Source organism: Magallana gigas, chromosome 1 (genome assembly GCF_963853765.1).
Source record: "Magallana gigas chromosome 1, xbMagGiga1.1, whole genome shotgun sequence".
In the NCBI taxonomy this organism is placed as follows: domain Eukaryota; kingdom Metazoa; phylum Mollusca; class Bivalvia; order Ostreida; family Ostreidae; genus Magallana; species Magallana gigas.
In genome coordinates this window covers 26,894,448-26,999,625 of record NC_088853.1, presented here as the reverse complement: position 1 = coordinate 26,999,625, position 105,178 = coordinate 26,894,448, and the positions used below count along the sequence as shown (strand labels likewise).

At 33.3% G+C, this 105,178-nt stretch overlaps 4 long non-coding RNA genes across 6 annotated transcripts; 2 read left to right on the top strand and 2 right to left on the bottom strand.

The window, feature by feature from the left end:
• Window positions 1–25,302: 25,302 nt before the first annotated feature.
• LOC117691630 (uncharacterized) lies at window positions 25,303–30,261 on the bottom strand. 3 transcript variants are annotated; one of them, XR_010707421.1, is made up of 5 exons: window positions 30,010–30,261; window positions 29,630–29,868; window positions 26,570–26,686; window positions 26,170–26,426; window positions 25,303–26,109 (listed from the first exon to the last, which is right to left on the bottom strand). It is a non-coding gene; the product is annotated as an uncharacterized lncRNA (long non-coding RNA). The 3 variants fall into 3 exon arrangements; XR_010707420.1 differs by lacking the exon at window positions 30,010–30,261 and having other exon boundaries at window positions 29,626–29,998; XR_010707419.1 differs by lacking the exon at window positions 30,010–30,261 and having other exon boundaries at window positions 29,630–29,997.
• A 2,227-nt stretch (window positions 30,262–32,488) lies between these two features.
• LOC136273610 (uncharacterized) lies at window positions 32,489–104,552 on the bottom strand. The gene is made up of 3 exons (XR_010711782.1): window positions 104,394–104,552; window positions 89,738–89,815; window positions 32,489–33,305 (listed from the first exon to the last, which is right to left on the bottom strand). It is a non-coding gene; the product is annotated as an uncharacterized lncRNA (long non-coding RNA).
• Window positions 37,938–42,791, top strand: LOC136269847 (uncharacterized). Its single transcript, XR_010707417.1, has 2 exons — window positions 37,938–38,221; window positions 42,500–42,791. It is a non-coding gene; the product is annotated as an uncharacterized lncRNA (long non-coding RNA).
• LOC136269846 (uncharacterized) lies at window positions 45,506–48,547 on the top strand. Its single transcript, XR_010707416.1, has 2 exons — window positions 45,506–46,142; window positions 48,224–48,547. It is a non-coding gene; the product is annotated as an uncharacterized lncRNA (long non-coding RNA).
• Window positions 104,553–105,178: the final 626 nt, after the last annotated feature.

Below are 105,178 nucleotides of genomic sequence, written 5' to 3'. Positions count from 1 at the left end.
GGGTACGGACCGAGACGCCTGGTCGAGGCCGCGACACGTTACAAATTTGGTGGCAGCTGCGGGATTTTGTAGGGAATTATGACGGACAAAGAAAAGGAGTCAGGTGACATTGAGACCAGTTTGCGTGAAACACTTGACAAAATGGAAGAAAAGTTGAAGAGGTACCGTATAGATCAATCTACGCCAATTGGTAGCCAATATGACAAAGTGTCATCAAGGGACAGTGGTCTTGCCACTGGTCGGTTAGATGATACATATGACTATGAAAGGGCACCAAGAGACATCACCCTGACAGATAGTAGGAGACATGGGTATTCTGACAGAGGTACAGATTATCTGTATGATCGTATCTACCAAGGCAAAGGAACCAACTCTCCCCACCAATACCAAGGTGCAAGACCGAAAGTTCGCTTTGAAGCAGACCAGTTTGACAAGGAGAAGGACTATTTGCCAAGAGACAATTTGCCTTATAGATCCAATGTACACCAGCCTTCCCTTAAATCTGATGTCAACAGAACATTGAATGAAACATATAGAGACGAAAGGGACAGCAAATTGACAGTTAAGCCAGCTACATATGATGGCTCTAGTTCCTGGCTAGATTACAAGTGTCACTTTGAAGCATGTGCCAGTGTCAATGGTTGGAACGAAGAAAAGAAAGGCTTGTTTTTAGCATTATCCCTACGAGGTCAAGCTCAAGCAGTATTAGGTGACTTGCCAAAGGACAGGGGACAGCACTATGAGACACTTGTCAGGTCTTTACAAGAAAGGTTTTCACCTCCTAACCAAACCGATCTATACAGAGTGCAACTTAAAGAAAAAAACCAAAGACCATTAGAGACTCTTTCGGAATGAGGCCAGGCCATCAGGCGGTTGACTAACTTGGCATACCCAACTGCACCTGGCGAAGTTCGTGAAACATTGGCTAAGGATCAATTTATTGATGCCTTAATTGATTCAGACATTCGTATTCGAATCAAGCAATCTCGTCCTGCCAATCTGAATGAAGCCATTATCCTTGCTGTAGAACTGGAGGCATATAACAAAGTTGAAAAACGAGATAGAGAACTCAGAGGACACTTGAGGACAGCTATTGCAGATGAACAACCCCAGCTAAATGGTATCAATGTTGATAACAAGCTGGAAACCTGGATGAAGTCAGTAGAAGAAGGAATGAAGTGCATTACAGAAGAACTGAAAGAATTAAGAAGGTCTAGGCAAAAGAATAATGATGACAGATGGTTTCGAAGTGACCGTGCAAATAACAACAATCAAGAGCGCAGGTGCTATGAATGCAAGCAGACAGGACATTTTAGACGTAATTGCCCTGAGCTACGCAGAAGTCGGAAACAACATCACAGTCTTGATAAAGGCCAGAAAGATGACGCACAAGGTGATAAGAATGCAGCGAGAAGACCAAATGTGTCAGTTGGCCTTGGTTCATCAGTTGAGGAATGTGGACTGTATGTAGAAGTTCAGTTTCAGGGAGAAAAGGCAAAGTTTCTTGTGGACACTGGTGCTACTGTAACACTGGTATCAGAAACTCTATACAAAAAGTTACCAGTGGCAATAAGACCTAACTTGCGAGAAGTATCTCAAACAATATGGGCAGCTAAAAGTACCCCACTTTCCGTGCATGGAAAAGCAGAGTTCAACATTTGTGTTGACCAGGTGACATGCTACAATGATGCTATAATTGCAAATCTCAAGATTGACGGTATTTTAGGCCTTGATTTTATGAAGAAAAACAAGTGTTCAGTTGATGTCAACAATGAGACACTCATCATCAAGGGGCATGAGAAGCAAATGGCGATAGAAGGGTTCCTTGGCTGTTTTAGGATAACAGCTGCCAAAACAGTTAGCATTCCGCCAAGAAGTGAGGTCATAATACCCGGCAAAGTTTGTGTGCCAATAGGTTCACATATTCCATCTTGTGAAAGTATAGTGGAACCAGTTGACCACATTGTTGGAAAGCAAGTTGCTTTGACTGCAAGGTCAGTTGTTTCTCCTGGAGAAACTGTTCCCGTAAGACTCATGAATACGGAACAAGAATCAAAAATCAGTAGGACAGCTTTCTGAAGTGAATACAGTACAGAATATGTTGTCAGATGAAGATCCCCAGAGTGCAACCATGCTGCGGAAGGATCTGGCAGAAATGTTGCAGAAGACAGTAGACACTCTAACTCCCGAACAACATAAAGAGGCAAAAGCATTTTTATTACAGTACACCTCTTTGTTTGCAGAAAACAATTTTGACTTGGGCAGAACAGGTGTTGTCAAGCATCACATCAATACTGGTGATAGTCGTCTTATCAAACAGCATCCAAAGAGGATACCGGCTCACTTGACAGAGGAAGCAGATAAAACAATAGATGACATGCTGGAGAGAGACGTCATCAAACCATCCAATAGCCCATGGTCCTCACCTATTGTCATGGTTAAGAAGAAAGATGGGTCATATAGGTTCTGTGTGGACTATAGACGCCTCAACAGCTGCACCGTTCAAGATGCATATCCTCTCCCGAGGATCGATGAATCATTAGACCAGTTGTTTGGGTCAACTTGGTTTTCTACACTTGACCTTTGTTCGGGCTACTGGCAAGTAGAAATGGAGAGTGCAGACAAACCCAAAACGGCATTTGCAACGAGGCGAGGTCTCTTTGAGTTTATTGTAATGCCTTTTGGCTTGAGTTGTGCTCCAGCTACATTCGAACGCCTCATGGAAAGCGTGTAAGCGGGTTTACAATGGGACATTTGTTTAGTCGACTTAGACGATATCATTGTCATTGGTAAGACTTTCGAAAATATGTTGGAAAACCTGGGTAAAGTTTTTGAAAGGCTAACGAAAGCCAATTTGAAATTGAAGGCCAAAAAGTGTTGCCTGTTCGCCAAAAAAATTACTTATCTTGGCCATGTCATTTCTGAAAAAGGTGTCGCCACAGATCCAAGCAAAATAGCTGCAGTGAAAGAGTGGCCCGTACCATCAAACGTCACTGAGATAAGGTCATTCTTGGGTTTGTGTGGCTATTATCGCAGGTTTATCAAAAACTTCTCTGCTGTTGCCAAATGTCTTCACTCCCTGACTGAGAAAGGAAAATCATTTGCATGGACAAAGGAATGTCAAGAAGCATTTGAAAAGTTAAAAAGCCACTTGATTAACTCCCCTATATTGGCTCACCCAGATTTTAAAGTCCCATTTATACTTGATACTGATGCAAGTGACCAAGCAATAGGAGCGGTGTTGTCACAGAACATAGATGGGAAAGAATGTGTCATAGCCTATGCAAGTAGAACGCTGACAAAATGCGAGCGTAGATACTGTTTCAAACGAAAGGAACTCTTGGCAGTAGTTTATTTTACAAAACATTACAAGCACTACTTGTATGGAAAAGAGTTTTTGGTTCGTAGTGACCATGGTTCACTAAGATGGTTGTTTAACTTCAAAAACCCCGAAGGTCAGCTTGCCAGATGGCTAGAGACATTAAGTGCCTTTGATTTCAAGATACAACATAGGCCGGTGCTTCAGCACAAAAATGCAGATGCATTAAGTAGGTTACCATGTAGACAGTGTGGATATGATCCATCAAATCAATCGCAAAAGCAAAGTGTCTTAGGCAAACCACAAGATAAGTCACCAAAGAGTCATGTCAATGTTGTTAAATTAACTTCTGAAAGCAAAGATTTATGTCTCAACATCAGGGAAGTACAAAATAAAGACCATGAATTGAAGCAAGTAAAGAGCTGGTTGGAAAGTACAAGCAAACCTGCATACGAGGATATAAGTGGTCTTGGATATGTTTTGAGATCTCTTTGGTCTCAGTGGGATAGCCTTGTGGTAGAAAATGGTATCTTATACCGGAGGTATGATGCTGGCAATGGAAAAGCATCTTGTCTACAAGCAATAATACCCCGAAGCGAACGCAGAACTGTTTTGCAATATTGCCATGATATGGAAACTGCTGCACATTTGGGTGTTACCAAGACACTAGCCCGAGTTCGACAGAAATACTATTGGCCAGGTTTACAAGCTGACACTAGAACCTATATAGCTGGCTGTGAAAAGTGCTCTAAGAGAAAGAGGAAGCGAGCACCAATGAAACTTGTAAAAAGTGGGATAACCATTGACAGAATTGCGACTGACATCTTGGGTGAACTTCCGTTGACTGAAAACGGCAATAAATATATCCTAGTCATTTCCGACTATTTTACTAAATGGACGGAGAGTTTTGCCATGCCAAACATGGAAGCTGCAATCGTTGCTAGAATTATAGTTGAGGAAGTTGTTGTACGATATGGAACACCCTCAATCATCCATTCTGACCAGGGTCGCCATTACGAGAGCGAACTGTTCTCCGAGATGTGTCATGTCTTACATATAAAGAAGACACGTACCACCCCTTACCACCCACAAAGTGATGGGATGGTGGAACGTTTTAATAAGACACTTGTGACGATGCTTAGTGCCTACGTAAATGATCACCATTCTGACTGGGATAGGTTTTTACCTTATGTCATGATGGCATACAGATCATCAGTACATGAGACCACAGGGTTCACACCAAACCTCATGATGCTTGGTAGAGAGGTGACTACACCGCTGGACATTATGTACGAGATGCCAACGGAAGTTAAATATATTCCAAGCAACAAGTGGGCATGGCAACTCAAAGAGACAATGGAGGAGGCTCACAAGTATGTCAGAGAGAATATAAACACAGCTATGGTGAGACAGAAAAGGTCCCACGACCAGAAACTATCATGGCAAAAGTTCAAGCCAGACGATCAAGTTTATGTTTACTTTCCTATCAGAAAGGTCGGAAGATCCCCGAAGTTCACTAGTTACTGGCAACGTCCATTTAAAGTACTCAGAAAACTGACAGACTTAACCTACAAGGTTGATTGTGGACAACGTGGCAAACCACAGGTTGTGCATGTTGACAGGTTACGACTAAAGCGTGATCAGGTATTAAGAGAAGAGGTTGTTGAAGTGGCTAGTTCTCAGGTAGAAACTAACCAATCTGCTACAAGCAACGTCAAGGCGGATGTTATAACCGATGAAGGGTCTAAAACAGATGAGGTTGACAATGATGTTAATTTGGGTGCAACGGGTGGTTCTAGAATTAGAAGACAGCCTAAATGGCTGCAAGATTATGTCCAGTGGTAAATTGTCTTTACAACAAGTTTTTTTTCTGTTGTAGAGAAATGGCGAAGACGAAGACTACCAGTGCAGAACAGCTGAAGAAATGTCCATTCTGTTCCTTTAAAAGTAGAAGTCACTCGGAATGGAAAGACCACATGGCCGAGTGTTATGAAACCAGACACTTTTGTAGACGATGTGATTATTCGACAGATAAGAAAGTCAACTACATACGGCATCTTAAGAGAAACCATCCAAACGAAGTTGAGAGAGGTCAAGGCAGCCAACAGTCTGATAATGCAGAGGGTATTAAATCCAGTGAAGATAGTTTATCTAGAGATCTCCACGAGGACGAGTCTTCAGATGAAGAGGAGTGGCTCTCACAGGAACCCGACATTACCTTTGACGAAGAACCGGCAGTACATTTTATGTTTATATATTTTATATGAAATAAAAGACAAAAGTAGGTTGTACATTTTGATTGTGTTGTTTTGTGATGAGTTAAAACCTATAATCACATGTTTACACTGAACTTGAAAAGTTACAAAATCACTTATTGCATTCCATATTTTCTGAACACTATTACAATCAAAAATTAGATGTCTTATATTCTCTGTGTCATTTTGACACACTTTACATTTTTTATTTACTTGACTGTTCCATTTGCTTAAATACAAGTTATTACATAAAATGTTATTAAGAAGTTTATAATTAAATTAAAAATTAAAATTGTTATCTTCCATTGATTTTATTTTATTGAAATAGATACGTTCCCAATCTGACTTCGAGCTAATTTGGAACTCGTTACTTAATTTTTGCTGTGAACATGAGATTTGAAATTTCTTATTTTTTAGTATGGAATAAAAAAAATTGGTATTCTGTTTTTCTGGAATCAATTTATCAATCTCTGGATGAATGTAATTTTTCTTTGAAAAATCAAAGTTTTTTTCATATTTCCTAAATTCTTTTTGTAGTATGCACAAAGCCAATTACTTTTGTTATGGATAACAATTGCAAAATCATCTAAGGATTTTAGTTTTCCATTTGTATTGAAAAGGTGTTTTGTAAATAAAATTCCACTTTTTATCCAATTTTTAAAACAAACAGTTTTGCCCTTGTAAGTAAAAGAGCTATTAGACCAAATAGGTTGCTTCAAAAATGATTCTGTAATTTTAAATTCAGGTCTCGTTTTGCAAATATTAAAACACGAAAAAATTTAATTGTAGAATTGGGGCATTTTTTTAACAATATCGAATTTCTTAATTGATATTTCTGATGTGATTGAGATAAAGCGAATGTCTATGTTAAATTCTTTGAAAAAGCTGTTTACAAAGTCGTTTATAGCATGTTTAGTTTCTAATAATCTTGGTACCCATGCAGCTTTTAAAGCTTTTAATTTTGATTCAATATCTATTAAACCTATTCCTCCGTCTTGTATATCCCCTATCACAGTATTTCTCTTTATTCTATCATGGTTGTTCCATAGAAAGTTAAAAATTTATCTATTTATATTTTTTATATAGTTTTCTTCCGGTAATTCTAGTATTGTGGATACATTTATTAATTTCGGGACTGCTAGAGTATTTATTATAGAGCATTTACCAAAAAGTATTAATTTTCTTTTCTTCCAAGATTCAAATAGTTTTTCTTTGTCATGATAGACTTTCATCCAATTTTTTGTATAACATTCTGTTTTGTCGTGGCCTAGGTATATGCCTTGGCATTTTACTACGTGCTTTGAGACATTAACTCCGCTTATGGTTCGTATTGATCTTTTAAAGTACCCAAAAGTATACATTCCGTTTTGCTTAAATTAATTTTTGATCCAGCATGTTTACCGAAGACCTCTATTGTATCAATTGCATGTGCCAAAGATTCAATATGTTTAAGTGTTAGCGTCATGTCATCTGCATGTTGTATATTTTTAATTTCTTTATCTGAATTGCTGTGTTTAAACCCCTGAATATTTACATTATTCTTAATTTTTGCCGATAGGATTTCCGCTACAAAAAGATATAGAATCGCGGATATTGGACACCCTTGCCTGATTCCTCTTTTCATCTGGCATGTTTTTGACATCCAACCATTATTTTTTAATCGAAAGAGTGGGTTTTTATACAATATTTTTATCCAGTTTATGAAGCATTTCCCAAAATTGAATTGTTCTAGGGTTTTAAACAGAAAATTCCATTTAACCGAATCAAAGGCTTTTTCAAAATCTAGAAATAAGAGTATCCCTTAATCCTGATTGTTATTTTCGCAATATTCAAACATGTCTAAAATCAATCTTGCATTTATACCTATAAATCTACCTTGAATATACGCTGTTTGTTCTTTGCTGATGTATTTGTCTATGATATTTTTTAAGCGTCGAGCGAAGATAAAGGCGATTATCTTATAGTCCGTATTTGTTAAGCTGATTGGCCTGTAATTTTTTAACAAACGTTTACTTCCCTTTTTATGTATAAGTGAAATAACTGAGAGTTTTTGTGTGTAGCTCATTGCGTCATTTATGTATGTTTCTTTTATCATACCATAGAATATGGTAGAAAAATCTTTCCAAAAACTTTGATAAAATTCATTTGGTATTCCGTCTAGGCCCGGGGATTTATTTGATTTTAGATTCATCACTGCATCTTTACATTCTTCAAGTGTTGGAAAACTATCACAAATATTCTTATCGTTTTCTGTTAAGTGTTTTATTTCACAATCACCTAGATATGAATTTATTTCGTTATCAGGTATTGAGTTAGAATTGTATAATTTTTCATAAAATCTGCATATTTCTCCTAAAATATCACTGGTGGAAGAGCGAATTTCTTTTTTTTTTCTGTTTCGATTTCATTTATCACATTGTTTGATTGATGTTTTTTTTCTAGTCCTAAAAAGAAATTGGTGGTTTTTTTCACCCTCTTGGATCCATTTAGCACGAGATCGAATTTGTGCACCGTTTGCTTTTTTATCGATAAGGTAACTTAATTGATTTCCAATTCTCGTTTTCTATTCATATTTATTAGATGATGAGGTAGAAGTTCGATTTCTGATATTTCTTTTTCAATATTCAAAATACTTTGTTTCAGTGTTTTCTGGCGGTTTTTCGAATAATTTATTGAAAAATCTTTGACCCTTTCTTTAAGCGTTTCCCATTTTTCAACACATGTTTTTTGTAATTTTTCTGTATCTCTTATTATTTGAATAATATTCTTTTTAAAATCATCTTCATTTAAAATTGAAACATTCATTTTCAAGTATCCTTTTCCTCGTTGGTTATTATAAATATTTAGTTCAAATTTAAGCGCTCTGTGATCTGACATTCTTGTACCGTTGCTATGGGTTCCAGGGATTTTTCTAATTAAGATGTTTCTAAATTGATTTAGCAGGTCATTATTTACAAAAACAAAATCTATTCTACTTCTGGGTGTATCAAATGCATCGCATTATGTAAATCATTTAAATCTTTGTGTTTGTCAAAACATAAATCGGTAATGTCTAAAATTTGTTAACATTCTTTGATAATTTTAGTACTTTTATCATTCATGTTATTCATGTTGCAGTTAAAATCTCCACAAAGGATAGCATGAGACTCGAATAATTTATGAATGTTAATATAGGTCTTCAATCTTTTAAAAAAAATCTATTCTACTCGATTCTTTATTTGGAGCATAAACATTAACCAAAGTAATGTTTTGTTCGTTAATCTTGACATTGACAAGTAGTTTTCTACCATCTACTGATTTATGAATATCTATAATTTCTACATGTGTGTTTTTTTTTAAATAAAATTGAAACTCCTTTGCTAAAATTGGAATCTGAAAATGCATGAATTGATTTTCCTGACCAATTACAATTGTACTGGAATTCGTTTTTTTCAATGTAGTGTGTTTCTTGTAAAAAACATATGTCTATATTTGTGTCTGATATCCAGCTATAAAGTTTTTCTCTTTTTTCTTTTAAATTTAAACCTCGAGCGTTAACCGAAATTATATTTAGTGCACACATTTTGATTAGTTCACATAATATTGCATATATCTGGTAATAAAAGAAACATAATTAGGCAAACAAACAAGAGGTATCATTGATATTGCTACTATGAGTCTTTGGGGTAGTATGATCGATATATCCGGAGTTTGGCGCCTTTTTTGCGCTGGTTTTTCGAGAACTAGCATTTTTATAATCTTGTATCATCTGTGACACATCCATCTGACCTGACTCTTTCCCCTTTGATCTCGAAGCTGATGCGGACCTTACCGACGGCGAGCGAGCGCGTAGGCGAGCAGACATGTCAGCTAGGATTTTTCCGAGGGTGTTCCTGCCGGGCCAGTATTTAGCATTCGTATGGCTTGTTCCTATGACGTCTAATCCTGATGCCCAGAAGTTGTCGTATGTGGACTCTGCAAAAACTGTTGATTTGTTCGCGGCTTTCAGAGTATCGGCAAAAACGGGCACCTGTACAGCCTTGGCCTCTATGATCTCGGTCATCAAGGAGACCTGCTCAGCAGCGAACAACGGTGAAGGGGTGACCAGGTTGCCGATCTTTTTGGCCTCAAGATCCGATTTAGCCGATTGGATGGCGGATGCTCGTGGTACATCCTCACTTCTCATGGCTTTTACATATTGGTAAGCGTGTTCGGCCGATTTGTGGTTGTGACCAAAGATAGAGATGTCGCAAGGGAAGAAGTTAGATAGACAACTTTTTCCCCGGAGAAGGGCACAACATATGTCGCTGGTTCTGTGTAATGCTTACATGCTGGATCGCCCGGAGCGTGTCCTTCTTCCTTTCATACCTTACATCTAGGGCTGTTAGGACATTGGTTTTTTGAAATGGGAGTCTTCCCAGCACTTGGTACAGTAAGGGGTGCGTTTGTTTGAGGGCTGGCCTCTATGATAAATGAAACACTTTAGACCCGCGCATGTACTTGTACGGGGAAAGTTCCTTCGCTTAAAGCTTTCACATAAATGAACCTGTTTGCATTCAAAATACCCGTAATTTTATGTGTTTCTGGGTGTCGGATCTTTTCATATTTGAGATCACTGTTAAAACTGAGATTGAATTTGTTGAGCATTTTCAGGACTTCATCGTCATCAACTGACAAGGGGACCCCCTTTACTGTTATTTTCAGGACTTGTTCATCAGGAGTTGATAGACCCGCAGAAAAGGGGTTTGTGTCATATATTCTTATGTTTATGTTTCTTATTTCCAAACCTTCACAGACAAGTTTTCTGCGACTCTCTTGTGAGCTTACGTATAGCCTCCACAGATCGCGATCCTTCTGAACACATTTTCAGTCTGACAGACTCGATGTCTTAAATTAATAGGAATTGTAACAGGAAATATGGCGACTAGAATGATTAATAATTTTGCGAATTTACAAAAAGGTTTATACAAAACAATTTAAACCGAAAATAAATATCTATTTTGAAATGTGTATATTTCAAGAAACATGTTAATCTCAAAACCTTCATGTTTAGTGCCAAATGTGAAGGCAGGTACATACCACGACTTCATTGTATTTAAGGATGACGTTTACTCAGAATGAAAAAAAAAATCCACTGATGATAATAAAAAACCAACTATTGTGTGTTATAGACCTTTTATTGTAGTGTTATTTTGCATTTTCAAAAAGTAGGTCAATGACCTACTTTTTGAGTTAATGGCCATTGTATATTTTTTGGAAAATTAAGGGAAAATCACTTAAAATTTTACACTATGATTGAGATTTTCTTAATTGTGAAAATAATACAAATTGCTCAACACTTTTGAAAATGAAATACAATTTATGAATGGCAGTGACACTAAATACATACAAAGCATTAAGTTTTCCTTCACAATATTTATAAATATTCCAGTCCGAATTTCCTCTATCACTTTTCAAATTCCTACCCATTTTTTATCCAATTTTACAAAAAATTGAATGATGATAATACAAAAACATTTATAGTATTAAACTACTTTTATTGGTCTTATTCTGTTGGCATATGATTTATATGAGGTGAATGATCAAAATTTTGAGATATGGTGTCTTTTCTCGTTTTTAAGCATATTTCAATATTTTTTTAATTCATGCCATACGGTTATCATAATGAATAATTGAGGTAAAACTATAAAAATTATATAGACTAAAATATAAAATCTTAACTTTTTATATTAGAGTACTTCCAAAAATGTTTTAGCAGAAAACAAAATCTGCAAAAGTTAGTCCTAATTTCCTCTGTTTGGCTAAAAATCTATTTTTGTTTAGGCATAATTCCATAATATAGTAGAATTATCGAATGTTATGTCAATAATAATTCATTTCACAGATACTTTTTGTGTTTAGAACAAATTTTACTCATGACATTGAACTTTATAACAATCCAAATTCGAGAACTCAAACCATGAGTAAACAACACCCTTTAAAGAGTATTAAATGTTTATAGCGTTGGCTATTTTTTTAAAAATAGTTTTGGTTTAGTTTTACCATTATCAGACATAAGCAATGATCTAACGCCAGTCTTTCTTTTATGTTTTTTAACTGTTTAAGCGGCAGTAGAAGATATACCTTAATAAATAAAAAAATGAATAACAATGACAAGCAGCAGGCAATGACCCTTCTGCACTTTTTTTCGGTCGTTACAGCTGTTTTTGCAGCAGTCGAATTAACCGGTCTACCCGTGCTAACAACTTCGGAACTAGACCACTGTCCGTTTTGTTTGTGTTCTAGCTCAGCATAATTATCTCCTTCAATTAATGAACCAATCATTTAATTCTAAAGAAATACTGACTGACAGATTAATTGATTTATGTACACAGAATAAGACATACCAAAGCGCAATACATATTGTTTTTTTTACATATATATCTTTATATTTTTATGACAATTACCAATTCCACATAAAACATATTTCTCTCCAAATGAATACAAATTAAGCGTACAGTTTCAAATCAAATATGGAAACAAATTATCTGTTACAAGGAAATATTTCTCATTATTTGTAAAATCTAATTTTTAACATGACCATGTTTCTACATCAAAAGATTCTTGTATGTTACATTTGTAATTATTGAGGAAGTCCATCTAAAACTATCATATTTCACATCTAATAGATTGAAATTTGATCACTTAAATCTTAGTGTGACTTTCAGGGGTATAATAAATAATAAAAATCCACCTTTGAAATAAAAAAAAAAAAAATGAATATTTATACATTAATCATATGTTGAAGTTAACATTGATGTCTACGGGAAAAATGCATTTTTTAAATATATATTTCTAGTACAAGTAATTTGCTCACATTTCTCGTGGTAGAAAGTTGCAAAAGCTTTCCCTTTCTTCGAATATGCTAAAATAATTCATAATTAAACATACATGTTTTCAGAAAATTATCTTTTCCTAAAGGGCAGACAACTCTTTAAAAATGCTTTAGGTGCAAAACGTTCATTTAATTGACTACATACATACTCTCGAGTTTGATTTATGCCAGTCCAATAATAACTTTAAAATACGTATGTAATGTAGTATAGAGCAGTCAAAGTTGTTAAATTCGCCTTAGTGGATGGACCACCTTAATAGAAGGAAAACGGTCCGTTATTTGATATACATTTAAATATTATTTAAATATTGTTACTGCGTTTCTGCGGGATAGTTCTTTTTTAATAAAATTAATAGTATGCTTATTTTTTTGAATTAAAAGTAAATTTACATGTAGAAATATGTTTTATGCCTTTTAAAAAATATCACATATTTTTGGTTTTACTAGTAAATGAAAAATAGGTCATACTTAGTAGATTGTCATGTTTGGCGCGTTTTTATCGAGACTATAATCTATTCGGAAAATTTCTGAGTTCTTAATTCTTTTCAAAACAATACATCGGCATCGGTAAGCGGGACATACGGAAGACCGGTATGCCATTAAATTTTATATAAATGATACATTTGAATTTCTAAATGCCGTGTCAAATAAGATGACTTTGTGTGTGTATTTATTATATTTCCATATAAAGTATGGTGAAATGACATCCATATCAATTATTTACGCAAAAATATGTCAGAAATGAAAATTTGAATTGACTGGAAATTTTGAACAATCCATTTCTATTTTATCATGTGGTCCCTTGAAATAATATAAACTAATGCATTAAGTTTTCATTCAATACAATGCAATAACAAAATATCAAAATGGTTTGAAATATATAGTCTCCAAAAGAAAAATGATGAGTTGAACTTTGTATTAGAGTAATGTATAAATCAATATATTTACATTCTACTGTGTCTTTCCATTTAATTCCGTGATGTTTAAATGCCTCTAAATGCAACAAGTAGTCAAAGGTCAAATTGACGAGTTTTATTATGACGTCACAAACGTTGAACGCTGTAAACTGCAACGTCACAAGTGAAAATCAAAGTTCACGCTTATGGCTGTTACTGTGGCTCTTCCATTAATATTAACTTACCCTTAGGATAAGATAGGAATTTTAAGGTATGAATCACATTTGCAGACAAGGCAAGAAGTTAAAAAAATGTAAATATAAGCATTAAATCATGGTTTTTTGAAGTATACACTCTCATAACTGCAGCAGTGTGTGCATACAAATTTTCATAACGCGCTAACGCGCGTTACTCAATTTGTATGCACACACCGCTGCAGTTATGAGAGTGTATACTTCAAAAAATCATGATTCAATGCTATAGTGTTTTCCATTACTTCATAATATGGCAATGATCATACAATTACCGTTAGAAATGCTTACAGTATGGAACTCATTTCTTTATTAAACTTCAGAACAAGTTGCTGAAAGTATATTAAAATTTACCATAAAAATTAGTACTACCAACTCTTATTTTCTTTGTGGTGTGTTTTTATGTAAACAACCAATGATTAATTTAAGCAATAAAATGCTTTCTTAGGTGATTCATTCGGGATATGAAGGTAGAGACATTGCAGAAAAAATACATAACCCGCGTTAGTGGGTAATGTAATTTTTTTCTGCAATGATCGCTACCTTATTGGGGGTTTATTTATTAATAAAGATTATTCTAAAATTTTAAAAAAATATTGAATTTTAAAAAATTTATCCCATCTTAAAGTCAACATTGAAGTTTATGAGAAAAATGCATTTTTGAATATATCTTTATGGTACACGTTATTTTTGTCACGAATCTCTTGGTAAAACATTGCAAAAGCTATCCTTTTCATTCAAAATGCTTTTTAAAAATTCATTATTTACAGAATATATTTTTAACTAGAGCAAAGCTCGTTGCAAAGCAACGAGTGGGTTTTCCTTTAATGTCGAAAGTAACGCTAGAAGTACCTCTAAGAAGCAGAGTTCTTAATCTAGTAACAAAAGTAACTTAAGTACAAACAGATAAAAAAAAATCGAATGATTCTTGGTACGACTTAACAAAACCCGAATGGTATTAAGTATGAATAAACAAAAAATCTTAACCATTTCAAGAACGACTTAACAAAAAATCCGAATGTGTTTAAGTACGACTAAACTAATAGATATAAACTACATTTAAGGTACAAGTTAACTTTACCTTGAACTAATATCTATTTTCTTAATCCAGAATGCAAAATTAAAATTTCTGTAAAAATCAATTTTTCAATGCTGATATCCCGCATTCAATCGTCCGAATAACAAATGGATTTCAGTTTTAAATTGAGGTTGATAAGCTCTTTCGGCATTTATGATAAATGACAAAATATTGCTTCGGAAAAAGTTAAGCTTTTGAGCTTTCCTAGCCCCTAACTTGAGAGACCAGTCATATTTTTGATATCAAATAAAAGGTCTCGTAAATATAAACATATTTTGTTCAACAATTGTTCAAGAATTGTTGACCGTTCAAGTTATATCTGAAACACTGTGTTTTAGGGGCCGAACCCTTAAACTCCTTAACAGGGCCACCAACCAAAACATTTTGTTTAAAACATAATTCTGAGCAACTTTTCCTCTTCATTGCGTTTCAAAGGGTTGACCTTTCGTACTGTGTGCTTGTTGCATCATCAATTGTCAGAAACTTATTGATGTATAGTTTTTCTTTATTATACCTCTGTGAATATTTTCTATGTAAAATTACAATGAACCAGACAACATTGAAATGGTGAACATTTCAAAGGGCCCCGCTGATGTTATTTAAGAGAATTTTGCTTTGACCTTGACCTATAAATTGAAATTTTTCCAGCTGGCATAGAACTTCTAGATCAATTTCATTCCCCCGAACATACAGGCATTTTGTGCAATCTGACCAAGATTAAGCATATCTTGGAAATAATCTACAATCTAAAACTAATTTTAAAAAGATCTGCTATGACCTTCACATTGACTTGGTTCAAGGTCATTGTACGCCATTAACCAATAAGCTCTGTTTAGGTAAAATATTAGCCAAATAGGGGCTTAAAGGAGAGTATATGTATGCTCTTAAAATATATGTATTTTTGTGTGATCTGATATGACCTTGACACTTGATCTACAAATATCATTCGAGGTCATTGCAAATCCTTTGATCAGAGGCATCATGTGGGTGAAGTATGAGCCTGATTGGAGCAAAGGCAGAGAAGATATACTCCGGACAAGGATTTTTTAAATATAATTCTGCAATGACCTTAAAATTCACAGTTTACCTTGAAAATAGGTTCAAGGTCACTACACACCCTTTACTTAAAAGCTCTGCGAATGTGAAGTCTTAGCCAAATAGGGGTTAGTGGAAAGTATATAAGCTCTGAAAAAAGGATTTTTGCATGATCTGATGATCTTCACCATTTACCTAGAAATTTCATTCAAGGTCACTGCACATCATTTAACCATAGAGACACTCTGTGAGTATTAGCCAGATTGGACCAAGGGGAGAGAAGATATGCCCCAGACAGGATTTTATATATATAATTCTGCTATGACCTTAACCTTATACCTAAGAACATGGTTCAAGGTCACTGCACATCCTTTACACAAAGGAACCCTGTGGATGAGGTATGAGCCAGATTGGGCCAAGGGGAGAGAAGCTATGCATCGGTCAAGCAATCTCGGATGGACAGACGGACATCAACTGATAACTAGAAGGCGCCCACATAAACATGCTTTTTTATCTAATTTGAAATATTATCCATGCTATATGCCCATGGTGAATAGTCATCAAAACCATTCATCAGCAGAATTTGATTTCCCTCCTTTTTAAACTAGGAACACCTCTGACCTAATCAGATCGCTGCATTAAATACAAAGTTTGATAATCATCAAGAAATTCTGTATCGCTGACAAATAAATTAAGTTTTCTTTGGTATAATAAAATACAAATTAACTGACTATTCGGACAATAGCAAGTTTATTGTCCCACTCCACAGCAACTATTTCCCTTGGCTTTGCCTCATGAAATAGTTGCTGTCTTGGGGGACAATAAACTTGCTATTGTCCTCATACCCAGTATTATAAATAGGTATATAATATCCCATCCGCCTACATTTCATGTTATATAACCTGTGTTTGTAACCTTCAATTTCACTGTGTAAAGTCAACACAACAGTCATAGCCGCAAGTTTCACAATTTATTTTTTTACTGCTTCTCATGTACTTAAAATTAGGGGCCTTGATATTGCTTACCAATTCCAACAAGCGGGCCTTAATATTGCTTACTAATTCCAACAAGAGACATCCCTCTAACTAATGATAATCATTAAAATTCATTTCATGAATCTACGCAACACTGATAAACCTTCAAGTACAGTCACTCTCAATTTTACAAAAATATTGACGGTACTTTATCCGAAACTGTTCCTTGTACCTTTAACTTAATACACTAACATTTTATGAAAAGACGGTGTGTCTTACTAGAATAAGAAAGCTAATGCAATTCTGAGAAAAAGAATACCACATATTGCCAATTCCATTGAGGTTTAATAAAAATATGGCCATTTAAGTGAACCCACCATTTCCAATTTCCTTTAGTAAACACAGATTTATAGGGTTCTCCATAGTAAAACATCTTTACCTGACCTTTTAGAGGTCAATTGTTGTTCAACCACCTTTAAAAAGAAACCTTATTCAATACAACATACATCTACATGATATAATCATGATAAAAAGCTTCACATCACTTAGAAATGCCCTTACATGTATACCCCCCCCCCCCCCCATCTTTTGATTTTCACAAAAAGTAATGGTTTGAAATGTTTTACCTAATTTTATGAAACTTGTGGCAATTTCCTTGAGTCATTTCTCACACATATTTGAAAACAATCATCAATGATTCTAAAATTTGATCTTTATTTGTTTATTGTATGATTTGTACCATTTTAATTAACAAATAGACAGCTGTCCTGCTTGTGATTTCTTGTTTACATGAAAAAAGTAAGCTAACAATCATATTTAGTGAATATCTAATCTATTTTGATTTCTATTCTCCTTCTAACCATGCTAAAACAGTAAGTTACAACCTACAAGTTAGACATCTGCCTTAAATTAAAATTAAATTCAAACACAACCAGGAAGCTGGAGACGGATCGAGTTGATTTCCATGAAAAATGTTCAAATTTGACATGTTTTTCTACTTTTTTTATGCATATATACCTTAGAGTAGAAAGGTAGAAATAGGTTGTTTCTTGTTTATTTCAAAAGTAATTATCATAGCAGATGTTATTTCAAAGTCAAATGTACATTTACATATCCTACATGTAATCTTAATGCAGACAATTGGATGGGGGGGGGGGGGGGGTGATTTTTCAAATATGTAAACACATCTTAATATCTTTATGAAATAAAAAATAAAGGAAACATAATTGCATACTTTTATTGAAAAACAAATTTTCACAACAATTATGAATTTCTTTAAACAGCCTTAATTTTGTTTTTCATAATTTCTTATCAAACACAAACCACAACATTGCATGATGCTTTCTTAAAGTTCCATTATTGTTCTTGGATTATCCGATTTAATTTGAATTACCAGTAAATAGTCTGTAGAACACAAGGAATATGCATGTGGGTAGAGGTGACAGGTTAACCTCAAGAGCTGACCCACTATAATCAATAGGTACCGGTAAAAGCCATGTGGTGCCATGTGGTTACAAGAGTCCGTTTGAGCTGAAAAAAAAAAATTAGTTGTGTTTACATACATGTACTAGTAATAGCTGTGTTTACATTAACATATGCATAGTATTTCTGGAAAAAATACACTGACCATGCAGTGTAATAAGTATGACATATCCCAATACATGACATAACATTTAGGCAATATTAAAATTTTTTCTTAGGTATAGACACTTATCAAATTGAGAGAGAGATTGAGAGAGAGAGAGAGAGTTTATTACTTGTAGTGCAACAGTCAATATCTCAATTCGTAAATTACAAAGGAATATTACCCATCCGAACAGCGTCAAAGTACATGTATTAGCTTCTGGTATACAATGTTTTATCAATTCTACTGGTTTGTTTTTTTTGCAAATAAATTTAGCAAGGGTTTTGTTTCTTTTCTTATAAATTACATGCTTTAAAATATACTATGTGTAATAAGCATAAAACATGCATGATTAAACTTAATAAAGAATTTTTAATAGATTATATTTCACAGAATGTGGTACATTACATGAATGTCAATCTTTATAAAACTAGCGTATATTTCGTGTGCCATAAATTGCAAGTTTTTTGTAAATATCATTTAGCTTGCATGATAGGTATATATGGTCTAACCCAAATTTTCTTCATAAAGCTACAGCTGTATGTACCACATATATGTTTTGTCACAAGTATGTAAATTGTAAAAAAAATACCCGAATTCCAACAGTTGAAAGTAACTCGATGAATTTTTCATTCTCTGATAAGTTCATTGTGTTTTGTCTGTGCATATATTATTAGTCTTCTGCAACAGCAGACAATCAGTGGTAACCTAAATCCACTAATAAGAAAGTTTGTGGTTTAGGAGCGGGTAAATTGTTTATGCATAATGTAGCTGACACTGACTTGAATGCGACGCTGTCAAGAAAACCACACCAAATAATATCAAGAAATATAAATATTCACTTAAATGTATTGTGTTGTAAAGTTAACGTTTTTAACACTTATTGCATCTTGCAAAACATGTGATGACTCTTAAGATCATCTGTTATACATGTATATCTGATATATATGTACAAGATGGGAGAAATAATGACGGAACAGACTGTGATTCGAACCTGGGCCCCCTGAATCTCTAGTCAGGTGCTCTAGCTACCAACTGAGCTATCTGGCACTGGTATTCAAACCAGTCTGACTGTCACATATATAAAGAATTATTTAAACAATGGTGTTGAATAAAATATAACACTTGCAACCTTCAGTTTTTGTCTGTAATTAATCAATATTGGCGTGCGATCAGTTCTTGCCGAGTACCATTTCTCACCAGTGCATTGTTACGTCATTTTATCAACACATAAAATTATATATGAAAATATAATGTTACAATGCACCAGCAAGAAATGGTCCTCGGCGAGAACTGCTCGCACGCCAGTACTGCCAGTAGTCAGATTAAAAAAAGAGAATATAAAAATTACATTTAAAACATTAATAAGGACAATTTAAGTACACATCATAATTGCTATAAACAAGAAAAATTATGTGAACAGGTACGCATAGTTCTAACTTGTAACCTACATGTACAAGTACATGTACCGGGTACCCGTTGGTCTGCTAAACCTCTCTAATGATACAATGATCGGCATCATAAAAATATTAAAGTCATGTTTTAACTCTGAAGTATACAATTTATTTACTTGATGTCATGTCTACAGGGTATTCATGTCTACATTTAAAGTCTTCCGCACAAGAATATATATCATGTGTTTCTAATTAGACCCTGCTTTGAATTTTGAGTTGAAAATTCACAAACTGGTTTTTTTTTAAATAGATAAATTTGGTCATCCTTTCCAGTCTCCCTTGAACCTCAAGCGAGAAATATTTGTAACTTCATACGTGATGCACATAACATAAGAAAATTTATGTACTAACTATATTTGTATACTGTATGTATGACTTTCGCCACATGTGGATTTTGTCAATAAATTGAATTGTAATTCAAACAAAATTCTAGTAAAAAGTAAAGGAAAAAAAAAGTAAAAGGTAAACATTTGGGATTCAACTCTGTTAAAAGGATTTATATTGTCTGAACTAACAAATTAACATACATCAGTGACAGTGTGAACGTACTTACATGTACACATCTATAGACTAAATGTTAACTATAGCCTAGTTTACATGCTGACATTTTAACCAAGTGTGCTAAAGACAAGAAAGTTCAAACTTTAAAATGAGTAAAAAGACTTACCTTCTTCAGTAACATCCACATAAATCACACTTTTAAATGTCCATCTTTTTTCTGTTATTACTCGTAACTCTTATCAGCTTATCAACAGCTGATCAATGTAAACGTAAACATCTGCCGACAGTAGGCCTACTGTGACTGTCAGAATTTCCTCGTAAACGATTCAAACGGTTCAAACAAGTATGAAGAATATATCCCTCCTTAATATACAAACACGAAGTAGTGTTCCCGGTACATGTTCATGTGCTTCACTGTGGATTGAAAGTGCACGTGAACGTACAACATGTACGGCGAAAAAATACACAACTTCTCTTCTGCGTTTCGGCATCCATGGCTCTGTCTTTCCCATAATGCCGTTCGTCGCTGTTTATATTTGGGGTTACAGGCAGGGGCGCCGACAGAGATTTGTTCTGCGCGGACACATAGCACGTTTAAATAAGTAGTTGTGTATGTTCATTGCATTTATAAATGATTTAGATAAACAGAATAAAACCGTGAAATTTAATCAGAACAATAACAAATGCTACGCCAGGAAGCGGCATTGTTCGCCTGTGTGTCTATGTAACGTGCGAGTACCCATATATTGCCGAGTACCCATTATTGCCGATCGCTTAAAAATAACGAAAAATCCGCTATTTATTCGTTTTTGTTGAATTAAGAACCATGATTATTGATTAACACGATTTTTTAAAGACACTTGAAATTGAGAAGAAATAAAAAATACGCTAAACATTTCGGAACTGACCATAAAAAAGGTAAGCCTATGAAAACGTATCCTTCCCTATCCGTGCGAAGGCACATGCCACTGAATATACGACTTGTAATCCACTTTGATGACAGGGGCATATTGTGTTGAGGTCTAAATTCAAAGTATATTTACCTCCTTGCAATAATATTTGACCAAAACATTCAAGATAATACTTAAATTAAATAATATTCATCGAAGAACACCAAGTGTCTGCTTGCTTGCGAGACGCCATTTTTTCCGCTACCGGAAGCGGATCAAAGATTTTCCCCCGCGCACCTGCTGTGAAATAAAAACCCAGATAGCATGCATATGTTGGGACAACGTTGGCCCAATGTAACACACTTTGTTGGCCCAACGTTGGCAAGATAACATTGGCGCAATGTATAAGTGCACTGTGGCCCTTTGTTGGCCCAACATGTTGGGCCTACGTTGGTCCAACATGTTAGACAAACGTAGGGCCGATGAGCAAATTTACATTGGCCCAACGAAGCCCGCCAACATTGGTCCAACTTAGTTAACAACTGAGGGTCAACGTTGGCCCAACGTAAATATTACGAGGAAAATTACATTGGCCCAACGTCCTCTGTCAACGTTGGTCCATCCTAGTAAACAGGTGAGGGCTAACGTAGTGACAACGATCAAACTTCCAATGGCTAAACGTAGCATGTCGGCACTTATTCAATGTAATCCCAATTTAAATTCAACACTCATGTCCCAATTAATTCCTGTTGCTTTTTGGCTATTAAGATGCAGGAGTTCAAATATTCTATGCAACGAAAACATAGTATACAGATTTTATTCTTTCTTAGTAAAAATTTACAATACATTTAAACACTTTTTAGAATTAAAAAGAATCGCTAGCATATTTCTTTGTCTATGTAAATTCCTTAGTAACAATCGAACTGTAGGGTCTGATCACTGTCCGGGTCACTGGCTTCAGTGGCTTGGGTTACCTCCTTGCTTTTTTTCTTTCTTCCCTTTTTTCCCTTCACCTTCACGGTCTTTGAAAAACGGAACCTGTCCTAATTCCCAATCTCTACATCTGTTGCAGAGGCACACAGTCTGTTTTTTTCTTACTGCGGCTGAAAATGTATTTTAGTTGTTATTTTTATTGTGCAATATGAATCAACGTAATCTGTTATACTGTATACATTATATAATTAATATAAAGAAACATTGCACAAGCATTCGATTTCTTGAAATAAATCATTACTTACATAAGTTAATATAATAATTTATCATGTACTTACTTTTTGTAGCATATATATCCCAAATCTTCTAATGTATAATTTGTACAGTAGAAAAAGCACTATTTACTATAGGTGTACACGCACAACGGTTGCAATATATTTGAAATAAAAAGTGGCAGTTTTGACCATCCTGGTTATATCAGATGACCGATCTCCAAGGAAACTGGCCAGACCCATGCTGTGAGAAGCACTGACCCAGATACTTGGGCAGTAAAGGAGCTCCGTCTGCCTCTTAATTTCGACACTTTAAGATTCGTTATGCAATAGGCGCTCCAGCTACACATGTACATACAGCTCATCAGATTTATATAAACAATAAACATCCCTCAACAGAGCAACAATGGCCAATATCTATGACCCAACAGTTTTAAATAACTAAGCCCAATACAATTTACAATCCTCCACTAAATTTCTCTAAAAATAAAAAAATTCATTGTCGGGTTTAAAATCTAACAACGAACCAACGTTGGGCCAATGTTTGACAGTTTAAAACTTTTTATATCAATAACATATATTAACTATTTTTCATCCCAAATTACTGAGATCTATATGCATACAATGTATCATATGTTATGTATTCCAAAGTAAGAGAAATAGATTAAACTCAACTAGTTATAGATACAAACTTTTTAATCAACATTTTCATGTGTTCAAACATAATTAAGACACTATAAATTCCTTATAATTGCAATCAAAATTAACAGAGCAAATCACTTATTTACCAACCTATACCTTAAACTTTTGTGGTTGTGTTTATGTTATCTGTTTGTTTGTTTTAACTCTGTCATAATTCGTAGCATGTAAAAATAATGACCCAATGTTGGCCCAACTGCGCATTACCAACAATTAAATGAGATCACATGTTTTACCTACGTTGGCCCACCCATGGCCCAACAATGTTACGCCAACAAACACTTAGTTGGAATTCATAGCATATTTAGATGTTGGCCCAACGTTGGGCCAACTGCGCATCACCAACAAATATAGATCATATGTTTTACTTTTGTTGGCCCAATGTTGGCTCAACATTGTTACACCAGCAAACACTTAGTCGAAATTCATGGCATGGTAAGATGTTGGCCCAACGTTGGGCCAACATTGTGTGCCCAACGCCAACCATCGACCATCGGTACAACCAATTACCAACGTTGGCCCAACGTAGTCATGCTATCTGAGAAGGAGTTTTGCATGTGAACCTCACCTATACTTGTTTTTTTTTACTTGACAACACTAAAATTAACCAACTAAATAAAACATTTAACACGTTCAATGCTAATTTTTTTGATTTTTATTAATTATTATCATGGTGAAAAAAAATTAGTATGGAAAGGAATTTTTTTTTTTTACAAATAGAAAAATAAATATTTTTTTTTTAGAATAGATGAATATTTGTGCAATCACCAAAAACATTTTTTTTAAATTTTAATTGTTGAAATTTGTTTTAAAAAATTGTATAAAATAAAATCATAATTGCTTTCATGTCATAAATTAACCAATACTTTAATTACTCTCTAAAAAACGGCCTTCGTGTAACTGCATATATCTATGGAACAAGAAAATAAGATTTTTAATATTTGTTAAAGTTCACATTGACTTATCAAGGCCATGGCATAGGTATAATAGTTCCTTACTAAGTGATAGAAAATTCTTTTCATTTATCTTTTTTTTTAAGGATGACGTTTACTCAGAATGAAAAAAAAATCCACTGATGATAATGAAAAACCATCTATTGTGTGTTATAGACCTTTGCTTGTATTGTTATTTTTCACTTTCAGGAAAGTAGGTCAATGACCTACTTTTTGAGTTAATGGCCAATGAATATTTATTGAAAAATCAAGAAAAATCCCTTAAAATTTTACACTACGATTGAGATTTCTTAATTATAAAAATATTACAAATAATTACACACTTTTAAAAATAAGATACATTTTATAAATGGTAGTGGCACTAAATAAGTACACAACATTAAGATTTCAGCATCAATTTTAAAAATAATTCAGTCCGAATTTCCTCTATCAGTTTTCAAATCCCTACCCATTTTTGATTCAATTTTACAAAAAATTGAATGATGATAATACAAAAACATTTATGGTATTGAACTACTTATATTGACCTTATTCTGTTGGCATAAAATTTATATGAGGTCAATGATCAAAATTTTGAGATATGGTGTCTTTTATTGTTTTTAAGCATTTTTCAATATTTTTATTATACGTGCCATAAGATTATTTTAATGAATAAGTGAGGTAAAACCAACGGAAAATATGCAAAATTACATACACTTAAATATAAAATCCTAACTTTTAATATTAGACTACTGCCAAAAAACTTATAGCAGAAAACAAAATCTGCAAAATTTAGTCCGAATTTCCTCTGTTTTGCTAAAAGTCAATTTTTTTTTAGCCTAATTTCATAATGAAGTAAAACTATTGAATGTTTTGTCACTAATATTTCATTTTATAAATACTTTTTGTGTTTAGAACAAATTTTACTCATTACATTGAACTTTCTAACAATCGGAATTTGAGAACTCAAACCCTGAGTAAATAACTCCCTTAATCCAACTGTGAACCTATTGAAAAAAGCCAAAAAGGCAGGCAGGTTTTGGCACATTTAAAAATAATACACATATTGTTTCTTTGTCATTTCATGACCAATGCCATATAAAGAATCAGTACCTACTACCTAGACTGAAGATATTTTTATAAATAACCATAGCATATATTCACTTACAAATCCAGTTGATTACAGATCAAATTTCTATCTGACATTCAGGCAACTTTTGAGGAAAAAAAAATCATTTAATACCTAGTTTACCCAAACTGTGTCAAATTTGTAAATGTTATATAAAACAAAGCATTTCAATAAGTAATCTAATTCTTAAAAGAAAACAACATGTAATTAATTTGTGTAAGCTATAGGACTTTTAATTGAAAGAAAAAACATATAAGATTTATAAAATTTCCAAAATCATACACTTGCATTTAAAGCAATATGGGCTGTATTTTTTAGAAATTTATTTTGCTGCAAAAACCTGCTAGTATGATAAGTCTGCCGGTAAATTAAACTTTTATGATAAAATTGAAAAAAATCAATAATTTTTGTCAGGAGAAAGATTTCCCTTATAAGGGAACATATATATATAGCAGATCAATTTTTTGTACAGGATGACAATAATTCAATTTTGCTCCAATTAAGGCTTCTTAATGGCTTTTCCCACAAAAACAGAGCTAACAGAAATTTTAAGACCATGATATTTTTTGTCATTTTAGTTCAAAATAACATTTTCTTGAAAAAAAATTTCAACATGAAAATTGCAGCTCATATTGCTTTAAATTGCCAACATCTATCATGGCAAATATATAAAAACAAGTTTACCTACATTCCAAATGAAAATACTTTTCCAAGTGGAAGTTACAAAAATGTCCAACCAAATTTGATATAGACCATAACAGTTTAACTTTGAAAAAAAAAATAAAACTAGCACACAGGTAATTTGCAAATGGCAACATAAATTTACTCAATTGACAAATACATGGAAAAAATCTAAATTACAATTCAAATATTTACGAATTCATTTTCAACATTTACAACATTCTGCTATTCTCTACAAAAATATTTTTTTGAATAATGAAAGAAGTAACTGAAAATCTGAAGTATTTACCATCATCTGCTTAAAAATTCTTTTATAATTGTTACATGTAATTCCTTTTTAAAATTTACAACAGATGTACAATGTACAGTATTTTTTTTTAGAATCAAGCTTACCATATCAATGTACAGTCATCTGTATTATCTAAGTACAAATTACAAATGTATTTACAATTTTTTCAATAAATTTATAAACAGCTGTTAATTATCATAGGCATCCATGAGAGCCATCTTACTCTTAATTTGGATAAATTCCTGCTTTTTTAAATTTAAAAAAAGAATTTCTGTTTCTTGCCTATATGTCTTGGGTAAGCCAGGAGAAACTTGGTCATCTGATAATGAATATAGAGTGGGGAAATGTTCTTGAAATTTACCTGAAACACATAACATAGCATGCTTGTAAATATTCCACACTCAAAAACATATACAGGTACTTTTGACCAAAGTTGATTTTCTGTCATGAAAGTCTAAATAAAATTAATCATTTTTAGTTGATGGAACAAATCATTTTACTTACATGCATTCCCTTTTCACTTCTCTATATAAGCTTTGCATCTTTGTTAACTTATGGTAATAACTTTGGCAATTGGCAAACAAATTCCATACCACATCTCTGAGGTGATTGAAGTGCTAGCTAAAAGTAGGCAAAAACATGCATATATTTTGCTACACTCAACTGACACAAGACACCATTATAGTAAAACATTGTTTTTTCAACACAGATAATCTAAAGTTTTAAATTTAATACATTTTCTCATAAAGTAAACCAATCTGACAATCAGAAGGACAGAACTTCTAGTAAAATATGAGTACTTTTGGTCATCTTCTAGGATAACAACCTGGTCCAGCAGAGTCTTATATATCTAAGATATCTTGTCAAACTCATTTTTTTCTCTAATTTTCATCATGCAGTCCTCTGAGAAAAAAAAATAGAAAATCTAAATTCTTTACATTGAATCTGATTGCAAGTATCTGTGTAATCTTAACTGGAAATGTCTAAACATGAAAGCTAGAGGTTGAGACTTGAAAAGCCCTCTTTGCATATCCAACCAAGCCCAAATATCAATCGCTTTGGAATCACTGTTAGTAATTGTTATAATAGGCATGCACATTGATTTTCATTAATAGAAAGACAGTATCATTCATGATTGACAATATTAAGTCCGATTTTTATATTTCTTCAAGATATGAAATTTAAGCATGCATTTGACTTCAAAATGATGAAAAAAGTGTGGTTTAGGATTTTTTGATTCATCTTATATGAGCTTTTGACTTAGCTTTACATAAACATCCATCTGTGATGATTTTTTTTTTTTAACTTTTATTGCATGTTACTTGCACACAAAGCCTAAAAAAAAAGTTGTGTGTTTAGGGTAACCCGACCTAACCTACAAAAATGCCCCGATCCTACCATTTTTAGACGTCTGATTTTATCCGATTGTGAATTTAATGTTATTTCTAATAAAAAAAAACTGTTTTTCAATATGACAAAAACAAACATTCTTAGAATTCATGCAGAAAAAAAATATGATGAAATTAAAAAAAATCTCTACCTACCTAACGTAGTTTTTTCATCAGTGTTACCCTAAACACACATTTTTTTTTATAGGCCCTATTAGAAATGGAACTTATGAGACCATGTTTTATTTCAAAATCTTTTGAACAGGAACAGATTGATAATTTGCATTAAACTGAAAAGTTTTCCCATTTTCAAACACTCAAAAACATATATGGACCAAATATTTTCTCATTTTTAAATTTATGGACTACAGACTGATGCCAGTGTTTGCCCCACATGGAATAATATAGCTTTATAATAGGTATACTCTGTCCCGAGTGTTTGCTTCCACCACTTTTTGCTTGATATTTCAATAATAGTAAATACCTTTGAGCTCAAACTGCGTTCATCCACTAATTAAAAAATGTCCAGATTATCTGTTTTGAAACGCCCCCTCTACCGCTTCAGGTCTCAATACACAACAAACAATTGAAAGTCTACGGAGATTTTGCATTGCATCAGCCATTAATTAGAATAAAAAATTGCACGATGTATTCCGAGAGTATTCCGAATGGATAAAAGATGTAAACATTTCCCATTATAAATCTCCGTAAGAAAATTGTTTTAGTTCCTGTGAAATTTTATGAGTGAAAAGGGATAATTGTTCAATGAAGATATCTTGGATATATTCCCTTTCATCGATTTCAATTGTATTTCTTTCACAGGTATGTGTATTTTTATAAAAAATCATCAAAAATTGATGGAAGCAATAACTTGGGACATACTATAAAACATAATTAACTATATGTCATTACGGCATGCTAGATTTCTTTTCTCGGTCATGTTCAATATAACTTTTGACACAATTTTTCCAGGGTATTGATTCTCTAAAAGAATTCATACCCAATATGACTTCTATTATAGGACACTTAACACTTATTCCAAGTACATGCATGCATGGGTTCTCCTGATTCAGTTTACTAGTTCTTCTTTAAAGCTGACATGAAATCATGAATACGCATTACTTCCCTTTTATCTCCGACTACCGCCATATTAGTTGTCGATTTCTATTGTTCTGCTCATCGCTACACACCCCCTATATAAGGCCGAGAGCCCTCGTCATGCTTTACCGCATTCAGGAATTTCATACACCCGAACACGTTACCTTGGACGAAAAGACTTGTAAAAACGCGTTTTGAACCATAATAATATGACAACCACTTCACTGGCAACATATATCCAATAAACGACGAAACAAGACAGATTGAAATCCAGGCGCAGAAACTTCAGAAATTCTTCGATAATTGTAGACCGTTTTCCTGTGTATGTTATAACATCGCACATGCGCAACCACACACTGTGGTAGATCGAGCAATGTCAATTATCGCATGGATTTTATAAACGGGGAGTTTTTGTAGGAACAGATAGAAACGTTGTTACTTTCTTGGATTTACTATCATTAAGCTACTGTGTTGGATGTAGTGTCGCCAGGGTTTTCAATAAGATGCAGACGTTATGCACTCTGTATGAACGACACACGTGTTCGATTTGCATGCGAAGTAAGGCAGCACTGTCTGTGCAAAATAATACAGATACCTTGGACATCCTTTCAAAGAATAAATATACTTTGTATTTCATTGATTGTTGTTTTCTTTATTATTACATTTTACTATATGTACAATGTGTAGTTCATGCATTTAGAAGTCCGTGCAACGTGAATGCCTCGATCGAAAAGCAACCGACCGTAACTTTCTCAACCGGTATATATACCCCAGTGGCAGTAGAGGAGCGATCGAAACTAATATGGCGACCAAATGCTTTTATGAATTCATGTCAGCTTTAATGTATGATTAGTAGCATAATAAAGTGATTTACATCTAAATCAATGTTTAACTTTGCACCCGTCTTCTCCAGGTAAATTATAAATGTATTTTAGTATTTCTATTGCTCTGTGTTACTCGTGTATATGGGGGGGGGTGGGGTGGTGGGGGGGGGTTGCACATTATCAAAAATATCAATTCCAATGAAATATCTGTTTATCAAAGTATCCAAATGATATTGACTAATCTACCCACCTACCATTATTGCTAAAGTCAATGTATTAGTTGACACCACATTGTATTCCTCCTGTCATGTCCATGTCCCAGCAAAGTGCCCCCATGCAACAATTAGTACGGCGGAAAAAACTTTTTTAACAGCTGGATTTCGCGCGAAAATTGTGACTGTTGGTATACCAGTATTTGCCATAACCTTGCAAATGGTTCGACATTCATTGTCATACCGGGACGGCGCCTGCAGCGATCCATATGTCGCAAGTCCTGTAAAGCACATGTTTTCCTGTTTGTTGTTATTTTCTGCGCATGCGGTCGCAGAGACATTGAAAAAATATATTACGTAAAATTCTTTAAAACTGCATTGATGAAATAAATTCTTATTTTAAAATCTTTCAATTGTCTGACATTGTGAGATCCTTTAAAATTTTTGGCTTATTTGCCGCTAATTACTGAATAATGACGAAAAGATATAAGCGGCAATTATGGGTACTCGACTTCCTGTTTATCGAAGGTCATGGGCAGGGTTTATTTTTAGTCAAAAGTAAGTCGTTTTAGATGGCTTTAAAATAAAAAACTCCACTCAAGTTATATAAATGAACAATGCAGAAATTTGCATAGAAATTTTCACATGACAGCTTATATTAAGAGAGTGATATATAAAAAAGGTTTATCGTTCGGCAATAATGGGTACTCGCACGTTAGACAATTAACTCGTTCATGTACGATTCTCGCATATATTTGTTTTATGAAATTACAAATAAATATAGCACAGAGCTTGTTTAATTTCATACCAAATGACAAAATTTAATTTATTAAAAGTAATCTAGTTATTTTTTTTTTCATTAAATGATAATTTTTTTAGCTATCAGAAAAAAACGTTTATGGACTGCTGACCCCTAATTATAAGGGCCAGCCCTTTTTTCTTAATTTTAAATGAAAGCTCTTGTTATTCTAAACAACTTTTATATTATGTATTTTAACAAAATATTTTTTGGTTAAAAGTTATAATACAAAAAAGCAACAAAATTTCAGCCCCGAAAAAATCTTAAACTTTGGCGACAAATAGCTCAAAAACTAAATAAGAAATTACCACAATTTTCATGCCAGCAAAACTATAAAATGTTACCGACAATTTCGCCAAATTTCATGCATCTATCATCTGTAGTTCCCGAGATCAACTCTGGACAAAAGACCCCCCAATTTTCAATTAAAGGGCAATAACTCATAACCGGAAGTGAATTTTAAAAATTTGAAAATAACGTCTCTAGACCTTAACATTGTCTACATACCCTGAAAGTTTCATAACAATCAGACAACAAATGTACGAGAAATGGCCTACACAAAATTTGCGGATAAAAAAAAATAATAATAAGAAACAGTAGAATAACAGAAGGGTTTTCCGTTGAAAAACTGCATAGTTACATATTCTTTAGTTTGGTTTATGTCGGCCTTATAATAATCCTAAAATAGATATTCAATATAGTTCATATCATTTAAAAATGTTAAATTCAACTCAGTTATGGATGGACTACCTTAATGAACCTTTAACTTTACTGAGAAATAGTATAATAAAGGACTGACCAATGACAGTTATCATATGTATTTTTTGATAAACATGCGTCCGTAATTTAAGATAATTAAAAGCAAATTAATAAAGAGAAATATTCATATTTTTTCTTTGTACCAAATCACCGGTTACAATTTGAATTTATATTACTAGTTTGTTTCGTTGCAAATTCGGGACATTAATTGAAACAGTCAATGGTAGAGTTTAAAATGAATAAAATAAAATTTAATGGCATATTATATCTTTTAGATAATGTTTTGTGGACTGATTGACCTAGCAACATAACTTAAGCTTTTAGTAAAACTGTTCATTGCTTTAATATCTTTCCTCGATCACTTTTTTCTGATATTTTCATAGCAGGTAATCTTGACAATCATCCAATGATTTTGTTTCTGATTAATCAAAGCCCCCCAAAACGTCATTAAAATCGATTACAATGTATGGTAATCAATTGATATTATCACATTCAATTGATCTTAACTCTCACATAGTACAGTGAAATTGCCATAATTATTTATAATGCTAATAAAAACATCGGATTCCATCTTCATGCAGAATTGTTCTATTTCAGTATACTATTACTTTTACAAAGCATCCAGGGAGTCCGTATCATTCAGGCATTTCAATTGACACTGACATATCTTGAGCAGGGGTGTAAAGGAAGCATATGGAATCGAATATACATGTAATCCCGCGAAACAATAAATCTTTGTTACCAAATATTCTTTTTCAAATATTTAAAAATCAAAACGTAGACCAAAACTAATAACAAAAGTCGGCGACGCTTTTTTTTTTTATAAATTACGCTGTATTACGTTGGTTTAAACATTGATGACGAAATTGCTTGCATTGATTTTTTTTTATTTCTATAATTTCTTTTTTGGATGAGAAATGATTATGATACATCACTTCATACCTTACCGCTATACAATTGTTGGCGAAAATGTTTTCCTTTTTGAGGAAATACCGCACAAGGAAGCGTATAGTTTAACAAGAAATTTAGGTGAAAAAACAAACGCCTGTCAAAATATTAAGTATGGGTAATTAGATAACACCCGAGCATGGAATAGGTTACTTAGGTTGACTTATGATAACCATTTAGCATTAGGTTTTTTTTTATGCCAACATGAAACCCGGGTGATACATTGCACCATGATAAAGCAGGTTGAAATGCAGTTAAAGTTACACTCATTGAAATTCAAACTCTAGTAACTCGACTACGTTATTTTTCTTGATCTTGACATGTATGTGTGTTCATCTTAAAACATATGCCCACTTTCCCAGTTAAGTGCTATATATTGACAATTGCTTATTACAGAAAAAGATAACTTTATTAGCCAATCAACAGAACAAGCAAAGTATCACAAACATGATTGAAAAAATAATGCTTCATATTTAATTCAATTTAAAATCATGTGTAAGGCAATATACTGTTTCAGAAATGTAAACAATTTTACACCTTCTTTTTTTAGTAAAAAAAACAAATATCAAGGAGTTTCGTAAAAAATTTGACGGTTTCTAACAGTTGCTACTTTTTCAATACAGTCGCCTGGAATGCAGTTTGTTGGCTCCAGAATAATTTCCTCATACATTCTGGCATAATCCTGAGCTTTAAAACTACTTTCAAGATGTTGAATGCCTGTAGAGGTTGTAAGATCTATGACATTTACTTCCTCAAGATTAAGCTTTTGTACATTGATTTTCACAATATCACGATCATGGTAGTCTAGACGATGGTTTTCATATATACTTTTTATACCTTTCATTGTTTTACAACAGGAAATGAATTTTGTTTTATGACTGTAATGACTTCCATGAAGGACATGTTCAAGTATGCTCTTTTTTGAAGTGATATCTTTTGGATATATACCATTTGAGAATGGTTCGCCGGGACGTAACATTCTGTACACGTATTTAACGTTTTCTGTATTGGCTTCATCGGTTGTACTTGAACTTGATTCTTTATCTTTATCAGGAAATGTTGGCTCTTTTTTCATACCGGAATCATAATCGGAAGACTCTTTTCTGGTGGATTGTGTTTGATGCTTTGATGTCGTTGGCTTGGTCCCCTTTGCAGTTTTAGACCGCCGTTTTTTGTGTTGTTGGTCATGTTCATCATCAGAATCAGAGCCTTCTACAAATACAATGAAAAACGACAATAACAAACTGTCAACCAATTTCAAAAATCCATAAAACGAAATACAAATTCAAAGCAGAGCGGCACGGCACTCTCAAAAGATAGAGATAGGATCAGGTGCCTAGGAGGAGTAAGCATCCTCTGCTGACCGGTCACACTCGCCGTGTGTTCTTTGTTGTAATCGGAAAAACCCCGGAAAAGTTCGTTGACAATTAGGTGATTAATTATGGTCTAACAATTAAAATGAAAATACAGACAGCATGCGACTCCGTGGAAGATAGTTTTTGATGACAACGTCGTTGTACTGACCATAGAACTTACGAAAAGCATTCATAGCATAAATAAAGTTACGAATACAAAATTATAAACAAAGGATTTTTTGTGTTTTATCGACAAAAATCACTTGGTTATAAAAATCAGTTTTATTATGACAAAAGAACAATTTGTCATAATCTTGCAAATGCCGATATATATTTTAAGATATGAAAGATTTATGCTAGACCACAAAAGGTAAGAATGTTAAAGGGTCCAATGTTATTTTCTAAATATCTGAAAAACGATCAGACATTTGTTATAAATTTTTATCAAAAATTATTATTTTCATTTTTTAAAAGTGTTTAAGTTATGAAAATGACGACATTATAAATATTTAAGTCTAATGGGACAAAAATCTTGATACTCATTATTTGGTATTAAAAAAATTTTTTTAAAAATGTTTATCACTTAAAAGTAATGCCAAATTTAATAACAAAAATGCTTCAAAACTATCAATATGACTCTCATAGGGAAGTTACAAAGCTGGCTTCTAATCTGATTGTCTTATTTATGTAGAGACTCAAATATATTTTGTTTGGACTTTGGACAGTAAAAAAAAATATTCAAAAAGAGACCTTTTTCAAAGGTATCAAGATAAATGAACAAGCTTCATAAAGAATGCGCAAGGGTCAAAGTTCTTTTCTAAATATCTGAAAAAATAATAAATTTAGCTTACAAGGTGTTCAGATTTTCATTATAAAAAAGGGTCGATCTCGCAAATGGATGTCCTTGACATATATTGACCATTGAGTGTTGAAACTTGACAAAAGACCTGTATATCTAGTTAACTATCATTTTATTTTGTGAAAGGCTGTTATTGTTGTACAGGTTCTGGTGATGATAAATACACAAGTAATTTTCGATAAAAACACCAAAAAACTTTATAATTTTGTATTCTTAATGTTATTAAAGTCTTTCGCTGCCGAGCGGAAGGCTACCACTACTTTGAAAACTTTTCAGAATTCTTATTTCTTCTGAACGCCATTTTAATCCTTAATATATCGCTTGTTTGTTAACCGATTTAAAAAAAAATATATCAGGTCTGAAAACATGCCACGTGATGTTGTCGTTTCATACTTTACTTGATGAAAATCCCTTTCCGGTTTTGAATTATTCCCCTTTTAGTAAGAATTAACGACTGATTTTGTCAGATGGGTTTAGCTTTAACCATAACTGGCAGAGTCCTAAAGATGGGCTGGTTTGGAAGCAGATACTTTGAAGTGGTGCAGGACACATTTTATTTGTAATTTAAACGCAGATAAAAAGAGTGGCATATGTGTTGAAACAAAGGTTAAAAAAAGGATAGAAATTTCACGTATTTTCCTCTACAGTTTTCTATCTGATAATTATTTGATATAAGATTTTTTCGAAAAGTTCTGGGTCTTACAAAACCTCAATGGTGTACAGAAAAAGGGATTGGTCCCTATAAAAAGAGAGGCGGATGCTTGTAAAGGTTTTTGTCAATAACGTGTAACGAAATAAAAATTTATAATGCATTATTGAGACAAAGTTGTAAAGAAATAAACTCCAATTCCATCCGTAGTATTTAATTTGACGTTTTCATAATTTATAGTCAGAATTTGCAGAATCCATTTAGTTGTTTGGTCTATTTGCGTGGGGTGTGCACGTCAACGTGCACGTGTGCAAGTCCACCTCATCAATAACAAACCAACTTTACAAGATCTTAATATCGAACATCTGAAAGATAATCCTCCAAAGTGTTTATGTTTTTCTTCACCCTAATACTATAGTCCTCTCGGACATGATGTGATTTTAACTTAGTTAACAACGAAGACCTAAGATCACTTATTATGAAAGGGTCAAAATTTAGAGAGCATATATCCTTCACATGGCGTCGTAATTTTGTACATATCATGTTGAAGATTACGCAAAGCTATGGGCAAAATCTGCAAAAGAGGACCTTTATACCTTGTCAGAGTGGGCAAAAAGCATCAGGTGAATATTAAAATCTCGTATTTAATGACTGTTTTCAATGAAGCAGAAGTGAGAAAAGAACTAGAAACTATATCACTCGCTGTGGCCATTACTTCAACGTTCAGGTAGATCAACGACGCATTAACAATTGTTATTTCAATACATAATTGACTCGATATATCCGAGTGAACTTGAAATAAAATATACCACTAAGTCTGCGTCATCTGTTTCATATTTGTTTCTTTTTAACAGGAAATGGACATTGATGGAAACCTAAAAAACGAAACTTTATGATAAACGCAACTTCAATAACTTCAACTTTTACAAGTAAACTTTCCTTTCTTATGTAGCAATATACTTTCATCACCTGCATAAGGTGTTTTTGTCTCTCAAATAATTCGATAGCCAAAGGCATGCTCTTCGTATGAACAGTTTCCAAGTTGAGGCAAGCTATTCGCAAACAAGTTGATAAAACAAGACTATCAACAGTCTCGTTACTCAGGTCACCGATCGATAACAGAGCTGCTTGCCTAGAAGACAAGGCAAGTGCATGTTCATTTTAACGCCTGACTGTCTTACTGTCACGAAGACATTTTGAATTGCTTAACAACTTAGAGATGTGTTAATAAAATGGTTCCAATGCATAGTAATTAAACTCCATTTTTCTATAATACACAGCCGTCATATAAAGCATAATGTGTATTCATGAAAAGACAAACGTATGCTGGAAACTTAAACGAACACGGTATTGATTCCGATATAACGGTCTCTTTTACAGCATAACAAAATACTGATTTACGATTAAGATAATATTTTCTCGTATTATCACCAGTGTGAGATCGGTTTGTCCAGTGTGAGACAGCAGTGTGAGATTTTTCTGTCTTACACTGTGTATTACATGTACTACGCCGTTTTAAAACGTAAACAAACGTTTTCTGCTATATGGAAAAGCAAAATGATTGATTGAGATTATTCATCAAGAAATTGTTTTGCTTAGTTCATTACAATTTATCAAATTTTTATTAATGAAACTGTCGGGTGCTCTTATTTTGACTTGCACTATTTGAAGCACGCGGATGGATAAACCGAAAGTAATCTTTTGAACGTCGTGACAGAAAGTTGTCAGACATGGTTTTTTAATGTAAAATAATGCGAGAAAAATAATCATTAAGGTCTTCAGTTTCCAACGGAAGACCTTGTACTGATTCTGTTGGAAATTCTTCATTATTATTTTTAGGGTCTTCCGTTTCCGACGGAAGACCCTCTTGTTATTCTATTGTTTCTTTTCCTTATTAGGGTCTTCCGTTTCCAACGGAAGACCCTCTTGTTTTTCTACTGTTTCTTTCTATTATTATTAGGGTCTTCCGTTTTCAACGGAAGACCCTCTTGTTATTCTTCGGTTTCTTTTTATTAGGGTCTTCCGTTTTCAACGGAAGACCCTCTTGTTATTCTTCGGTTTCTTTTTAGGGTCTTCCGTTTTCAACGGAAGACCCTCTTGTTATTCTATGGTTTCTTTTTAGGGTCTTCCGTTTTCAACGGAAGACCCTCTTGTTATTCTTCGGTTTCTTTTTAGGGTCTTCCGTTTTCCAACGGAAGACCCTTTTGTTTTTCTTCGGTTTCTTTTTATTATTATTATACTTTTTCTTTTTTTTCTGACTCCTTTTTTGCTTCATAACTCAAAAAGTTTTCAACCGATTTCAATAAAACTTCCAGAGATTTTAGCAAGTTATCGTCCCTCAAAGATGTTAAAGTTTTAAAGAGAACGTCACTTCCGTTTTGGCGTGACGTCATTTTTAGAATTTTAAAAAAGTCATTTTGTCCGGGACTTTTCTCAAAAACGCTTTAGGATAGAGGCTTGAAATTTTCAATGGTTATGATTTGGTCAATTTACCTCTGTAATGAAGCTAAATAATAAAAATCTGTCACTTGCGGTCGAAACTGGAAGCGAATCAAATTTTTTGAAAAAATGAATTTTCTGATCAAACAAAAAACGTGTACGTATTTTGTAGAGCTTTTTAAGCTGAGTCTAATGCTGAAAACCGTTTAAAATTTGGAGGATGCATTACAGAGATATCGGGGTTTAAAAACTGATTTTCCCGGAAATTTTGATGCCGCGTTCTTGGTTTCAAAAATAGTGCAAAATTTACACTGAAAGTAACTTCTACTGTAACAATTCGTACTGATCATAAAACTTTATAAAAAACATAAAATTAAAAGCATACTGTATAGTTTGCAAAGCTAAATACAAAACTTCAATTCGTTTTAAAATCGGATACTGCATTGCGAAGATATCGGGGTTTAAATATTGATTTTTCCGGAAATGTTGATTCCTCGTTCTTGGTTTAAAAAATAGTGCAAAATTCACACCTAAGTAAAGTAACTCCTGCTGAAAAGATTTCGTACAGGTCATAAAACCGAACTCCTTTTTTATATAGTTAATCAGAGTGTTTATTGAAACAATTTCGTTAATTCGGTCGATAATTACGTTGTTAGTTTTTATTAGTCTGATTAGTTTTAATCGAAATAATTATCGTACGATTCACCATGTCAACTCGCCATGTTTTGACTGCGAACAACAGCTGATAGCGGTGTGTCAGAAGAATGGCCTGCAAGACGGCGATAGTGGAAATTTCAGCTCAACTAACGCATGACAGATTATAAAGGTATGTTTCAATACAGGATATGTCGTATTGACTTTTTCTTTTCAAAGTGTTTGTGCACTTTTCAATCTAATCCGACATTCCTCTGACTCTAACCTCCGCTTTTGACGTGCGTAACAATATAAAAGCGGGCATTTGAGTCAGAGAAATCTCGGGATATTATCTGTCCAATGTATTTTCACGTGTATGTTTTGCACACTACTCGTTTGAATTTCTATTTATTATTATGTATATGTATGTCTTATTTTGTATTGAACAACACACCACACACTGTAAAACAGTGCAATTAAAAGAGGTGGGGGTCCAAAGGCACACAAGAGTAGAATGTTGTAATTAGAGTGCATGTTTGCATGATGATAACTTTACCCTAAATATTTGAAAATAGCAGATCTTTACCATATTACCTCCACTTAATTAATGAATTAAAGAACTCAGACAGGCTTGTGCTTAATTAAATAAATATATTTGACATGGTAAATATTCAGTCTAATTAAAATTAGAAGTTTTGTCTGGCTCGCCGTTATATATGATTATCGCCTGTGAAAGAGCATGTAAATCAGAGTGCAAGATGAAAAGAACTTAAAGTTCAGATTTTAGGTTAATGTTCCCTGATATCTATAAAACATTCTTTTCAAGATTTGATTATTTCACAGAACATTGTAAATTTTTTTAGATTAGTTTATCTTTTATATATTGGTATATTGAATTTTATTGATTCATTTTAGGTAAACTTTACATGCAGAACACATCTACATTGTAAACAGTTTTTACAGTAAGACAAATGTATGTAATAATTTTTACTACATGTGCCTCAGATCTCTCTCTCTCTCTCTCTCTCTCTCTCATGCTTTTAATCTTGGCAAAGCATCACAGAGCAACATCATTTTGTGCATATCTCTATCTAGGAAAAGAAATCAACAATGCTTTAAATTTCAAAATGAGCATGTATTATCATGCAATCCCTCATTTTTTCATTGTACAACTAAAATCCAAAGCTTTGTAAAATTGTTTATGGAATTTTATACATACTAAACATAATATTGTATTTAAAACCTGTCATTAATAAGAAAAGAGAAAAAAATCGCTAAATTTATTTACAAAAAAAAAAAACCCAGTAGAATTCATTTTAAAAAAATGGTATAGCAGAAAATTATACTGTTCGGATGAAATACTGTAAGTCGTTTTAATTCCACCGTGTTAAATTTTCATGATTTTTACTAAAGTATCAATTGTGATGGTTTTAATTTCACGCTGGTTAAAAATTCAATTGATCAGAATAGAAGCATTTAAATTTCATAATATTTGGTTAAAGTGTTCAAACTAATGCTTCTTAGGAAAATCAAAAAATAGGGGGATGGTATACATGTAAGGGTATTTCTAAGTGATGTGATGCTTTTGTCATGATAATATCATGTATATGTATGTAGTTTTGAATAAGGTTTCTTATTTAGGGAGGTTGAACAACAGTTGACCTCTGAAAGATTAGGTAAAGATGCTTTATTTATGGAGAGCCCTATAAATCTGTGTTAAATAGAAGAAAGTGGAAATGCTGGGTTCACTTAAATGGCCATATTTTTCTTAATCCTTAATGGAATTGGCATAATGAGGTATACTTTTTCTCAGAATAGCATAAGCTTTGTAAGTTTAAGACAAGATGACTTTTCAGAGAATGTTAGTGTAAGTTTCAAGACTACATGGTATTTTCAGATTTCTCATTTAACTGTAATTTTGAGTGGATTTTGTACCAAAAGTAGTCTATTTTGGGAAAATGGATGATTTTGTTGGTTATACATTGTATATGTCATTACATGATTTATTAGCTATAATATACACGGGAAGTAAATGCCTTTTAAATGTGTAGAATGACCACCACTAGAGTAAATTGGCTTAGAAAGTAGGTATTTCCTATCCTGATGACAATTAATAGGCTTAAGTTAATTACCGAGATAAGAATTAATACTGCACAGTAAAAGAGTTTTGATCAATTGAATTATTTAAATTATAAATTTGCAGCAATTTTGCTGTCTGATTTCATGAAATAACATTAAGCAACCTGACTTATATAACTCAATTTTTTTAAAACAGCATATTTTTCTTTCAAATAAAATTCACATGTAGACAAATGCAGTTATCAAAGTATACAATATGTCAAAAAATTCAAGTTTTTGCTCCTTCCTTTCCAAAAGTGATATTTTAGATATATTTACAGAATTCAAAAAGCCATGCCCCCCCCCCCTTTCCAATTGTCTCCATTACCATTACATGTTGGATATGTAAATGTACATTTGACCTTGAAATAACGTCTGCTATAATAATTACTCTCGAAATGATCAAGAAACAACAAATGTTTACCCTTTTATTGTATATATGCATCAAAAATGCAGGAAAACATGTAAAATTTGAACATTTATCATGGAATTCTCATCCGTCCCCAGGTACCCGGTTGTGTTTGAATTTCATTTTAATTAAGAGCAGACATCACACTGGTAGGTCTTACTATTTTAGCAAAGTTAAAAGAAGACTAGAAACAAAAATAAATAAGATATTCACTAAATATGATTATAAGCTTACTGTTTCATGAAAACAAGAAATCACATGTATGGCGGCATGTCTTTTTGTGAAAAAAAATGTTACATTACATCCTTTAACCAAGAAAAGATCAATTTTCAATATCAGTGATGGTTGTTTTTAAATATGTGTGAGAAATGACTTAAGGGAATTGCCACAAGTTTCATAATATTAAGGTGAAAGTGTTCAAACTAATGCTTCTTAGGAAATCAAAAAATAGGGGGAGGGTATACATGTAAGGGTATTTCTAAGTGATGTGATGCTTTTGTCATGATAATATCATGTATATGTATGTAGGTTTGAATAAGGTTTCTTATTTAGGGAGGTTAAAAATAGTTGACCTCTATAAGATGAGGTAAAGATGCTTTATTTATGGAGAGCCCAATGAATCTTTGTTAAATAGAGGAAAGTGGAAATGCTGGGTTCACTTAAATGGCCATATTTTTCTTAATCCTTAATGGAATTGACAAAATGAGGTATACTTTTTCTCAAAATAGCATAAGCTTTGTAAGTTTAAGACAAGATGACTTTTCGGAGAATGTTAGTGTAAGTTAAAGGTAGCAAGGGACAGTTTCGGATAAAGTACCCGTCAATATTTTTGTAAAATTGAGAGTTGCTGTACTTAAAGGCTTATGAGTGTTGCTAAAATTCATGAAATGATTTTTAATGATTATCATTACTTAGAGGGATGTCTCTTGTTGAAATTGATATTCAATATGTAGGCCCCATATGTTAGGTACATGAGATTCAGAAGTAAAATGTGAAACCTGCGGCTATGACTGTTGTGTTGACTTAAGACAGTGAAAATGCAAGTTACAGACGGGAGGGTAAATAACACGAAAAGTAGGTGGATGGGGCATTATAAACTATACACCGATAAGTTTCTGACATGTGATGGTGCAACATGCACATGGTACGTAAGGTCAACCCTTTGCAGGGAATTGGCTGGGGGAGGTCTAAAAAGCTGAAAAATCATGAAAAATTAGCAAAATATGGAAGGGTCAAAATCTCATAAAAACCAGTATGTAGAAAATTTTACAGGTTTTGACTAGTAATTTTCTTCAAAAATTGGTGTTTGGCCTTATAAAAAGTGAATTAAGGTCAGACGACACGTTCCTCAATTTTATATAACTTTTTCCAGGAATTTGTTGATGGTTTACTACTATTTTGACAAGCTTTCTTGCAAAAAATTAGGGTACCTTACTAGGCATTTCTGCAAAATACTAGAGTATGCAATTTCCTATATAATCTTGAAAATACACTTGAAAAGCTGATATAAAAATAAATACATATACAGCACAGCAAAATTCACTCTATAGGAACTCTGTCTCGGCCGGAGCGGAGATTTGAACTAATCATTTTTAAAATAATTATAAAATCAATATTTTTTATTGGAACTCTCTATAACAAGGAGAAACAAAAAAGATTCTCGAGGAACGTGTCGTCTGACCTTAAAGGTATTTGTGCTGAATGGGAACTGAGGAAATTCTAGTTACAGGGTTCCGAAGACACACGTCCCCAGGCTACAATGAAACGTATCAACAAAACTGTCCTGTGCCATCTAATGTCACGTATCGAGATATGTCATACTAATAACACGGCATGGTCAGTGTATTTTTTTTTCAGAAATACTATGCATATGTTAATGTAAACACAGCTATTATTAGTACCGGTACATGTATTAACACAGCTTATTGATTTTTTTAATTTCAGCTATTGGTGGCCACATGGTTTTTACCTGTTGATTCTTTTCAGCTCTTGAGGTTAACCTGTCATCTCTACCCACATGCATATTCCTTAATGTGTTCTACAGACTATTTACCAGTAAAAATTAAATCGGATAATTCATGAACATACAGTTACTGTAATGCAACTTTAAGAAAGCATCATGCCTTGTTGTGGTTTGTGTTTGATAAAAAATTATAACAAACAAAATTATGGCTGTTTAAAGTAATTTACAATTGTTAGCTGTGAAAATTTGTTTTTCAATAAAAGTATGCAATTATGTTTCTTTTATTTTGTTTTTAGCTTACCTGAGCCAAAGGCTCAAGTGAGCTTTTCTGATCACAATTTGTTGTTGTTGTAAACTTTTCATATTTTCATCTTTTTTTCAAGAACCACTGGGCAGATTTCAACCAAATTTGGCACTAAGCACCACCACTAGGTGAAAGGGATTCAAGTTTGTTCAAATGAAGGGCCACGCCCTCTTTAAAGGGGAGATAATTGAGAATTATTGAAAATTTGTTGGTATTTTTCAAAAATCTTCTCGGCCTGAAAAGCTTTAACTTGTGTGGAGGCATCCTCAGGTAGTGTAGATTCTTTATTCAAATCATGGTCCCCAGGGGTAGGGAGGGGCCATAAGAGGGGGGTCAAGTTTTACATAGTTTCAGCTTTTACATGGTAAAGACCTAGTAAGTTGTCAGAACTTGTATGTATACAATAAAATATGTTCAAATCAAATCAAGTTTTACATAGGAATATATAGAGAAAATCTTTGAAAATCTTCTTCTCAAAAACTATTAGGCCAGAAAAGCACAAATTAAAGTGGAAGCATCCTCAGGTAGTGTAGATTCAAGTTTGTTCAAATTATAGTCCCAGGTGGTATGGTGGGGTCACAATGGGGGAATTGATTTTTACATAGGAATATATAGAGAAAATCTTTAAAAATCTTTTTCTCAGAAACTAATAAGCCAGGAAAGCTGAAACTTATGTGGAAGCATCCTCAGGTAGTGTAGATACAAAATTGTGAAAATCTTGACCTCGGGGATAGGTTTGGGCCACAATGGGTGGGGGGGGGGGGGTCAAAGTTTAACATAGGAATATATAGAGTAAATATTTAAAAATCTTCTTCTCAGAAACTATTCAGCCAGATGATTCTTTATAATTGTTAAGACTTTGGCCCCAGGACAGTTCTTTGGCCTCACAAGAAGGTTCAGAGTTTGATGTAGGTTTATATCCCATATATAAACTATTGTTAAGGATCTTTTTGAGAACTGCAATACTCAACATGCGATATGACTATAAAATCAATATAAAATCATCCTTTTAGAAAAGGAACTAATGATTATAAACATAAGAATATTTAGGGGGGAAAATGGATTTTATTTATACAGGATCTACATGTATTATTGTACATTGTCCAGGTAGTTTGCATTGTGACTCCATTAAGCTGATTTTATCATACCTATTGTTCCTCAGGTGAGCGATGTGGCCCATTTGCCTCTTGTTTTAGTTTTTCATTGTTTTTCAATATTAAAAATTAAACATATGTAACCTACGGTAATTTTCATGATGAGTACAAAACTTAAATCCGCTTTTAAATCGGACGATGCATAACAGATATCGGGGTTTAAAAAATGATTTTTCAGAAATTTAGATCCTGCTTTTTTGGTTTCAAAAATAGCGTGAAGTACAAACTCGTACCAAAAATAATTCGAAGTTTGTTAAGTACTTTGACACCTTCGGAATTATTTTTTTGTTAAGTCGTTCTTAGAATCGTTAAGGTTTTTGATAATTCGTACATAGTATCATTCGTATTTATTTTTATCGTTTACTTTAAGTTGCTCGTTATTGATTTAAACACTCTGCTTCTTGCAGGAACATCAAGCTTTACTCTTGGCATTAACGGAAAACCCACTCGTTGCTTTGCAACGAGCTTTGCTCTAGTTATTAGGGTCTTCCGTTTTCAACGGAAGACCCTCTTGTTATTCTTCGGTTTCTTTCTATTATTATTATTATTAGGGTCTTCCGTTTTCAACGGAAGACCCTCTTGTTATTCTTCGGTTTCTTTTTATTAGGGTCTTCCGTTTCCAACGGAAGACCCTCTTGTTATTCTTCGGTTTCTTTCTATTATTAGGGTCTTCCGTTTTCAACGGAAGACCCTCTTGTTATTCTTCGGTTTCTTTTTATTAGGGTCTTCCGTTTTCAACGGAAGACCCTCTTGTTATTCTTCGGTTTCTTTTTATTATTATTATTATTCTTTTTCTTTTCTTCTGACTCCTTTTTTGCTTCATAACTCAAAAAGTGTTTAACCGATTTTGATGAAATTTTCAGAGATTTTTGTAAGTTGGCGTCCCTCAAAAATGTAAAAGTTTTAAAGAGAACGTCGCTCCCGTTTTGACGTGACGTCATTTTTAAAAATTTCAAAAAGTCATTTTGTCCCGGACTTTTCTCAAAAACGCTTTAAGATAGAGGCTTGAAATTTTGAATGGTTATGATTTGATCGATTTACCTCTGTAATAAGGCTGGAAATGAAAATCTATCACTTCCGGTCGAAACCGGAAGTAAAACAAAATTTTCGAAAAAATGAATTTTCTGATTTAATCAAAAATGTATATGTGTTTTGTAGAGCTTATTAAGCTTAATCTAACACTGAAAGCCGTTTTAAAATCGGACGATGCATTACAGAGATATACGAGTTCAAAAAATGATTTTTCCGGAAATTTTGATTCCGCGTTTTTGGTTAAGAAATTAGTATCAAGTTCTTGGTTAAATTAACTTGTACCTAAAAATTAATTGTTAAGTCGTACTGTAGCACATTCGGATTTTTTTTGTTTAGTCGTTCTTGAAATCGGAAAGGTTTTTGTTAAGTCGTACGTAAAATCATTCGGATTTTGTTAAGTCGTACCAGGAATAATTTGATTTTTTCAACTTTTTATTTAAGGTACTCTTGTTATTGGTTTAAGAGCTCTGCTTCTTACAGGAACTTGGTTTAAAAAATAGCGTTATGTTCAAAGTAAAATTAACTCGTACCAAAAGTCTGTTACCAAAATTAAATCGATAAATGCATGCTGATCATAAAATAGTTAATCAGCGTGTTCATTGAAACGATGTCGTTAATTTGATTGATTATTATACGTCGAGTGTGCTGGCTTGGAAAATAGTGACAATTTTTTTTTACCAGAAACATATAATAAAAACGAAGCAGCAAAACAGCAAAACAGTGAAAAGGAATTGAAAGCCATTAGTCAAGAAAGACGTTGCTGACAGTTAATGAAAGCGTAAGTTGATATATAAGCCTTAACCTAATCGTCACAGACAGTTGTTGAATAGTCGAACAACACGTATCCTGACATTGGATCATTGAATGAAGAGTTTGAAATATTTCAATATACCTAGGCCGATTTATTATAATTATTTACTTGCAAAATAAATGCATAAATGCTTGTTATACATGTTGAATTGTACTTTGTATATCAAACACCGAAATGAGTATCGTACGATTCGTCACGTCAACGCGCCTTGTTTTGATTGCGAACAGCTGACAGCGAAGTGTCGACATTTTCATATGATGCATGGCTTGCAAAACTTCGATAGTGGAAAATGCATCTCAACTATCGTTTGGGAGATTATTAAGGTATGTTTTAATATAGGTTATGTCCTTTCAGTATGTTTTAATATAGGTTATGTCCTTTAAAAAAAAAATGCACTTTTCAGCGTAACCCGAGATTCCTCTGACTAACCTCGTAACCTCCGCTTTTTATATTGTGACGTGCGTCACGATATAAAAGCGGGGATCAGAGTCAGATGAATCTCGGATTGTTTTGGTCAAGTATATTTACACGTTCAGGTTTTGCACATCGCTTTTTGGAATTTTTTTCGTTTTTTTTCAATATATGTTTGTCTTATTTCGTATTGAACTACATATACTGTACACTGTAAAACCGTGCTGGGGGTCCCAAGATACACAAGTCTAAAATGCTGTAATTAGTGTAGTTTATCTTTTATACATACAAGCTTATCTTTTAAAAAGATTGGTGAGCTAGCGCCGTAGCCATCCTAAAACACAGAAGCAGATTTCTAAATCATTGATTTAAATTCCTGAATTGATTAATTAACAATTAGAAGGCACAGTGGTGTACTGGAATTGTGCTGGAGTGGGGTCTCAATTTAGAATTGTGAATCTAGAGAGGGCTTCACATCGGCAATGGTATAGCTCATTGACTGTGCCTAAATCATTATGGTTCTTCTGTTATTTCAATTTCGAGATGAAAATTTTCAAGAACCATTGGTACTGTTGTGTAGCAATTGTATCTTCTCGGGCCTTTCCGGCATATCCGGCAAGCTCGGAAACATATCCGAGGTTGTTTTTAAGATAAAGCTAGCTATTTATTATAATATTTAAAATAACTTTGCATTATAAGACCTAAGCTACTGTTTTACATTTTCAATAAAACACAAAACTTCATGTGAGGATGATAAAACGCAATTCAAATGGTACTGTTTATCTACAGTAATACAGTATTCCCATAATCCCCCACTATGGAGTTGAGCATGCGTATTCCAGTGAAAAAGAATAACGTAGTTGCTAGCACTCGAGAGCGCTAGCAATTATTTTATGTTTAAGTAAACATTACATGCATATATCACATCTACACTGTATGTAAACAATTTTAAATTAAGACAAATATATGTGGATTTAAATCCTTGATACTGTGGTCTGGCCCTAGAATCATTAAGCAAACTTAGACTTACATGTACCGGTATGTCAAAAATTGTAAACCGTCTTGATGTCTCTTAATTGAAAACTCTGACAAAATTGAAATGCTATATTAAAAGTATTTTGATGTAATGTTGTCAATTACAAATTTCCATTGTCATTTTACGATAAACCATTATTTTATGACTGGTTGAAATTTTGACTGAAGTCTGAAATTGCTTCATGATCCTAAAACCAATTCTCTGTGTGTGTGTGTGTGTGTGTGTGTGTGTGTCTCTCTCTCTCTCTCTCTCTCTCTCTCTCTCTCTCTCTCTCTCTCTCTCTCTCTCTCTTGCTTTCAATCTTGGCATAGCATCAGAGAATAACCTAATTTTGTAACAGAAATATTTCTGTCTAGTGGGAAAAAAATCAAAAGTGCATTGAATTTTGAAACAAGCATATGATATCAATCTCTCATTTTTTTCTATGTTAATATTTGCAGCCGAATAACAAAGCTTTGTAAAATAGTTCATGAAAATTCATGCACATTTAATATGCATAGTATTGATAATAAAACCAAAAACTCCTCCCTTAATTTTTTTTTTTAAAAACCGGTATAATTGACAAACATCGTATAACAGAAGATTATAATTTGATGCTGTTTGAATGGGTGATATCTATTTCTATTTTTCATATTGAAATATTGACTGTCGCAGTGACATATGCTGTCGCAATATGAGTAAAGCAAACTCTCTCTTTGTGTTCTCTCTCTCTTTCTCTCTCTCAATCTGATATGTGTCTATGCACAAGAAAATTCCTTGATGTTATGATTTATGACTTGATATGAAAATTTCTGTTTCTGTATATACTGCCTAAATGTTAGTCATGTATTGGGATATTTCATACTTATTACACTGCATGGTCAGTGTATTTTTTCCAGAAATACTATGGATATGTTAATGTAAACACAGCTATTATTAGTATGTTAACACAGCTAATTGATTTTTTTTAAATTTCAGCCTAAAACAGACTCTTGTTACAACATGGCGGACACATGGCTTTTACCTGTTGATTCTTGTGGTTTCAGCTCTTGAGGTTAACCTCTCACCCCTACCCACATGCATATTCCTTGTGTTCAACAGACTTTTTACCAGTACATGTAATTCATATTAAATCGGATAATGCATGAACAAAAATGAAACTTTAAGAAAGCATCATGCCTTGTTAGGTTTTTGTTGATAAGAAATTTATTAATGACAAACAAAGTTAAAGCTGTTAAAGGACATTTACATTTTTTACAGTAGTTGTGAAGTTTTGTTTTTCAATAAAAGTCTGCAATCATGTTTCTTTTTTTGGTATTTTATAATTATATTCACCGGTAGATGTGTTTACATAATTGAAAAATTACCCCCTCCCCCTTTGCCAATTGTCTACATGAAGATTACATGTAGGATATGTAAATTTATTATTGAAATAACATGTGCTATTAATGCCTATGATACAATGTATTTACTTTTAAAATGAACAAGACACAACATAATTTTATCTTTTTATTAATGTATATATGCATAAAAGAATGTAGAAGAACTTGTCAAATTTGAACATTTTTCATAGAATTTTCATCTGTCTTCTCCAGCTTTCAGGGTTTGTTTGAATTGAATTTAAATATAAGGCAGATGTCTAACTTGTAGGTTTTACTGTTTAAGCATGTTGAAAAGGAGACTAGAAACCAGAATAGATGAGATATTCTCAAAATATGATTGTTAACTTCTGCTCATTGAAACAAGGAATGACATACAGGTGTCCTAATATTTGTTAATTAAAGTGCTACAAATCATTCAATAAACAAAAAAAAAAAATCAAATTTTTAGTATCATTGATGATTGTGTTCAAATATGTGTGAGAATTGACTCAAACAAATTGCTGCAAGTTTTATAAAATTAGGTAAAAAGATTTCAAACCATGACTTTTTATGAAATTTAGAAGATTGGGGAGGGTATACATGCAAGGTCATTTCTATGTGATGCGTTTATCGTGATAATATCATGTAGATATATGTAGTATTGAATAAGGTTTCTTATTAATGAAGATTGAACAAAAATCGCTCTCGAAAGGCCAGGTAAAGATGTTTTTCTATGGAGAACCCTATTAATCTGTGTTGAATAGAGGAAAGTGGAAATGGTGGGTTCACTTAAATGGCCATATTTTTCTTAAACTTCAAAGGAATTTGCAATATGTATACTTCTTCTCAGAATTGCATTAGCTTTATAAAACAAAATGTCTTTTCATAAAATGTTAATGTACTTATTAAGTTAATAGCTAGCAAGGGAAAATTTCAGATAAAGTACCTGTTAATATTTTTGTAAAATTGAGAGTTGCGGTATTTGAAGGTTTGTCAATGTTGCTAAGGTTCATGAATTTTAATGATTATCATATAGGTTTGAGAGAGATTTCTTGCTGGAATTACTATGCAGTAAGAAAGCCCCGATTTTCCGGAAATTTTGAGTCCACATAAACTTGAAATCTATTTTTCCGGGGAATGGTTTTCCGTTTAGAAAATAGCGTCTAGTAAGTTAAATCGTACCTTAAACGATTGAAAAACATTTTAAAATCCTCGACAGATCCTTGTTGGTTTTCGTTCATGCCCATAAATACCTCTTTTGTGCTGCAAAATACCTTAACCGATTCTCTATAATATCTTATTCAATTTAACGTAATATATTGGGTTTAGCTCGTTATTTTAAAATCGAAATTACTATCGTACGAGTGAACAACTTGTTGATACAAAGGTGAAGGTCATTTGGAAATTTACAATGCGTCCAGTGATGTTTGTTGAAAGCTGAAATTATTTATTGCCTCTGTTGACCGAGAATTGACCAAAATTAGATTGTGACTGGAACAGAACATTTAATGTAAAGTTCGACAAACCACAACGCTTGATTTTCCTTTGTTGTTTACCAACGCAAGTTCAGAGTCGTAAGTTTTGTTTTTGTTTTGTAACAGGTCACGTGTGCTGTTGTGCACACGGTCCTTGGCTATATCTCCGTTCATTTAATATTAAAGCCATCAGTGTTATATTTGTATTTCTTTTTACTGGTTTGTTGCTTTGCTAGAAACTCGGGTTTAGTAACGCGATCGGGATGCTGATTTGTTTTTTTTTTACCGGAGTTATCGTTCTTCTGAAAACTGTGATGAGTTGTTCATATCAGAGACATAAATAACAGAGATTTGCATCTGTTCGAAATCTCGCAAAATCCCGCGGTCCCTATTGTAAAGTGTTCCCAGTTTATATCGGTATATCTTTCTAATAAACAATTATATCGAAATATAAACGGCAAAACCTTTTACCAAAACATAAAAAATATTATATTTTCATGAGTTTATGTCATATAAACAATATTAAAAGAGGAGTTTTAGGAGGCAGCTGGCTACCCATCGTCCGAGATTTCGCCGATGTTTAAACCTAATGCAAACGTTTCATTTGAACGATTTTTTTTTGTTTTAAGATCATTATCTCAGTTTACTAAAATGTAGTTCTCAAAGTAAGGTTGGTGTGTACCATTTTTCAATAACAAAACACGCTAATGGCGGAGTTGCCAATCTCTGACATTTATGTCTCTGTTCATATGTAAGAAATAAGGAATCCTTCTTTGAGTATGTTGAGCTGATAATTTCGGTCGGACCGTGATCAAATCCAATAAAGCTCGAAGGGTTTTATGATAGATTTTATGACGCTCCGACCTGAATTATGATCTCATAATATTCAAAGAATGATTCCTTATTACTCATATTTATATAACTTTAAACCATTATACAATTAACTATTAAAATATAAATAAGCAAACCGCGCTGGTGCCCCAATTTGAAGTTATGGGTTTTATTGATAATCGATACGTAGTGTTATCACAGGCAAATAGACTGGAAAATGTAAATATGTTAATTTAAAAACCAGTTCATCATGTTTACCATATTACAGAGCTGTGGAAATATTTTTTTTGGAAGTCAGTTATTCTAACAGACATGTCATTAAACTTTGCCTGTCGGAATACCAACAATTAAAATGAAGTATGGAAAACTGAAAAAAAATTCAAAAACACATACTGCATATTTCAAAACTGTAATTATAGAAGTACTCAATTTCCAACAAAATAAGTGAAAAAAAAATTTTTTGAGACACTATAAGAGTTGAGAATGAAGAAAATTAACTTCAAACATCTGCGAACTCACCTTAAAAAAGGTAAGCCTATGAAAACGTATCTCAATTTTATCCGTGGGATGACACATGTCACTGAATGTTTGCCTTGTAATCCACTTTGACGACAGGGCATTTTTTTTAAGGTCCAAATTCGAAGAATTATGATATTTGATAAAAATATGCAAGATACCATTTTTACTACACAATTTTTAAGAAAGAGAATCGAGCGTCTGCTTGCTTGTAAGAAGCAATTTTGTTTGCAATCTGAGGCGGATCAAAGATAATCCACATGCACCTGCGGTGTTAATCATGATAGGCATTTCTATTAACTTTTACACACATGATTTCTTTTACTGGACACTCAAAAAATTATTTTTAAAAGCTTTAAAAAAATAAACAATGCATAATTATGCATTTCTTAAATTTTTAATCATTTGTCCCAAGACATGTGAAGCACATGTTCCTCTGTTTGTGTGCATGTGGCTGCAGGGACATCAAAAAGAATATTGCTTTTAATATGATTGAATTGCGATTATGATATAATTTTTTATGTTATATTCTAACATTTTATTTTTTTATTGTTGGATTCTTTTAAAATTTTGATCTTGTTATGAAAAGATGTGAGCAGCAATAATGGGGGTGGGAGGGGGGGGGGGGGTACTCAAACTTCCTGTAAATCAAAGGTCATGGACAGGGTTTAATTTTAGCCAGAAGTAAGGGGATATTGATGAGAATAAAATAAAAATAATTCCTCAAATTAAATAAATGAACAGTCCAGATTTTTACATGACATCTTACATGAAGAGAATGATATAGAAATTTTAATCATGTATTTTTCGGCAATAATGGATACTCACACGTTAGGGAAGTTGTCTGAGGAATACCGATGTGTCAAGGAACGAGACATTTACAGCGATCTCATTTTGTGTTTTTTGCCTTATGCTGATGGGGCAAACAACATCGGTCCGGCGGTCTGGCATTTAACCAATTTATGATGGTCTTGGCTAAATTAAGCCGGTCTTGCTGGCATGACCGGCAGTTTTCCACAGCTCTGTATTATATTTATAAAGCTATTCTCACTTTAGTATAATAACTGTTTTCAACAGGTAACTTGATTTATCGAAATGAAAGTATTTACCAAAATGAAGCCTGGAATTATCGAAATCACACTCAAATATACAGAAATAACACTTAATTTTTATTAAAAAATGTTTTCAAAACAGATATATTAAATTATATCAATTAGAATGTCTTTATCATTGTAATTAATTGGTATAATTGCAAGAAAGAAAATGGTTGGATAGTTGGAAAATTATGAGATGAGCATGCATGTAATGCATGTAGTTTGACCCTCTGATATTTAAAAGCCTACAAGTAAAATTCCTCATCTATTGATATATGTATTGTTTGTTAGAAATTACTAATTTCTTTTGATTTTTTCCTCATAGCTTATTTTATACAAGTAATAAATCATTATTGTTGTTATAAGGGTTTTTGTTTTTTGATTTTCAATAAATACAATATTTAACTTAGGTTTTTAATTCTGCATTTACCTGAAAGACATAAACGTATGATATAATACCTCCCCATTTTAATGTATCTAAAGTGTCATTCCTGAGATTTTAGTTCATTTTGGTAATTTCAGGTGTCATTTCTGAAAATCCTGTCATTTCAGTAATTCTATGTACCGGTTTTCAATTGTGAAGTGCTCTGTGTTCAAGGGTTGTAATTATTGCTCATCAAATTTTGTCTTCTTAAGAGACTTACCACATAAAAGTTCTTAAAGTTTTGGGGCAATTGATTCATGACCACACAGTAACTCTTTGAATGTAATATGAAGGAGGTCAGTTATGGTAAGCAAGATAAATGGCAATGGGATGTTTTGCTCCTATACATGTTTCCCCCTGAGAGGGTTCGCTCCTATTCTAATTCGCCCTGAGATGGTTCGCACTGTGCAGTTACGCATTGATTACATGCGTAATTGTGAACAATTAATGAAACATATACATGTAAATGTGAAGTAAATAATCCAAAATCTACTCATGTTTTATTTTGATACAGTCTATTAAAGTAGGCCTTTCAGCATTTTGCTTGTTATCAACTTCAAATGTTGATTACCAGTATCTATCTGCAATAAATGAAAATTTCTGACTTCTCAATAACAATGTATAAATGGACATTTTAAAGAATATCAGATAAACTATGGCACAATTATGGTGTGGAATACAGCTATAAAGACTGGTTGTTAGCTCCGGTTGTGAGCTACACAGTAATAGCTATTATATATAAATCTTCTTCAACTTGGAGGAACTCTACACTTTATTTTGTAAGGTTCGCTATAGAAAACATTACTATGTATTATTAATGCATATTTTGATGATTACATATATACAGGGGAGGGGGGGGGGGGGGTTAATGTAAAGTTCAAGCAGATAATTTATTCAATACTTATTTTGATCATTACATTTCATAAGAGGTGGGGGGGGAGGGGGGTAATGTAATGTTCAATCAAGCAGATAATTTATTATTAATTAATAATCTGAAGTGAATGACTGGCTATAATTCTTATTACAACACAATTCTCACCTCTTGTTCTGAACCTTACAAAACAGTATGGTTGTAATGGCTTCATAAAATTGGTAAGTAATCATCCTGATCAACCAAGCATGTTTTATCCTGGCGGTGCATGTATAAAAGCAAGCACTGTTTCAATGTGTTTGTTTGTGTTAGTTTTTCTTTTGAAACATAACTTCAAATCGTGTATAGATAATAATTAATTTCAGAGGAATAATAACATGAGAAAAATATCTAAATACAGTGAGATCTTTCGCTCTGAGGCAGGTGCAAACATTTCAGGGCGAAACAAAATTGGTGAGAACCATCCCAGATTCTGATAATTTTACACAATGAGAAGAAATATTCTAATTCATGCATCAATCCACACAAAGTGGATGACAGTCAGTTACCCCAACAATGGAAATAAATATTTCATTTAAAGTGTTCAAAAGCAGCAGTGTTAAAACTATCTTTAATTAGGGTTGCTATGATAATGGTCCATTGTGTTAATATAAGTAGTTAAACTATTGTATTTCTTTTGTTTATCTCTAATTATCAACATTTTTGTGAAAAACTGTATATAAATAGCTTTTGTCAAGCTATTGATAATAACATAATAAGTTGTTAATGCTATATAGCTTATTGGAGGTATTTAGCTAATGAAGATATTGTACTGGACCCGCTGAATGCTGAAAAATCTACAATTTTTTATATTGAACAGCTAGTACATATGTATAATTGACCCATTTCTTTATTATAGTCAATATGCATTATTATTTAAAAAGTCAAAAGCTTTAGCAATGCATCATCTATGAAATGTTATTAGAAAAAATATGAGATTTAAATACTTCATATAATATACATTTGCTACAATGAAATTATAATTAAGGCATCTTGAGATATGTCTAGTTTTGAAAACAAGTTGCTCAAACTTAAAGTTGTGAACAGATTGGACGGCTTTTATTATAGCTTTTGTTATGAAAACAGAGTTATCTGACAGTTCTAAAAAGAATTTAGGATGTTTATATCATACACATAGAAAATAAATGTAAACCTTTGAGAATTAGCTTATGGGTGGTATTATCCTAATCCTCTATTTATATGCTAGTTCAACAATCAACATACAATGAACACACTTAAGCCACTTAAGTATTAAATGGTAATAGTCCTGCATGGTAGACTTGAAAAATTTTTCAACTGGTTTATAATGCTAACTTATGTAAAATTATGATGTGGGCAACCTAATGAGGAACAAATTCAAGTTTTTCAAACCATGATATGCTGACAAATAAAGGGTCATTTGGTAGAGTGCACATTTCTACTTCATATGGTTTTACTTGCAATGTTGTGTTTTCAAGAATGGTAATTAAAGCCGTAAACATTGTGATATCGCTCCTTTTTAGCTCACCTGAGATGAAAGCTCAAGTGAGCTATTCTGATCACATTTTGTTTGTTGTTTGTCCGCTGTTCGTCTGTCTGTAAACTTTTCACAGTTTCAACATCTTTTCAAGAACCAATGGGCCAATTTCAATGAAACTTAACACAAATCATTCTTAGGCTAAGGGAATTCAAAGTTGTGTAAATTCAGGACCACGCCCTTTTGCAAATAGAGATAATTAGGAATTATTGAAAATTTGGGATAAATATTCAAAAATCTTTTCTCACGAACCTTTAGGCCAGGAAAGCTGAAACTTGTGTAGAAGCATTTTCAGGTTGTGTTGATTCGAAGTTGTAAATATCATGACCCTGGGGGGTAGGGTTGGGTTACATTAGGTAGTCGACTTTTTACATAGGAATATATAGAGAACATTTTAAAAATTTCCCTATCAAAACGATTTGGTCCGGAAAGTTATTTATGTGGAAGCTTTCTTGACTGGCATAAATTCAAGGTTGTGAAAATCATAACCCTCCAGGGGGGGGGGGGGGGGATTATATAGAGTAAATTTTTAAAAATCTTCTTCCCAAGAACCATTTGGCCAGGAAAGATGAAACTTATTTGGAAGCATCCTCAAGTTTTGTAGATTCAATGTTGTGGAAATCATCGGGGGTATAATGGGGCCACAATGGGGGGGGTTGCATTTTTACATATGAAAAATATAGAGTAAAACTTTAAAAATCTTCTTCTCAAAACCATTAGGCCAGGAAAGCTGAAACCTAGGTAAAAGCACCCTTTTGTAGTGTAGATTCAAAGTTGTGAAAATTATGACCCTTGGGGGTAGGGTGGGGCCACCATGAGGGGGGGATTTTTACATAGGAATATATAGAGTAAATTTTTAGAAATCTTCTCGGAAACCAATATGCCTGTTTAGCTGAAACCTGTATGGAAGCATTGTCAGGTAGTGAAAATTCAAAGTTGTCAAAATCATGACCCTCAGGGGTAGGGTGGAACCACAATGGCCGGTTGTTTTAATTTACAAAGGAATCTATAGAGTGAATCTTTAAAAATCTTCTTCTCAAATATCATTTTGGCTGGAAAGCTGAAACTTGTTTGGAAGCATCTTAAGGCAGTGAGATATCAAGTTTATTCATATCATGATTCCTGGGGGGGGGAGGGGGGGGGGGGTTGACGTTACAATGGGGGCGGGGGTCGAGTCACAAGGGGGGGGGGGGCAAATTTTACATAGGAATATATAGATAAATAGTTTTAAATCTTTTCCTAAAAGAACATTTGCCTTGAAAAGCTGTAACATTAGGAAAGCAACTTCAGAAAGTTGTTCAAATCACAATCTTTAGGAGTAGTGTGGTGCCACATTGGGGATTCAGTTGTCAAAGGAAAACATTTTAATTATTTACAAAATCTGAAATGTTATTTAATATGCTTTTACTTATATGCAAGCATTATTATGCATTGCTGATTCTTTAAAATTGTTTAAACTTTGGCCTCTGGATGATGATTATTGGGCCTCACAAGGGGTTCAGAGTTTGATGTTCGTTTATATCCTGTACATATGAACAATTGTTAAGGGTCTTTTTGAGTACTGCAATGCTGAATGTGTATGACTATAAAATCATCCAGAAAGAAAAGGGGCTTGCTTATAAATGTATGAATATCCAGGGGGAAACAGATTTTTTTGTAACTAGGAACTACATGTATTATACCACATTATCCAGATATTTTGTAACATGACTCCATGAAGCTGAATTTATCATGCCTATTGTTGCTCAGGTGAGCGATGTGGTCCATGGCCCTCTTGTTAACATTAACATATACCCTTTGAAACAAAAATATTTTAATATTTTAGCTTAAAAGCTCCAAGCTTGTTCTGTATGGAATCATTTAAAAACATTTTTTGTCGGAGAGACTTCCCTTATAAAGATAGTATCAGTAAAATAAAAGTGCATACTTTAGTGTGAGGTTACGGCTATAATGATAGGTACAATTTTAAAAATTTATTTTTGATTGTAGATGCCAAAGAGGGTTAAGGTCGATAATAGGGGTCAACGGCAGAAAGACAAGATCAGAAAGAGACTCAAACGACACCACGCTTCTTCTGATGCATCATTAGATGAGACCACAGAGTCTATTGTCCCTTGCGGGTCAATGGACGGGGCTAACTCAGCTCCTCCTGGTAATCTTCCAGGGTATGGTTCGATGGGGTTACCACCTAAAGAGGAAAAACCCCTGGCCAGGATGCAGGCCTCGCCTTGTGTGAAAATGCATCCACCTGCCCCGAGGTTGCCATCTCCTCGGGGAAGTCGTCTGTTTGTCAAAAACGTGACAAAGGCACTGTCCACTGACTCCCCAGTGTGGGTTTGTACTCCTGCGAGGGTACCTGGGCATGATGAAGGCTCTGAGCCTAGCCCAGCAGGTCAGGCGCAGCTGGACTCCTCCGTGCTAAGAGGGTCCAGCAGTTTATCAAAAGATGAGGAAATAAAGACAGTATTCAAAATGGCTTCTGACAGTATAAACAGTTCTGACTTGGTCACGGAAAACAGTATTTGTTACGAACAAACAAAGCATAGTTACATTGAAGTAAATGATGTGAAGAATGGACATGGTGTTTTATCTCAGGGTATCCACCCGAAACCCGCAAAGAAACAAAAACTTGAATATTTATATGACAATGAGAAAGACAATACACACATGAATGAAAACAAGACAAATCATGAACCTGAATCTTCACCTGAGAAATTCTTTGTCCAGAATAGCAAATGTAAACACGAGATTGATTGTAATGAAAACAACACAATGTTTCAAACATCTGTTCAGGGTTCATTTCATCAGGCACATCCCATGTTTGGTGATAATGCAGGTACCCAATGTGTTGCAAATAGTTTAGCAGCGCTAGCATTTGAACAATTTAAAAGCAGCATACACTGGACAATGCAAGACATGAACAAAATACTAGCAACAGGTGATGAATTGTATACATTTTTGCAAAGAAGTTCTTCAATGCACAGTAGATATTTGCTGGTAGATGAGTTACCTCAGCTGTTTGAGTGTTTCAATAGAACATATGAATTCACTGTAAATTCAACATTAGCAAGTATTATTAGTTTGTCAGGTAATGAACCATCTTATGCAGACTTCAATGCTTACCCACTTTATGAGGCATTACAAATTGCTTTGATGGAATCAAATGGATGTTTTGTATGCTTTGGGGGAAATACATTTCTTATTGGAAAAACAAATGGACTATATTTTACATTTGACTCGCACTCAAGATCACCAGAAGGCTTATGCTGTTGCACTGGGAAAAGTACAAGACTCTTATTTCAAAATGTAGGGGCATTACTAGAACATATTAAGAAACTTGCCGTTTCCATGGGATTTTCAAACGTTGTTGAATGTAACATAACGGGGACACAATGCCTTGCAAAAAAAGTAGAAAGGGGAGGAAATGTTTTGCATACTGCTACAGAAAAGACCGGAGAAGATTACTGCGAAAACTTAACTGACTGCAATATTGCTAATGATGATGAAGATGATGAAATAGTATTTGTTCATAGAGAAACAAACAGATTTCGATTTTGTCCTATGTCAGAGGCTTCAAAGCAACAGGCATGCCTTGCAATAGGAATACCATATGCTCAGTTAGAAAATAATACCTTCCAAAGGCCTACTCAAGAATTAGGAGTACCTTGTTTATGCAAAGAGATCACTGGGGATGGTAACTGTTTTTTCAGAGCAATTTCTTATTGCCTCACATGTTCAGAAAATCACCATCATGTTGTTCGACATTCAATATGCCATCATATTTTGAAAAATGGAGATAAATTTCAGTCCCTTTTGAGATCTAACGAAGATTCCATCGAAAAACATGTGACATCAATGGAAAAAGAAGGGCATTGGGCAACTGAGTTAGAAATTTTAGCATTAGCTCACATGCTGTCCATCAATATCTTCACATTTTCAAATGGTATTTGGCTGAAATTCTCAGGACAAAATATCTCTGCAAGTCTCCAATCAGAACTCCAATCAGAACAAGGTGGTTTGTATTTAAACCACAAAAACGAGAATCATTATGACGTTGTCCTCGGTTTTGGTGATTTATTTGATAATGATGAAAGCAACAGAAAAATGAATGTAGAAACAGATATGAATTGCATCGAAAGATCAAGTAGGGATAAAGAAAAAAAGAAACGTCAATACAAAAGAGAAAGGTATAGAAAAAAGTACAACGAAAATTCGGAATTCAGAGAGCAAAAGCTTGCATATGCTTCACAGAGGTACCAAGAAGGCGATGAATTTAGAATCTCTTTGAAAGAAAGATATCAAAACGATGAAGCATTTCAGGACAAGATCCGGTTCAAAAGTATGGTCAGAAGTAGAGCACAATACAACCAAAAAGATCACAGAGAAAAGGTGTTGAGGAAAGCAAATTGTCAGTATCGAACTGATGCTATACACAGAGAGAATATCAAGCAAAAGAGTGTTATAAAGTACAAAACAGACAGTGTACATAGAACAAATTGTAAAGAGAAAAGCACCGAAAAATACAAAATGGATGACGTTCATAGACAAAATGTCAAATCAAGAAGTACACAAAAATACAAAACAGATGATACACATAGACAAAATGTCAAAACACGAAGTAAACTAAAGTACAAAACAGATTATGAACATAGACAAGACATGAAATTGAGAAGCTCAAAAAAGTATGAACTGAATGAAAAGCACAGAGAAAACGTAAAAGCAAGAAGCATTAGCAGATATCGCTCTGATGATATCCATAGAGAAAAGGTTAAAAGAGCAAGTGTTCAGAGATATCATAGTGATGAAAAATTCAGAGAGAAAGTCCTCTGTACTAGTTCATTGAAATACAAAACGGATGAATCTTTCAGATCGCAGTCTAAAGAAAACAGTAAGAAATCTTACCAATCCAGTCCCCTTTTTCAGAAAAAGAAAATAGAAAAGTCTCGGCAAAATAGGTTCAATAAGAAAATCAAACTTGAAAATATAGAGGAAGTACGTCATCTATTCAAAAGAAACACTGCTCAAGGTCCTGATTTCGTATGCTGTAGTTGCCATAGATTAATGTTTCAGAATCAAGTACAGATGTGTAACAGAGACGTGTATACCAAAAGTGAAAAATCGGCAGAAGTGGCTGGTACTTGCATTAAAGATACGTTTTGGCATCAATGTAAAGCATCTTGTTCCAAAGATTGTACAAAGTCTTCTCTGTGGATTTGCTATACGTGTCACCGAAAGATTATAAATGGTGAAATTCCATCCGAAGCAGCAGCAAACAATATGTATCTTGAACCCGTCCCAGAAGAACTATCCCGCTTAAACAGTTTGGAACAACATTTGATTTCCCAACATATACCTTTCATGAAGGTAATAGCTCTTCCAAAAGGTGGACAGAAAAATATTCATGGTCCAGTTGTTTGTGTGCCATCTAACTTGAAAAAAACAACTACTTTACCTCTGAACAATGACGAAAACCATTTGCTTCGAGTTAAACTAAAGAGAAAACTGAGCTACAAAGGTTATTATGAATATCAATTCATTAACCCAACCCATGTTGTCTCCGCGCTAGATTACTTGAAACAAAAGAACAAATGGTATTCAAATCTGTCCATCAATAGAGACATTGACAATTCAGAAACAAACGAAGATGTTGATCAAGCTGAAGTTCAAGCAACTGAAAAAGTTCAAGCTGAGGTTCAAACACTGACAGAAGAAAATGAACAGCTACAGATAGCAGTTGACACATGTCTTCAACCTCTAGATATTGCGCAAGAAGTTTTAGACCATTATTTTGATGATGTCTTCAATATTGCTCCGGCAGAAGGAAATAATCCAGTACGAATGCTTCAGGAACCGGGAAATGAAGCAAAAACATTTCCATATCATTTTCCGTCAGGGAATTTCTCATTTGATGAACAAAGAGACAAGAGACTGACACTTGCTCGATACTTCAATAATAGACTTATGAATGCAGATAATAGATTTGCAAAGGATACAAACTACATTTTCTTCAGCCAATATCTTTCTGAACTAAATCAGGTGATTGAAAAAACCCAGATTTCAATTCGGAAAACTATCTCATTAAACGAAAAAGGGAAAGCAATCAATTCGGATATGCTTCGAAATCCAGAAATTCTCTCGAAATTGCTGAGGAACGATGAAGCTATAAGATTTATGCAGCCGATCAGAGGAACTCCAGCGTATTGGTCAGCAATACAGAAAGATCTTTTTGCTATGCTAAGACAGCTTGGAATACCTACATGGTTTTGCTCGTTCTCTTCAGCAGAATATAGATGGAATGATGCCATCAGTTCTTTGCTCAAACAACAATGCGATGAAAGAAATCCGGATGTGCTAGATTGGACAGAAAAAAATGAGATCTTGCGTAGCAATCCTGTTACTGTGGCTAGAATGTTCGAACACAGATTTCGTATATTTCAGCGAGACGTAATTCAATCACCATCAGAACCTATTGGGAAAATAGTAGATTTCTTTCAAAGGGTTGAATTTCAACAAAGAGGTTCACCACACATGCATTGTTTATTTTGGGTGGAAAATGCTCCAAAGATAGATGTTGATGGCAAACAAGCTGTGACCGACTTTATTGACAAATATGTGACATGTGCAGTCCCTGATGAAAATGAAGATTCTGAACTGAGAAGAGTTGTATTGGATGTTCAACAGCACAGTAAAAATCACTCAAAATCGTGTAAAAAAAATGGAGTCGAGTGTAGATTTAACTTCCCTAGGCCACCATCACAGCGTACATTTATCACAGAAATGCATGATGGCGACGATGATATAGATGAAACTGCAGAAACTCCAGGTGTTCACCAACATGACTCTAATCAATATCTCACAAAGTCTCAAGCAAAAGAAATTTTACTGAGTGTGTGGAATAAGATCCAAAGTGATTCCTGTGACTTTGAAACAACGGATGACCTTTTTGATAATCTCTCTCTGACACAAGACATGTACCAAAATGCACTGAATGTTTTATCCAAAAAATTAACAGTTGTTCTCAAAAGGCACCCAAATGAATTGTGGACAAATCAATACAATCCATGCCTTCTCAAGTGTTGGAATGCAAATATGGACATTCAATATGTTTTGGATCCTTTTAGTTGCATCGTATATATAGTCTCGTACATATCGAAGTCTGAGAGAGAAATGGGAATGCTATTGAAACAAACAAAAGTTGAAGCACATGAAGGAAATCTTGATGCCAAACAAACATTGAAGAAAATAGGATCTGCATACATGACACACAGAGAGGTTTCTGCACAAGAAGCTGTGTACAGAGTTTGCAATTTGAGAATGAAAGAAGCTTCAAGAAAAGTAATCTTTATACCAGTTGGAGAAAACCCTACTCGCATGACAAAACCCCTTTCTCAAATGAAACCAAAACGTCGGGAACCAGAAGACGATTTAGAAGGGGAACAGGACGATGAGGACATTTTCATGACAAACATTGTTGAAAGATATGAAAACCGACCAAACAACAGGGCCTTTAATAACATGTGTTTAGCTGAGTTCTGTTCAGATTATCGCGTACTTGCCAAATCTCAAGTTCCAAAAGGAGTTAACGAAAACGTCTTCGAACTACAAAATTCAAAGGGATTTGTTCAAAAGAGAACAAGAACAAAACAAGCAGTTGTGAGGTATCCTAGATTTAGTGTAGAGAAAACACCAGAGAAATTTTATCAATCTCGACTGCAGCTTTTTCTTCCATATCGGAAAGAGTCACATTTAAAACCGGAATCGTTCGATTTGTACGAGACATTTTATGAAAAAGGATTTGTGAAATTGCATAGCACAAAATGTGTTAAACCAGTCAAAGTCATTGTGGAATCAAATCATGCTCACTTTGCTGAAAACGAAAATGTCATAGATGAAGCTCAAGAAACGTATGAAAACATTGGAGAACCAGAGGATGCATGGGCAAATCTGTGTCCCGAAACTGAACGTGATAGAGATGAATGTGTCATGATAAAGTCTCAACACCAAAACTCAGATGAATTTGTCGAAACAATTCCAGACATAGAAAATGACTTGCACAAACCTGATGTCTTATATCATGTACAGCAAATCAGTGTCTCAAGTGAAGAAATGTTGACCATATTGCAAAACTTAAATAAAATCCAACAGAAAGTATTCTACTTTGTGAGAGACTGGTGTATAAGAAAACTTGTCAATGAAAATCCAGCTCCATTTCATATATTTCTTACTGGTGGGGCAGGTACTGGAAAAAGCCAAATTGTGAAAGCTATCAATTTCGAAGCATCACGCCTTTTCTCTAGAAGTTTATCATCACCAGAATCCTTATCAGTTTTGCTGACAGCGTTTACTGGCACAGCTGCTTTTAACATTGGTGGCAGTACAATTCATAGCGTTTTCTCATTGACAAAGTTTTTGTCTCTGCCATACGAACCACTAAAAGAACAATCTTTAAGTGAAATCAGAATGAAATTGGCAGACTTGCAGATTCTTGTAATTGATGAAGTATCGATGGTATACAAGAGGCTATTATTCTACATTCATGAGAGACTGGTACAAATCAAGAAATGTAAAGATCCATTTGGAGGAGTTAGTGTGATTGCTGTTGGTGACTTTTTCCAACTTCCACCTGTAAAACAAAGAAAAGACGAGAGACTTTACAATGATAACGCATCATATCCCATTGACTTTTGGCGAGATTTGTTCCACGAAGTTGAATTGAATGAAATTATGCGTCAGCGTGATGATGTCCCTTTCGCAACAGCTTTGAATTTGCTGCGAACAAGAACTTTAGAAGAACCTCTAGCAATCGAAACATTAAACACAGTAAATGACTGCATCAGAGAAGGTCCCGAAGATGTCCTTCATGTTTTCTCTACTAATGATGAGGTAAACACGTACAACTTAAATATGTTGAAACAAAAATGCAAAGATTTCATACAAATTGATGCAAAAGATTATCAAAAAGATAAAACCTCAGGAAAACTTTGCCTTAAAGATAAACCATCCCAAACCAAAAATGACAGTTTATCAAGCTCGCTCTTGCTTGCAGTTAATGCTCGTGTCATGCTAACAAGAAACTCCGATGTCAAAGATGGCTTAGTTAATGGAGTAATGGGATACATTTCTCACTTTGAACATACAGAGGCGGACAAGTCGAACGTTAAAGCAATAGCTGTTATCTTTGACAGTCAAAAAGTAGGAAAACAAACTGGAAAGCGAACTAAAAATGGAAACATGGTTTTAATTGAGAGAATCCAAGAGGAAATCGTTATTAGAAAATCGATAGCAATAGTGAGACAACAATTTCCATTAAAACTCTCATGGGCCTGTACAGCTCACAAAGTACAAGGTATGACTGTAGAAAAAGTTGTTGTCAACCTTGACAGAACATTTGCTCCAGGTCAAGCTTATGTGGCATTGACAAGAGTAACATCAAAAAACGGATTATTCATTGAAACAAATGACAAAACAAAGTTGATAAAAAAGTTGTATGCGGATCCAGATGTTAAATCAGCCATGAAAGACATGCCAAAGCTTGATCTTGACGGGCCCTTTGAGAATGACTCCAACAGAACAATAGTTGTACTTCATAACATTCAAAGTTTGAACAAACACTTTAGCCATATGGAGGTCGACAGTCGATTTACAAAGGCAGACGTAATTTGTTTAACAGAGACATGGTTGAAACCTGATCAAGACACCACTCAACTAAACCTAAATGGCTTTAAGTTTCACCATCTTACAAGGATGCAATCGTATAGCAACATCGATGAACAAATGAACTCGCTGCGCAATTCAAAAGGAGGCGGAGTTGCTTTCTATCTCAAAGAAAATGATGATGAAAAACAGATCATTCATCATTCGATCCAAAACATAGAAAGCATTGTTGTCAAGTTTTTAAAAAAGAGCCTAGTACTGGTCAATGTTTACCGACCGCCTACTTTAAGCATAACCACGTTTTTGCATTCTCTGAAATCTCTCGTAGACACAGTAACACTACAAGGCGAGACTTGCATTGTCCTAGGAGATTTCAACGAAGATACCAAAACGAAAGGACCAATACAAACTTTTATGAAAAATAACGGGTTTAACCAGATAGTAAAGTTTTTCACAACAGAAGGTGGAACCACCTTAGATCATGTGTATATATCGAATCAAAATCAAGTACACACTGAAAGAATCTCCACGTTTTACAGTTATCACGAGGCTGTAGTTTTCTTTCTTTGAAGATATATACGTGTTCTGATGCTGTAAAGATGGGTTGTCATGATTATCAGAATGAGATATTTCGTTGAAAAACTTCATCTTACATGAAATTCTACAAACTTTTCTACAGTTTACTAAAATCGGAATATTTTCAATTTTTGTTATAGTCATATAAAGCACTAGTCTCTTGTGTGTATGTTGATAAAATTATAAATATTATTCTAGATAAATACCAGTGCGTTAAAACATTCATCGAGTCTGTACTGACTTCGGTAGCCAAAAACATTAAACGATTTCAAAAATGTAAAATAAAACAAAACGCTTAAAAAGTCTAACCAATGTATCTGAGAAGGTACTGTGTGTAAATAAAGGTAGATTGTATATAATATATTTCATGGACACCGTATAACGGTGGCTTTATTTTCAATATCAAGTTGAAAAAAATTAATGCACAAGTTTACCCAAATACATCAGAAATATTATTTTTATCACAAGTGTAGCTCAATATGAATATAACCCATTTATTTCCTTTACAATGTTAGAACATGTAGATTTCAGCGATTTAGTACGGGAATACATCTTATCATATTTTTATACAAAAAAATGAAATAACATAAAAACAAATAGATTTTTATTAAAGGATATATCTTAAGCTTAGAAAAAATATCAAGGTATGTGGTCTCCCTTTTATGTTACATCGATCACTCTACAACCCCTAAAGGTGCTTATATGCTAATCAATGTATTCATGATCATTTGCACAGACTTCAAAATGTAATATCTTTACATAATAATACACAAATGCGCTCGTTAGAAATAGTTTGATATAATGGAAAATTGGCTAGCCCGTCCGATTGGGACAAAAGGGTGTGTTAAGTCTTTTGATCATTACTTGGTTACTAAGAACTAACTTGTAGTAAATCAAAGATGCAAAAACGTTTATTGCACTGCTGTTTAATCAACCTGTACCACATTGAAATAATATGAATAGCCATAAAGAAGATGACACGCGAACTTAATGTTTTAATGTTTTCACAATATACCTTCTAAATGTGGAATGGCCAGCTAATTAAAAAACGTTTGTGGAAAATAATCTCACTTTAGTTTTTTTCCACATTTATTTAGGCATGTACCAAGAAGGGAGGTAGTGTTTGGCCCCAATGTATGTTGCAAGGCAACAGTTGATTATATTAAAAAGAAGTGAACTTTTAACGAACAGTGTTAAAAACCAAAAGTCCAAAGGATATACAGGTATAAAATATGAGTAAAACAACGAACAACTACAAAGATGATGGTAGAATCAAGTGATATGAAGGCGTTGAGCATCCTCTGCTGACCAATCACACCTGTCGGTTGTCGTAAAAAGTAAACCGAAAATTATTCCGTTAAAAATTCAACTTCTTTTGTTTAGTTCATCATATTTAGTTTACTTTTTCCTCTAACTGGTTCGCAATAATAAAGCCATATTTCTAACCAATAACAATATTTTTAATTTTTTTTTATTGAATTTGGGTCACATTGTAAAGGTCTATGTGACGTTTTTCTTAGTAGAGAATAACAATAATAAGATCTGATTACTAGTATATGCTATATCTCTTTACTTATACAAAGGACTTCCACACAAATTACGCTTTATATGTCAATCGCATAACAAACATAAAAAAAATCAAAAAAAAAAATATTTTAATTCTTTACCCGCACGGTAAAAAATACAAAAGAATAGAATAACCCCGCCATAAACGTGACATCCATCTCCGGTCTATCAACAACAATGGCGACGACGAGAAAGATAGATAAACCGTTAACTTTGACAGATTTGGCTACGAGAGAAAAAAGAGACAGACTAACAAGGTTAGGAACAAAGGGAAGACTGTCATCGGAGACCATGTAAATTGATAGAATTAAAGCCGAATTAAATTTAAGTTTCCATAATGAATTTGTAGGGGTTTTGCTAGCTAGTCAAGTTCTTGCCCACTGTGTTGAATTAAGTACCGTGTCTTCACTTAATAAGTCATAATCCACAGGTAGATTTTCGTTCAGAGGAATTTTTCAATAAAGATTAAATAAACACTCTCAGTACATCCTTTCCCAAGGAAGAGGGGTATTTACTCCGTTTATCGTGTCAATGATGCTAAAATCGTAAAATCGTGTCTCATTTTTATTACACATAATAAACGATTTATATAGTTCTACATTAATGGATATCGGAATCTGATATTAGAAGTATCAAATTCAAGACATGAAAAACGTGATTTCCAGTTGTAAACAAACTGTTCTTACATCGTGATTTCAATGCGAGGTTTTTTCCCGCACTCGATAAAAAATGGCGGATCACATTAATATTCATCAGGCACGTAGCAAAGTTCGGAGACAAATAACTAAAAATTAGAACAGGTTTTTAGACCTAGAGTTTGTGAAACTTCTAACAACAAGATGCAAAGTGTATATCTTTACTCAAAATCATGTCCAAAATTTTATTCCAAATACGTCTCATACTCCTTTAAGCAAATGATTGACGGTTTGCATTCGTATCTGGTGGGTTTCTTCTTCTTTTGTAAACTATAAATTAATGCTATTCGTGACCGTGGCGTTTCCCCAAAAATCTTAAAGATAAAGGCTTAAAATTTTTCCGTTACTATTAATTTGTCATCTCTGCAATAAGGTTGCAAATGAAAATCCGTCACTATCCGTCAAAACCAGAAGTGATTTTTTAAAAAAATTTAATTGATTTGAACAGATGAAAAGTATCGGATGATGCATTACAGAGATATAAAGGTTTCAAAATAGATTTTTCCGGAAATTTTGTTTCCGCGTCCTTGGTTTAAAAAATAGCGTAATGTTCAAAACAAAATTAACTCGTACCAAAAATAATTGCTAAGTCGCGATTCAACACATTCGGATTTTTTTTTGTTCAGTCGTTTTTGAATTCGGAATGGTTTTTGTTAAGACATACTTAAAATCATTCGTAATTTGTTAAGTCGTACCAGGAATACTTCGATTTTTTCACCTTTTTATTTTAGTTACTCTTGTTATTAGTTTAAGAGCTCTTCTTCTTACAGGAACTTCCAGCTTTACTTCCGACATTAACGGAAGACCCACTCGTTGCTTTGCAACGAGCTTTGCTCTAGTTATTATTATTCTTTTTATTTTTTTTTCTGACTCCTTTTTGGCTTTATAACTCAAAAAGTTTACAACCGATTTTAATGAAACTCTCAGATATAATGTGCAATTATATTTTCTCGAAGTTTATGAAGTTTCTTTGAAAACGTCACTTCCGTTTTAACGTTACGTCATTTTTAAAATTTTCAAAAAGTCATTTTGTCCGCGGCGTTTCACAAAAACGCTTTAAGATAGAGGCTTGAAATTTTCAACGCTAATGATTTGGTCGATTTACCTCTGTAATAAGGCTGGAAATGAAAATATGTCACTTCCGGTCGAAACCGGAAGTGAAACAAATTTTTCGAAAAAATGAATTTTCTGATCAAATCAAAAATGAATATGCGTTTTGTAGAGCTTAATAAGCTGAATCTAACACTGAAAGCCGTTTTTAAATCAGACGATGCATTACAGAGATATCGGGGTTTAAAAATTGATTTTTCCGGAAATTTTGATTCCGCGTCCTTGGTTTAAAAAATAGCGTAATGTTTATAATTAAGTTAACTCGTACCAAAAATAATTGTTAAGTTGTACTTAAACACATTCGGATTTTTTTTGTTAAGTCGTTCTTGAAATCAAATTAGTTTTTGTTAATTCGTACTTAAAATAATTCGGGTTTTGTTAAGTCGTACCAGGAATAATTCGATTTTTTTCATCTCTATAGTTTAGTTACTCTTGTTATTGGTTTAAGAGCTCTGCTTCTTACAGGAACTTCCAGCTTTACTTCTGACATTAACGGAAGACCCACTCGTTGCTTTGCAACGAGCTTTGCTCTAGTTATTATTATTCTTTTTATTTTTTTTTCTGACTCCTTTTCGGCTTTATAACTCAAAAAGTTTACAACCGATTTTCATGAAATTTTCAGAGATTGTGTGCAACTATAATACCTCAAAGTTTGTGAAGTTTCTTTGAAAACGTCAGTTCCGTTTTTACGTAACGTCATTTTTAAAATTTTCAAAAAGTCATTTTGTCCGCGGCGTTTCTCAAAAACGCTTTAAGATAGAGGCTTGAAATTTCCAATGGTTATGATTTAATCGATTTACCTTTGTAATAAGGCTGGAAATGAAAATCTGTCACTTCCGGTCGAAACCGGAAGGGAATCAAATTTTTCGAAAAAATGAATTTTCTGATCAAATCAAAAATGAATATGTGTTTTATAAAGCTTATTTAGCTGAATCTAACACTGAAAGTCGTTTTAAAATCGGACGATGCATTACAGAGATATACGAGTTCAAAAAATGATTTTTCCGGAAATTTTGATTCCGCGTTTTTTGGTTAAGAAATTAGTATGAAGTTCTTGGTTAAATTAACTTGTACCTAAAAATTAATTGTTGAGTCGTACTGTAACACATTCGGATTTTTTTTGTTAAGTCGTTCTTGAAATCGGAAAGGTTTTTGTTAAGTCGTACGTAAAATTATTCGGTTTTTGTTAAGTCGTACCAGGAATAATTCGATTTTTTCATTTTTTTATTTAAGGTACTCTTGTTATTGGTTTAAGAGCTCTGCTTCTTACAGGAACTTCCAGCTTAACTTCCGACATTAACGGAAGACCCACTCGTTGCTTTGCAACGAGCTTTGCTCTAGTTATTATACTTTTTCTTTTTTTTTCTGACTTCTTTTCGGCTTCATAACTCAAAAAGTTTTTGACCGATTTTTATGAAACTTTCAGAGATAATGTGAAATTATAATGGCTCAAAGATGTTAAAGTTTCTATAGCAACGTCACTTCCGTTTTTACGTTACGTCATTTTTAACATTTTCAAAAAGTCATTTTGTCCGCGGCTTTTTTCAAAAACGATTCAAGATAGAAAGTTGAAATTTTAAGAGCTTATATATTGATCGTTTTACCTCTGTAATAAGGCTGGAAATGAAAATCCGTCACTTCCGGTCGAAACCGGAAGTAAATCAAATTTTTCGAAAATTTGAATTTTTTGATCAAATAAAAAACGTATATGTATTTTGTAGAGCTAAATAAGCTGAATTTAACACTGAAAACCGTTTTTGAATCGGATGATTCATTACAGAGATATTGGGATTTAAAAATTGATTTTTCCGGAAATTTTGATTCCACGCTATTGGTTTAAAAAATAGCATAAAGTTAAAAGTTAAATTAACTCGTACCAAAAATAGTTGTGAAGTCGTACTTGAAGAAATTCGGAATTTTTTTTTTGTTAAGTCGTTCTTGAAATCGGAAAGTTTTTTGTTAAGTCGTACTTAAAATCATTCGTATTTTGTTAAGTCGTACCAGGAATAATTCGATTTTTTCATCTTTTTATTTTAGTTACTTTTGTTATTGGTTTAAGAGCTCTGCTTCTTACAGGAACTTCCAGCTTTACTTCCGACATTAACGGAAGACCCACTCGTTGCTTTGCAACGAGCTTTGCTCTAGTTCTTTTTATTTTTTTTTCTGACTCCTTTTCGGCTTTATAACTCAAAAAGTTTACAACCGATTTTAATGAAATTTTCAGAGGTTGTGTGCAACTATAATACCTCAAAGTTTGTGAAGTTTCTTTGAAAACATCACTTCCGTTTTTACGTTACGTCATTTTTAAAATTTTCAAAAAGTCATTTTGTCCGCGGCGTTTCTCAAAAATGCTTGAAGATAGAGACTTGAAATTTTCAATGGTTATGATTTAATCGATTTCCCTCTGTAATAAGGCTGGAAATGAAAATCTGTCACTTCCGGTCGAAACCGGAAGGGAATCAAATTTTTCGAAAAAATAAATTTTCTGATCAAATCAAAAATGAATATGTGTTTTATAGAACTTATTAAGCTGAATCTAACACTGAAAATCGTTTTAAAATCGGACGATGCATTACAGAGATATACGAGTTCAAAAAATGATTTTTCCGGAAATTTTGATTCCGCGTTTTTGGTTAAGAAATTAGTATCAAGTTCTTGGTTAAATTAACTTGTACCTAAAAATTAATTGTTAAGTCGTACTGTAACACATTCGGATTTTTTTTTGTTAAGTCGTTCTTGAAATCGGAAAGGTTTGTGTTAAGTCGTACGTAAAATTATTCGGTTTTTGTTAAGTCGTACTAGGAATAATTCGATTTTTTCATGTTTTTATTTAAGGTACTCTTGTTATTGGTTTAAGAGCTCTGCTTCTTACAGGAACTTCCAGCTTTACTTCCGACATTAACGGAAGACCCACTCGTTGCTTTGCAACGAGCTTTGCTCTAGTTATTATTATACTTTTTCTTTTTTTTTCTGACTCCTTCTCGGCTTTATAACTCAAAAAGTTTCCAACCGATTTTAATGAAACTTTCAGAGATAATGTGAAACTATTATCCCTCAAAGATGTGACAGTTTTCTTGACAACGTCACTTCCGTTTTGACGTAACGTAATTTTTAAAATTTTCAAAAAGTCATTTTGTCCGCGGCGTTTCTTAAAAACGTTTTAAGATAGAGTCTTGAAATTTTCAATGGTTATGATTTGGTCGATTTACCTCTGTAATAAGGCTGGAAATGAAAATCTGTCACTTCCGGTCGAAACTGGAAGTGAAACCAATTTTTCGAAAAAATGAATTTTCTGATCAAATTAAAAATGAATATATGTTTTGTAGAGCTTATTTAACTGAATCTAATACTGAAAACCGTTTAAAAATCGGATGATGCATTACAGAGATATCGGGGTTTAAAAATTGATTTTTCCGGAAATTTTGATTCCGTGTGTTTGGTTAAGAAAGTAGTATCAAGTTCTTGGTTAAATTAACTTGTACCTAAAAAGTAATTACTAAGTCGTACTTAAACATATTCGGATTTTTTTTGGTTAAGTCGTTCTTGAAATCGGAAAGGTTTTTGTTAAGTTGTACTTAAAATCATTCGTATTTTGTTAAGTCGTACCAGGAATAATTCGATTTTTTTATATTTTTATTTCAGTTACTCTTCTTGTTGCTTTAAAAGCTCTGCTTCTTACAGGAACTTCCAGCTTTACTTCCGACATTAACGGAAGACCCACTCGTTGCTTTGCAACGAGCTTTTCTCTAGTTATTAGAGTCTTCCGTTTCCAACGGAAGACCCTCTTGTTATTCTTCGGTTTCTTTTTATTATTATTTTTTTTCTTTTTTTTTTTTTTTCTGACTCCTTTTCGGCTTCATAACTCATAAAGTTTTCAACTTATTTAAAGGAAACTTTCAGGGATTATGTGCAATTATATTGCCTCAAAGATGTTAAAGTTTCCATAACAACGTCACTTCTGTTTTGACGTTACGTCATTTTTAAACTTTAAAAAAAGTCATTTTGTCCGCGACATTTCTCAAAAACGCTTTAAGATAGAGTCTTGAAATTTTCTGTGGTTATGAATTTGGCAATTTACATGTGCAATAAGGCTGGAAATTAAAATCCGTCACTTCCGGTCGAAACCGGAAGTGAAACAATTTTTTCGAAAAAATGAATTTTCTGATCAAATCAAAAATGAATATTTGATTTATAAAGCCTATCAAGCTGAATCTAACACTGAAATCCGTTTTAAAATCGGACAATGCATTAAAGAGATATCAGGGTTTAAAAATTGATTTTTCCGGAAATTTTGATTCCGCGTCCTTGGTTTAAAAAATAGCGTAATGTTCAAAGTAAAATTAACTCGTACATAAAATAATTGTTAAGTCGTACTGTATCACATTCGGATTTTTTTTTAATAAGTCGTTCTTGAAATCAGAAAGGTTTTTGTTAAGTCGTACTTAAAATCATTCGGATGTTGTTAAGTCGTACCAGGAATAATTCGATTTTTTAAAATCTTTTTATTTGAGTTACTCTTGTTATTAGTTTAAGAGCTCTGCTTCTTACAGGAACTTCCAGCTTTTCTTCCGACATTAACGGAAGACCCACTCGTTGCTTTGCAACGAGCTTTGCTCTAGTTATTATACTTTTTCTTTTTTTTCTGACTTCTTTTCGGCTTCATAACTCAAAAAGTTTTTAACCGATTTTTATGAAACTCTCAGAGATAATGTGAAATTATAATGCCTCAAAGATGTCAAAGTTTCTATAGCAACGTCACCTCCGTTTTGACGTGACGTCATTTTTAAAAATTTCAAAAAGTCATTTTGTCCCGGACTTTTCTCAAAAACGCTTTAAGATAGAGGCTTGAAATTTTCAATGGTTATGATTTGGTCGATTTACTTTTGTAATAAGGCTCGAAGTGAAAATATGTCACTTCCGGACGAAACCGGAAGTGAAACAAATTTTTCGAAAAAATTAATTTTCTGATCAAATCAAAAACGAATATGCGTTTTATAGAGCTTATCAAGCTGATTCTAACACTGAAAGCCGTCTTAAAATCGGACGATGCATTACAGAGATATCGGTGTTTAAAAATTGATTTTTCCGGAAATTTTGATTCCGCGTCCTTGGTCTAAAAAATAGCGTATTGTACAAAGTAATGTTAACTCGTACCAAAGATAATTGTTAAGTCGTACTTGAACACATTCGGATTTTTTTTGTTATGTCGTTATTGAAATCAGGAAGGTTTTTGTAAAGTCGTACTTAAAATCATTCAGATTTTCTTAAGTCGTACCAGGAATAATTCGATTTTTTCATCTTCTTATTTTAGTTACTCTTGTTATTGGTTCAAGAGCTCTGCTTCTTACAGGAACTTCCAGCTTTACTTCCGACATTAACGGAAGACCCACTCGTTGCTTTGCAACGAGCTTTGCTCTAGTTATTCTTAACATTCTTTTTCTGCCTTCTTTAAAGCTTTATTTCTCGAAAACTATTCGCCCGATTTGCACGAAATTTTCCGGATTTATAGGACATCGGAGGGGATAAATGTTTTTAGTTAATTTTTTTGTTGACGTCACTTCCGGTTTCAGATATTGACGATTTTATAAATTTTTAAAGGTCATTTTGTCCACGCATCTCCTCTGAAACTAATCAAGATAGAAGCTTGACATTTTCAGGGATTGTAGACGAATGTCTGTAGATGTACCACAATGCTTTCAATTATGAAAATTGCTCACGGCCTTAAAGCTCGCCTGAACCTGAAAATTAGCATCAAATTTGTTCACGAAATTTGTGCACATTTTCCGTTATACCTTTTGATGTATAAATATTTTGTTAAAACATGTAACGCAAGAGTTGTTTCAATTTCCACGAGCTTGCATTTGATATCAAGGGCCAAGAGGGTTGTAAATATTCTTACCATAACGCTTTACTGAAAAATAATTTGTTATTAATAATAGAAGCAAAAATGTTCATTGTACAGCTGTTTATCTATGCAGTACCATACTTAAGTCATATGTTACGTAATTAGGGGTTTCAAGGGGCCAGAAGTTCAAAACGTTGATGATTAATATCTGAAAAAGGAGAAATATTTTGAAAAGCATTGTAGAACAAATGTTGCTCAAAATAATGTTCTGTACAATATGCTACCTTAAATATTTTTGTTTATGACCCCATTTAGGAGATAAAGGACCGGCCCCTAAAACACATTTGTACAGATATCTTAAGAACAGTTAACATTTCGTGAACATTTGTTGAACAAAATATGTTTATATTTGTGAGACCTTTAATTTGATATCAAGAAAAAGGGGCTGGCCCCTCAAATCAGGGGTCAAGAGGGGTCTAAAATCTTCTTATGATAACTCTTCACTGAATAATAACTTGTTATTAATTATAGAAGCAAAAATGTTCATTGTACGGCTGTTCATCTATACATTACCATACCTAAGTCATATATTACTTATTTAGGGGTTTCAAGGGGCCAGAATTCAAAACTTTGATCATTAATATCTGAAAAAGGAGAAATATTTTTAAAAACAATGTATAACAAAAGTTGTTCAAAATAATGTTCTTAACAATATGATACCAAAAATTTTGTTCTTAGTGGCCCCGGTAAGGGGTTATAGGGTCGGCCCCTAAAACACAGTTGTTTAGATATCTCGATAACGGTTTATACTGTGGTTTTATCAATATTCGTTGAATACCAATTTTCGTGGATTTCGTTGTTAAGTTAATCCATGAAATTAAATGTTATTTAAAACGCAATTTCTATGAACATTTTGTACTGGTAGGGTCATTGGCCACGAATTTACGTATCCTTGAAACTGTGATTTTCACTTAATCCACGAAAATTGATACCCTTGAATATTAATGAAACCACAGTAATTCATGATTACTTGTAGAACAAAATATGTTTATATTAGCGAGACCTTTTATTTGATATCAAGATAAAGGGGCTGACCCCTCAAATAAGGGGCCAAAAGGGCTATTAAGTCTTTTTATAATAACTCTTTTCTGACCAATAATTTGATATTAATCATACATCAACAAAGTAGATTTTTTAAGCTTAATCTAAAACTGAAATCCGTTTTAAAATCGGTCGATGCATAACAAAAATATTGGGATTTAAAAATTGAGTTTTCCAGAAATTTTGATTCCACGTTCTTGGTTAAGAAAATAGTGTTTTGTTCAAAATAAAATTAACTCGTACCTAAAATAATTCGGAAAATGTTAATTCGTTCTTAAACACATTCGGGATTTTTTTTTTATTAAGTCGTTCTAGAAATTGTAAAGGATTTTGTTAATTCGTTCCTGAAATCATTCAGATATAGTTAAGTCGTACTAAGAATTATTCGATATTTTCTAAATATTTTTTGGATTTACCCTTGTAGTTGGTTTTAGAACTCTGCTTCTTACAGGAACCTCTAGCTTTACTCTCGACACTTACGGAAGACCCACTCGTTGCTTTGCAACGAGCTTTGCTCTAGTCATTATTTTATTTAAATTTTTTTTCTGACTTTTTTCGAACGCTATTTCTCGTGAGATACTTGACCGATTTGCATGAAATTTACAGGACATATTGAGCATCAAACGTTCTTGATATTATAAAATTGTTGGCTGATAACGTCATTTCCGGTTTGAGATTCTGAGGATGTAGTGAATTTTTAAGGCCCATTTTGTCCACGTAACTTCTCAAAAACTTATTGCGATAGAAACGTGAAACTTTCAGGGATTTAAATGAATGTCTGTAGATGATCCTATTTATTTGATTTTTTGAAAAATGCGCAAGGCGGCGAAGCTCGACCGAGCTCAAAAATTGGCACCAATTTTTTTCACAAATTTTTCGCACATTTTCGGCCCTAGCTCTTAATGTGTAAATATTTTGTCAAGACATGTAATGCAAAAGTTGTTTAAATTAACTAGTCCTTTCGTTTGATTTCAAGAAAAAGGGGCTGGCCCCTCAAAGTAGGGACCAAGAGGGCTCTAAAGTATTTTTGCAATAACTTTTTACTGAAAAATAATTTGTTATCAATTATAGAAGCAAAAATGTTTATTGTACAGCTGTTTATCTATACAGTTCCATACTTACCGTAAATCTGGAAATTTTTACGTCGATTTATTTTTGCGAATTTGAGTCATAAAGCTATAGATTAATTTTTACGTTTTAAATTTTTGCGAATTGTCATCGGCGCTAAAAATAAAAAGCACTCAAATAATATTAAATGTCAAGATACTGACAAGCACAATGTTAGCTAACCTTCGGACATCGTATATTACCGCCGCCTCTAATTTTCTCACGAATCGTATATGTTTACCAACTTCATATAGTATCATGTGAAAGTTGATGTCTGCAATTTATATCTTGTTCAAATTACCGATATATACAATAACAGCAGTAAATGCAACAAAACTACCTAAAGGGGTATCTTGATACGGATTTATAGCGAGATAATTATCCCAATTAGCAGTTCACACCTTCACATGCGACGGTTTGTGTACACCACACAAGTATCGGAGGGTCACGTGTCAAACACAGGTGATGTTTTTCCTGTGTCAAGCAAACGAGAATGAGAAGAAAATGGCGGCATTCAGCGAGAAATTCAAAATACTGTACAAATTTTCGTATTCCGAGAATTTTGGTGTCCCGCCGGTACACTGTGAATGGGGTAAAAAAAATAACGCTACATTCTGCGTAACACCGGTACATATCATATGTATGAATAAATCACGCATGCATGCAGTGTCATCAGTATACATGTACACTAAGATAGACATGAGGCTACCAGTCAACAGAAGATACCGATTTTGAGTGAAGTCCTTCTCCACACGCTGGTTATAGCTTGGGGGTAATTACCTGGTTTTTTAAATGAACACTACTTACGGACACCTGTTCATATATTAAGGAGAAGAGACCAACCTTCGGCAAAATTTTTATTACTTTTTTTTGTTGTTGATTAATTTTTAGGAAAAAAAACTTTTGCGAATGCAGAGCACGCGCAAATTAGCTAAAAATTTATCTACGGTAAAAATTTCCAGATTTACGGTAAGTCATATATTACGTAATTAGGGGTTTCAAGGGGCCAGAAGTCCAAAACTTTGATCTTTAATATCTAGAAAAGCAAAAAAATTTTGAAAAGCAATGTAGAAGAAAAGTTGCCCAAAATAAAGTTCTGTACAATATTCTTTCTTAATATTTTTTGTTGATGGCCCCATTAAGGAGTTTAAGGGTTGGCCCCTAAAACACATTTGAACAGATATCTCAAGAACGGTAAACATTTTGTGAACACTTGTTAAACAAAATATGTTTATATTTACAAGACCTTTAATTTGATTTTTAAAAAAAAGGGCTGGCCCCTCAAATTAGGGGCCAAGAGGGCTCTAACGTCTTTTTACAATAACTCTTTACTGAACAATATTTTGTTATTAATTATAGAAGCAAAAATGTTCATTATACAGCTGTTCACCTATACAGTACCATACCTAAGTCATATATTACGTAATTAGGGGTTTCAAGGGGTAAGAACTCAAAACTCTGATCATTAATATCTGAAAAAGGAGAAATATTTTGAAAAGCAATGTTGAACAAAAGTTGTTCAAAATAATGCTTGTAACAATATGATTCCAAAAATTTTGTTGTTAGTGGCCCCGGTAAGGGGTTAAAGGGTTGGCCCCTAAAACACATTTGTACAGATATCTCGAAAACGAACACTTGTAGAACAAAATATGTTTATATTAGCGAGACCTTTTATTTGAAATCAAGAAAAAGGGGCTAACCCCTCAAATTAGGGGCCACAAGGGCTACTAAGTCTTTTTATGATAACTGTTTTCTGACTAATAATTTGATATTCATTAAAAAGCAACAAAGGGGCTTTTATTAAGCTTAATTAAAAACTGAAATCCGTTTTAAAATCAGACGATGCATTACAGAGATATTGGGATTTATTGTAAAAATTGAGTTTTCCGGAAATTTTGATTCCACGTTTTTGGTTCAGAAAATAGTGTTACGTTCAAAGTGAAATTACCTCGTACCTAAAAAAAATTCGGAAATTGTAAAATCGTACTTGAACACATTTGGGATAATTTTCATTAAGTCGTTCTAGAAATTGTAAAGGTTTTTGTTAATTCGTTCTTGAAATCATTCAGATATTGTTAAGGTATTCGATGTATAACGACCACATTTTGTACCTAATAAATGAATGGTCCGATATTCTTAATCATGATATCATTTTGAAGGTGTTATCAAATAAAAATACTCCACCAAAGGAATTATCAAAATTTTGATTATGGTCCAACTAATTACACCTTGAATTTTGCATTGAAGTCTATGAGCAACGTATGTTTTATCAAGATATTGTAAAAAGTAACCTAAAATTTGTTAAACTCTCTTGGTTAATACATGCAGAAACTTTCTTTTTATTGAAATATGAAATAAAATGAATCATTTACTGCAGATATTTTGACAAAATTAAAATTTTCTTTTTTTTCACCAAGGAGAGATAACTCTTTTAAAAAAAATTAAGGTGCAAAATGACTGGCTTCTTATATGTTGTCAGTCATGTAAATTTGGTTCATTTCACTTTCATTGTTATCTAGCAATACATATCTAACTAGTTTAAAATGATTCAAAATTGTTCAATATCCATTCATTATACATTGAATACCTTAAGTCGTACCAATAATTATTCGATTTTTAAAAAAAATATTTTTTTTCAATTTTCTCTTGAAGTTGGTTTCAGAACTCAGAGCTTTGCTCTAGTTCTTCTTCTTTTTCTTCTAGACGTTTCTTTAAACTGTAATATCTCGCTTATTTGTCATTAGATTTTATTCAAATTTTCAGGGTTTATTGGAAATGACAATAGCTTACTTTAGCACAAAATATTGTGAAATCGCTTCTTCCGGGTTTGAGTTATTCCCCTTTGAATATTTTTTTAGTGGGTATCGTGTACCTGCAAAGGCCCCGAGTTGATCCGTAGCAAGTAGTTTTAATTTTGTCCTCCTAGTTTTATATGTTTGATTAACCCACGTTTACTTATTAAAAAAAACCATCGAAATTTATGTTTCAAAAAATGTTAAATTTTGCTTATATATCTGCTCAATCACTTTTTAGTTGTAAATTTTTTCTAGTCACATATAGAACAAAAGTTGTGCAGAATATTAAGACCTTTCATTTGATACCATAAAAAGGGGATAGCCCCTACAATGAGGGGTCTAGATCCCTTAAAAGTCTTTGCCTCATAACTCTAAAACGGTAAATTTTGTGATATGGGCGTCGCTGCAAAAAATGTTGTTTGTGACTTTATTGATCTCATAAAACTGTTTTTGTGTTCATGTATTGCATAATATGAGGGTAAAAGTAATACATGTTGACCAGTTCTCGCGGCAATTTGGCCAAGTTAACGAAACTCTCCCTCGCGCGCTATGCCGAGAAAATCGGTCCCCATGGTCGCGGCTGGGCCACCTAGCGGTCAGCGGTTATCTAATACACAAGAGTTGCGTCTCTCAAATATGAGTTTATTTAGCCGCAAACTCAAGAATAGTTTTAGTTTTGATTACACATAAAAGTTTTTGGACTAAACGATTAGGTGTCAATTAAGAAATCGTTCAATTAATTAATGAAAGCAATGTCATTCTCAATCTAAAGCAATATCAGACATAAAAACAATTGTGGGTTTCAAGTTTAAAATAAGGAAATTCTATTTGATAGAATATAGTCATTATACTGCAAACTTTTCAAATCTTCCTGGGTTCTGAGCTGTGCGTGTCTGTGCGTTGTACCTTTACGAAATCTATCCTTCGTCCACGGCCGAGAAGATCAGCCGGGGCTGCACTAGCTAGCGGTAAGCGGTCGGCTCGTGTTCTTCTACATGTACCTTATCACGCGTTTATGTTTCATATTTTGCACGGACAGAACTGTTTTCAACTATTATAGGTTTAAGGTGAAAAGATAAATTTATTTTACTTGTACAGTTGATTAAGCATTGATTTAATTATACGATAGCGTACAAGGTAGTTTAAAAATCAAATCAAACTATAATCAAAGTTCCATGTTACATGTTTGCGGTAGGTGCTAGCACGATAAAAGAATGTCCTAAATTGAGCCATTTGATGATTATTTTAAAGAATAATCACATGAGTTTTAAACAACTTAAGATTATGTTCTATCGGCCACATATTAATCACTTTGTAGTTTTTTCTACATGGTTGTTCGGTACAGTGTGCAAGCGAACTCATTGCTGCGCCCCCCCCCCCTTCCTCCCGCCCCGCTGACAAGTGTTCGCGCTGGATTTTTTTTAAGTTGGCGAAAAGATATCCAGATCTGTCGAAAATCATTTTTGGTGACTTCTCCTTATGTGTAACATTTTCTCCTCAACGTGTATCGTTTTCCCACCCGTATGTTTATTCGGTCAGTCTGTGTTAATTCAATCGCCACGTGCGACCGAAAATCTTGTGTCGCTTCTCAGAACATATGTAATTGAGTAACAGTTGGAAGGGTGCTTTTATAAACAATAAGACTATTATTCGAAGTCAATCATCTTCACATTGAAGATGTAAAATCGTAACCTGAGAATGTGGCTAATAAATTAATCTGTGAAACACGCTGAACTTCTATAGTTATGAACAGAATAATTCATAATGTATTATAATTTAAAGTTTGAAGTCAGAGGAAATTTTGTTCTTGGGAAGTACGACTACATTATGCAATGCAGTCGATCGCCATAGAAATCATCAAAGTACTGCAAGTGTCGACAAATTTCTTATTTCTTTGAAAGACCATGATAATTCACTTGACTTGCAGACTATAATATAGCGACATATTATATGCACTGGCGTCGGAAGCAATTTGAAAGTGGGGGGGGGGGGGGCTAGAATAATCCTCAGAAATATTGAGAAAAAGTAATTCCAAAAATCATGGAAATCCTAATCCGGGGGGGGGGGGGTATACCTATACTTCCAAAATAGAAAAAAACTTAATTTTTTACCCTATTTTTTTTTTCAAAATAATGGAATTCCTAATCCGTGGGGGAGGGGGGGGGGGGCTAGTATGCTTCTGAATCCAACTTCTCAATCTTTCAAGGTAAATTTAGGAACAATAATCTTTCCTGCTAGAAAAAGTGGGGGGCTGAACCCTTTATCATGCTATGTTTATCATGGTTAGGTATAACTTTGCAAAAAAAGTTGGGGGGCTACCCCCCCCCCCCCCCCCCCCAGCCCCCCCGGTTCCGACGCCTATGATATGCGCTTCTCAAAGTTACACTTAAGTGAGGTAGATGTGCGTTATTGGGGATTTTATTTATTGCTAATTGTATGAAAATTGATAAAAAAAACTTTAAATTGAAGTTGTGTATCATGAGGTTGTAATGCAGCTTAATTTACTTACAGGGTTAGCTACAGCCAGTGGAATACTAATTTTAGCTGAACAATGAATACCCAATATATTAAAAAACAAGATAAATAGTTTCCAGAACTATAATACTATGCATGTGTATATGAAGGTTGCACCCTGATTTGTGTGGCTGTAGGTGGGGAGGTAAAGGTGTATCGATGTACATACAATGTATGACTGCACATACGGATTCCGGACCGTGAGCAGACGATACCCATGAAAGTCCTTTAATACATCAATGCGCAGTTTGATTTAAAAACTGACCAGTTTCATAACTTCTTCGAATTTCTCTAACACGGACTGTCTAATTCCTTCCCAGAATTCCAATTTACGCAAGCGCAATTGATGTTTTTTTTCAATCTAATTAGTTTACAGACGATACGATGATAGTCCTTTTATACACCACTGCGCAGTTTCATCTAGAAACTGAATTTCTCTAAAACTAACTGTATAATTCCTTCCCATAATTCCAATTTACGCAATTGAAGTTTTTTTTTTCAATTTTATAAATCAACCCACTGACATAAAAATAAGGATTTTTCATATTATTACATTGTCGAGAAAAGTAATATTCATTTCTGTAAATAAGGTTATTTAATCCACGTTACATAGCGGTGTCTCTATGAAACAGCACCATCTGGTGTAAAATTTAGATGCTCGCTTTTGCATAAATTCTCCCGCTGATCTTTTTTTTTAGCTGATTATATATTATTTTTAATGTCCAAGTCTACTCGTATCATTAAATTATATCAGACGACACACATTTCCCTGTAGAAAAGTTCAGAGAAGCCATCAATTTTGACTTAATATTAAATTTTGTCAGTACGTAATAATTCTAAACTTGCACATAGTCTTCAAAAATTTAAAAAGATTTAAATAAAGAAGTTATTCCATAGAAAAGGTTACGTGTTTTGTAGGCGGGTTCGGTTTAAAAAAAAAAACAAATCCTGCTATGAATCATGAGTACATACTGTTTTTAACAATGCTTGCTACCCTTTGAACATTTAACTCGCCATTAAACATCTCGTTTTTTAAAGAATTTTTGAAACGATTACACAAACTGTGTTCGACAAATAGTTTTTCTTAAACATTTTCTTCCTTTCTTTTTCAAAACACGTTTTATATAGAGGCTTTCAATCACAACACGTTTTATAACAAAAACAGAACTGAAAGTTTAGTCATTATAATCGTTTGACACCATATCGCATATATTTTCAATCCGCAGCAACAACGGAAGACCTACTCGTGGCTTTGCCACGAGCTCTGCTCTAGTTCATTATATACTCATGTGGGATAGTGAAATTCAACCTCGGGTCCAAGATTCACGGTCTAGGACTCGGCAAAGCCTCGTCCTAGACAATAAATCATGTCCTCTCGGTGGAGTTTACTATCCCACACTCGTAATAATGAATGATTCTATTAATCACCGTAGAGATGGTTTTAACAAGAGGCCCTACGATCAAATTGCACACCTGAGCAATGATAGGCATAACAAAATCGCTTTATGGAGTCATATACAAAATATCTGAAAAATGTCGTATAACAGATTTTGTATATAAAAAAAATTAACCAGCATATTCTTCTGTTTATGATTGATTACCTTTCTAAAACTATTATTTTACAGTCAAAGAAGATTTTAAAACATTTTTTTTTATAAATCCCTATGTTAAAATTCACCCTCCCCCTCCATCGTGGCCTAACCCTACCCCCGGGGATCATAATGTGAAAAAAATTGAATCTACACTACCTTAGAATGCAACTACATAATTTATAATTACAGCTTTTCTGGCTGATCAGTTTCAAAGAAGATTTTAGAAGATTTGCACTGTATATTTCTATACAAAAATTCGATCCCTCATTTCTTCGAACGCTATTTTTTGTGAACTACTCGATCGATTTGCATTAAATTTACAGGACATATTGAGCATCAAACGTACTTGATGTTATAAAATTTCTGGCTAATGACGTCACCTCCTGTTTCGAGATTTTGAAGATTTAATGAATTTCTAATTGCGATAGAAATGTAAAACTTTCATAGATAGTAGATGAATTCTATAGATGATCCTATTTATTTGATATTTTGAAAAATGCCCAAGGCAGCGAAGCTCGCCCGAGCTTAAAAATTGGCACCAATTTTTTTTCACAAAATTTTCGCACATTTTCGGCCCAAGCTTTTAATGTGTAAATATTTTGTTAAGACATGTAATGCAAAAGTTGTTTAGATTAACTAGGACTTTCGTTTGATTTGAAGAAAAAGGGACCGGCCTCTCAAATTAGGGGTCACAAGGGCTTTAAAGAATTTTTGCAATAACTCTTCATTGAACAATAACTTGTTATAAATTATAGAACCAAAATGTTCATTGTACAGTTGTTTGTTTATACAGTACCATACCTAAATCATATGTTACGTAATTAGGAATTTCAAGGGGCCATATTTCCAAACCTTTGATCTTTAATATCTAGAAAAGGAGAAATATTTTAATTAGAATTATAGAACAAAAATGCTTAGAATAATGTTATGAACAATATGCTACCTAAATAATTTTTGTTGGTGGCCCCAGTAGATCTTTAGAACGGTCAACAATATCTGAACTTTTGTTGAGCAAAATGTGTTTATATTTACAAGGCCTTTTATTTGATATCAAGAAATAAGGGCTGACCCATAAAGAAGGGGCCAATATGGCTCTAAAGTCTTTTTATAATAAGTCTTTACTGAAAAAAAAATGTTATTAATTATAGAAGCAAAAATGTTCATTGTACAGTTGTTTATTTATACAGTACCACATCTAAGGCATATGTTACGTAATTAGGGATTTCAAGGCGCCAAATTATCAAAACTTTGATCATAAATATCTAGAAAAGGATAAATATTTTGAAAAGCATTGTGGAAGAAAAGTTGCTCAAAATAATTTAACGATATGGGATCTAAAAAATTGTTGTCGGTGGCCCTGGTAAGGAGTTTAAGGGTAGGCCCCTAAAACACAGTTGTTCGGATATCTCTAGAACGGTTAACAATTCGTGAATACTTATTGAACAAAATATGTTTATATTTCCAAGTCCTATTATTTGATATCAAGAAAAAGGGGCTGACCCCTCAAATTAGGGGCCAAAAGGGCTACAAAGTCTTTCATCATAACTTATTTTTTAGCGATAATTTATAATTAGCGATTATTTATAATTTATAATTTAAAACTGAAACCCGTTCAAAAATCGGACGATACATTACAGAGATATAGGGGTTTAAAAATTTAAAAAACAGAAACAATGTGTTTAAATAACCATTTACAAAATATACTGTTGAAACATATCTTAAAATTAATTTGGATTAGGTGATTACATGACATCGCGCCTATACCAGAAGAGTTATCGTTTAAAGAGTTTCCTCACCTTTAGGGTCACTTGTGCGTTTGAAATGTCTATTGATTTGAGGGAGCTTTCAGATGGAGAAATTATGCAAAAGTTCGAGTGCAAGACGGCTATAGATTAAACTTGCCATGATTTTCTTCCCTTTTGCGAGTTCTTTATGAAAACTGATGCTCATTTGTTGAGAGACGAAAGTTTACTTTGTCATTTTAATCAAAATATACACAAATGCACTATTTGAGGAACAAGTAGCCAGTTTTTAAAGAAATTTACATAACTAGTAAACTTTAAAATTGAATGAGCTTTGATTTCTATGATGTATGGATAATTTTGAAAATGCTGCCATATTACTTACTCTAGACTTTCTTTGCCTTACCCTTGAACTTTTTGTCTCAATTTAACGTTGACGTTTTTTCTCTGAAAGACGCCAACGTGACCAAAAAAAGTCATGTGACTGTCAAATTTAGACATGATCAAGTTAAGGTGACCCATATCTTTACAAAAACACCCAAACTGGTTTAGAACTATTCATTACGCAGAAATGGATAGACAAAAGCAAAAAGACCTCTTAACTGCTGTTTAAAAGCAAAATGTTGCCTTAATTGTCCTGCGTCATTTCTTATCTAAATATTTTATATATTTGTAAAATAATTTTATTTGCAAATACATATTTCACAATGCCAATCAAACCATAATGAATAAATTTGTTTTAGAAAATAATGTATTCACAGAGTAAAGTAAGAGACTTTTTTTGTGAGGAAAGGTTTTCAAGGAGAAACTGAACAATTTAAAAAAATCATTAGTTTTAGAGTTTTGTCACTTTAGCCATCTACTTTTCAGCGCAAACGAAATTTTCAGATGGTTTTGTATTATGATATATATGTTTGTCATTAAAAAAAAAAACACTTTTTAACTATATTTTAATATTTCTTTCGATATATTTTGGCATATTTAGCTAATACTTCATAAAGGGCCTTGAAAAAATTAACTCAAAATGTTTGCCTATAATTAGCATATTTTATGTCAGTTGGCATTACTATTTTTATTTATTTGCGTTATGATTTGATTGCTCCAAATTTTGTGACAACCTTTACATTTGCTGTTGTTTTATTATGTACTGGTATTTAAAGCCATCAGTAAAGCAAGGTTTTTTAAACTCTGACTTGGATATTACTTTTTTAGTCACTGCATGGTTAACTTCATGACGGTTCGACAAAATAAGTGAATAATAGTTCAAGCTACAAATATTTGTTTGATTTCTTCAAATAATTATTTTCTATGACAGATTTACGCAATACTTTTAAAAATTTACATTTCTGTCTGGGACACTATATTTCTAAAAAAAAAATGGCATGTGACATGGGTCAGAAATCAAATGTATGAACATTTTATTGCCTAATCTTTATATCCAAGTAGTTTTCGGATGATTGACATTACTGGTATCAACTGTTAAAATTTTTACGAAATAGATCAAGCTAACTCTGAGAAATCGTCTGCACAAAATATGCAAGAAAAAAAAAATAATAAGAAAACTGAAAAATAACCAATAGAATAATACCTGTAGTAGTCAGTAGTTACTAAACGAAGTAACAGTCAAAGACAATGAGGTCTTCCGTTGGAAACGGAATAAGAAATAGAAACAGTGCAAAAACAAATAGGTCTTCCTTTGAAAGACTTAAGTACCAGAACAAAAGTAAATCCGTTTTATTATATAAAACTGCCTGGGTTTTTTTTTTAACTTTTTATATTTTGTGAACAGTAATTGCACTTTTAGTGTTTTGAGAGTTGATCAGTCAAATAATTTAATTCGATACTCTTTCTTTTACTGCTTTCGATATAAGCATATGAAAGGTTTGTGTGTATTATATTATAATTAACTAATTGGCTGTGGATAAAATATGATTGAATATACTAATAGGTAACTCATCAATACAACGTATTGTTAATATCATCTTATTCTTTTGTTTGTGATGGGATATTTCTCGTAATGCAGTCACATAAATGAATCAAAGTACTGAGAGTACTGAAAGACGGGTTCCTGAAAGTTTGAATTTGTAATTGTCCTTGATTTCCTCGTATATGCTTCCGAAATTATGAGTTTGAATTAGTTGTTTCAATCTATAATAATTTGGCTTTTTGTCATTGTCTCATACTTTGTCTAGACTAAATTTTAGTCAATCCCGGCCTTCATAATTGTAGAAAATTGTCACAACGGTATTTTATGTAAAAAAGACCCTAGGGAAACATTTTAAAAATTACTACTAACTGGGAAAATCAAAACAACTATATCAAGGTATATAATTTGAATCATAACATTTATTCAATTTTGTGATCCAAGGGAAAATCCACAAGTCGGACGGTATCCGTTATACAAGGTTAATGAAAACCCCGAAAACTCTCAAACTGCTAAATTAACAAAGTGAACATTTGTACACCGATAACAAACACAGGCTCCTGGCGCTAAAAATATATCTTTTTGCAATAACATTTTAAGTACTCTAACAACATAAAGGTGTGTCACGGTCGCCATTTTGATTTTTAGACCGACTTATCTGACACGATTTTCTTGCAGCGATTCATGCAAAATTAATAGGTAAAAAAAAATCCGTTCGCCACTTACTACTTTTTTGTATAAACTCGTGCATCACCTTCATGAATTACGATACAACCGTTTTTTTTCATTAAAAATTATACTCCGAAAATCAGAGACATAAATAACAGAGATTGACAACTCCGCCATTAGCGTGTAAATGTTACGGGACCAACCTTATTTTGAGAAATACAAGTGCAACAGCAATCTTGTATAAGTCATTAAATATGAACCTGACAGTGAACATAAACCTGTAAATATGTTTAAACATGTTTTATTTATGAAACATTTACACAAACTCTTTATTTAGGTTTTAAATTACTTTTTTTTCTAAACTTATTGACTTTTCACAAAGTAATGGTAATGGTAATGCATTACTTTATTCATGTAATGGTAATGTAATGCATTACATTCAGAAAATTAAGTAATGGTAATGGTACTTTAATGCCTTAATTCATGAAGTAATGTTTATGTAATGCATTACTTTACAATGTAATTCACCCCAAGCGTGATTTCAACTAAGCCGGAAAACATGAACATTAACATTTAACTTGGTTCTTCAATCGATAAGATTGCATATATTATATGATTTATTGGTCACCCAAAATGTATAATATATATAGATTTTGCTTACAATGCATTGTTTAAAGTTTAAATTCAGTTTAATCAACTAAAGAGCCAATCAACGAGAAGGCAAATTCAGACTTGTTTTTATTTTGTATGTACAAAAGTCCTTTAGCGACGAAAAGCAGTCATACCGCAAGTAGACTGCAAGCCAATGAAACACCTATTTAATATGTAAGACATCTGTGTATAATCCGTCTGACGTGTTCATGGAGTTCGGTAGTATTCAGATGAAAGACTGTCAAAATAAAATTCATGACTTTTCAAAACTGGCACATTGCGTTTGGGAACTTTACTTTCGATTCAACATTCAACCTCTTCCATTGATTATTGAGCTCGTACACCAACTTAATCTTCAACGGCTTTGTGCATTCAGTTACGTAACTCATTCAACATTTGAACCTGAGCAAGATTATTGTGATGAATAAAACTATTTGTTTATTATCTAAATAGAATATGGTTTATACACAGAGGACTCAAAAAGATTTAATGTGTGTTTTTAAATATATATTTACTAAAATGCATGAAAAATTTCTGCACTATTTTCTTACGCGTAGACTCAATTCATGTGTTCTACGCGTGCCTTCCGGTTTGAGACTTTGGCTGACAGTAAATTAATAGATGGGGTCACGTGACCCCGTCTAAAAATTATCATTTTTATCTTACATAATTTAGACATATTTTGAAATAAAAAGAAGCGAATACTTTTTTTTTGGTCGTGTTTTAGACTCTTGGGTCACATCATTTTTTACACCGTTGGGTCCATTTCTGTGACATAATTAATATTAATAATCTATATTAATTAACTGAATTGCAATACAGACCTTCGTGCGGTTTTTTAAGCCTTTGTTTAGGTTTATCAGCTGTCTTCTTTACTTTAGGTGCCATTTTGAGTTGAAAATCTGAAATAATAAAAAAACAAATCAGACTCTTATCTCATTTTGATGAGATACAAATGTAAAGCAATTAAACGGCATCATTTTAAAAAAGTACGAGGGTCAATAAAAAAATACGAAGACTTTTGTCATAGCTATGTTACTTTACGTCATATCATTACTAATTTTGGTAGACATAATTTAGCAATAGTTTCAAACAATTTGCAAGAAAAAAAGTTAATAAATTCCTTTATTTCTAAGAATTATTTAGAATCTTATCCTGCAAAAATGAGGTCACGGCGCACGGTCAAAATTTGTGTTATGTCAACAATAAACCATATAATGTCTAAAGTAATATCTCTAAAAATTCGGCTTAAAACCAAATAATATTGAAACCTTAAATTAAGTTTTGTCTTGGTATTCTATGTTCCAAATAATGACGGGATATTTTGTTTTGTCGAACAGATATTAGTAACTAAAGACAGATAGTCCTCTTTAGAATTGACAAAAAACATCGACGCCGTCGGACGTCACGGCGCACCGAGAGGTACAAACAAAATGGATTTAACCCAGGAAAAAGCCGACATAAGCTGTGAAAATGCTCAGTGGTGCAAAAAATTAGTCAACAATTATTTGCAAGTTTGTGTTTCACTGTAATAAAGTTTGTGGGGGTGGTGGTAATTGTATTTTGAATATAAAACAGTCCAAAAGAGAGTAGAATATCTGTAAATTTTTAGTCAAAAAATAAGTAACGTCAACCGCCGTAATTTGTTATCCTTACTGTAAACTAAGAGATACAGGGTTAGAAATTGAAAACTATGAAGAACTAGCTTATGATTCTCGAACAAATGTGTGCAAATAAGTTGTTAAGTGGTTCAGTGTAATTTTAAATTGTAAGGAGAAAGGTACAAGAGACTAAGCGTGATATAAGATGGGGTTTATCTATTAACTGTGCGTCTTTAATCTTGAAGTCATGTTTTGAACGTTACCATGCGCCGTGGCGACAAAACATGTTGTTTTTAAAAAGGGGTAACAAAAATGCCGTTTCATCAAATGGACTAAAACTTCGCATATCAATAACAAAAGTGTTGGTGCACAGATTAATTTGTTAAGTTTGGCTATCATGAAAAATATATGATAGACAGCCACACTGTCTTCGTATTTTTTGATTGACCCTCGTATTTGCCAATCTGAAATAAAGTAAACCCTAAATAACCCCAACTAAACCCTCGGTTTACGCTTTGGGTTTGCTCTGGGTTTACTCAGGGTTTACAAGAAAAGAGATCTGAAAGCAGACGCTACAGTACCGATCAGACTCAACCTAACAGAAAGTAAACCCCAATTAAACCCTGAGTTTGCTTTCTGGGTTCTCTCAGGGTTAACCAGAGTGGGCCAAGAGTAAACCGAGAGTAAACCCAAAGTAAACTCAGAGTGGACACAGAGAGTAAACCCAGACAGAAATATACCACTGATAGCAGACGCTTCATGTGTATTCGGAATATACAAGGGCATGGATTACAGGTAGTAGGATGGTAAGATAAAGGAAGGGTCTGCTTCACACTTCAGTGCATACAACACGATGTACAGCTGACCTCAAAAGCAATATTTAAGTACACCCCAAGTAAACCAAAGTAAACCCCGAGTGGACCCAAATTTTTAGAAAGTAAACCAAGAGTAAACCCCAAGTGAAACCCTAAACTTGATGATATTTTTTAAAACAAAAATATATATGAAAATGAAAATCAATAATTGTAAATAATTTTAAAACTTTTTGATAAAAACAACAAATCAATTGGCATTCGCATTAAACAAAAGCTATACAAGAAAAAATGAAGAAAAAAAATGTTTAACCGATCTCGATAGTAAATAAAAACTGATCCCAAACGAAATCAAACCTAATTAAAGCTTTTCAAAATTGATAAATTGCAATTTTGCATTTTTAATTACTTTGTAAAATATCATTGTCTGAAAAGTGTGATTTTGTAATTATTCACATTTTATCTATTGATCAGAATGATATAGATAACAATTTTAAATTTCATATTTTTTCCATTTTTTTTTTTTTGATGACCAGATATCTTTGGCTTGTATTTCAGGACGATGTTTAATCAGAGTTTGTGTTCTTGAATTCGGATTGTTAAAAAGTTCAACGTCAGGACTTTAATTTCTTATAAACAAAGAAAGTATTTATGAAATAAATTTTTGACATAAAATTCGACACTTTACTATACTATGGAACTAGGCTACAACAGTGGGAATTTTAGCAAACCAGAAAAATTGGAAATAAATTTTTCAGAAATTGCTTCTCACCGAAATTTGTTGGGTATTAGTATAATATTAATATAATTACTTTTATTAATATTTTCATTAATAATATTAGTACAATATTAAAAGGTAAGTATTTGATTGTAAGTTAGCATAATTTTGCATATTTTCTGTTGGTTTTATCTCACTTAATTATTTGGATTATTATATGGTCCAAACTACAAAAATATTGAGAAAAATGCGATAAATGACACAATATCTTTAAAATTTTAATCATTGACCTCATATAATTTTTGTGCCAGCAATCTAAGCTTTATATTCATAGTTTGATACAATAAATGTTTTAGTATTATCATTATTCTGTTTTTCGTTAAATTGAATCAAAAATTAGAAGGGATTTAAAAACTGATAGAGGAAATTCGGACTGGTATATTTATGAATAAAAACTTAATGCTTTATATCTATTTAGTGTTATTGCCGTTCATTTTCTGTATCGCGTTTTAAAAGAGTTCACAAATTTGTATTTCTCTTTACACAATTAAAAAATCTTAATTATGGTGCATGCGCGGATCCAGAAAATTTTTCCAGGGGGGGTCCGAAGGATAATTGTGTTTGCCAGGGGGGGTCCGAGGCATATTTTCGCGATAATTTTACTATGTAAATTTAATAAATTTTCATTTTCCAGGGGGGGTCGGGACCCCCCCGACCCCCCCTCTAGATCCGCGCATGATGGTGTAATTATTTTTATGATTTGTGTATGTGTGTGTGGGGGGGGGGGGGCTTAAATTTTTGAAAAATACTCAAAGACCATTAACTAAAATTAAAGTAGGTAATTGAACTACTTTTTTAAAAGTAAAAAATAACACTACATTGGAAGGTAAATAACAAACAATAGATGGTTTCATTTTCGTCTGTGGGTTTTTTTTTTCAATCTGAGTAAACGTTATCCTTTATATAAATAGTGCCTGTTTGGGAGGGTAACTGTTGAAATTGACACCCCAAGACAACCATTGTCAACCGACGCGCAGCGGAGGTTGACAATGGTTTTCGAGGGATATATTCAAACATGATTTTTGTTTCTCATTTTTATTTTAAAGAATAGTTTAAAGAAAGTTAGGAAAACTTTTTATTAAATAAAGAACACCCCCCAAAACAAACATAATATTAATGTGTAAACAGTGTTTATTCACACGTTTGCGCGAAATGTCTTTTAAATACGCACATATTTAATATAATTTGAGTATTTCAAACTTCATTACGGGGTTCATTGGGATCTCATATAGTATCATAGAGGTATCTGTCGGTATCATTGGGGTTCATAGGGGTTGATTGGGGCAGTATTGGAGTTTCATTTGGGTTCATTGGGATAAAATGACGCAGCAATCTTTAGTACCTCTTTATCATTTAATTTTTCATGAACATCACTATTGTAGAACTGAACTGTGTCCGTCGTCCTTCATTCAAATGTAATTGGCCTGCTAGTTAGTATCATTTAAATAATGAATGATCGAGATCTGCTTACTGGTTTGTCTAAATTACAAATTAGCCTCCGATTTTTTTTTCATTGTTAAAAGCCGGTTTTTTTTTTTGCTTTACTTTGATATATGTATCGTGTCCGTCTATAATACATGTATCTAATGCTCATGTTTTTTTTAATTTCTTCCTGTAGAATTTAATCTGAGTTACACAATGGAACAAAGATAAGAGGTGCAAAAATGCATATATTACATTGTAAGGCTGTTATATAAAGAGTGTGTACATGTACTTAATTCAAAAAATAAATTCGTACAGAAAGAAACACAATAACGTAAATCTATCACATACATATTCATTACAATTCATTAAGGTGGTATGGGACACCTCCACGTTGTGGCGTATTAAAATAAAATAAATCAGTAAATTGAATATGCAGGTGTTTTCCATTAGATATGTTACAACACATCTAATGCAATTAGTAAATATAATTGTTCTGATTTGTCTTTAAGCTTTTTGAGTTATTATCATGCCACTACTGACTTCAAAATCCACTGATATTCCCAAAAATTGACTTTGTCTGAAATCCACTGTACATTGACTGTACCTCACAGTACATTTCACTGAATTCCACTGTACCCCTCTGTATCCCACTGTACATTTCTACTGAACAACACTGTATCCCACTGTACACCACTGTACAGTCCTACTGACTTCCACTGTACCCCACTGTACGCCACTGTAAAGGGCACTGACTAGCACTGTACCCCACTGTACGCCACTGTACTATTAATTTAAGAAAAGGCGGATTTTTAAATAGCATTAACATTATGCTTAGATACAACTTGACAGAATAATGCAACAGGTCGTTAAATTTATTTAGTATGTTTTATTTATTAACGTCTATCGTTATTGAATGTTACGATCACAAAATCATGATAATGTGTTTAGCTACCAGGTGAAAGTTCTGAATTTTACATGTTGAATTTGATTATCAAAAAAGTGCATGTCAATATGTTAATTTTGCCAGTCATTGGAAAATACCCCCCTCCCCCCAACCAGCAAGGTACATTATCATTCCTTATTGATGATACACGACAAGCCCCTGTTTAAACGATCGGATTGTTAATTCTCTGTGTCTCATGAGTTGTATTTAACCTACTGAAAAACAGTCAATTAACCACTGAATCCAAAAAATATATCCATGCTTGTTCGTGTACACAAGTCCATGTATCATGACTGCGCGCTTGACTACTCCGGTACATTTTGAAGAAAGCGTGCGAGTTTCTAGCTCATATGTTGATTTCTTTTGATAAAAATATTTAAAAATACATTGCAAATGTTGGGTTTTAATTTTACAAAATAACAGATACTACAGAATGCATTTTAAATTTTAAACAGAGAGAGAGAGAGAGAGAGAGAGAGAGAGAGAGAGAGAGAGAGAGAGATATAGAGAGATTGAATGTATATCACTTTCTGACTGTATTGTATTGGTATCATATGTAGTCGTAGAAAAGTTCATAATAAAATATATGAAACTGGTGGTTGTGATGCCGTAAGGGGATTCTAACGTGCTTATTCCTTTCAGACTCCGGGCCTCCATTTTTAGCACTAGAAAATTCATGAGAGAGAGAGAGATAAATTATCTTGTTTGCTATGATACAATATACCAATATACTGGTTTCAGTAAATGAAAAAAAAAAACGAAAAATCATTTTAAAGGCCGCACAATTTTACCGGGTAGTAAATCTCAGGCGAGGGCGGGGTTTAATTTCTAGAGGTGTGAAAACCTCCGGGGCTGGAAGAGTACCCGCATGCAGTCGTGAACGCTGCTAATCACTATACACAGGAAGCAAATATTACACACGATATGAATGATTAGTCAGAATTTGTCTTTGTTAAGGTCTTCCGTTTCCAACGGAAGACCTTACTATTATTCTGAAAAAATTTCAAATTTCTTATTATTTTTTTTTTTCTTCTAGACGCCAACTTTGATCCTTAATATCTCGCTCGTTTGTTAACCGATTGTTTTGAAATTTTCAGGACTGATAACATGCCGCGTGATGTTGTCGTTGCATATTTTAGTTGAGAAAAATCCCCATTCGGTTTTGAGTTATTCCCCTTTTAGTAAAATTTAACGACTTCTTTTGTCCAGGGGGGTTTAGCTATAACGATGGCTGACAGAGTCTCAAAGATGGGCTGGTTTGGAAGCTAATACATTGAATTTGTGCGAGATATATTTTATTTATTATTTAAATGCAAATAAAAGGGGTGGTATAGATGTTGAAACAAAGGCAAGAAAAAAATTCAAAAAAATTCGCGTATTTTCCGTGTTAGTTTCCTACCTGATAAAAATTTGTTATAACATGTATTTTAAAAGATCTTGGTCTTACCAAGACCTTTCATTCGGTATACAGAAAAAGGGGCTGGCCCCTATAATTAAGGAGTTAGATGCGTCAAAAGTTTCTTGTCAATAACTTGTAAAGGAATAAAAATTTCTAATGCATTATTGAAGCAAAGTTGTAAAGAAATTAATTTTGAATCCTTCCGTGGTATTCAATTTAATGTTTTCGTAATTTATAGCCAGTATTTGCAGAAACAATTGTTGTCAGTTCGGTCCATTTTTGTGGGGGTGCGCACGTTTAGGAGGTTATGAAAGGGCTTTTTGTAATGCACTAACTGATACATGCAGCGCGCAAAAATAATTCTACATAAAATTCCCAAATGTTTTTATTCATATGTACATATTCATTTCATAAAGATGAACGTCTTTGACCTTATTTTTGTTGTTTGTTTCATAACTGTGCCCCTTTCTATATTTAGATGCATTACGAGACTCAGGTAACCGATCGATAGAAGAGTCGCTAGCTGTATTCAGGCCGTCGCCTTGACGACAGTGCATATGCTTGTAGAGTTGGACGTACACATGTTTAACGCCCCACTGTGTTACTGTAACAGAGACATTTTGAATTGTTTCAGTACTGGGAGATGTGTTAATTAAATGGTTCGAATGCATGGTAATTAAACTCAACTTTTCTACAGTACGTATACACGGCCGTCATATTAAATTTCATTTCTCACAATGTAGGGATTTGAATGGAGGACGGGGCCAAGCACAATGTGTATTACTGACATGACAAATGTACGCTGGCAATTTAAACGAACGCGGGATTGCTCCCGATAGAACATTTCTTTTAAAGCAAAACAAAATACTGATTTCCGATGGATATAATATTATCATCGTGGAGATGATTTTAAAAAGTGAACTTAATATTCGTATACGATAATATTTGAATCCAAAGCCGCTATTTTTAAGTAACGGTTATTAGGGATACATGTATTAATTATGACTTGCCCCGCGTTTCACGTTTTTTACTTGCAATGCATCTACAAACGAAAATACCAAACAACCTTCGGCAGCAATTTATAAATAATTTATTACATACTAGTACACAATATTAAAGAGATAATTAAATAAATTGTGCTTTATAATTGTACTCGCTATCTTCCGTGGAAATAATGGCATGGAAAAAATGTTGTTCAATGTTCATCAAAAACCATGTAGCCTTAGCAATCGAAAATAATTAACAAACTGTATATTGATAGATTGACACATTAACAAACATTCAGACCCGCAATGTATTTTTTGCAAATTCTATAAAATGTAGACTCAATAAGTTAATTTTTCCGTTTGGGGTATTTTGAATCACATGTGTACGCTATGTGTACATGTACATATAGATTAATAGCCATATAGATAAACACTTTCAGTGTTGAATTTTTAAAAGATATTTTGTACATGCAAAGCAATCCAATGCAAGGGCTATTAAATTCGAACAATGTACATACGATAGGGATCGAACTGATACTGGTTCTGCTTGTTCTACAAACAGCGAATGAAATGCGAAGTATTAGGGTGTTATTTTTTAAACAAATAAGTATTGCTCTCTTAAAACCTTGCATTACTAAACAAAGTATTTCATCGGAAGCATTATTAGTTACCTTAGCTGCATATATGTAGCTCTCCTTCTGGAAAAATTGAGTACCATCCGAAATTTTTCATAGCAATAGCTTTCCAAAAAGCTTGCCTGACTACCCAAATTTATTCAATGGAAGCATGCATGTATCAATTAGACTATCTTATAAGAAATGAAATTTAATTTTCGCTGCGGATCATAAATTATTAAACTGAACGTGCAGAGTTTAGAAGCAATTTCAATCTTTTTCTTCGATCGAGTGCATGTACCTGTATATCACTGGAAATTAAATCATTTCATTATTTTAAATCATTTTAGGAATGTACATGTATCGAATAATCTCTAACAGCCAAATTGAAAATTGAATTTGTTATATATTAGATGCAAAATCAAAGACATTTTGTTATTTCTAACCATATAGGAAAGGATATTCAAACACGTACATGTAGCATCGTTATTTGAAAGTGTGTGTGTGTGTGTGGGGGGGGGGGGGGGGGTTAGGTGGGCAGCTTCATCAAAAAAAAATATTGACAAGGAATTTAAAAAATGGGGAATTTTGAAAATCCTAATCCGTATGTGGGAGGGGGTATTTACATTTTAACTTCAATTTAATTCAATTAGAATTACTTTATTTTTTGGTTCCATTTATTACATGCTCCGACAAAAGTGAAAGATTCATGATATCTCTATTTATTATATGACCAGTTAAGAAAATAGAGTGGGTAAGACCATCTACACATCATGTGCTCTGGCCTAACTTGGACTCGCCCACTAATCGGCGAGCCAAAATTATGAATGAGACGTATTATGGCGCGAAGTCTTTCTTTACCATTCACGCAACAGCTGAGATCTCAGATAGATCCATCGGCATAGATCCACTGGGAGGGTGTCAACTAATAACTACATATATTATACTTTGGATTGAATGTTTTAGAAGAAATCTATCGAATTAACATACACACTTAATTGACTAGCAATTGTTAGATGTACATTTACATTTGTACACGCGAGTGAAACCCTTTTCCAGATGAATGAAATCGCCCAATTGATCGAAAATCGGGTCACACGTACCCCACTTCGGCGAATTACTTGTACGTAGCCCCTCCAGTAAATATTCCAATTATATGAATTTATATTTGTTTTAATTAATCCAAACTGATGATTCTTTGTTAATGATGATAATCCAACACCAACTATTACTTACATTGTACTACTTAGACAATGTGTATCATCTTGCGATGACACCTCCCTCTTTTTTTTTTGACCTTTCAAATATGGCAATCTATTTTTAAATCAGGATTACACACGTGCAATGTGAAATGCCCTTTTAATTGAACACTCTTGCTCATTGTGCTTATTACATCCCATATAACGTTTTCATCAATTATGAATATAAATGTTGACACATTAAAGATGCATCCTCAGGCAATTATTAATTCAAGCTTGTGGGTCCCCCCCCCCCCCCACTTTTTCTCACAGCAACTAATTTTTTTAAAATTTGCTTATAAAAAATTGAATTATCAAGGATGTACAAAATTTATATAAAAATAAGGAAATTAGGATTGAAATTGGGAGGTTTTTTTTTTTTTTTTGCTTGTCAAGATTTTTTGGATGAGTCTGCCCCCCCCCCCCCCTTCAAAAAGGATGCTACGTGCCTGCATAAAGATAACAACATTCAAGGGCCTTCCGTCATTTTCAAGCCATGATAAACATGATAAAAAGGACTCTCAAAATAAGAAAATAGACGCAAAGTAAACTGCATTCATGGCATATGTTCACATTGTATGATGTGTCTCAAAATTCCTATTTTGGACTCGTCCACTATAACTACGAAAAAATTAATGAATGAGACATCCTGATTCTGGCGCGGAGTCTTGTAAATGAAATTTCCATTGATCTGAATGGATTTTTCCGTGAGGGTCGGGGTACTAGGTATAAAAACAAATTTAATCGTTCAAAGTTTTGAATTGTTAACAACGATATATCAGATCGAATGTTTTAGAGCGATTTATAAATCCAAAATACAGTCATTTTTAATCTGTTGACGCGTGAGCATATGTATTAAGTAGGCGGGCATCCCTACACCCTATTAATTGAAGACAAATGAAATCGCGTCCAGCAGAACTCCCTGGCATTTTAGTGTTTGTTATTATAAATTTATGATTTTGTTTGTTAATAACAATTCAACATCAATTATTAATTAACAATGTACACTCTAGTACGCTTATACACAGTTTTGTTGCGATGACCCCCCCCCCCTCCCCGGACATTATACCAATTTTTAAATCAGGATTACACACGTGCTTGCATGTGCAGAAGACAATCTGGAACTTAACTGATAACTATATCATCTCTTTGGAGATTTATTTCTCCGTAAGCAAATACGTGTAGTAACTGATACATGCAATTGTGAAAACCATAGAGGAATGCATAATCTGCGCATAATAACTAACTGCTTGATGCAATATTTCTTTTTTCCAACATGTTTTAAGTCAATGATAATATGAAAATATATGCTTGACTTCATATCGGAAATTACTCATTTTCTTTATTCCCCTTTTCAATAAACAAAACAAACCAACAGACCAAATTGATCCAGATAAATAAATTATCAAAAATAAACCTAAAAAACAAACTACACTTTCATCCTTCACCCACAATATTGCCTTTTCGATATTTGTCATCGTGGTAGATCCGTGTAACAATCTATTAAGTAGGTGCTTGCACGACATAGAACCGGCCCTTGCTGATCAACGTTTTCATTAACACATATAAAGGAAAAAAAATATTTAGATTTTTTCTTGGATTTATTTTGATGTAAATAAAAAAGAGAAGAAATTAGTTCTATAATATATATGCGATGTAAATCTTTTTTCCACGCAATATTTCGTATAAAACAACGAAGAGTAGTATCTTGAAACTTCATTCAAAATTTGATTAGACCTTTAAATTGTAAAATGCTAACATTGAAAATTGTGCCCGATTTCTTTTTTTTTAAGATAAAACTTTATTTAAAAAACTGATTCTTTGAGACAAAATAAATAAACATAATCAGTTTGATATTCTCTAAGTGCAGTTCTGTAGCTCTTAGTCTGAAAAAGAATCGGATGGACGACCTAGGACCCAGATCGTCCATCCAAATTTCTTGAATATTGCCATTTCTTTCGTACGCGGACGCATGTTGGCCGAATACTCACCAAGACTAAATATTTCGTATTTTGAGTTTTAACTGCGTTTAAAGGTAATATTGGAATTCCGATAATTTTGAAAATGATTAATTAAATAAAAATGGTTAAAATTACCGTCAAATTACAGGCATCGGCCTTCCCCATGCGCGAATCAAGAAGAGTAGGGTGAGGGTTCCAGACCCCACCCCAACCCCCGCAAAATTTCTTTCCATTACATGTACAATATAAAATTACAAAAATATGCCTCGGACATCCCCAGGCAAACTCAAATAACCGTCAGACACTCAACCCCCACCCCAGGAAAATTTTTCTTATCTGCGCATGCCCCCTCCCCCCCCCCCCCCCCTCAAAAAACAAAATTATTCTTCAGAACCCCCTGTAAAATTTCCAGGATCTCCGCATACATTCTAAAAGATTCATTGGCCCTTGCTTTCGATAAAAAATGCGAGTAAAATGTTTGGTCTTTTTACGTTCATACCGGGCATACCCACTGTGTGATTATAATCGTCGTCCATATTCTGTGTATATTGAGTCAATTATGATGATTCGATAAGTTTCTCAAAATAAAATGCACATGCAAAAAAACAACATGCGGCGAATCAAACTTCAGACAACTTTTAAAGATCTGTATTTGCTTATATACATGTACTTTGTTTCTTTTACACAGTGTTTATACATCTAATATTGCACCATGGTCAGGTATCAATTTTTATATTACGTCACAAGTATGACGCAGCTACGACGGAAGACCTAATCGTTGCTTGCAACGAGCTCGTCTCTAGTTTGAATATCTTATTGTTCGAATTACAACAAGAAGCGATTTTATACGGAAATGTTACGTGTCGTCCGGATTTTCTCTTAGTGTGTAAAGCAAAATTTACAAACTACATGTTATTCTGCCCCCAAAAATTACATTGTGTTTAGCACTTGACATTGTTTAAGACGTTAATTTTAACAAATATAATTGGTAAGAAAACCATACGATCAGTTAAAATGTGGAATGTAAAGGCATCCATTATACGATGGCAACTATTGGAGTTCGTTTTCAATGGAGTGACGTTTTAGTGCAACAAGTTCCAATTGTCTGTATAACCAGTAAATACAGCTTTAACAGCTCATAAGTTTGTTTTAAAAAGAAAATTGTATACGCATGATTTTGACTGCATGCTCATTCATCTTCTTGGAATTTTATTAGGTCACAAACATTCAACATGATTCAAATATAAACTGCGTATTTTCAATTACTGAATAATAACAATATTTTTCTCATTTATCCGATCTAAACACAATTCACCTATTGCGGAAAGCGAAAATAAATATGTTTGCCTATTAATTGAGGTGTCGCTTATAATTGAAGTGATGCTAAAATAACATTGTGATGCAGCAAAAATACTGGGGGTGTTTATGCCTTCCTGACCTTGGACCATAAACATTTGGGAGGATAGTTACAACATGAGAGAGAGAGAGAGAGAGAGAGAGGGGGGGATATCTTTTTTTATTAAAGCTATGTAACTTTATCATGGCAATATTCTTAGCCGTGCAAGAGAAGGTACATGTAGATGTATGACAGGTGGTAATAACGAACAGTGTTAAAATTCAAAAGTATATAATTTAAAGTACCGCAACAGAGCGAAATATTTCTTGAACACAGTTCGCTGTCACCACATTTCGTTCCTAATTTAACACTATACTTATTTTGATGTCAGCGACTGCTGGGAGAGGGGGGGGGGTTAAAAATATTTAACATGTTTAATATTCGACTTGATTTAAATAATAGAAAAACGCATCTAAATTGATGAATATAAAGATAATTTCGTTTATTCATACATGTTATATTTTAAAAAAAAATATATATTTCAACTGGATTTAATACTCTAAAGACCACAAATACCCCCATTAGGGAATTACATATTAATATCTTGAACAAGGTGTCAGACTGACAATTTACAAGGTTGAATATTGCGACATTCACTCCTTTTGATCTACTGAAAGTGTGTATACTATAAAGAGACACTGTTTCACTGATCTTTAAAAGTTTTAAAGTCCAGACCAGTTGGTTATCTTCTCTCTTTTGAAAAAAAAATCAGTATGCTGAGCAATATGGTGGAATTTTTTATCTATAAATTGTAATACATAGTTTTAAATTCTCTGAATTTTACAACTTTAATGTGACATGTAAACTAATATTTATTTGACAATATTGATAAAAATAAATTCATTGTAAAATAAAACCCAACAAAATATTTAGTTTCCAAAACATTGATATTGAAATATATGAAAATACTTCCCCCTTTTAATTGGATGATTTGCTATATTTTGTATGATGACTGGATTCCGAGTTTTTAATACATGCACGGATCGGAGGATCGGGGGAGAGGGTCAAAGGATAATTCATTGTTTTAAACTTACATTGTACAACTATCCAAAATATGTTTTAAGCTCCCCCAGAAATCGATGTTATCCCTGCCCTTTCCCTGGAAAAAAAATTCTGACCGCGCATGTAATTATATATAACTTAAAGAAATAGAAGCCCATTTTCTTGTAAGCAATAGGAAAGAATCAAAACAAATCCAGATTATGATCTCAAATAAAGTAAATATTCAATTCATTGTTCAAACATACTAATAACTTATAAATACATAGGTACAGTGGGTTACAGTGGTGTACAGTGTTTGTCAATACCCAGTACAGTGGTGTACAGAGGGGTACAGTGCTGGTCAGTGCCCTGTACAGTGAGGTACAGTGCTGGTAAGTGAGTAGGTACAGTGGAGTACAGTGGCCTACAGTGGCTTTGTACAGTGAGGTACAGTGGGATACAGTGTGGAACAGTAGCCCTGTACAGTGGGTGTACAGTAGATTTACAGTAGGGTACAGTGAATATACAGTGGATGTCAGACAATGTCAGTCAATTTTTGGGAATATCAGTGGATTTTGAATTCAGTAGTGATGAGTACTGTGACTCACTTTTATTAATTATCTTTAAGATTATAAATACAGTTAGGAAGAATTCATTCAAGTCAGTTTAACACTTTTGACAACTACCTCATATTGCTTATGTCTTCATATCTATCTTGTTAACTATCCACCAATCTGTTAGTAAGACTAAGCAACATCGAGCTAAATTTCAGTCCGAAACTTTTGGTCGCTACCTCATGTTGCTTGTGTCTTCATACTGACTATATAGTTAAGTACCCACCAGTCTATCAGTAACACTCGCTACCTAATGTTGCTTATGTCTTCATACTGACTATCTAGTTGACTGTCCACCAGTCTGTCAGTAAGACAAAGCAACATCGAGCTAAATTTCAATCTGACTCATTTTGGCCGCTGCCTCATGTTGCTTATGTCTTTTTACTGGCTATCTAGTTGACTGTCCACGAGTCTGTCAGTAGACTAAGAAACATCGAACTAAATTAAAATCTGACTTATTTGCCATTTTAAAAAATAATTACTTTTATCCTGTTCTGTTTGACTTTGTTTTATTTTATTATTGTTGATATTTCATAGTTGATTTAAATCACTCGATCAAAATATTGTGAAACCTGTCTTCGAGTTATAGATCTATGCATATTCAACTTAGAGGTCAATTTAAGCCTAATAACTATAGGCTGACCCCTTTTTTTTGGGTTGGGCATATACGAGTTAGTTCCCTTTACCCTATTGCACCCTTTCCCCCTCGGTGACAAATATTATCATCCTTACCTTACTAACTGACAACTGGCATTCCTCAAATATTTCCCGATCAGAGTTGTTTAAAAGCTGTTACCTTCAATAGTTTTACACCAGTATGACGTGGATGCACGTTTTGAACTATCGTTCAGGTATTTTGTTAAAGAGTTTAAACCCCTAGTACACAATTGCCATTGTATTTAGACACTGCTATTCACACATGACTTCCTACATTTATATGCACAGGCACGTAGAATCCATGTGGGGTCCTTATTTCACTACAAACAACGTTCTCAAATTTCATTTAAATTATTGAATAGAAAGGAACCACCACCCATAAGTTTAATTCTTGTTTGGAAATATATAAAAGAAAGTTACGAAATAAACATTTAAAAGAAAGTATATAGATCACCCAATAATGGATCACCCAATAATTAGAAGAAACATAATTCTGAAGAATTTTAAAAAATACGTTTTTACTTTATTTATTTTTTTAGATTATCAATTTCACGGACAAATCGTTTTAATAGATATGGAATGGTCTTAAAGAAAATCATCTCAAAAAATTCTATTTTTTTTTTCTCAGTGAATTTCAGAAACACACAATTGGATAAGATGCGAATTTCACTCATTTAATAGCAAAATGTTTGCATCAAAAATACCGCTGGCATTGAAGAACTGCCGAACTCGTTCATTTAAATGACGAACTGATTTGATAAAAAAAAAACAAACAAACTTGATATCAGGTTTTTTTCTGTATTTGACATGCTGTTGATGTTCAAAAAAGATCGCTGGCATTGAAGAACTGCCGAACTCGT